Here is a 144,179-nt window from a genome sequence, read left to right as displayed (position 1 = left end):
GCAGCTGATGGTTGAGGAGAAACGGGGCAAACAGACAAACACATAGAACAGTCCCAGCAAAATACCCAAGATGGTGCAAAGTTACAGAGTCGTACCCGTCTGCTGATTCACTGGGATTAAAGCAGCTACGACTTCCAGGCTGACAGTCCATTGAGGTATGGGGTCAGGTGACTGGAGGGTCACAACCTGGCTTCTCCAAACATCTCCATGGAGCCAGGTGATCGGTGGGTTCCAATCCTGGCTTTCTCAAATGTATCCATGGGTTCAGTGATTATCAATGGAGCAGATATGCATTCTTTCAGCTGGGGCCGTGGCAACCTAAGCTGGCGTCCTTTAGAATGTCAAATCTCTCTGCCTCGTTATGGAGTCATGATGTCTTGGCTGCTGTCTTGTAGAGTGTTCCTGGCTGTGGTTTTGTAAAATGTCTCTGGATCTCCGTATCTCTTCTTACAGAGGAATATCCACCTATGCATAGTCTGTCCTTCTCTCTTTTGCAGCTTAACGAGCCACAGGGTCCCAAATAATGGTCAATGAACATATTATCAAACACCGATTGTTCAATTTCACCGTGCCCCTGTCTTACAGAGATAACAAACAGCAACTCAAATGTCAATGTCCAGGCTCGTACGAACAATAGTCTTTGCTTCTTGACCAACCAAACACAAACATATAAACTAAAAAATACAAATCAAAGAGCAAGAGAGTATATTAAGCCCATTAAAAACCTTTATATTGATACAATTTAAAAAAATTGTATCAATGCGTTGGGGCAGCGGAGACAAGACACACATATTGGTGGTCATTGCATGTAAGTTTTAATTCTTGATTATTTATCTAATACAGTATCTGTTTGACTATATAGGGAACAACATATCCCTGGATATTATACTAATGTGGTTAGATGCCATCATGAAATTGCAATTTGTACATGTCAGTGTTTCCATCATATGTTTATATGTGTAATGTCTCTACCTTAGAGTGGCAACCACTGTTCTACTTTTTGTACTGATTCTACTAAACATTTTTTTAAATTGTATAAATAAAAAAGATTTTACGGAGCTTAACACAACACAAAGATAACAATCTATGTTTCCTGAAAATAGAGGTCTGGATAATTTAGATTAAATGTTGTGTCATCACAGAGGTACTACAGTTGGTGTTTTCAAGGGTGTATGGATGACCCTGTTTGCAAATTTTTGGCAGGTTTTGCACTGTGTGAAGAGCTTTCATGAGTGTAGGAGTACCACAACTAAACTTTGTTCACAATATTGGAATGAGGTACTACAGTTGGTGCCTTCGCTTTTTTGTGATCTATGCTACACATAGCAGGGCTTCAATCCCATCCACAAGGTCATTAATAAAGAGGTTAAATGGAATCGGTACTAGTACAGATCCCTGCGGTCCCCTCTGCTGACTATATCTCATTTAGAGAACGCACCATTTATGATGACTTTGTTTCTTGTCATTTAGCCAATTTCTTACCCATCTGCAAAATAGTTTCCCCCAGTCCTTGCTTCTGTATCGTCAGTATCAGGCTGTTATGTGGTACAATATCAAATGCCTTGGCAAAGTCCAGATACATCCCATCAGCTGCATTATCAACATCCAAATTTGCACTTATCTTGTCATAGAAACCCAACATGTTGTTTAGACACGACTTATCTTTCATGAATCCATGCTGGCGGTCAGTTATTATAGTATTCTCAGTAATATATCTCTCAGATCATCTCTTATAATGCCCTCCAAAACTTTGCACACTACTGATGTCAGACATACCGGACAGTAGTTGCCAGGATCCACCTTACCTTTCTTAAATATCGGTATCACGTGAGCCATCCTCCAATCCTGTGGCACCATCCCTGTTACAAGAGATTTTAAGAATATGAACTACATTGGTCTGTCAATCACTAAGCTCAATTCCCTCAGTATCCATGGATGAATGCCATTTGGTCCAGAGATTTGTCAATGTTTAAGTTGCTCAGATGCAAGTGTGCTTCTTCTTGTGTTAAACTAGTTACATCACGAGGTGAACTTTGATTTTTGCCTTCTTGAATGATCCCTGGAACAGACAGTTCATTGGTGAACACGGATGAAAAGTGACTTTAATATCTCAGCCTTTTCTTTGTCCCCTAAAATTATCTTGTTATTATGTCTTTTAAGGGGCCGATGCAATGTTTTTTTTCAATTTGTCATTGATTGCATTTATAAAATTTGTGCAAATTTATTTTACTGTCGCCGGCAAATTGTTTCTATGTAGATAACTTTGCAACCTTGATTTTTTTTCTTATTGAGGTGTTTCTACTACTGAAATGCAATTTCTGTATTCTAGGACTTCAAGATTTTAAATGCCTTTTGTTTTTGTCTTTTTAACCTTATTCCGTCAATGTTTTTTGGGTTGCTGTTATCACAGTATTCACTGTATGGTAAATATGATATGTGCATATAATTTTTCAGGTCAGATTATACCAAAATTAATGTGTAATAGTGAAAAAAAATCAGAAATTTGTTAAAGAAAAAGACTTTGGCTTGTTTCGCTATTTTCTAAAATGCAGGCTACTTTCCTTTCTCCATCGAATTGGGTGAGAGCCTGTGTTTTGCATGGCGAGCTGACAGTTTTAATGTCACCAATATGGTGTACATATGATATATTTTTTTAATTGCATTTTTTAGGGACTTATGATGATCAAAAAGCCATAATTATGGAGGTTTTTTCTTTCTTTAAGATATTTAGTGTATAAGAGATAACTAATGCGGCAAAACCAAATATTATTTCTATATTTTTTAAATGAAGTTTAAAGGGGGAGGGGTTTAGGCTGTAAACTGTATCTATATTTTTTCATAATTTTTTTAAACTTTTTTTTATTGACCCCTCTTTCTAAAAATGACTCTTCCAGTGCAATCTCACCTCTATCCTCCTGCATTATGAAGTACATTCCATCCAAAGCTACTCTCCCTACAACATCCAAGTGGTCTTTGTACAGCAGTCCCTGGGCCCTGCCACCACTTTAATTGACCACTTCAACAGTTGCTCCTATACTACTATCTCTTTGCTGACATCACCACTGTAATTTTGGGTGATTTCAGCATCCTCAGTGATTCTAACCGGTCAGCTGACTCTAAACATTTCTCAATTGCTTCATATGATAATGTCACATAATGCTTCTCCACAGCCACTGACAAAAATGGAACACACAGCTCTACATCGTACACACACATCACTGCCATGTACATGTCGTATAAACAACTCTGCCCCAAACACGTCATACACACCTCTACCTCGTACACACGGCTCTGCTCCATACACCTAATACACACGCGGCTCTGCTCCGTACACCTCATACACACTCCGTACACCTCGTACACACGTGGCTCCACTCCGTACACCTCGTACACACTCCGTACACCTCGTACACACGTGGCTCCACTCCGTACACCTCGTACACACTCCGTACACCTCGTACACACGTGGCTCCACTCCGTACACCTCGTACACACTCCGTACACCTCGTACACACGTGGCTCCACTCCGTACACACTCGGCTCTGCTCTGTACACCTCATACACACGGCTCCCCTCCGTACACCTCGTACACACACAGCTCCGCTCCGTACACCCCGTACACACACGGCTCTGCACCATACACACACGGCTCCGCTGCTTACACCTCGTACACACGCGGCTCAGTTCCGTACACCTCGTACACACGTGGCTCCACTCCGTACACCTCGTACACACTCGGCTCTGCTCTGTACACCTCGTACACACTCGGCTCTGCTCCGTACACCTCATACACACGGCTCCCCTCCGTACACCTCGTACACACACGGCTCTGCACCATACACACACGGCTCCGCTCCGTACACCTCGTACACACACGGCTCCTCTCCGTACACCCCATACACACACGGCTCTGCTACATCCACCCTGTAAACCGTTCCTGACCCCACACATAAACTTCCCCTCATCCAGCACCATGACAACCAGCACAGCAGAATCCTGCATACACTGAGGCCCCAGATCATGTGACCCCTGACTCCTCCCCTCCTGTGAGCTCATCACAGGTCCTGTGCGCACAGAGCAGCCATATATGTGGTGTGCGGCTCTGCAGGTGGAGGTAGGTGCTGGAGATTCCCCATTACTGGGCGGGGGCAGGGGGCAGTAACCCCTCCATTCCCGGAGATAGTGCCCCCAGCTCTGCCATGTGTATATGTACAGTAATAGGACGCTGGCTGTGCTCATGTATACAGGGGAGGGCGCTCTGGTTTGGGGACAGATGACGGAGATTACAGGGAATGGAAATGTCGGGTTTTTCTCCCCATAGAAATCTGGAGAAACTGTAATTTCCCTAATTTTGGCTGTAACAGTTTAGAATAAAGGGATTTCCCATGAAATGTCTGTGGCGTCGGTCCTGTACTGAGGACACTGATCCCGGAGGAGGAGACTGTGGGGCAGAATATGGAGAATATAAGATCTCATCACATTATAGGAGGATTGTGGGTTTTATACCGGGAGGTCTAAGGGGTAAGGTGTCTCCCTATGGAGAGTGACATACCAGCTCTGGCTTGCCAAGGTAAGGAAGGTTATTCGCCGTGCAATGCTCCCCTGGGAAATTTAATATGCTAATTGCCTCTTCAGAGAAAAAGAGGACTTGAACTCTATAGCGCCACCTATTGGAAGTAGCGATCCTACAAGTCACAACCCTTTAACGAGTCTTGAAATATGACTAGGATAAAAGCCAAATCGAAACTTATGGGAAAAGAGACGGCTAAACAACTTTTAGTCTTGAGGTGAAAGCTTTTTTTTCCTTGTTTTCTCACTGTTACATTCAAAGAGCAGTAACAATTGTATTTTTCCTTTGACTAAGCCATACGAGGGCTTTGTTTTTTTGTGGAATTATTTGTATTAATTAGTGCTATACACTTAAGAATTGTCGGTCAACAGAGCTGTGTAACGGCTTTTTTTTTTTTCATGTCAAGATGTAGTCTTCATTGATACCATTGTGTGGTATATAAGTTTTTGATAATTTTTTACTACACTTTTTGGGAGGAACAAATAATAAATGAACAAAAAAAACCCATAAATTATATCTTATATTTATACACGCTTTTTTTTTAACTCCGTTCACCTTTCAGTATGATTGATATGTAATCTTTTTCTGTGGATCAGTAGACTTATGATAATACCAAACTTGTAAAAAATGTTATGGGGAAGCAGTGTTTGATCGATGGTTAGTGGATGAGACCAATGGTCCATAGGTGGATGGCACCACCGACCTATCTGGGGCATGAATAGAACACTATATACTATACAAATTTTGCACCCGAGACAGTCAAACTCAAGTTACGCCACTGGGGCCAGTCTCATGATGTTTAAAGAATTCCTGATCTATAGCGACTAGTGATGAGCGAATATACTCGTTGTTCGGGTGGTCTCCGAGTATTTGTGACTGCTCGGAGATTTAGTTTTTGTTGACGCAGCTGCATGATTTACAGCTGCTAACCAGCCTGATCACATGTGGGGGTTGCCTGGTTGCTAGGGAATCCCCACATGTAATCAAGCTGTCTAGTAGCCGCAAATCATGCAGCTGCGGCAAGGAAAACTAAATCTCCGAGCAGTCACAAATACTCGGAGACCACCCGAGCAACGAGTATACTCGCTAATCACTAATAGCGACCCATTTCTATAAAAAAATTGCTTTGAGGCAAATCAAAATCACAATGCATGATCGAGTCTGCCCTAAAGTGCAATTTTTCCCTCCTGATGCCGAGTGTCGATCGACTGGAATCAACATTCATGCTCACATAAGTATATTTTTTTCTTCTAAAAACAAACATCTAGGCCACTTTTGAAGCTATCAAAAGTTTCTGCTGTAATCAGCCCCCAATGTAGTCTGTTATACATATTAATTCTCATGATAAAAAGGTCTGGAATTCCATGGAGCTCAAACCTTTTTTTCTCCAAGTGGAGGAATTGCCCCTTGCTTTTTGAAGTTTACATGAAACAGCTTTTGCCCATATGCTTTTTATGGACCATTTATTTACTTGTACAAGTTAACATGTCACCACCTTTTATTACCTTTCCTAACAGCCAACTTTCTTCATGCCACTGAGCAGTTTTATGACTCTTATTTGCATTTTTTCTAACCCAGGGCATGATTTTTCTGAATCTCACATATGTGGCAGTATTACAGGTGCTTCTCACAAAATTAGAATATCATTAAAAACGTAATTCATTTCAGTTCTTCAATACAAAAAGTGAAAAAGTGAAACTCATATCGTATAGAGTCATTACAAACAGAGTAATCTATTTCAAGTGTTTATTTCTGTTAATGTTGATGATTATGGCTTACAGCCAATGAAAGCCCAAAAGTCAATATCTCAGTAAATTAGAATAATTAACAAAAAACACCTACAAAGGCTTCTTAGGCATTCATTTAGAAAGGTCCCTTAGACTGTTTCATTAGGCTCCACAATCATGGGGAAGACTGCTGACTTGACAGATGTCCAGAAGGCAGTCATTGACACACTCCACAAGGAGGATAAGCCACAAAAGGTCATTGCTAAATAAGCTGGCTGTTCACAGAGTGCTGTATCCAAGCATATTAATGGAAAGCTAAGCAGAAAGAAAAGTCTGGTAGAAGTGTGGTAGAAAAAGGTGCACAAGCAACAAAGTGATGGTTTGGGGAGCCATGGCATCTGCTGGTGTAGGTCAACTGTGTTTTATCAAGACCAAAGTCAGTGCAGCTGTCTACCAGGAAATTTTAGAGCACTTCATGCTTCCCTCTGCCAACAAGCTTTTCGGAGATGGAAATTTCATTCTCCGGCAGGACTTGGCTCCTGTCCACAATGCCAAAAGTACCAATACCTCTTTTAAAAACAACATAGAAATAACAAAAAAACTGACTGGCACATCCAAACTAGTGTGAATATGTGCATACTAGGAGCAGCTACCTCCATATACAATATACAAAAAAGGTTGCACTCTATTGTACCAAAGCACGTCAATGTGAAATATATGAAATATAAATAGCAATACGACTTTTGAATATTAGGAAAAAATGAATGAGATGCTTTGCACAAAATTTGGCTGAATAATGTCTGCCCATCAACCAACATTAAGGTGGTCCCATAAGTCTGATGGGACCATGTGAACACCTCTCTAAGGCTGATGTCTGACTTCTTCGGTGAATGTGGACACCTCTCTCGGTAAGCCTACATTTATGGGTAGATAGGAACCTGCTTTAATTAAAATCACCACCTGGTGAAGGGCGGAGTGCTCGGCAAGTAAGCTAACATTGAAATAACAAAAAAACTAACTGATACATCCAAACTAGTGTAAATAGGTGCCTATGCTAGCTTACTGACCGAACACTCTGCCCTTCATCATGTGGTGATTTTAATTACAGCAGGTTCCTAACTACCCAAAAATGCAAGCATTGCTGACAGAGGTGTCCACATTCACCCAGGAATTCAGACATCAGCCTTAGGGCTCATACCCATTTGCGAGAAACAAAAGGTCCGATTCCTGGACAGAAAAAAAGGATGAGTGCTATGCGAGTGTAATGCGATTTCCATGCGTTCTTTTGCTCGGAACATCCGTATGACATGTGTATGCAATCCGTATGCAATTCGATTTTAACATGAGGTTTTACATACACCAGTTCTCTATATGTAAAAACTCATGTTAAAATCGCATTGTACAATACAACTTCAAAATATAATCTTATAAATATATATACTGTGTATATATATATATATATATATATATATATATATATATATATATATATATATATATATATATATATATATATATATATATATATTACAGACCAAAAGTTTGGACACACCCTCTCATTTAAAGATTTTACTTAACAAAAAAGTGTGAATCAACTGAAATTATGTCTTATATTCTAGGTTCTTCAAAGTGGCCACCTTTTTGGTCTGTACTGTATATACAGTATATATATATATATATATATATATATATATATATATATATATATATATATATATATAGTGCCTTGCGAAAGTATTTGGCCCCCTGGAACTTTTCAACCTTTTCCCACATATCATGCTTCAAACATAAAGATTCCAAATGTTAATTTTTGGTACAGGATCAACAACAAGTGGAACACAATTGTGAAGTTGAACGAAATTCATTGGTTATTTAAAATTTTTGTGGAATTCAAAAACTGAAAAGTGGAGCGTGCAATATTATTCGGCCCCTTTAACTTAATACTTTGTTGCACCACCTTTTGCTGCGATTACAGCTACAAGTCGCTTGGGGTATGTCTCTATCAGTTTTGTATATCGAGAGACTGAAATTCTTGCTCATTCTTCCTTGGCAAACAGCTCGAGCTCAGTGAGGTTTGATAAAGATCGTTTGTGAACAGCAGTTTTCAGCTCTTTCCACAGATTCTCAAATGAATTGAGGTCTGGACTTTGACTTGGCCAGTCTAACACCTGGATACACTTATTTGTGAACATTCCATTGTAGATTTTGCATTATGTTTGGGATCGTTGTCTTGTTGGAAGACAAATCTCCGTCCCAGTCTCAGGTCTTTTGCAGACTCCCAACAGGTTTTCTTCAAGAATGGTCCTGTATTTGGCTCCATCCATCTTCCCATCAATTTTAACCATCTTCCTTGTCCCTGCTGAAGAAAAGCAGGCCCAAACCATGATGCAGCCACCACCATTTTTGAAAGTGGGGATGGTGTGTTCAGGGTGATGAGCTGTGTTGCCATATCGTTTGGCATTGTTGCTAAAAAGTTCGATTTTGGCTTCATCTGACCAGAGCACCTTCTTCCACATGTTTGGTGTGTCTCCCAGGTGGCTTGTTGCAAACTTTAAACACTTTTTATGGATACCTTTGAGAAATGGCTTTCTTCATGCCACTCTTCCATAAAGGCCAGATTTGTGCAGTGTACGACTGAGTGTTGTTCTATGGACAGACTGTCCCACCTCAGCTGTAGATCTCTGCAGTTCATCCAGAGTGATCATGATCCTCTTGGCTGCATCTCTGATCAGTCTTCTCCTTGTTTGAGATGAAAGTTTAGAGGGACGGCCGGGTCTTGGTAGATTTGCAGTGGTATGATACTCCTTCCATTTCAATATGATTTCTTGCACAGTGCTCCTTAATGTTTTGGAAATCATTTTATATCCAAATCTGGCTTTAAACTTCTCCACAACAGTATCACGGACCTGCCTGTTGTGTTCCTTGGTCTTCGTGATGCTCTCTGTGCTTCAAACAGAACCCTGAGACTATCACAGAGCAGGTGCATTTATACGGAGAATTGATTACACACAGGTGGATTATATTTATCATCATTAGGCATTTAGGACGACATTGGATCATTCAGAGATCCACAATGAACTTCTAGAGGGAGTTTGCTGTACTGAAAGTAAAGGGGCCGAATAATATTGCACGCCCCATTTTTCAGTTTTTGATTTTCCACAAAAATTTAAAATAACCAATAAATTTTGTTCAACTTCACAAATATGTTCCACTTGTTGTTGATTCTTCACCAAAAATTTACATTTGGTATCTTTATGTTTGAAGCATGATATGTGGGAAAAGGTTGAAAAGTTACAGGAGGCCGAATACTATTGCAAGGCACTGTATATATATCTATCTCTTTATACTTCATAGAGAGATAGCAGAATAGCCAATAATTCATTTGTCAGCTTCTGCATAATCAACCAAAAGCCGACAGGATAGGAGACATGGTTTACATGCAGTAAACCATTGCAGAACAGTTAGATTTATAGATGTCAGTGTCTGATACTGTTAGTAGTATGTGTTTGTAAAATTTGAGATCTGTATGTACTTAATAAAAGAATGTTTTCACGGAAAACATTGGCGTGGGCTCATGCGCAATTTTTTGCACCAGATAGGGAAAGCCAGTGACTGAGGGCAGATACTAATAGCCTAGAGAGGGACCATGGTTATTGGCTCCTCCCTGGCTAAAAACATCTGCCCCACCCACCCCAGAATAGGCGCATCTGTAAGATTGTAAGGTGACATTAAGCCTGGTTAATAATGGAGAGGTGTCAATATTAATCCATTATTAATCCAATAGTATGAATGGCTTACAAAAATACACACACATTAAGAATAAAGTCTTTTAATGAAATAATTAAACACACAGGTTTAGCATCTTTATTACACTCTCAATCCAAGTGAAGTCCTCGTTCTTGTGTAATAGATCCAAAATAAAAAAGCAACAATATCCCATACCTGTCCGCTGTAGAGTCAAGTTCAATGTTGCAATCCATCTCAAGGGGTTAAATAGTTTACAATAGTTTACAATAGTTTACAGTCTGGCCGGTGCTAATGGTACCGGCCAGACTGTAAACCACGGATAAATGAATGAAAAGGTGCCTGCGCAGCCTCCCTGCCTGACCGGACATGAACTCATTAGCGTGGGAAAGCAAAACTTGCTTGACCTTAACCCCATAGAGAATTGATGGGGTATTTTCAAGAGGAAGATGAAACACCAGACAAAACAATGCTGAAAAGCTGAAGGCTGCTATCAAAGCAACCTGGGCTTCTGTAACACCGCAGCAGTGCCACAGGCTGATCGCCTGCATACCACGCCGCATTGATACAGGAATTGATGCAAAAGGAGCCCTGACCAAGTATTCAGTGCATTTACTGAAGTATTCTAATTTACTGAGATAATGACTTTTGGGTTTTCACTGGCTGTAAACCATAATCATCAACATTAACAGAAATAAACACTTGAAATAGATCACTCTGTAATGGCTCTATATAATATATGAGTTTCACTTTTTGTATTGAAAGTTTTTTTTAATACATGACCATATCCTGCTGGCTTTAGAAGCCATTGACACTGCATTCTGTGATTTAGTGTTACAAGTACATCCAGATCCTACTTTACAAGTGACTCTCCTAGTTTTACTGCCACCCTAAAAAATATAGTGACCTCAGGTTATTTTTGTCCAGAGTACATATATTGATATTGAGCCTTTTCTGCCAAGTCCATGCCCAAAACTCAGTTTGTCCAAGTCAGCCTATAACTTATGCAAATCTTCGACAGACTGCACTATACAAAATAGCTTGGCATCATCTGGAAAAATAGAAACATCACTATTAATCCATTTTTCTTTATCATTAATAAAATTGAATAATAGCGGACCTGGCACTGAACCTTGGGGTCATCATTTATAGCCTTTCATAGTATTAGTCGCTCACCATAACACTCTAGTCTTTGATCCAATTGCAAACCCTACTTCCTAATCCTATAGATCTTAATTTAATCATTAGACGTCCATGCAGGACAGTGTCAAATGCCTTTTCAAAGTTTAAAAACAAAACTCTATATCCTCAGCTACCCCTCTGTGTAGGTTTCTACTCACCTCTTCATAAAAACTAATCAAGTTAGTTTGACAACCTCCATCCTTAGTAGACTTGTTCTGGCTATCACTTATAATATTATTTTGCACATATATTTTCAAATGTTTCCCCTTATTATCTCCAGTAATTGTATTATTACATGAGATATTATATTTTCTCATCTTCTCATTCAGGTCCATACAATATCCTCTCAGTGGAGATCTTCTTTAGAGAATTTTCTTGATTGACCCATCAAGGATGGATAGGGACAGAGACAAGATGGCAGAAAGGATATTACACCTTACCCTAGAGATCATTTTCCAGCTTACTGGAGAGGTGATAAATTCTGATGATGTCACATTACATCATTCTTATCTATGGGAATAGGACTGGAGAGATGAGGACTCTTGAAATGTCTGTAATGAGATTTATTACTGTCTCTCCATAACCAGGACTACACAGTAGTAAAGAAGACTTCTAGTGGGCGCTATCAGTATCCTTGGTCAGAGGGATGGGGAAGACCCCTGAGTCCAATCACCGGGACTCCAACTCCCCCCCTAATACATCAGAACATCAATGATCAGAAGATCCTAGAACTGATCTACAAGATGATTGAGCTGCTGACTGGAGAGGTGACACTGCTGGGAATGCTGGGACATTATACAGTAACGCTATGAAAGGATTGGGGGATAATGGTATCATTGTATGTGTCAGGTTCCTATACGGTGTCAGGATGTCGTTGTCTATTTCTCAGTGGAGGAGTGGGAGTATTTAGAAGGACACAAAGATCTGTACAATGATGTCATGATGGAGGTTCCCCAGCCCCTCACATCACCAGGTAATAGACAGGACTAAATACTCATGGCCTATAATTATCTGTATGTTAAGAATGAATTCAGTCCCTGTATGTGTTTCCTCCAGTTCTATCCAGTAAGAGGACAACACCAGAGAGATGTCCCCCTCCTCTCCCTCCACGGGACTGTAAAGAAGAAATTACCAATGTTCCTCAGGATCATCAGGTAGGTGGAGAGAAGGTGTCATGAGATCTCCCCTATGATGTGTAGATGGTTGTGAAGGTCTTGTGCTCAGTCTTGTTTTATCCATCAGTATTATATGTTTTATACTTGTGTAATGAGAACAGTGACGATGGCAGGATTAGAGCTGATCATAGGTGTAACTTCTCCATCTGTCTGTGATTTTTACAATGTTTGTTTCAGGCTAAAGATTTTACCCATATTAATACTACAGAGACATATATGAGTGGTGATGAGCAGTGTAAAGAGGAAATTCCTACAGATAACCGCCCAGGTGAGTAGTAAAAACTAAACGCAGGGAAGTCACAAATTCGTCTCTGTCAATGGCTGGTACCATTTTGGTGTGTTTAGGTGAGCGTTGTGGTCTGTCAGTTTTTCAGCTTTAGGGCTCATACTCACTTGCGAGCAACTAGGATGAGTCTCGCACGGCAATACCCACCACTGCACCCGGCACTCAGATCGGAGCATGCGGCTGCATAGCAATACATGCAGCCGCATGCTCCGTTCCTGAGTGCCGGGTGCAGTGCTGGGTATTGCCGTGCGAGACTCATCCGAGTTGCTCGCAAGTGAGTATGAGCCCTTAGATTCACTCCTGTTGCTAAAATACTAGCTAACAATAGATGAAAATATAATACTGTTATAGACAATAAAATATAAATAACAGATGAAATATGCCGATAGTGGGGAAAAAGAACATATAGTTAAGCTCCCAGGAATGAGCAGTTTATTTTGATTATTCTAAATTATCAGGATATATGTTTTAACAACAGCTTTAACAAAAGTTTGTATAAAATAAAATATTAAAAAATTCTTTAGAAAAAGTAGATTAATGTCTTTGACTTTAAATCATATCTAAGTAACAAGAATCTGGTAACCATGTACATTTCTAACAATCACTGCAAACATTACTATGCTATTCGGACTTAATTGAAGACTCCTCAATCAGAACTTCAAAAAATTGTTATAACATCTACTGTTGTAGTTTGGATAATTTTTTTGCACTTAATGGTCCATGTGTACAATATCCCATATCTTTCTTGAATTAGTTTTGGAACCACAAAATGCAGATCTTAATGAAGCAAACCCATAATACTTTACGTTTTGACTGAAGGAATATATTCTGGGAGATTCTTTAGACTCTCCACCCTAGTTTGGCCAGGGTCAAATGGAGATCTTGTGTTGTCAAGTCATTAAAACTCTCTTCCTAGGAGTTGCGAGCTTATAAATGTAGATGCTTTAATATTACTAATGATCTTTATGCTTCCTTGTGACATAAAAGGGAAATATTAATCAGCCATATATTTTATATACATTTGAATGGGTGTTACACAGTAGAATGCATCAGTATTTTAAGTGTTAATTTATTTTACAGTTTGTGCTTATGAATTACCGTATTTTTCGGACTATAAGACTCACCGGACCATAAGATGCACCTAGGTTTTAGAGGAGGAAATTAGGAAAAAAAACCTGAAGCAAACAATGTGGTCAATTCTATACTTAATATCCCCTATCCTGGTAAATATGGTCCACTCATCCCTATCCTGGTATGCGTGGCCCCTCATCCCTATCCTGGCATGCATGGCCCCCTCATCCCTATCCTGGTAGGAATGGTCTCCCCAAATCCATATATAGGCAGTACTGATCGCCCTCATCCCTATACTGGTATGCAGGGTCCCCATCTCATCCAAGTATGCATGGCCCCATCCCTATCCAGGTATGTAGGGCCCCATCCTTAACCTAGCATGACTGGCCCCCATCCCAGTCCAGGTATGCATGGCCCCATCCTTATCCTGGTATGATTGGCCCCATCCAAGTCCTGGTATACCAGGACCGAATAAGGATGGGACCAATCATACCAGGAACAGGATGGGACCAATCATACCAGGATGCCAGAAAGAAATGAATATTCATTGCTCTCCACACCCATGGGCGTGGAATGCAGTTAATATTCATTTTCTCTTGAGCAGCGGGCACAGGAGTTAGGCGCAGCCGTCGGCTCCTGCCTCTGCTACCCGCTGCTCCGCCGAAACTGCTCCCCCACCTCCCCACCACAGCCAGAACCCGTACTTCCGGACCATAAGACGCACCCCCCATTTTCCTCCACATTTTGGGAGGAAAAATGTGCGTCTTATAGTCCAAAAAATACAGTATATTTCTTTGAAGCCATGACAAATTCATAACACTACTTGACATTACATATTGTTTTATCAAAAGCCTGGATTTGTCATATGTTTTTCTATCTTCAATTACATTTTGCTACACACCCTGCAATGTGTGGAAATGTTTATGTTTTACAAAAGTCCAAAAATGATTTTATTCTCACCAGGTGACAGTATCAGAAGCTCAAAAGGACATGTGATAACTTCAATTGAGGATCGTGATATCATACAAGATCCTAGTGAAATGGATGCAATTATACCAGATATCCAAGATATATCATTAGGCCTTCACAATGAAGATCTATCAGCTAATCCATTTCAACAGGTCCTATCTTCTGATTCATTACAGACTGCTAAGAAAAATAAAAATAACAGAAGGGATGATGAACATGAAAGATTTCACAAAATCAAGAATCCATTCACTTGTTTAAAATGTGGAAGATGTTACCTAGATATATCAAATCTTGTTGAACATGAGAAAAGTCACACAAAAGCAAAGGAATTTTCATGTTCAGAATGTGGAACATGTTTTTCACGGAAATCACATCTTTTTCAGCATAAAAAAACGCACACGGGCAAAAAGCCATTTTCATGTTCTGAATGTGGGAAATGTTTTCTGACTAGTTCAAAACTTGTTATACATCAGAGAATTCACATGGGTGAGAAGCCGTATTCCTGTTCTAAATGTGGGAAATGTTTTACAGAGAAATCACACCTTATTACACATGTGAGAAGTCACACTGGGGAGAAACCGTTCTCATGTTGCGACTGTGGAGCATATTTTAACTGTCAATCTAATCTTATTAGACATGAGAGAAGTCATAGAGGTGAGAAGCCATTTTCATGCTTAGAATGTGGAAAGTTTTTTTCTCGGAAATCAAATCTTGTTGACCATCAAAAAACTCACACAGGTGAAAAGCCATTTTTTTGTTCAGAATGTGGGAAATGTTTTAAAAAGAAGTCAGATCTTGTTACACATCAGAGAATTCACACAGGGGAGAAGCCATTCTTATGCACAGAATGTGGGAAGTGTTTTAACCAAAAATCACATCTTGGTATGCATCAGAAAAGTCACACAGGGGAGAAGCCGTTTCCATGTTTAGAATGTGGGAAATGTTTTATTCAAAAATCAAAACTTTTTGACCATCAAAAAACACACACAGGGGAGAAGTCATTTTTATGTTCCGTATGTGGTAAATATTTTAAATTAAAGTCAGGTCTTGTAACACATCAGAGAATTCACACAGGAGAGAAGCCATACTCATGTGCAGAATGTGGGAAATGTTTCAACCAAAAATCATATCTTGCTAAGCATCAGAGAAACCACTCAGGAGAGAAGCCATTTTCATGCTTACAGTGTGGGAAATGTTTTACTCAGAAATCAAATCTTGTTGACCATCAGAAAACTCACACAGGAGAAAAGCCATTTCCATGCTCAGAATGTGGGAAGTGTTTTTCTCGGAAATCAAATCTTCTTGATCATGAAAAAATTCACAAAGGGGCATAGCCTTTTCATAGTTTAAAACATTTTTTCATTTTGACCAAGTACCGTATGGTTTTGTTATACATCAGAGAACTCACAGAGGGAGAAGCCCTTCTAATGCTCAGCATTTAAAAAAATCATATCTTGCTAACAATCCAAAAAGTCATTTTCATGCTCAGAATTTCGGGAACTTTTTTTCTAGGGAATTTAAACTTTGTTTGCAATTAAAATATTGATACAGAGAAAACTCTATAATTATGTCCTGAATGTGGTCAATGTTTTAAATGTAACTGAAAATGTGTTTCCTAGAGATGATAGATTTTATGTGAATCAAATGTGTCAAATTTTTAGGAATTTACTGAACCCAGTGACTTTGAATTTGTCATCATGTAAATAGCCTTAAAGCCAACCTGTCAGAAGGATTTTGCTAAGTAAACTACAGACATTGTCAGGTTGGTGCTGTTATACCTATTTAAATGATACCTGGGGTAAAGAAATCCGTCTTATGGTTTTTGTGTAATTAGTGTTAGAAGTTTTAAGATAATGAGATGCCTGTGCTCTTTAGAGTCTAATCTTGGTGCTCTAGACCAGAGAAACCAAGAAGAGCCCTGCTCACAGGCACACCCCGAACACAAACATGTTGCTCATCATAGAGAAAGACTGTTTGTGCTTTGGGTCAGCCTTTGGGCAGGTCTCTCCTTGGTTTCTCTGGCCTAGAACAGCAAGATAAGACCCTGCATACAGTCCTGCCCAGCGCACGATCATCTCATTAACTGAAAACTTCTAACAATGATTACATAGGAATTACAAGAAGGATTTCTTCACCCCAGGTATCATTTTAATCAGTGCAACAACGCTGACCTGACAATGCCTGTAGTTTACTTAGCAAACTCCTGCTTACAGGTTCGCTTTAAATGACCACTTCCGTTTTACGCATTGCTGAATATTGGATCAGTCAGAGAAAGCTTACATGACTTTGGGCACAATCAGGCAAACTTCCTCATAATGCCTCGCAGTTATCACATCACCTGCCCAGCTAATCAGGAGGCACGATCACAGACAAAGTAAAATCAGGGAATGAAGCTGCCATTTTTTTTGGTTTAGCTGGATAGTGAGAGGAAGTCACAGATTAACCTAAGAGATGGGAAGATGAAGCCATAAACTATTGAAGAAATTCTACTGATCGTGTGTGTTATAGCACAACATTGAAAGAATTTAATATATAGTCTGTGAAGAAAAGGGAATAATACAGATTAATTTCATAGTGAGAAAAAAAGGAGCACTAGCAGTAATTGATAACCGAGTTATAGTGCTGTTGCTGCATTTCAGCTACATCCATACAAAAGTAAACTGTCTACATTGCTGAAAACTGTGCACTGCTTCACAAAGTGTACATGTCACACACTACAGATTTTATGCATATCTGTTAATTTTTATATAATAGCCAAGAAATTGGAACAGCACAACTCCTTATACTTAGCTTCGGGTGCAATGCCCATAGACCACCCGTCCACCGGTCGTCTCCAGTCAATATGATCAAAAAAGCAGGCAGCACTCCATTTTCAGAAAAATATGTAGGATTTTAATGAAACCACATGTCTCAGCGACGTTTCGGCTCAACTGAGCCTTTCTCAAGGCTTGAGAAAGGCTCAGTTGAGCCGAAACGTCGCTGAGACATGTAGGTTCATTAAAATCCTACATATTTTTCTGAAAATGGAGTGCTGCCTGCTTTTTTGATCATGTTAATTTTTATATACATACAGTACATGGCACATCAGCACGGTGGTTTGTTGCCATTTATTTTTTTGGACAATGATTTATTGGTTGCTTTTTTTTTAAAAAAAGAGGGCATTTTGTTAAAAGAATGCATAAGAGAATTAAAAAGTACAGATATTTAACTCTGTGGCTGTCTGCTTCACAGAGTGATGTTGGTTCTGATGAAGTCAATGCACCTCGAAATGCGTTGATAATAAAACTCAAGTATTTTCTGACCTGTATGTATTGAGAAGCCAGCATCACAGCTTATCTACTTCTCCATATTTATTAATTTCAACGTTGGATTTGCCAGCTGGGCCATTATTTATGAGCCCGTCTAGGTATTGTGCTTTCTCACAACACAATCAGCTGAGCAGTTTCCGCATTTATAAACATCTGTTATCTTGATAATGCCTCATTTTGCACTCCTTTTGTCTTTCAAGTTTTTATTTTGGCACAACGTTTCATTTTCCAGACCCGAGGTATATACATGCAACACTAATTGTGCAGCCTGTTGCTACTGCTGTTTCTTAGGCCGGGTTCACACTTGTGTACCGGGGCTTTGCGGAAGACTGCATACTTCCTCTGTGAAGCTCCACCCACTTCAGCCCTTCTGTTTGGGTCCGCCTGCTTCTGCATGAATCCTGCATACCCATCTTTAACATTGGGAATGCAGGACATGAGGATGTATGCGTCATTTTGATGTGCCCGCCGACCACACGGGGACGCAAAAAGTTACATTCCCGTGCGGTCAGCTGCTGGATGTCACGGGAAGACTAGGTGGGCAAGAGCTAATAACCTGGGCCCCTGCAATTTCCCTCAGACTAGGGAAATCCTGACTGACCCTCTACCTAGAGTTTACACTGATGGTGTGCATATCTAGGCCTCGACCCTCACCCTGCCTCCTGTCCGCCCACCACCCAGTGAAAAGATTATACACCAATACCCACAGTTAGCACAGACAAGGATAACGGAAAATATACACCACGCCGCAGACACTCAGGAATACACTAAAAATGCGCAGGGCAAAATAAATAAAAATATAGGAAGGAGTAAATAAGACAAAGGGAAATACACCACCAGCAATGATACTCCAACTCCTGGCTCACCACTCCAGACCGAGATAACAACGCACAAAACAGAAGCTATAATCGGCGATGCCCAATGTTCAGGAGAACTATTTAAAGGCAGTGGGCATGGCCCAGCTTCCAATCCAAGCACCAGGTAAATTAACCCCGGACCAGCTAGATAAAATCTAGCCGACGCCAATGAGCGCATAGTGGTCAAAAGCGGAATTACCGCTGTCTGTCGAACGACCTGGTCTGAACAGCGTCCGACATGACACTGGCGCCTCAAAACGGCGCATCCGCATGTCCTGCATACTCAATGTTAAAGATAGGTACACAAGACGCATGCAGAAGTAGGCGGACCTAAACGGAAGTGTGGAAGTGGGCGGAGCTTCACTGAGGAAGTACGCAGCGGTCCGCAAAGTCCCGGTACACTAGTGTGAACGTAGGGTAAGTTGGTCAACTTTGACAAATGGGGAATTGTGCCTCAAAACCTTGCCAAAGTTTAGTGCAGTAGGAAATGTGTATTAAAAGAAATGGATGTAATGGACAGGGGAATGTAAATAAAAAAATACCACAGCTTTTTAGGAATGTGAATATGCAAGCAGCATCTGCGCTACCACTGGCACAAGACCTCCAGGCATTAGTACTACCAAATGATTAAAAAAAGGGAAGGGGAGAGGGGTTATTCAGCTCACCAGTTGCAGCAAAATAGAGTCCTCCATCAAAAGAATGCGGTAAGCGGACCCCAGACCGGCTGAGCAACAAGCAGAGGAAAAACAAGATAGTTCCAGCATCTGCTTAATTATGCTATTCCATCGGGTTTGCGTTTAGTTGGACCATCATTTATTTTTCAACAGGACAATAACCCCAAACACACCTCCAAGCTGTGTAAGGGCTATTTGACCAAGAGAGAGATTGATAGGGTGCTACGCCAGATGACCTGGCCTCCACAGTCACCAGACCAGAACCCAATCGAGATGGTTTGGGGTGAGCTGGACCGCAGAGTGAAGGAAAAAGGGCCAACAAGTGCTAAGCATCTCTGGGAACTCCTTCATGATTGTTGGAAGACCATTCCCGGTGACTACCCCTTGAAGCTCGTCAAGAGAATGCCAAGAGTGCAAAGCAGTCATCAAAGCAAAAGGTGGCTACTTTGAAGTAACTAGAATATAAGACATAATTTCAGTTGTTTCATACTTTTTTGTTAAGTATATAATTCCACATGTGTTAATTCATAGTTTTGATGCCTTCAGTGTGAATGTGCAATTTTCATAGTCATGAAAATACAGAAAAATCTTTAAATGAGAAGGTGTGTCCAAACTTTTGGTCTGTACTGTATGGTAATTAAGCAGATGCAGGAACCCCCTTGTTTTTCTAGTGCTATCAAATGCAAGTCACAGTTGTACCCATTTATCTCCAGCAATTGTATTATTTGGGAGGAATTGGAGAAAAATATGGGCTATATGGCACATCACTAATCTTGGTTACAGCAGGATGATGTTACCTCTGTCAGTGACACCATCAAGTTGGGTCAGTGTATTGCACATTCCTTTTATTTGCCTTAACTATTAAACTTTTTGATTGCAAACTTTCAATTAAGTTAATGACAACCCTGTGTTTTCTGACACCTAGTTGCCCCCAAAAAACACAGAAAAAAACAATCATACTTACCAATACCTGGTTACATTGCTAATGCATTGCAGGATGCAGCAGACACCCATGATAAAAAGAGGAACCAGCACAGGTGAATAATACTGATGAACAACCAATCACTCATCTACTAAGAATAAGGGGAGTGGTTGCTTAGCACTTGGTTAAGTTCTGTAAAGGGTACCGATCACACAGATATTTGTATTGCACTGTGATGGCTTTATTTTTGTAACCCCATTAAATCAGGTGGGGTGCCCAGCACATTATAAGTTCTACCCACAAGGATAGACACCTCATTTCTCCAATCCAAAGCTACAGGTCCTGTAGCTTGAATGCTAATCCATCTACTCCTACACCTCCACATTCTCCTTAATGAAAGTTACCCCATTCCCAATAGCAACAGAGCAGAAAATTCCATTATCTCCTCACCACCAGTCTTTTTGTTGCATGCTTAAGCACTACCAAACTTGTTTTACAGGGTAAGAGCATGTGGAACAAACGAGATTTGGCGGATGATTTGCTGCTTTGCATTAATCAGCAAATTCCATGCTGGATGTCTAATCACCTACAACTGCTAATTATAGTAAGTGACAATGCTCCCTGAGTAGAGCATGTTGTAAATTTTATTGCGCTAAATGTTATAAAGAAATATACCTGTGCAAAGAAGATGGTGCCCATAGCCAGGAAAGTGTTTCAACATTTCAGCCATTCTTGTGTGGCGAATTAAAGCACACTCTCCAGGCTATGAAAAATTCTGAATTGTCTGTCTTCACACCACTTGATTTTGAAAATCGAAATGCGATGTAATTCAACTGTACTTCGTTCGTAGACTAAAACTGAGTGATTATATCATGGCGCAATTGTAGAGTCTGTATGAGTAGCGTAAAGCAGTGAGTGATTATATCATGGATCAGGCAAACTGGAAATACATTTCTTTAATAAACTATCATTGGCAGCTGATGAGGGATGAGTTGCCTAATGAGACCTTTTGAATTGGCTACTAAATTTGGCAAGGGGACAACTGTGATGCCATGCTCCTTATGTTCATGTTGCTTAAAACAAAAGATGGAATGAGGGATGGAGGAAGAACAACTTCTACTTCTGAATTTCTGCCTTGGAGCTGTTGGGACCCATCAATGACAATGTATGTCAAAGCAGGATGTGGGGAAGAAGAGGTGGAGATGCAGGCGGAGGGAGACATTACATTTTCACATGCACAAGTAGGGAACAACGTTTATTATGTGAAATTCATTACAATGACGCTGGATATGATGACCAACTGTCAGAGAGAATGGCATTAAACGAACCTTATGAGGCCTCAGTTGGGTTGGCGAGTGTTACGGCTAGCGGAACGCACCGAATAAATAGAGATGTTTTTATTGATATTGGTGCGTTCGCAGCCCGGGGTCCACCGTGCAGGAGTACCTGCTGCTAGCAACGGCGGCAGCACGATATGGCGGTATGGACTAACTCAGTTACTTCACCGAGTAGTCGTGAAAGAAAAGCACTGTGCCCTGTTAGGCTTCACAGAGGCACAGGCTAACTGCCCACACAGAGAGCAGTCAGTGGTCACGCATGCACACAAAACTCCTCGCCGGAGGTGCCAGCATTCTAGGGGCTTATTTCGGCCGGGTCCCTGAACACATTCAAACAAACTCCTCGCCGGAGGTGCCAGCATTCTAGGGGCTTATTTCAGCCGGGTCCCTGAACACATACTCTCGTGACCACACTGGCGCAAAGCACTTAACAAAGAACAATACTAGCGCATGGCCGTGCGGTCATGCGAACCTTAAATAGCTGCAGCATGTACAGGACCTTCCTAGAAGGACCAATGAGAAGCTACACCAGAGCGTGAGCACCTACAGGACCTTCCTGAAGGAGCCAATGACCTTAGCTGCAGTATCAGATCATGTGACCCTCGATCTCCACTGAGAGATCTTACTCTGGGCATGCTCAGAACGAGCAAAGCAGGACTTAGACCCAGAAGCGTCTGCTCGCCGCTGCCCAGCACCGACTTCAATGGCAGAAGCAGGAAAGGCAGCAGTAACTCTTAGCACAGAGTCAGACTGAGTGAGACGCTGGGACCGACGTCTCCGCTGAGCAGGCTCCACTGCGGCAGGAGAAGAATGGGAGACCGCAGCGGAGATGGACCGAGATTCCCCCTGAGCAGAGGAGGGAACTTGACCCCTAACATCCCCCTCCTCCTTGGGCCTCGCTACGTTCGAAGGCAGCAATGAGCTGCGGAGCCCGAATGTGCCCAGCAGACTCCCAGGACCTATCCTCAGGACTGTAACCCTTCCAGTCCACCAAATAAATTTTTTTGCCACGAACCACCTTGTACCCCAAAATAGCGTTCACCTCGTAATCGTCCGTAGACGAACCCGATGTCCCGGCAGATGACTCACAAAACCGGGACATATATACGGGCTTAAGGAGGGACACATGAAAGGTGTCGGTGATACCTAGGCGTGGAGGAAGAGCTAGACGGTGGACCACAGGATTAACCTGTTCGAGGACCTTGAAGGGACCCAAGTAGCGAGGAGCAAACTTAGTGGACTCAACACGCAGCCTGATGTTACGGGCGGAGAGCCACACTAAATCGCCGGGAGCAAAGGTCGGAGCGGGGCACCGATGTGCATCGGCAGAAGACCTCATTCTCTCCTTGGAGGCCCGAATGGCATCCTGAGTGCGGTCCCAAATGTCCTGTGCCTCCACAGCCCAGTCTGCCACCCTGGAGTCGGCGGAAGACACAGGCATGGGCACAGGTACCCGCGGATAATTAAGGAGGAATGGCGTCTGTCCAGTGGAGTCGGCTACAGCGTTGTTCAGTGCAAACTCTGCCCACGATAGCAAGGATGCCCTGTCATCCTGCCTGGCTGAGACAAAATGTCGCAGATATGTGACCAAGGTCTGCTTGGCCCTCTCTACCAACCCATTCGTCTCAGGATGATAAGCAGAAGAGAGATTTAACTCAATACTGAGAAGATGACAAAGCTCTCTCCAGAACCGAGACGCGACCTGGGGACCCCGGTCACTGACAATTTTGTCTGGCATACCGTGTAGGCGGAAGATGTGTTTAATAAACAACGCTGCCAAGGCCCGTGCAGAAGGTAGCCGTGGAAGCGGCACCAAGTGCACCATTTTAGAAAAATGATCGGTGATAACCCAAATGATGTTACAGCCACGAGACTTAGGCAAACCCACCACAAAGTCCATCTCGACCATCTCCCAGGGCCTATCTGCCACCAGCAGAGGATATATTAACCCAGCTGGCCGTTGTCGAGGAGACTTATTTTTGGTGCAGGAGACACACGCCCGAACATAGTCTGCGACATCACGAGCCATATGCGGCCACCAGTATGTCCTCGCCAGTAACTCAGATGTCCTTTTGGAACCAAAATGTGCACCCACCCTGGACGAGTGTGCCCAAGAGAGAACCTCCGGTCGCAAACCGGATGGTACAAAAGTCTTGCCCGGAGGCACAGACTCTAGTGAAACCGGGGCCACAGTTCTCAGGCTCTCGGTGGGGACAATAAGCCGAGGCTCCTCTTCCTCCTCCACAGATGACACAACGGAGCGAGAGAGAGCATCGGCAAGAATGTTCTTCTCCCCAGAAAGGAAATGGAGGGTGAAAGGAAACCGGGAGAAGAACAAAGACCATCTGGCCTGGCGAGAATTTAACCGCTGTGCTGTCTGCAGGTACACCAAATTTTTGTGATCTGTGTAGACTTGGAAGGGAAAACGAGCTCCCTCCAAGAGATGTCTCCACTCCGAGAACGCCAACTTCATGGATAGCAACTCCCTGTCCCCGATGGAATAATTCCTCTCTGGTGAGAAGGCCTTAGAAAAGAAGAAGCAAGGATGCTTCTGACCTTGAGCATACTTTTGGAAGAGGACTGCTCCAGCACCAACAGATGAGGCATCCACCTCCATGATAAATGGCCTATCTACATCGGGGTGATGTAGGATGGGAGCCCTAGCGAAGTGAGACTTTATGGAGTTAAAGGCCTTGGAGACGTCCACAGACCACAATTTGGGATTTGCTCCCTTCTTGGTGAGGGCAACCAAGGGAGCTACCAAAGTCGAGAAGTGCGGAATAAAATGACGATAATAGTTTATGAACCCCATAAAGCGCTGCACCGCTTTAAGAGAATGGGGTTCCTGCCAGTCCATCACAGCCTGTAGTTTGGCAGGATCCATGGCCAATCCGTGGGCGGAGATGATATAGCCCAGGAAAGGTAAGGACTCCTGCTCAAACACACACTTCTCCAACTTGGCATAGAGGAAGTTTGCCAGTAGTAGGTCGAACAGTTTGCAAACATCTCTCCGGTGGGAGTCAATATCTGGAGAGTAGATGAGAATATCATCCAGATAGACTACGACCGAGGTGGTGAGCATATCCCGGAAGATGTCGTTCACAAAGTCTTGGAAAATGGCTGGGGCATTACAGAGCCCGAAGGGCATCACCAGATATTCATAGTGCCCATCCCTGGTGTTAAAAGCCGTCTTCCATTCGTCCCCCTCACGCATGCGAATCAGGTTGTAAGCACCCCGCAGATCTAGTTTACTAAACACCCTTGCTCCCCGAAGCCTATCGAAGAGCTCAGATATCAAGGGCAAAGGGTACTTATTCTTAACAGTCATGGCGTTAGACCCCTGTAGTCTATGCATGGACACAGTTCCCCACTCTTCTTCTGCACGAAGAACCCAGCCCCAGCAGGTGACACTGACTTCCTGATGAACCCTCTTGCCAGATTCTCTTAAATGTACTGAGACATTGCCTCCATCTCCGGGAGAGATAATGGATAAACTCGACCCTGAGGAGGCTCAACACTAGGCAAGAGATCAATAGGACAGTCAAAGGGGCGATGGGGCGGAAGGGTCTCCGCCGCCTTTTTGGAGAACACGTCCGCATAAGACCAATACTGCTTGGGGAGAGAGGATAGATCTGCGGGTACCTCTGTAGTAGCAACCTGAACACACTCCCTCTGACACCTACCCCCACAAGATTCACCCCATCCCAAAATTCTGCATGAGGACCACTCGATATGAGGAGAGTGGTACCGTAACCAAGGTATCCCCAACAAGACCTCATCAATTCCCTCAGGAATGACGAGCAGAGATATAATCTCCTGATGGGATGGCGACATGGACAGAGTAAAAGGGATGGTCTGGTGTGTTATCTGTGAGGGCAGTGTCGACCCATTCACCACTCGTACCGTCACTGGTTGAGCAAGCATAACCAGGGGTGTTATGATCCTTAATGGCTGAGGATCACAAATAGACCAGCAAGTGAATAAACTAAGGACGAGCTCCAGGGAGATGGTAACTGGACTGATCGCAAATCTGAACCTATCCAAAACAACTAGAGGTAGCCGGTGAACATGCCTAAAAAATTCCTAGACGTCTCGAGCCAGCCTGAGGAACTAGCTACCCCTAAAGAGAAAGAAAGACCTCGCTTGCCTCCAGAGAAATAATCCCCAAAGATATAGAAGCCCCCAACAAATATTAATGGTGAAGTAAGAAGAAGGCACATACATAGGGATGAAATCAGATTCAGCAAAAGAGGCCCACTAGTACTAGAAAGCAGAAAATAGAGCAGGGGTCTATGCGATCAATAAAAAACCCTTACAAAATATCCATCCTGAGATTTCAAGAACCCACACACCAACTAACGGTGTGTGGGGAGAAACTCAGCCCACTAGAGCAACCAGCAAGCGAGGGAATTACATTTTAGCAAGCTGGAACAGAAAACATGAAAAACACTGCTGATCAAAAAATGAGCAAACAAAACTTAGCTTGAGCTGGATGGACTGGGAGCAAGGTAGTCAGAAGGAATCTGAGAAGCACTGATTACATCGACAGCCGGCAACAAGTGGAAGTAAAACAGAGCTATATAGGAACCTCCCAGAGGATAACGAACCAGCTGATAGCCAGAGACCAGCAGGATAACAGACAAAGCCACCAGGGGGAGCCCAAAGCAAAAGTCACACCATACCACCAGTGACCACAAGAGGGAGCCTGAACACAGAGTTCACAACAGTACCCCCCCCTTGAGGAGGGGTCACCGAACCCTCATGAAAACCGCCAGGGCGATCAGGATGAGCCACATGGAAGGCACGAACCAAATCGGCCGCATGAACATCAGAGGCGACAACCCAAGAATTATCCTCCTGACCATAGCCCTTCCATTTAACCAAATACTGGAGCCTCCGTCTAGAAATACGAGAATCCAAGATCTTCTCCACCACGTATTCCAATTCTCCCTCAACCAGCACCGGGGCAGGAGGCTCAACCGGAGGAACCACAGGCACCACATACCTCCGCAACAACGAGCGATGGAACACATTATGAATAGCAAATGATGCTGGGAGGTCCAGACGAAATGACACAGGGCCAAGGAATTCCAGAATCTTATAAGGACCGATAAACCGAGGCTTGAACTTAGGAGAGGAGACCTTCATAGGAACGAAGCGAGAAGACAACCACACCAAGTCCCCAACGCGAAGTCGGGGACCCACACAGCGACGGCGGTTGGCAAAGAGCTGAGCCTTCTTTTGAGACAGCTTCAAATTGTCCATCACATGATTCCAAATCTGATACAACCTATCAACCACAACATCCACTCCAGGACAGTCAGAAGGCTCCACCTGACCCGAGGAAAAACAGGGATGAAACCCCGAATTACAAAAAAAAGGAGAAACCAAAGTAGCAGAACTAGCCCGATTATTAAGGGCAAACTCGGCCAACGGCAAAAAAGTAACCCAGTCGTCCTGATCAGCAGAAACAAAACATCTTAAATAAGTCTCCAAGGTCTGGTTAGTTCGCTCGGTTTGGCCATTCGTCTGAGGATGGAAGGCCGACGAAAAAGACAAATCAATGCCCAATTTAGCACAAAAGGTTCGCCAAAATCTAGACACAAACTGGGATCCTCTGTCAGAAACAATGTTCTCAGGAATCCCGTGCAAACGAACCACATTTTGAAAAAACAGTGGAATCAACTCGGAGGAGGAAGGCAACTTAGGCAAGGGCACCAAATGGACCATCTTAGAAAAACGATCACACACCACCCAGATGACAGACATTCTCTGAGAGACAGGGAGATCAGAAATAAAATCCATGGAAATGTGCGTCCAAGGCCTCTTCGGGACAGGCAAAGGTAACAGCAAACCACTGGCTCGAGAACAGCAAGGCTTAGCCCGAGCACAAATTCCACAAGACTGCACAAAGGAACGCACATCCCGCGACAAGGAAGGCCACCAAAAAGATCTGGCCACCAAGTCTCTGGTACCAAATATTCCAGGATGGCCCGCCAACACCGAAGAATGAACCTCGGAGATGACTCTGTTGGTCCATCTATCCGGGACAAACAGTCTCTCTGGTGGACAACGATCAGGTCTATCCGCCTGAAACTCTTGCAGTACACGTCGCAAATCTGGGGAGATGGCAGACAAAATCACCCCTTCTCTAAGGATACCAGCCGGCTCTGAATCTCCAGGAGAGTCAGGCACAAAACTCCTAGAAAGAGCATCAGCTTTCACATACTTCGAACCAGGCAGGTACGAGACCACGAAATCAAAACGAGAGAAAAACAACGACCAACGAGCCTGTCTGGGATTCAGCCGTTTGGCCGACTCGAGATAAATCAAATTCTTGTGATCAGTCAAGACCACCACAAGATGCTTAGCTCCCTCGAGCCAATGTCGCCACTCCTCAAATGCCCACTTCATAGCCAACAACTCCCGATTACCGACATCATAATTCCGCTCGGTGGGCGAAAACTTTCTTGAAAAGAAAGCACATGGCTTCATCACAGAGTCATCGGAGCTTCTCTGTGACAAAACAGCCCCCGCTCCAATCTCGGAAGCATCAACCTCCACCTGGAAGGGAAGTGAGACATCTGGCTGACATAAGACCGGAGCTCCAAGAAAACCAGCGCTTCAGCTCCCGAAAGGCCTCCACAGCCGCAGAGGACCAATTAGTCACATCAGAACCTTTCTTGGTCAAATCCGTCAAAGGCTTAACAACACCAGAAAAATTAGCTATGAAGCGACGGTAAAAATTAGCAAAACCCAAGAACTTCTGAAGACTCTTAACAGATGTAGGCTGCGTCCAGTCATGAATAGCCTGAACCTTGACTGGGTCCATCTCAATAGTAGAAGGAGAAAAAATGAAACCCAAAAAAGAAATCTTCTGGACTCCAAAAAGACATTTTGAGCCCTTCACAAATAAAGCATTGTCACGCAGGACCTGAAAGACCATCCTGACCTGCTTAACATGAGACTCCCAATCATCCGAAAAAAACAGAATATCATCCAGATACACAATCATAAACTTATCCAGATATTCACGAAAGATGTCGTGCATAAAGGACTGAAAGACTGAAGGAGCATTAGAAAGTCCAAAAGGCATCACCAGGTACTCAAAATGGCCTTCAGGCGTATTAAATGCAGTTTTCCATTCATCACCCTGTTTTATACACACAAGGTTATACGCACCACGAAGATCTATCTTGGTGAACCAACTAGACCCCCTAATGCGAGCAAACAAATCAGTTAACAATGGCAAAGGATACTGAAATTTGACCGTGATTTTATTCAAAAGGCGATAATCAATACAAGGTCTCAGGGAACCATCCTTCTTAGCCACAAAAAAGAATCCTGCACCAAGAGGGGAAGAGGATGGGCGAATATGTCCCTTCTCCAAAGACTCCTTTATATAACTCCGCATGGCAGCATGCTCCGGCACAGATAAATTGAAAAGTCGTCCCTTAGGAAACTTACTACCAGGAATCAAATTTATAGCACAATCACAGTCCCTATGAGGAGGTAGAGAATTGAGTTTGGGCTCCTCAAATACATCCTGGTAGTCTGACAAAAACGTAGGGACTTCAGAAGGAGTGGACGAAGCAATTGACACCACAGGAGCGTCACCATGAATTCCCTGACAACCCCAACTTGACACAGACATAGCTTTCCAATCCAGGACTGGATTATGAGTCTGCAACCATGGTAGACCCAACACGACGACATCATGCAAATTATGCAATACAAGAAAGCGAATCACCTCCTGATGAACAGGAGTCATGCACATGGTCACTTGTGTCCAGTACTGAGGTCTATTCGTAGCCAATGGTGTAGAGTCAATTCCCCTTAGTGGAATAGGGAATTTTAAAGGCTCCAAATCAAAACCACAGCGCCTGGCAAATGACCAATCCATCAGACTCAGGGCAGCACCTGAATCTACAAAGGCATTAACCGGGTAAGATGACAGGGAACAAATCAGGGTAACAGACAAAATGAACTTAGGCTGTAAAGTACCAATGGTGACAGATTTATCAACCTTTTTTTTGCGCTTAGAGCATGCTGAGATAACATGAGCTGAGTCACCACAGTAAAAGCACAACCCATTTTGCTGTCTATAATTTTGCCGTTCACTTCTGGTCAGAATTCTGTCACATTGCATAGATTCAGGTGTCTGTTCAGAAGACACCACCGGATGGTGCACAGGTTTGCGCTCCCGCAACCGCCGATCAATCTGAATGGCCAGAGTCATTGACTCATTCAGACCTGCAGGCGTAGGGAACCCCACCATGACATTCTTAATGGCTTCAGAAAGACCTTCTCTGAAATTAGCAGCCAGGGCACACTCATTTCACTGAGTAAGCACCGACCATTTCCGAAATTTCTGGCAGTACACCTCTGCTTCATCTTGCCCCTGCGAGAGGGCCAATAACGCTTTCTCAGCCTGGTTCTCAAGATTAGGTTCCTCATAGAGCAATCCAAGGGCCAGAAAAAACGCATCTACACTAAGCAATGCAGGATCCCCTGGCGCCAATGCGAAGGCCCAATCTTGTGGGTCACCACGCAAAAAGGAAATGATAATCTTAACTTGCTGAACGGCATCACCAGAGGAACGAGGTTTCAAAGAAAGAAACAACTTACAATTGTTCTTAAAATTCAGGAACCTAGATCTATCTCCAGAAAACAACTCCGGAATAGGTATTCTAGGCTCAGAAATAGGACTGTGAACAACAAAATCCTGAATACTTTGAACCCTAGCAGCAAGATGATCCAGACTGGAAGCCAAGCTCTGGACATCCATGTCAGCAGCTGAACTCAGAGCCACACCAAGATTAAGAGGAGGAAAGAAGCTAGCACAGCAGCTAGACACACGGCAACAAGAAAAAAAAAAAAAAATTCTCAAGGCTTCTTTTCTCCTGCTTCTGCCATGCAATTAACACTTTGCTGGCCGGCTGTACTGTTATGATCCTTAATGGCTGAGGATCACAAATAGACCAGCAAGTGAATAAACTAAGGACGAGCTCTAGGGAGATGGTAACTGGACTGATCGCAAATCTGAACCTATCCAAAACAACTAGAGGTAGCTGGTGAACGTGCCTAAAAAATTCCTAGACGTCTCGAGCCAGCCTGAGGAACTAGCTACCCCTAAAGAGAAAGAAAGACCTCGCTTGCCTCCAGAGAAATAATCCCCAAAGATATAGAAGCCCCCAACAAATATTAAAGGTGAAGTAAGAAGAAGGCACATACATAGGGATGAAATCAGATTCAGCAAAAGAGGCCCACTAGTACTAGAAAGCAGAAAATAGAGCAGGGGTCTATGCGATCAATAAAAAACCCTTACAAAATATCCATCCTGAGATTTCAAGAACCCACACACCAACTAACGGTGTGTGGGGAGAAACTCAGCCCACTAGAGCAACCAGCAAGCAAGGGAATTACATTTTAGCAAGCTGGAACAGAAAACATGAAAAACACTGCTGATCAAAAAATGAGCAAACAAAACTTAGCTTGAGCTGGATGGACTGGGAGCAAGGTAGTCAGAAGGAATCTGAGAAGCACTGATTACATCGACAGCCGGCAACAAGTGGAAGTAAAACAGAGCTATATAGGAACCTCCCAGAGGATAACGAACCAGCTGATAGCCAGAGACCAGCAGGATAACAGACAAAGCCACCAGGGAAAGCCCAAAGCAAAAGTCACACCATACCACCAGTGACCACAAGAGGGAGCCTGAACACAGAGTTCACAACACAGGGGTATTGCGTGACGTTGGGCGAAGGCAGAAGACAAAATTGCCCTCCGCCCCAGAATCCACGCAGACCTCTACCGAGTGGGAGGATGAGCCAATAATAATTGTCCCCTTAAAGGACAATTTGGAGGCAAACGTCGCCGTGTCTAGTGTACCTCCACCTACTACCACTAGACGCTGACGTTTCCTCGACCGCTGAGAACATCTGGTGGCAAGATGTCCTGACTGCTGGCAAACATGACAAACCTGGAGTGCACGAGCAGTCCGGGACTTAGAACCTGCTCGTGACACTTCCATGGCCTCATGTGACTCAGGTACCATGACCGGAGATTCGAGAGGTTTGGCGAAGGTGGGAGCCAGCCGAAACCTCTGCCTACACTGGGCTCGCTCTAACCTCCGCTCGTTAAAACGGAGGTCAATTCGAGTAGAGACCGATATTAACTCCTCCAGTGTGGCAGGAATCTCCCTAGTGGCCAGAGCGTCCTTAACGTGATCAGCCAGGCCCCTCCAAAATATGGGGATAAGGGCTTTATCCGACCACTCCAGCTCAGAAGCCAGAGTCCGAAATCGGATGGCAAAATGGCTGACCATGGACTCACCCTGAGTTAATGCCAGCAGTTGGAGCGCCGTGTCATGGGTGACTTGAGGTCCTAAAAAGACCTGTTTCAGAGTGCTCAGGAACCGCGGAGCACTCTGCACCACATGATCGCCACGCTCCCACAGCGGCGTAGCCCACTCCAATGCCCTGTCCGACAAGAGAGACAGAATAAATCCCACCTTAGCCTGCTCAGTAGGGAAACGTGCAGCCAGGAGCTCGAGATGAATAGAGCACTGACTCACGAAACCCCTACAAGATTTGCTGTCTCCAGAAAAATTTTCTGGCAGTGGGAGGCGAGATAATGTCGGAACAGGGGTGGCAGTGGACAAGGTAGCTGCAGCCACGCTAGCAGCCTGTACAGCAACTGCGGTAACATCCACAGCTGGGGTTGAGCTCTCGAGAGCCGCCAACCTACCCTCCAGCTGCTAGATGTACCGCAAAGTTTGCTGAATGTCCGCCATTTACTAGCCAGACCCTGGCGCTAGTATTATGTTACGGCTAGCGGAACACACCGAATAAATAGAGATGTTTTTATTGATATTGGTGCGTTCGCAGCCCGGGGTCCACCGTGCAGGAGTACCTGCTGCTAGCAACGGCGGCACGATATGGCGGTATGGACTAACTCAGTTACTTCACCGAGTAGTCGTGAAAGAAAAGCACTGTGCCCTGTTAGGCTTCACAGAGGCACAGGCTAACTGCCCACACAGAGAGCAGTCAGTGGTCACGCATGCACACAAAACTCCTCGCCGGAGGTGCCGGCATTCTAGGGGCTTATTTCGGCCGGGTCCCTGAACACATTCAAACACAAACTCCTCGCCGGAGGTGCCAGCATTCTAGGGGCTTATTTCAGCCGGGTCCCTGAACACATACTCTCGTGACCACACTGGCGCAAAGCACTTAAAAAAGAACAATACTAGCGCATGGCCGTGCGGTCATGCGAACCTTAAAGGTAAGGTACCGCATTTGTAGATCATTAATAAATCACTGTAATGTAGCATAACATGCTGCTATAACCAAGTTTTAAATGCATGTGAAACAGATTTCGTGTGTTATATGAGTTTAAAGAAGGAACTGGGGGCTGACATCTTTGTTTCACAGCAGTTCACGACACTAACAGTGTCATTTTACGGCACCCCATGGACATAGGAGATAATAGACCGGCGCGGACGCTATCTATAACATTGTAGCTGCTTTAGCAGTGAGCTGGGCACGCCTCTGTGGGCTGCACAATTCACTGCTGTAGGTGTGACTAGCCGCCATTTTATTATAGCCCAGTGCTATCTGCCCAGCTCCACTTAAGGCCCCATCACACACAGCGACGCTGCAGCGATACAGACAACGATGCTGATCGCTGCAGCGTCGCTGTTTCGTCGTTGTGTGGTCGCTGGAGAGCTGTCACACAGACCGCTCTCCAGCGACCAACGATGCCGAGGTCCCCGGGTAACCAGGGTAAACATCGGGTTACTAAGTGCAGGGCCGCGCTTAGTAACTCGATGTTTACCCTGGTTACCAGCGTAAAAGTAAAAAAAAAACAAACAGTACATACTTACATTCCGGTGTCTGTCCCCCGGCGTTCTGCTTCTCTGCACTGTGTAAGCACAGCGGCCGGAAAGCAGAGCGGTGACGTCACCGCTGTGCTGTGTTTTCCGGCTGGCCGGCGCTCACAGTGCAGAGAAGCACAGCGCCGGGGGACAGACACCGGAATGTAAGTATGTACTGTTTGTTTTTTTTTTACTTTTACGCTGGTAACCAGGGTAAACATCGGGTTACTAAGCGCGGCCCTGCGCTTAGTAACCCGATGTTTACCCTGGTTACCAGTGAAGACATCGCTGAATCCGTGTCACACACACCGATTCAGCGATGTCAGCGGGACCTCAACGACCAAAAAAAGGTCCAGGCCATTCCGACACGACCAGCGATCTCACAGCAGGGGCCTGGTCGCTGGTACGTGTCACACATAGCGAGATCGCTACTGAGGTCGCTGTTGCGTCACAAAACTTGTGACTCAGCAGCGATCTCGCTAGCGATCTCGCTATGTGAGACGGGGCCTATACTCTCTATCACAGGAGAAATGTGCACTGCTCCTCTGTACTCCAGGCACTGGGCAGACATCATCTGCTCCTCACACGCTGCCCTGTGTGCTTCTCCTGCTGTGTCTCCGCCTCCCCCCTCAAACACAGACCCTGTGATCTCTGGTAAGCTGCCTTCACAGCCTGCAGAGAGGTGACACCTGTCTCTGCCATACAATGTATCTCTCTCCTCCCTCCACAATGCCTGGCCATTCACTGCAGACCTGGAGCTCCTTCTTATCTTACTGAGGGATGAGTTACAGACAGCTCTGCACAGACAATGCTGCTCCATACACATCACAAACTATGTAACTGTGTTTCTGATGCAGTAACTGCTGGTGATAGCAGATCACAGGGCAGTCACACACAAAATGGCTCTGCCCTGTGATGCTGCTCTTCATTCTGCCCTAGGGATATTAGACCACCCAAAAGGGGAGGGAAATGGTGATGTCAGCAGTTACTGCCCCAATTTTCCAGCTAACAGTAAAGCTGGTAAGTCTTACTATAGCTGCTTGAGGTCTAAAACGGAAAATGCTCCCCCTAGTGGTCAATATATATATTTGTAAGAAAATATATAATATTTTTCATATAGAAATGTTTGCAAACAGTGCAAACATTGTATTAATACATTTTATTTACTATTTTAAGCTTAATTTCACAAAAAAACAAACTACAAAAAAACTGGTGGCACCTTCCCTTTAAATAGCTGCAGCACGTACAGGACCTTCCTAGAAGGACCAATGAGAAGCTACACCAGAGCGTGAGAAGCTACACCAGAGCGTGAGCACCTACAGGACCTTCCTGAAGGAGCCAATGACCTTAGCTGCAGTATCAGATCATGTGACCCTCGATCTCCACTGAGAGATCTTACTCTGGGCATGCTCAGAACGAGCAAAGCAGGACTTAGACCCAGAAGCGTCTGCTCGCCGCTGCCCAGCACCAACTTCAATGGCAGAAGCAGGAAAGGCAGCAGTAACTCTTAGCACAGAGTCAGACTGAGCGAGACGCTGGGACCGACGTCTCCGCTGAGCAGGCTCCACTGCGGCAGGAGAAGAATGGGAGACCGCAGCGGAGATGGCCCGAGATTCCCCCTGTGCAGAGGAGGTAACTCGACCCCTAACAGCGAGCATGGCAAACTGCATTATAAATTGCTTTTGGACTGACAGGTATATTATCAGCAAGCAAATGATAGCCATACTTTTAGACCCTTCCTATGAAAGCAGAGAGAGATTTTTTTCCAAGGGATTTAAAATTGGTGTATTACCAGTATTAGGGCTCATTTCCACTGGCGAGGAAAACGGACGAGTGCAATCCGATAAAAAATCGGATTGCACTCGGACCAATGTTATTCAATAGGTGTCTTTTCATTTGCGATTTTTTTCTCAGCCGAAATCGGACTGAGAAAAAAATCGCAGCATGCTGCGATTTGCTGCGAGTCTCGGACGAGACTCGCCAATGCAAGTCAATGGGTGCGAGAAAAAAACGGACGGAATACGGACCATCCGTATTCCATCCGTTTTTTACGGATACATCACCATTCTGTGGCCTAGAACACTGTCCATGGTCCTGTAAATGACTGTAGAAAAATAATTGCAGAGAAATAAAACGGATTGCATACGGATGTCATACGGATGTAAAACGGATGGTGCGATTAAAAGTCGCATTGCACTGGCATTACACTCGCATACGCTACATCCCTTTTTTCGGTCCAGATTACGGACCGATTTGTCTCTCGCCAGTGGAAATGAGCCCTTAGCTGTGTTCCCTGCTTGGTGATGCTTTCGCCGAGCAGATGTCTGCTAACTGCATGTGTGACAAAAACACTCCTCAACTCCATTCAGTCAAAGCATCCCCAGCTGTGCCAGCACTTCCTCTACCACAAGTAGCAAAAAGAAAAAAATGGATTATAGTACATCTCTAGATGGATGAGTTGTTTTACTAGCCGCTACATCAATCTAATGCACAACAGCAGGCAGAAAGACACCTAAACTATTAACGTCAGTTGTATTTATGTATGACACAATGGACCAGGTAAGCCACTGCGCCCATCAGATGAATGAATAGCATCAGTCATGCCGGATTATGTTTTTTTTCTTGAGCATAAACTATGAGCCTTAACTCCATGGACTTCTGGTTCAGTAGATTGGACCAGTGGCAAGCAATGAGAGGATTTTCACTTGGTTATGACATGTCAATTATTAGATCAGCCATGGCGTCTGCCTAAAAACTGTAAAAAACAAAACCTAAGACAACAAAATGATTAAATACCCTTTAGAGCGTATATAAATTAATAATAGTACAATTAAATAATAATATAATAGTTAACACTATTTTGATAAAAAAAAGGCATAAAAAACAATCCCACTGCGACAAGGTGTACCAAATCGGGATGGTCCTTTCTCTAGTATTAACCCTCCCTATGTCTCAGCAGACCTCAAAATAGATGGTGGCAGAGCAGGACCCAGGCCTGACTGTTCAGACACCAGCCTGTGGACAGCTATAGAGACAAAATGCCTACCTCAAAAAGTCATATGTTGGCATTAGTGCAGTGTATGATTGTCCTATCCGTAAAGAAAAAAAATACAATATGGAGAATAATCACCACCAGAAAAAATATACAGTGCCTTGCGAAAGTATTCTGCTCCCTGGAACTTTTCAACTTTAATAATAACTATAATATTGCACGCCCCACTTTTCAGTTTTTGATTAGCATACAAATTTAAAATAACCAATAAATTTCGTTCAACTTCACAATTGTGTTCCACTTGTTGCTGATTCTTCACCAAAAATTTACATTTGGTATCTTTATGTTTGAAGCATGATATGTGGGAAAAGGTTGAAAAGTTCCAGGGAGCCGAATATTTTTGCAACGCACTGTAGCTTACTATACATTACACTACAGTTCAAACGTTTAGAGTCACTTAGAAATTTCCTTTTTTTTTTAAAGAACAGCAGTTTTTTCCAATGAAGCTAACATTATATGATTCAGAAATACACTCTATACATTGTTAATGTGGTAAATGACTATTCTAGCTGCAAATGTTGGGTTTTTAATGCAATATCTTCATAGGTGTATAGAGGCCCATCTCCAACAACCATCACTCCAGTGTTCTTATGGTACTTTGTGTTTGCTAACTGTGTAAGAAGGCTAATGGATGGTTACAATACCCTTGAAAACCTTTGTGCAAGTATGTTAGCACAGCTGAAAACAGTTTGGCTAATTAGAGAAGCTATAAACCTGACCTTCCTTTGAGCTAGTTGAGAATCTGGAGAATTACATTTGTTGGTTCCATTAAACTCTCAAAATGGCCAGAAAAACATAACTTTCATGTGAAACTGACAGCCTATTCTTGTTCTTAGAAATGAAGGTTATTCCATGCAAGAAATTGCCAAGAAACTGAAGATTTCCTACAACGGTGTGTACTACTCCCTTCAGAGGAGAGCACAAACAGGCTCTAACCACAGTAGAAAGAGAAGTGGGAGGCCCCGCTGCACAACTGAGCAATAAGACAAGTACATTAGAGTCTGTAGTTTGAGAAATCGACGTCTCACAGGTCCTCAACTGGCAGCTTCTATAAATAGTATACGCAAAACGCCAGTGTCAACGTCTACAGTGAAGAGGCGACTCCGGGATGCTGGCCTTCAGAACAGAGTGGCAAAAAAAAGCCATATCTGAAACTGGCTAATAAAAGGAAAAGATTAATATGGGCAAAAGAACAAAGACATTGGGCCTCACAGTCCCCTGATCTGAACATCATTGAAAATCTGTGGCTAGACCTCAAAACATCAATTCATGCAAGATGAATCTTACAAAAGGAAGATTGGATGAAAATCCCTCAAGCAACAATTGCAAGACTCTTGTCTGGCTACAAAAAGAATTTAAACCTGTAATACTTGAAAAAAAGGAGGTGCTACTAGGTTCGGACCATGCAGGGTGCCCAAACTTAAGCATTGGCCCATTTACCTTTTTGTAGTTTTTAAGATGTAAAACATGAAAATATGTTTGCCTAAAATACAAAAAAGAAATGTGTCATTTTTCATGCCACTGTATTATACACACACAATATATACACTCACCGGCCACTTTATTAGGTACACCATGCTAGTAACGGGTTGGACCCCTTTTGCCTTCAGAACTGCCTCAATTCTTCGTGGCATAGATTCAACAAGTTGCTGGAAGCATTCCTCAGAGATTTTGGTCCATATTGACATGATGGCATCACACAGTTGCCGCAGATTTGTCGGCTGCACATCCCAAAGATGCTCCATACAAGGCAGGATGGATCCATGCTTTCATGTTGTTTACGCCAAATTCTGACCCTACCATCCGAATGTCGCAGCAGAAATCGAGACTCATCAGACCAAGCAACGTTTTTCCAATCTTCTACTGTCCAATTTCGATGAGCTTGTACAAATTGTAGCCTCAGTTTCCTGTTCTTAGCTGAAAGGAGTGGTACCCGGTGTGGTCTTCTGCTGCTGTAGCCCATCTGCCTCAAAGTTCGACGCACTGTGCGTTCAGAGATGCTCTTAGGCCTACCTTGGTTGTAACGGGTGGCGATTTGAGTCACTGTTGCCTTTCTATCAGCTCGAACCAGTCTGCCCATTCTCCTCTGACCTCTGGCATCAACAAGGCATTTCCGCCCACAGAACTGCCGCTCACTGGATTTTTTTTCTTTTTCGGACCATTCTCTGTAAACCCTAGAGATGGTTGTGCGTGAAAATCCCAGTAGATCAGCAGTTTCTGAAATACTCAGACCAGCCCTTCTGGCACCAACAACCATGCCACGTTCAAAGGCACTCAAATCACCTTTCTTCCCCATACTGATGCTCGGTTTGAACTGCAGGAGATTGTCTTGACCATGTCTACATGCCTAAATGCACTGAGTTGCCGCCATGTGATTGGCTGATTAGAAATTAAGTGTTAACAAGAAGTTGGACAGGTGTACCTAATAAAGTGGCCAGTGAGTGTATATTCTGACTATATTTACATGTATTTATTTCCATATGTAAAGCTATACATATACATTGTGAAGCACACTAAACCCCAAGTCCGGGTGGGTACACAGACCCCGAGCATTGGGGCAGCTGACAGGATGGCATGTGGGGAGATAGGACATGGCACATTCAGGAATAATGTGGAAGTCAACAGGGATTGAAGCAAGTTAAATCACGGTGTGCACAGAAGGTGGAGTACGCCAGATGAAAGTCTTGAATCTTAATCCTAAGATACAGGTGTGTCCTAAAAGTCCCCTGACCATGAAGATGACGTCATGGAGTCATGCTACCTGCAAAACCCGACATGGAGCACAACAGGAGGGCAGTGGGCAGAGGTGAAGAAAGCAGAGCTAGGGATACCCAGTACAGGTACGTAAGATACATACATATATATATATATACACACTGTATATAGGTATCTATACTGTATTTATAAATAGATATGATATATACAGTATATAAATATAGATATGTACTGTATATACATAGCATCCCAATCTTTTTGGAATTGGAGTTGTGTAAAATGTAAAGAAATCAAGAATGCAACGATTTGCAAATCTCGTATTGCTATATTTTATTCACAGAACATAGAACACATATCAGAAGTTGAAAGTTAGATATATTTCTATTTCATTTGACAAAATTTATAGTTTTACGGTAGATATAAGTCCATTGAGTTGAACCTATAACATGTTAATTGAGAGGAAGGCAAAAAACCCATTAAAGGGAACCTGCCAGGTCCCCCATGCCCTCCAACCCAGCAGCATTCAGAATTCAAGTATGTATAACCTCTGCTTTTCCTATGCTAAATAGGCCTTTGGCTAGTCGATGGGGTGTTAGTTTCCTAAGGCTAGTCAGCAATCTTTGCATGTTATCACGTGATAACATGATTTGCAAGAGCCAGACTCATCCTCCACTCCCTGCAAATCTTGCATATCCACGCAGCTCTATTGGGCAGCTTCATCGAGTCTCTGAAGCTAGGTGTATGCAAGCTGTTTTCTGCACTTCGCCTCTGAAGCCTGGAAACATACACCGGGCTTCAGAGGCTCAATGGCGTTGCCGAATAGAGCTTCATGCATGCGCGATATTTGCAAGAAGTTGGCAATGACGCTTTGCTCTTGCAAATCATGTTATCATGCAGAGAAGGGCTTGATGATATGCAAAGAGGGACGACTATTTTGGGGAAACTAATGCACCATTGACTAGTCAAAGCCCTAATTAGCATAGGAAAAGTGGAGGTTATAAATACTTTATTTGTTTAAATAGTTTTTATTAATGGGATTTTACATACAATAGGGAGGGGGAAAATGCAATAAGTATACATTTAAATATTACGAAGCACAAACTAGCAAACAAATTATAAAATTACAATGCATAGTAAAAGGCAAAATCGTACGATTTTTCCTACTAACCTATCATGGGAGGTGAAAAGGAAGGTGGGGAGTGTAGGAACAAGGAAACAAAGGATGAGGAAAAGAAAAAGCATGAGAATATATGAAAGGAAGGGAAAGGGTAAGTGAAACTGGAAGAAAAGGGAAGCAAGAAATATATGGTGAAGGAAAGGTGGATATAAAGAAAGAGTCCTCTGAGAATGCGACAACACAGAAAGGAATAGCAAATGATTATGATACATAAAACTTTCTTTCAAAAGTTGAGTAGTCTTGGTAAAACCCTGACCGTGGTAGAGTGGAGAAATATTTGGACCAGAGCAGCCAAGACTGAATCTTGTATTTCATACAAAGAAAATCAGGACAAAATCCTTCATCTCTGGTTCCATATGCCTAAATTTTTACATAAAATGGACCCATCTATTTCTTCCCTCTGCTGGCGAGGCATCCTGTCTAAAAGTTCTATCCCATTTTTTGGGACTGTCCACTGATTAAACCGTTCTGGGTGATAGTTCAACTCCTCACTAAGCAAGTTTTTGGAGTAGATCTCGAGTCCTTAGCTCTTTCTATGAAATATTTTTCCTGAATCATCCATATCCAAGAGATCCATTAGATTGCTGTTACATATGTTAACAGCAGCACGCTGTTTGACTGCCTACCACTGGAAACAAGCCTCTCCACCTTCCCAACTAGATCTATATTCTCGCATCAAGGATATCAGGAACATTGAATACCGGACAGCCCGTAATGACAATACTTTAGAGATGTAACCTTATTTGGTCTCCTTGGGATTCCTTTTGGGCCATGTTAAATATATGACCTCTATGAGATAGCTATAACTAGGTCATAACATTCCACATCATTTCCCCCCTTTCCTTTTGTCTGAGTCTGTGTTTGTAAGATTGCACTCTTTATATACTTGAAAGTGTTTAACTATTAATATAGTGTATGATTGGTTGTTAACCTATAAATAGTGAAAAATCTAAATGCCTAATTATTTTTTATTTTCCTGTAACATTTGAAGATTTTCAATAAAAATTACAATTTTAAAAAAAAAGTTGAGCAGTTATGCTGGTTATCAATCTGGATTTATCACGTAAGGAAAGACGAGTTCCTTAAAGACCACTTCGTTTTGTATTTTGGAAGGGAATTGTTTTTAAGGGCTATAGAAAGTTTGAATGTATTAGGTGTTGAGACCTTATCAATTATTTAATTAATGGTAATAGTACTTACATCTTTCCATTTAGCCCCTATGAGCAGTTTGGCTACTGCAAAAATGTGTAAAACAATAAGTTTAATTTCTCTGGGGAGAGAATCGGCATCCAAAGACAGAAGGAAAAGTTGGGGAGATATGGCTATTCTTTGTTTCCCTATTTTTTTTTTTTTAAACTCGTTTATTAAACATAAAAGAAACCACAACAAGGTGCACATGATATTGTAACCAAACTAATACACAAGTATAATTCCAGTCATCTTAATACGCAACTTGTTATACAGCTTCGTTCATAGAAATGTTAGGACATTACAGTACACCCAAGGAACCTATAATAAAACTTTGAGCTTTTAAAAACCCATCATCTTGCTGCCAAAAGGAAAAACAGAAACCAAAATCCACTGTAACGAACATATATTTTAAATATTGAAAAGAGGCGGTGACCAATGAAAATTCTGTCATTTAATGTAGGAAAGCTAGGCTATCCATCACGTGACGACATGGTGAGGTACGATGAGTTCCATATATCCCAGATCTTATCAAATTTTCCCATGCAACCCCTATTCTGGTATAGTGTGCGTTCGAAAGGTATTACTGAGTTCACCAGATCGACCCATGCTCTGAGTGACGGATTATTGTTCCCCATCCATCTTAAAGCTATTATTTTCCTCGCTAAAAAAAGTGTTTCTCTCAGAAAAATTTGTACATGGTGCCCCCATATCTCATCATCTAGTACTCCGAATAAACATGTTAATGGATCTAAAGGGACAGAAATATGCACTAGAGAGGATAGTAAGGATATCACCTCACTCCAAAAGGATTGAATGATTGGACAGCCCCAGATCATGTGTAGAAAATCCGCCTCCTCTGTATGGCATCTCAAACATTCCGAAGAGCCACTCCTACCCATTTTAAATAGCCGCGACGGGGTTAGATAAGCTTGATGTATTATATATAGCTGGATCATTCTATTGTTAGCCGAGGGGGATACCTTGGATGGGGACTCTAAAATTATTTCCCAGTCCTCATCCTGAAGATCTGGAATTAAAAGCTTCCATTTCCCTTTAACCGGCAATACCTCAGAATCCGCACCCACAGACAACAGATGTGTATATAGCGTGGATATGAGACCTCGGGGCCCCTGTGATTTGAGGATCCCTATTAACGGAAGGGATGATATTATTGACATAGAACCCATTCTGCGTATATATGATTGTAACGCTGATCTAAGTTGCAAATAACGAAAGAATTGGGATCTTGGAATATCACATTTAACTCGTAGCTGTTCAAAAGACATCAACACACCCTGTTCATATAAATTATTAATGGAAGCAATCCCATGCGAGATCCAAAATTGGGTGGATGGGTGATCTAACAGCTCCCGGAGACACTCATTATTCCATAATGGCATTTCGGCTATAATATTTTCAAAGTGAACGACTTTTTTCCCCTGACGCCAGACCGATCTTGCCAGGCGAAGGAGTGGTAACAATTTAGGGGTATTGGGTTTGTCGGTTTCCAAAAAACCCAGTAAACACTCCGTTTTTGCAGCATGGGCCAGATGACTTTCCGAATTTGGAAGATGACCCCCAGGCATCCACGCACTCAGAGCTCTTAATTGTCCGGCTAAGTAATACAGAAAAAAATTTGGTAACGCTACACCCCCCATCTGTTTGGATCTATGCAGAGTAGATAGCTTAAGTTTAGGTCTAGATTTCCCCCACACAAAAGATGATATCAAGGAATTTAGGTTTGAAAAAAAGGATCTGGGGACAGGAACTGCACTGTGCTGAAGGGAATAGTTGAGCTTCGGAAGTAGTATCATCTTAATCAGATTTATACGGCCAGAGACAGACAATGGCAGTTTCTCCCACACCGTAAATTTATATTTAACTAGATCTAATAATGGCAGAATATTAAGTTGTAAATCAAGTTTGCTACATCTAGGTATATTTATTCCTAAATATTTAAAGTGGGACACTACTGGTAATGGTGATAGCTCCTCAAGGTGATCAGCCGGAGCATGGGAGAGGGACATCAAGGAGGACTTATCCCAATTTATATATAATCCGGAGTACCCACTAAATTTATTTATGATGGAAATCACCTGTGGCAGTGTCTCTTCTACATCATCCATAAATACTACCATGTCATCTGCATAAAGGCCAACAGTCTCTACACGGTTAGCTATCTCAATACCTTTAATAGACGGGGTAGATCTCATACGTGTCGCTAGTGCTTCGATAGCAAGGGCAAAAAGGGCCGGCGAAAGGGGGCAACCCTGCCGGGTCCCTCTCATTAGGGGGAAAGCATCTGACTGGGAATTATTGATTATTATCCGGGCTTTAGGTTTCATATATATTGCACTGATCCATTTTTGAAATTTGGGGCCAAAACTATATTTCTGCAGACATGCATTTAAAAAGGACCATTCAAGGGAATCAAACGCCTTGGCTTTGTTTCCCTATTTTAAATAAAAGATCAGAAATATGTTCCCATAGGGTTTTTAGGTTTGGTCAAGTCCAAAAAATATGCATGATATTTCCTTTACCTCTACATTCTCCCCAACAGAGGTCTGCTTGGTTTGGGAAAGCTTCTCTTAATCTAAATAGAGTACGGTGCCACCTAGAAATAATCTTATAAAAATGTTCATATATATTGGCGATAATGTTGAATTTGTAGGAAAATTTGAAATCACATTGCCAATTTTAAAGAGAGAGTATTTTATTTAAGTTTGATTCCCATCTAGTTGTTTCTTTGATTTTATGAACTCAGTGTCTGAGTTAAGGAGAGTGTACATGTTCCTCATGTTCCAAATTGGGCACAGAATGAGTATTATCTTAAAGAATAGAAATAGCTTGTGGTAAGGCTAAAGGAAGATTAAGCTTGTTCTTCATCCTAAGTGCTACTAAATTGAGAAGCTCCTCATCTGGGAGATTATGTAAGCTTTTAAGAGCTTGAAAATTGATTATTGTATCCTAATTTATAACTATGAGTAAAGATCAATCTTTAATTCACATATGTGTCCATTTCGAATTGGGAATTCTGGAACAAGTGTTTGGAAAATAGCTATTGATATTTTCTCAGGAGAATTATTGGACATAATATGTTTAGTTCACTTATAAGGGTTTTTCCATTGAGCAATAGTCCCTTTTTGTGAAGGTTGAGTAGGAAGTGGGAAAGAACCAATAAATGAATAAAAATTTAGAGAAGTTAAAGAAAAGTGTAGTATGGAACTCTTCTTCCAAAAAGACCCAGTTTTTCTTTCTGTCTTTCATAAGCCAGTGTCTACTCTGCAAAATTTGATTTGATTTGTAGCAAGCTAGCATATTAGGCAGGGCGATACCTCATTTATCCCTAAAAAGATGCTTAGAAATTCTAGGTTTGTTCTTCCATATGTAACTAGAGAGTTGTTTGTGTATTTTCCAGATCCAAATATTAGGAACTACTAATGAAGCACATGTTTATGTATATATATATATATATATATATATATATATATATATATATATATATATATATATATATACATACCTTGGGAGAATGATCGTCTTGTAGACAGGCACTCTATCCAACCACGGGGTATTGATTTTGTTATACCTGTCAGGTGAGAACTAGATTGTTTGGATAATTGCTGATAGATTAAGTTCAACTATTTGACATAGGGGTTTTGTGATTTTTGTTCCCAGAAATGAGATCACAGAGACTTCCCAGGAATAAAGGAATTCCCTAGTGATGAGCGAGTGTGCTCGTTACTCGAGATTTCCCGAGAATGCCCGGGTGATCTCCGAGTATTTGGATGTGCTCAGAGATTTAGTTTCTGTCTCCGTAGCTGCATGATTTGTGGCTGCTAGACAGCCTGAACACATGAGGGAATTCCCTAACAAGCAGGCAACCCCCACATGTACTCAGGCTGGCTAGCAGACGCAAATCATGCAGTTCCGGAGACAGAAGGTAAATCTCCAAGCACATCCAAAAACTCGGAGATCACCCAAGCATGCTCGGGAAATCTCGAGTAATGAGTATACTCGCTCATCACTAGAATTAACTCTTCACTGAATCCTTCAAATTTTGATCCAAATAAAACAAAAAAAGGGTAGATATTTTTCTTGTTGATTTTACAATAGGAAAATTTGTTAATTAACACGCATATCTCGCGGAGGGAATTTATTAGATCTGTAATGGTTATAAGGATGTTATCTGCATAAAACCCCACTTTGTGTTGTCTCCTGTTTTTTTGTATGCCTCTCATATTATTTGCCCTAATTAACTCAGCGAAAGGTTGTATGATTAGGATGAAGAGTACAGGGGAAAGGGAGATTATTAGATTATTAATCCTAGGAGTACAGTCAGAAGGTTGTCTATTTTTTACAAAGCCTGTTTGATCGGAATATATTAATGTAGGAATATCATCTTTCAATTTCTCAGATATAATTTTGGTGTAAATTTTGACATCGGTATTTAGAAGAGAAATGGGGTGGTAGTTTTGAATCAATTCCAAATTGCCATCTGGTTTGGGGGTGACAATGTTGGCGTGTAATGATTCTTTGGGGGAATTAACTAAAATTATGAAAAAATTGAAAAAAGCAAAGACGAAAGTAGGTGGTTTTGAAAGATTTTGTAATATTCATTCGGATATCCATCCAGCCCTGTGGCTTTATCGTCTTTCAGTTTTTAAGATAGTTGTGGCAATTTCTTCTCTATTGAATGGAAAATTTAGAGAATCAGATTGATTTGAACTTAAATGAGGAAGATTAACACTAGATAAAATTTTGATAACATGTTCTAATTTAGGTTTGGGACATTGTGGATCATCTTTCAAGTTATATAAAGAAAATAATTTTCCAAATTGACTTGCAATATCTTGAGGAAGAATAATAGCGGAATCATCTTTTTTAATATTTTTAACTTGGGGTTTAATATGATGCCCCTTTATTAGCAATCAATTTGGACATTTTGTTATAAGAATAATAAATGTTTTGCCTGGAAATATTTATAATTATTATTAATTTTAAAAGAACGTAACGGGTATGGGAAGATGGATTGTTTTGTTTGTTTTTTTCTTCAATATTAATTTTTTGTGATTTCTAAAAAATGTTATTTTTTTTTTGTTGAATAGCATTAAGTTGAATGCAAATTCAACGAATGAACGCTTTGTGTGCATTCCACAATCAGGCGGGAAAAATATTAGGTGTGGCATTTTCTTTAAAACAGGCTACAATAGCTTTCTCTATTTCTGTCTTACACAGTGGACAATTTAGGATGAAGGGATTTCCCTTCTGTTCTCTAAAATTATTCATTGGGGATGACAATCTAATTTTACAAAATATAGGGGCGTGATCTGACCAGGTTATGTTTTCAATTGAGCATTCTGAAAAATTTTCAACAGAATAAATATCCGTGAGAATGAGATCTATTCTTAAAGAAGATGTATGATGTGGAATTTAAGCAGAGAAAGACATCAAACAATTGTTCACACATTAGCCAATTATTGAGTGTTATCAAGCTACTTCTGGAATAAGCTGTTGTGACCATTTTCTTATTGAGAATAACATTAAAATCTCTTAAAATAATAAGAGAGCCTTTCTGATGTTTGTTTATTTTTCTCTTTATAGGTTTTTTTTAGAAATGTTATTTGACCTGAGTTGGGAGCATATATAATGACCACTGTATAAGTATTCGATTTCAGTTGACATATCAAAATATGGAATTTACCACTGTGATCAATAATTTTATAAAATGGAAAGAGATAAAGCTTTTTTGACTGAAGCTGAAGATAATAAATCCTTTTTTAAACATGGATTTAAGGGAATCACATAAAGGGCTGGCTAGGCAGGGAATTTAGTGATACATAATAATAATAATCTTTATTTTTATATAGCGCTAACATATTCCGCAGCGCTTTACAGGTTGCACATATTATCGTCGCTGTCTCCGTTGGGGCTCACAATCTAAATTCCCTATCAGTATGTCTTTGGAATGTGGGAGGAAACCGGAGTACCCGGAGGAAACCCATGCAAACACGGAGAGAACATACAAACTCTTTGCAGATGATGTCCTTAGTGGGGTTTCAACCCAGGACTCCAGCGCTGCAAGGCTGCTGTGCTATCCACTGCACCACCGTGCTGCCACATATTGGATTGGAAGGCATGAGGAATCTGACAGGTTCCCATTAAGCCATTACTAATTGCCCCATATTAAGAAAAAAATCGTTCCCAACTCCATATATGGCAATCAGTTCTTTGGATCAAAGCCCCGTCACATAGTCTAGATTCTTTCACCAATATTGGCAGACTGTTTATGCATGAATGCAATAAAATGTGTTACTAAAATGCAGAAGTACTAAAATTACAATGATCAATCACGGCCAGTTCTTCTAGCTCTTTTCCTATCAATTGAGTCTGTGTATTATAATTTTCACTTCTGTGATAATATACATAATATCTGGAAAAACTGTTCACCAATTTATGACTTTCTCTCCCTATCTCTATGGTTAAACTGTGTCGTTCTCTCACTGGCTACTACAGTCCTTGCTTTTGCTTTTATACAGTCTACAATAGTCCCTCCTATTTTTGACAGGACTTATGATGTGATAGCTGCCAAGAATTATGGGTAAGCCCACCTGGATGCACACAATCTTCTGCAATGTGTAAAATGGAATGGCCATTTTAGGAGATTCATGCACAGAGAATCGCAAGTTGTTCAAGTTGGCTGGGTTCAGTGAATACCTAAAACCGCAACACAAACTTGACTCACATCATATTGATAACATCTAATAACAACTTTTGAGCTACCTATGATTCATTACCACATTCAGAACACGAAAATGAAGTCTCTACTGTTTTGATGGTCAAAAAGATTTGGTTTTAAAAACAAAACAGCTTTTTTTCTGTGTATCATTTCTGATACTTAACATGACTTTTTTTTGTAAAAACACTTCCAAAAAATGCTGAGCATCAGAATGACTTCTCCCTTGTGTGAGTTCTCTGATGTGTGACAAGACTCCACCTTTGTTTAAAGCATTTCCCACATTTTGAACAAGAAAATGGTTTCTCCCCTGTGTGAATTTTCTGATGATCAACAAGGTTAGATTTCCGTGAAAAACATTTCCCACATTCTGAGCATGAAAATGGCTTCTCTCCTGTGTGAGTTTTTTGATGGTCAACAAGGTTGGATTTCTGAGAAAAACATTTCCCACATAGTAAACATGAAAATGGTTTCTCTCCTGTGTGACTTGTCTGATGGTTAGCAAGAATTGATTTTTGGTTAAAACATTTTCCACATTGTTCGCATGAAAAAGGTTTCTCCCCTGTGTGAATTCTCTGATGAGTAACAAGACCTGACTTATGTTTAAAACATTTTCCACATTCTAAACACATGTATGGTTTCTCCCCTGTGTGAGACTTTTGGTGAACAAAAAGCTTTGATCTCTGAGAAAAACGTTTCCCACATTCTAAACATGGAAATGGCTTCACTCCTGTGTGACTTTTCTGATGTACAGCAAGATGTGATTTTTGGTGAAAACACTTTCCACATTCTGTACATAAGAACGGCTTCTCACCTGTGTGAATTCTCTGATGTGTCACAAGATCTGACTTCTTTTTAAAACATTTCCCACATTCTGAACATGAAAACGGCTTCTCCCCCGTGTGAATTTTCTGATGGTCAACAAGATTAGATTTCCGAGAAAAACAATTCCCACATTCTAAACATGAAAAAGGCTTCTCCCCGCTGTGACTTCTCTCATGTCTCTTAAGTTTTGATTGACAATCAAAACATGTTCCACATTCTGAACATGAAAATGGCTTTTCCCCAGTGTGAATTTTTTGATGCGCAAAAAGATTTGATTTCCGGGTAAAACATTTTCCACATTCTAAGCAAGGAAATTCCCTTGCTTCTGTGTGACTTTTCTCACATTTAACAAGTTTTGATATATCGTCGTTGTTAGGAGATGATGGTATATCTAGGATAATTACTTGTTCTTCATATGTATCTTGTGTGATATCACAATCATCTGCTTTAATATCTGAAGATATTCCATATCCCTTTAACCTTCTGAAACAGTCACCTGCCAAGAATAAAACTGATTATGTTTATTTTTGTAATAAAAGTCATAATATTGTATTGATATTTTAAAGTATTGTCTATATAAATATGTTCCTCCAAGTTGCAGGGCATGTATCAAAACTCAATAAAAAGTAGAAAAATATGCAACAAACATAGACTTCTGCTAAATACTATGTCATGTGGCGTTATTAAGGCATTTCTTATTAACCATGCAACGATAAGTTGACATTTCTTTGAAACTATGACAAATGCATAAGTACAAACAGTATAACATTTCAAACATCCTGTAATAATATCTCATGCATATGCATTTAAAATGTGTAGAGGTTCTGATAGATAAGATATTTCTTATTCATCATATGGCTGAAAAATAGTCCACTTTTAGGATCAGAGAACCAACAAACTTATTCACAAAATTTAAGCATCTATACTTTTCATCTGAACATAAATGATAAGAATAGACTTTTACTGACACAACACTGGATCTCTATTTGACACTGACCAAAATAGTTTGTCGAGTCTAAAACAATCTGGTAGTCTTCAGCCTTTATTTTAAACATTGCAAGGAGTTATGGGCTTTGCTTCATTAAGTTCTGAATTTTGTGGTCCCCAAAAATAGTCAAGAAGTCTGGGAGATATTGTGCAAAAGGACTATTAATTGCTGACCTACAAAGCCATCCATAACCTGTCTCCTCCATATATCTCTGAACTAATCTCCCGATATCTTCCCTCACGTAATCTCCAGGCCTCCCAAGACCTCCTTCTCTCCTCCACACTTATTCGCTCCTCATCCAACCGCCTCCAAGACTTCTCCTGAATATCCCCCTGGAATTCTTTGCCCCAACACGTCCGACTATCTACCATATTCGGATCCTTCATATGGAACCTGAAAACCCACCTCTTCAGGAAAGGCTACAGCCTGCACTGACCCATCTGCCTCCTCATCACTACCGGAGATACCGCCTCACCAACACCGGAGCTGCAGCAACCTTCAACTTATTGTCTCCTTCCCCATAATCTTGTAGAATGTAAACCAAGCAAGGGCAGGGTCCTCGCCCCTCTGTATCAGTCTGTCATTGTTAGTTTGCTTACTGTAAGTGATATCTGTAATTTGTATGTAACCCCTTCTCATGTACAGCATCATGGAATCAATGGTGCTATATAAATAAATAATAATAATAATTAATAGCAGCTTTTATAACAATTTTGAGAGGTTCTGATGAAGAAATCTTCAATTAAGCCTTCAGGATATTGTAATGTTTGCAGCGATTGTTAAGAGTTTATATGGTTTTCTGATTGTCGTTACTTAGATATGATCTAAGCTTGAAAACATTATTCTACTCTATGTAAAGGTATTTTTAATATTGAGTTTTATCCCAACATTTTTAATAACTTGTTAAAACATATTTTAGCCTGATAATCATTAGGAATAATTAAAATAAACAGGTTGTTCAAGTGTACTTCACCTATTAACATATTTCAACTGAATTTTTACATCCTTATTTTATCTCAATAACCATATCATAATTTCATCCATATTTATTATGTTGGCAAAAGGAGTGAATCTAAAGCTGAGAAACCTAAAGGACCACAGAGCTGAAACAAATAGCACAAAATGGTATCAGCCAGTGACTGAGAAGAATCCGTGACTTTTCTCTTTCTACTCACCTACATGAGTATCTATAGAAATCTCCTCTTTATACCATGCATCACACCTCACATATGTCTCTGAGGTATTAATATCGGTCAGATCTTCACCCTGAAACAAAGATTGTAAAGATCACAGACTGATGGAGAAGTAAAATCTATGATCAGCTCTAATCCTGCAATCTCTGCCGTTCTCATTACACAAGTATAAAACATATAATACTGGTGGATAAAACAATATAAACAAAAAAGTATAGGCAGGCACCACCGCCAGGGATCACCTATAGCATGCTACAAAAAAGCATAGAACCAAAAACAGAAGAAAAGAGTAGCATGCATAATAAAGGGATCTCCACAGAATTATAGCAAAGTATAACAAATTTTTATTAGACCACACTTAAGGACACTACATAAAGCCATTAAAAACAATTAAAATTGCAACACATAGCAAAGTAAAGATGAAAACTAGACCTATGATAGGGTCAAGCCACAGTGTCACCCCACACAGACTACCAAAACAAATCCAGATACGGGAAGTTTAGGGCTGCAATACTACCCCACATAAGAAACCCCCGTAGCTAGAGATTACAGGATAAATAGAACGTCCTATACTACCTGACATAAATGAACCAGGCTTCCCAGGTAGTGTTCCTGTGTGCCACCCCCTATCATTGCCATCTTCTATTAGTCCTGATACATCACACAGGAACACTACCTGGGAAGCCTGGTTCATTTATGTCAGGTAGTATAGGACGTTCTATTTGTCCGGTAATCTCTAGCTACGGGAGTTTCTTATGTGGGGTAGTATTGCAGCCCTAAACTTCCCGTATCTGGATTTGTTTTGGTAGTCTGTGTGGGGTGACACTGTGGCTTGACCCTATCATAGGTCTAGTTTTCATCTTTACTTTGCTATGTGTTGCAATTTTAATTGTTTTTAACGGCTTTATGTTGTGTCCTTAAGTGTGGTCTAATAAAAATTTGTTATACTGGTGGATAAAACAAGACTGAGCACAAAACCTTCACAGCCATCTACACATCATAGGGGAGATCTCATGACACCTTCTCTCCATCTACCTGATGATCCTGAGGAACAATGGGATATTCTTCTGTACAGTCCTGAGAAAGAAGAGGATGCGGACATCTCTCTGGTGTTGTCCTCTTACTGGATAGAACTGGAGGAAACACATACAGGGACTGAATTCAATCTTTACATACAGATAATTATAGGCCGTGTGTATTTAGTCCTGTCTATTACCTGGTGATGTGAGGGGCTGGGGAACCTCCATCATGATGTCCTTGTACAGATCTTTGTGTTCTTCTAAATACTCCCACTCCTCCATGGAGAAATAGACTGCGACATCCTGACACCTTATGGGAACCTGACATATACAACAAAACAGTCATCCCCCGATCCCTTCATAGCGTTACTGTATAATGTCCCAGCATTCCCAGCAGTTTCACCTCTCCAGTCAGCAGCTCAACCATCTTGTAGGTGAGTTCTAGGATCTTCTGGTCATTGATGTCCTCATGTATCAGAAGGTGAGGTGGAGGTCCTGTGATTGGGCTCAGGGATCTATCCCATTCCTCAGACACAGGGTACTGACAGCGTTCACTAAAGATCTTCTTCACTACTGTGTAATCCTGGTTATGGAGAGACACATTAACATATCTCAATGAGAAATTCGCAGAGTCCTCACCTCTCCAGTTCTGTCCATCTGTTATTCCCATAGATAAGAATGATGTAATGTGACGTCATCAGAATCTCTCACCTCTCCAGTAAGCCGGAAGAGGATCTCTAGGGTGAGGTGTAATAGCCTCTCCACCATCTTGTCTCTGTCCCTGTCCATCCTTAACGGGTCACTCAGGATAATTCTCTTATATAGATCTCCACTGAGAGGATCTGATAATAATCTTTATTTTTTATTTTTTTCTATCCGATATTGTAGGGACCTGCATGGGAAGAAGATGACAAAATGTAACATCACAAAGATCCCGTGTAAGAATACATTTACTGGAGATAATAAGGGGAAACTTGCAATAAGATGTATAATGTAGATGTTCTCTTCGTTTTCTTCATAAGGACTTGATCATGACATGTATGGCTTACTAAGACAGCTTCCCCATTCTCTAAATCACTGGCTCTTGGTCACTTCTTCAGCCACTGATTGGCTGCAGGGATCACGTTTGTCCAGACCAAGCAGTAAGTGCAGAGGATGGAGGGGACTCTAGCAGCATTGGAGTGAGTGTGGCAGGAGATGGTTAATGTGAATATTACTATTTTTTCTATTTTGGGGATTTTTTAAATACATCTATGCTACTAAACCCAATTAGTTTGAGACCACACACACTAATCTGTATCTACGTTTTCCTCCCACTACAATATAAACCCCACATTACATTTTATGAGACAAACAGATAGGGCCTATAGAGGAAATCATCTCACAATATAGTAGTCTGTTACTCAAACATCGCCTTAAATATGATCATTTTCCACATGTTGGTTAATTAATGTAATTAGTACAATCTACTAACTATGCAACTGCTTTTTTTGGACAGGTGATTCAGATCTTCTATCACTGAAATTGTCACCTCGGAGCTCCAGAGAATGTCACACATTAACTCTTCCCCCCAAGAAGCCGCGATCTGGCTGTAGGTGCAGAGCGCGGTGTGAGAATGTCTCCGTGATGGTCACATGTGGGGAATCGTCTGATCCGGGATCGGCTTCTCGTGTCGTAGATTGGAACATACACGACTGAGGGTCAGAAGTGACGTCATGTTATTTATTACCCCGGTCACTATTCTCAGGGGGACGGAGGGGCACAGTGTGCGCGATATGTGTCTGTACTATCCAACCCGCCAGGTCTGAGTCTACATCACCGGGAACGGAGGGAAAATATGTCTCCTGGAGCACAAACCCCCCAAATCACCTCAGTAATGGAGGAGTTACTGCCCCCTGCCCCCGCCCAGTAATGGGGAATCTCCAGCACCTACCTCCACCTGCAGAGCCGCACACCACATATATGGCTGCTCTGTGCGCACAGGACCTGGGATGAGGTCACAGGAGGGGAGGAGTCAGGGGTCACATGATCAGGGGCCTCAGTGTATGCAGGACTCTGCTGTGCTGGTTGTCATGGTGCTGGATGTGGGGAAGTTTCTGTTTGGGGTCAGGAGGGGTTTACAGGGTGGATGTAGCAGAGCCGTGTGTGTACGAGGTGTACGGAGCGGAGCCGTGTGTGTACGAGGTGTACGGAGCGGAGCCATGTGTGTACGAGGTGTACGGAGCGGGGCCGTGTGTGTACGAGGTGTACGGAGCGGAGCCGTGTGTGTACGAGGTGTACGGAGCGGAGCCGCGTGTGTACGAGGGGTATGGAACAGAGCCGCGTGTGTACGAGGTCTACAGAGCGGAGCCGTGTGTGTACGAGGTGTGCGGAGCAGAGCCGTGTGTGTACGAGTTGTTCGGAGCAGAGCCGTGTGTGAAAAGTGTAAGGAGCTGAGCCGCGTGTGTACGAGGTGTACGGAGCAGAGCCATATGTGTGCAAGGTGTAAGGAGCGGAGCCAAGTGTGTATGAGGTGTATCGAGTGGAGCCGTGTGTGATGTATGCGTAGCGGAGATGCAGCATCATATAAGTAGCAGCGCTATTTGTGCTAGGTAAGTGATGTAAAGTTGTCAGTTGCGTCTTTGTGATGTGCATATAGCAGAGCTGTTTGTGTAATTACAGATGCTTCTCATAAAATTAGAATATCATCAAAAAGTTAATTTATTTCTGTTCTTCAATACAAAAAGTGAAACTCATATATTATATAGAGCCATTACAGAGTGATCTATTTCAAGTTTTTATTTCTGTTAATGTTGATGATTATGGCTTACAGCCAATGAAAACCCAAAAATTATTATCTCAGTAAATTAGGATACTTTATAACACCAGCTTGAAAAATTATTTTAAAATCCAAAATGTTTGCCTACTGAAATGTATGTGCAGTAAATGCACTCAATATTTGGTCAGGGCTCCTTTTGCATCAATTCCTGCATCAATGCGGCATGGCATGGAAGTCTCTTGCAATGCTGAGGTATTATGGAAGCCCAGGTTGCTCTGATAGCAGCCTTCAGCTTTTCAGCATTGTTTTGTCTGGTGTTTCATCTTCCTCTTGAAAATACCCCATCAATTCTCTATGGGGTTAAGGTCAAGCGAGTTTGCTGGCCAATCAAGCACAGTGATACTTTTGTTTTTAAAACAATATACCAAAAAGGTTGCATTCTATAGTACTAAAGCATGTCAATGTGAAATATATGAAATATAAATAGCAATATGGCTTTTGAATATTAGGAAAAAATGAATGAGACGCTTTGCACAAAATTTGGCCAAATAATGTCTGCCCATCAACCAATGTCAAGGTGGTTCCATAAGTCCGAGTTCACCTCAGGTCAGGTGGGGCTGACTACCGCTCAAATAAAATTATTTTAAAATCCAAAATGTTGGCCTACTGAAATGTATGTGCAGTAAACGCACTCAATACTTGGTCGGGGCTCCTTTTGCATCAATTCCTGCATCAATGCGGCGTGGCATGGAAGTCTCTTGCACTGCTGAAGTGTTATGGAAGCCCAGGTTGCTCTGATAGCAGCCTTCAGCTCGTCTACATTGTTGGGTTTGGTGTCTATGGGGTTAAGGTCAGACGAGTTTGCTGGCCAATCAAGCACAGTGATACTGTTGTTTTTAAACCAGGTATTGGTACTTTTGGCAGTGTGGACAGGTGCCAAGTTCTGCTGGAGAATGAAATTTCCATCTCCAAAAAGCTTGTCGGCACAATATGAACAAAGACTAGAGAAAATTGTGATTTAGGTGAAATAATCCTTTATGTTGGCTGGTCTCTGATCACCCTGCTAGCCGGAGTAGCGCAATACGTTAGCCATTCCCCTTTCTTTTGTGGTTGTAATAAACTTGTGACTGGGCATCTGAGAGATCAGACAAGCCTTGTCCATCACTTCTCAGTCAATTGTGTAATTGCACTGATGATTGGAGGCAGTGGAGTCGCGTCCCTTGTCATATTGGTGGTAGTAGGATTTGTGTGACCCCCACAGCTCTTATCCTTGACACAGGGTGTCCAGACGTAAACACCGATGGGGCCACTGAACGGGGGTGCGAGTGACGTGTGAAAACACCCGAATATACCTATATTGCCAGAAAATCAGCTTTTTTCCAGTCACCCATGACGGCACCCCAGAGAGAGGGTCCAACATTCAAAAACAGGAAACCTACAGAATAAACAGATGGAGCCTCTATAATCGCATCAGTAGCATGAAATAACACCACTTTGATAGTTTAATCACCATAAAGAAACTGATAATTAAAAATAAATAGGATTTTTTTTTACAAAACTGTCTGAAAACTGAAAGAAAGGGCTGGTGTGTGATCCATTAACTAAAACAGAGTGATGAGGGAATATGAGGGTGCTGTCATGGGTTCTGGAAAATCCATTTCCCTGATCCACTGACTGGCTGGATCAGAGAAATGCTGTACATATAGTATATATTGACTTCAGCAAAGCATTTGACAAAGTATCTCACACCATCCTAATTGAAAAAATGACCAAGTATGGAGTGGACAAGGCAACTGTTAGGAGGATTCATAGCTGGCTTAGTGATCAGACCCAAAGAGTGGTCGTAAATGGCTGCACATCCAGTTGGAAGAATGTCTCAAGTGGGGTACCACAGGGTTCTGTCCTGGGCCCTGTATTGTTCAACATCTTTATCAATTATTTAGATGAAGGTGAAGGAACTGAGGGTAAACTGATTACATTTGCTGATGACACAAAGCTAGGAGGGATAGCTAATACTAGAGAGAGAGAGGATTCAAAAAGATATAAATTAACTGGAGCAGTGGGCAGCTACTAACGGAATGGTTTTTAACAAGGAAAAAGTACTACATCTGGGCAATACAAATGAAAAAAACATATACAGAATGGGATGAATAGGGCTAAGTAACAGCACATGTGAAAAAGACTTGGGTATACTAATAGATCACAGACTAAACATGAGTCAACAGTGTGATGCAGCAGCAAAAAAGGCAAATGCAATTCTGGGATGTATTAACAGAAGCATACAGTCTAGATCATGCAAAGTCATTACTGCCCTCTACTCCTCTTTGGTCAGACCGCATCTGGAATACTATGTCCAGTTTTGGGCACCATATTTTAAAGGGAATCTGTCACCCCAAAATTCGCCTATAAGCTACGGCCATCGGCATCAGGGGCTTATCTACAGCATTCTATAATGCTGTAGATAAGCCCCTGATGTAACCTGCAAGATAAGAAAAACAGGTTATATTATACTCACCCAGGGGCGGTCCTGGTTCGGGTCCGATGGGTGTCGCTGTCCGGGTCCGGCGCCTCTCATCTTCATATGATGACATCCTCTTCTTTTCTTCCTGCCCCGGCTCCAGGAGCCGGGAAAGGTCAAGAGAGGCCTGGGGCCTGCGCACTGCAGTACTTTGCTCTGCCCTCAACAGGGCAGATAACGTACACCTGCGCCTGCATCTAATAATAAACCTATTCCACTATACATTTTCCATCAATGCTACATCTCATCTGTGTGACTTCTTACAATGGGTGGAGTTTCTACATCACAATGTCACATGCCAGTAGACATAACATTAGGAGTCCTAATGTTATAGTTTTAATATTGTCCTGTCTGAGTATTTTTGGACTGGCATAGCTGACCTTCCTGAATTGATCTACTCTCTCTAGCACCAGTCACTCCTGGCATGTGCCTGTTGGATCTTCTTGATGATAAGCAGTGGCAGCCTCATACACATGTTCTGCTATGTGATAATTTTTTTTCTAACATTCAAAATCATAATGATGATCTAGATGGATTGCAGACTCCCTATCCTGGCTCAGTGGTGTTATTAAGTTAATCGAATATGCGTTAGTAAAGGATACTTTAACAAAACATTAGGTATTGCAAATTTTGCTAAATCTGAGATTTATAGTGCAATGCTTCCTTCACTATTTCTATACAATATGACGACCAGCTCTCACACTACTCCATAGATTCTAATGTAACATTTTAACATTGAAAGAAGGAAATAAAACTCAAAGATATAAGTTTTAAAAACATTAATGATTGATAACAAATTTTAACCCCTTAATGACCGAGCCAGATTTTACAATTCTGATCACTGTCACCTTATGAGGTTAAAACTCTTGAGCCCTTCTACGAATCCCACTGATTCGGGCAATGTATTTCCGAAACATATTGAACTTCATGATAGTGGTATAATTTCTTCGATGTGAAAAAAATGGAAATTTGGCAAAAATGTTGGAAATGTATCATTTTTAAAACTTTTAATTCTTATGCTATTAATTCAGAGAGTTATGTCACACAAAATAGTTAATAAATAACACTTCCCACATGTCTACTTTACATCAGCACAATTTTTGAAACATACTTTATTTTGTTAGGAAGTTAGAAGGGTTATAAGTTGACCAGCAATTTCTCATTTTTCCAACAAAATTTACAAAAGCATTTTTTTAGACTTTGAAAGGTCTATATGACAAAAAGTTTCCAAAAGTGACACCATTCTAAAAACTGCACCCCTCAAGGTGCTTAAAACCACATTCAAGAAGTTTATTAACCCTTCAGGTGCTTCACGGGAACTGAAGCAATGTGGAAGGGAAAAAATGAACTTTTAATTTTTTTCACAAAATTTTTAACATAGCTCCAAATTTTTTATTTTCACAAGGATAACAGGAGAAAATGGACCCAAAAGTATCTTGTGCAATTTCTCTTGAGTATGCCGATACCCCATATGTGAGGGGAAACCCACTGTTTGGGTGCACGGCAAGGCTCGGAATGGAAGGAACACCATTTGACTTTTTGAATGCAAAAACAGCTGGAATCGACATCAAATGTCATGTGCTTCACCGAAATGTATAACATAGAGCTGTGAAAATACTAAATCACATTTTACCCACAATTTTTTTAATTTTCACAAGGGTAACAGGAGAAAATGGACCAAACATTGTTGTGCAATTTCTCCGGAGTATGCCGATACCCCATATGTGTAGGAGAAATACTGTTTGGGCACATGGCAGAGCTCAGAAAGGAAGAAGTGATGTTTTGGAATGCAGACTTTGATGGAATGCTCTGCAGGCGTCATGTTGCGTTTGGAGAGCCCCTGATGTGCATAAACAGTGACAAAAAACCATAAGTAACCCCATTTTGGAAACTACACCCCTCAAGCATTTTATCCAGGGGTATAGTGAGTGTTTTGAACCACAGGTACTACACAAAATTTTATAACATTAGGTTGTCATATTGAAAATTTCATTTTTTTTTCATAAAAATGTTGTTTTAGTCCCAAATTTGTAATTTTCACAATGGATAATAGGAGAAAACAGACCCCATAATTTATTTAGCAATTTGTCCCGAATGCGACTTTACCCCATTTGTGGTCAAAAACTTCTGCTTGGGCACATGGCAGGGCTAGGAAAGGAAATAGCACTATTTGCCTAGGACACATTGTGAATGCCATGTCACATTTTCTGAGCACCTGACTAGTGATGAGCACTTGGGTGATCTCCAAGTATTTGGATGTGCTCGGAAATTTAGTTTTCCTTGCCTCAGCTACATGATTTACGGCTTCTGGACAACCTGAATACATGTGGGAATTCCCTAACAAACAGGCATTCCTCACATGTATTCAGCCTGTCTGGCAGCCATAAATCATGCAGCTGAGGCGATGAAAACTAATTCTCCGAGCACATCCAAACACTTGGAAATCACCCGAGCGTGCTCAGGGAGACCCGAGCAATGAGTATACTCGCTCTCACTACACCTGGCATGTGAAAACAGTAGAAACCCCCCACAAGTGACCCCATTTTGGAAATGTACTCATACTCATGTACAGCAGTGTATAAGACTGTAAGTGTCTCACTGTAGCCTGTAAGAGTCAGCTTATTTCTGGATTTCACAGGCCACCGTTCCCTGGGGTCATCACATGACCTCAGCCTCAGGGTACCATGGTAACCATCGCAACTCACGATTCTCACTGAAGGGGTCCGATGATTACTAAGGGGGTCTTGTGACCTCCTTGTACCAACTTAAATACTGCTGTCGCCATTGACAACAGTATTTAAGGAGCTAATTGGCCCCGATCAGTCGCAAAACCAGTCAGGTCTGATACTGCAGGGTGTCAGCTGTCATGTACAGCTGACATCCCGAGGGAATTGCTATCGCCAGCGGAGCCATTCCCTTATTCCCAAATGCAGTTTTAAAACTGCAAAGAGGGAATAAGTACCCTTAACGACTGACGTTTTAATGAGCATCGACAGTCGTTAAGTGGTTTTCTAATTTGTATCATGGGGAGACACTGCTGTACACCATAAGGACAGTTGTTGACGCAACCCTTCGATGTCTAGCATGTCTCATCTACAGTTGTGTGAAAAAGTGATTGCCCCCTTCCCAATTTCCTATTCTTTTGCATGTTTGTCACACTTAAATGTTTCAGATCACCAAACAAATGTACATTTTAGACAAGGATAACACAAGTAAACACAAAATGTAGTTTTTAAATGAAGGTCTTTATTGTTAAGGGAAAAAAAATCCAAACCTGCATGGCCCAGTGTGAAAAAGTTATTTCCCCCCTCAAAACATAAATGAACTGTTGTTTATCACATCTTTGGGAAGCGGAGTTCAAATTCCCTGGCCACATGCAGGCCGGATTACTGCCACACCTGTTCTCAATCAAAAAATCACTTAAATATGACCTGCCTGACAAAGTGAAGTAGACCAAAGGCTCCTTAAAAGCTAGACATCATGCCACAATCCAAAGAAATTCTGGAATACATGAGAAACAATGCAATTGAGATTTACCAGTCTGGAAAAGGTTATAAAGCCATTTCTCAAGCTTTGGGACTCCAGAGAACCACAGTGAGTGCCATTATCCATAAATGGCAAGAAACATAGAACAATTGTGAACCTTTCCAGAAGTGGCTGGCAAACCAAAATTACCCCAAGAGCGCAGTGATCTTGACTTTTGGGAGAATACGAGACGAGACAAAAGTTGAACTTTTTGGAAGGTGTATGTCCAATTACATCTGGTGTAGAGTTAACACAGCATTTCAGAAAAGAAACATCATACCAACGGTAAACTATGATGGTGGTAATGTGATGGTCTGGGGCTGTTTTGCTGCTTCAGGACCCGGAAGACTTGCTATGGTAAACAAGCAAGTCCACCTCTGAATGGCTTAAGAAAAACAAAATTAAGACTTTGGAGTGGCCTAGTCAAAGTTCAGACCTTAATCCAATTGAGATGCTGTGGCATGACCTTAAAAAGGCAGTTCATGCTTGGAAACCCTCCAGTGTGGCTGAATTAAAACAATTCTTAAAAGAGGAGTGGGACATTGTCAGTTATCGCAAACACTTGATTGCAGTTGTTGCTTCTAAGGGTGGCCCACCCAGTTATTAGGTTTAGGGGCAATTACTTGTTCACACATGGATCTGTAGGTTTGGATTTCTTGTTCCCTTAATAATAAAGACCTTCTGTCACGATTTCCACTCTGTTTCTGTCTTTTTGTTACTTTGTGTCGGGGCTGTCAGTCTGTGCTCTAATCACCTGTGTTCATTTTCCTTAATTAGGCTTCTGCTTAAGAATGCGTCTCCTAGTCCCTGACTATGATGTCTAATAGTGATGAGCGAGTGTACTCATTGCTCGGGTTTTCCCGAGCATGCTCGGGTGATCTCCGAGTATTTGTAACTGCTCGAAGATTACGTTTTCATCGCCTCAGCAGCATGACTTGCGGCTACTAGACAGCTTGAACACATGTGGGGATTCCCTAGCAACCAGGCAACCCCCACATGAACTCAGGCTGGGTAGTAGATGTAAATCATTCAGCTGTGCGATGAAAACTAAATCTCCGAACAATAACAAATACTCGGAGACCACCCGAGCAACGAGTATACTCGCTCATCACTAATGTCTAACCAAAACTGATTACTTGTAAAAAAAAATTCCACATTATAAACATTAAATGCCTTTTCCCCTTAGTGAATTTTCTGTGGACATTTCCTACATATTGAACCTTAAGGCTAAGTTCACAATGGGCGTTTTTTTTTGCAGCAAAACCAGATTTCTTGGCAGGAAATAAGCTGAGGCAAAACAGCATGTTTTGGTGTGGTTTTTTTGCATGTGTATTTTCGCTAACTTGTGTCTCTTTCTGCATGATAAGAAAGTTGAGTGCCCCCAGAGACAAAAAAACCTACTTCCTGTAGAACCATACCGCTAGATCACGATCGGACTGGAAAAAAAAACAAAAACGCACAGCTGTCCGATTTTTACACACCAATGTTCAGCAGCCACGTAGAGTAAAATTACAGCAGGACCCGACATGAAGGAGTAGATTGATTACATACAGTATAGGCACATAGAATAGATAGTTATATACATGTCAGTGACATATACAATTAGTACAGTGTGTGTGCAGCTTACTGTACATGTATTTAAGTATTAAAAGATTATTTTTCTGAAAAAAATGGCGTGGGTTCTCGCATAACTTTCTTAACCAGCAGAGGGAAAGCCAATGGCTGGGGGATGTTGTTTATAGCCTGGGAAGGGGGTAATACCCATGGAGCTTCCCAGCCTTTTAATATCAGGTCACAGCTGTATACGTAGCCTATAAAATGGGGGACCCTCCTAAAAAAATGAAGTAGGGTCCCCCTATAAATATTAACCAGCATAGGCTATGCAGACAGTAGCCTAAGAAGGGGCCATGGATATTGCCCCCTCCCCGGCTAAAAATATAATCTCTCAGCTGCCCCAGAAAAAGCGCATCTATAAGATGTGCCAATTCTGTCACTTACCCTCGTTCTTTCCACTTGCCCTGATGTGGTGGCAAGTGGGGTAATAGTTGGGGGATGATGTGACCTTTGTATTTGTATTGTCAGGCAACATCTAGCCAGGAGGTTAGTAATAGAGAGGTATCTATAAGACATCCCCATTACTAACCCCATAGTCATATTGTATAAAAACACACACACAAAATAAAGTCCTTTAATTGAAACCACACCGTAATCCATATCTGGTGGATAAAAACTTTTCAACCTGGAAGGTGCCAAAATGCGACCAACCAGGCTGAGAACTACTGGTGAATGAGGTACTAGCGGTGACATCATCAAGGTTACTGCCAGTCACAGAGGCTGCGTTCCAAGCAAGGCTGAACTGCAGTGACCTCGGTGAGATCCCCACCAGTACCATGAGAAAGTCTCATGATGCAGAGGCGAGTTCACCGCAGTACAGATTCACCGCAGTGAAATTCTCACGGTGAAATCGCCTCTGCACCGTTAGACTTTCTCACAGTGCGGGGATCTCACTAATGTCACCGTAGTTCAGCCACAGTGACTTGCGGTAACCTCGATGATGTCACCGCTATTCACTGATGCAGCTCATTCAGCAGTGGTTCTCAGCCTCGACGGTTGCATCTTTGCATCATCCAGATTGAAAACTGTTTTTTTTAACGGAAGCGAGGGATTTAGAGGAATTAGGTGAGTATAACTGTGCTTGTTATTTATTTTTTTTTAAATTAAAAGTGTTTTGTTTTATTTGAAAATAAAGGACTTTATTCTATGTCTTTCTTTACCATATAACTATAGGACTAGTAATGGATAGTCTGCTGAGAAAAAGAGTGGACAGCACCTCCAAAATTCATACAATGATCTAATGCTGCTAAGCAAAAATATATATATAACTGAACATGAAGTTCTTAGTTTAACATTCTGATCAGACTGTATGAAGCCCACTGCCACGTCACGGCAAACCTCGTAGTGGGTCCCCACCGCCCTAACGGAGCGGAGTTGCGCAACGACCACCGCCAGAACAGCAATGCACAGGCAGGGCAGACTGGAAACCAGTGAAACGGAGTAATATGTACACCAAGCAGATAAATAAAACATAAGACTTTATTAAATTATTACAATAAAAAGTCAACCAATATCTCATATACCAAAAACAAAATAAAAGAAAAAATGAGGAAAACAACAACCAGTACATTGAGGATAGAGCACCTGTCCGCTGTATGACCAGGATGAGCAAACAAAATTTTTTTTAGATATCAATGATCATGTGTAGGTGCTAAGCATCTTTCATATATCATTCACCCATGAGATTGCCTTATATAGGGTACCTAGCAGCAACACATATTAATACAATAAAGTATATGCTCACCCATGGTTAGTCCGGACCACCAAGTGACCTTCCCACGTCTACAGACCGTGCCGCCCCACCAGCACAAAACCACAGCAACAATGGCAACCACACAGCACCAACACCAAATGAAAGGAGTCCCCATCGCCCCCACAGAGCGCCCCGACCTCCACCACAACAGCAATGCAGAGGCAGGGCAAACAGTCTGGTGTCTCACAGCACCCATGCTGCAAACCGTGCCGCTCCACAAGTACAAAACCACAGCAACAATGGCTGCCACACAGCACCATACTAAATGTAAGGAGCAATGAAATTCACCTCCATCAAGCTCTTCAGTGAGAGTAGAAATGGGCTAGACCCCTTACTTTGCCTCTCCATAAGTAATTTGTGAGCTTTATGTCACTTGCCAATACAAAGGTGTCATCAACCCCACTAATATGAACCCCACTTGCCACCGCTACAGAGCAAGTGGGAAGAGCCGGGCACATCATCAGAATTGGCGCATCTAACAGATGCACCTTTTCTGGGCAGCTACGGGCTGCTATTTTTAGGCTGGGGGGCCATTATCTAGGGCCCTTACCAGCCCCCAACTGTCTGCTTTAGCAGAGCTAGCTGTCAAAAATGAGGGGGACCCCACGTCGCTTTTTTAAATTATTTATTTAAATAATTAAAAAATCCGGTGTGGGGACCCCTCTATTCTTGATAACCAGCCTGCCTGAAGCTGACAGCTGAGGGTTGCAGCACACAGCTCTGAGTTTTGCATGGCTCATTATCAAACATACAGGGAAACCCAGCAGTATTTTTTTATTATTTACAATGCAGGAGTCAGCTGATGAATACTCTCATAAGCCGCTCCTGCTCTCACAGTTATTAGCGGCAGCAGCTGACGGTAGAAGTAGTCCCATCAGCTGACACCAGTGACCGGAGCTAAATGTTATACCTCCGATCACAGCTGCTGGCTAATGCTGTCTTTTGACACCATGGGAACCTCAACTGTCAGACGGTGATGATTTTACCGCCGATCAGAAGTAGTGTTTGCCGGGCTGTCATGCACATGCCAGCGTGGCAAAGACTGGATGTTAGGGCCCCCCCATTCAAGTGAATGGGGTCTGGGTCCGCTGCTCAGTGTCTCTGCTGGATGACAGGTTGTATGGTCACATCATTCAACCATGCAGCCTGCGATCTAGATGCAGGGGTAGCAGACTGTGAGGTCACATCCTGCTGTCCTCGATACGCTGAAAAAAATGATACCTTTTATATATAAAATATATTTTTGCAGTGTTTTTTTCACCACTCATTCAAGTTAATGGGTGAAAAACGCTGAAAGAGGTGACATGTTCTATGTCCAAAAACCATGCAAACAACAAAATACTGATGATGAAAAAACCAATGTGTGTGCATGAGATTTATGAAATCTCATAGGCTTTGCTGGTACTGTAAAAATCTGATGAAAATTAGCATAAGAAACGCAGCAAAAATGCCCAGTGTGAACATAGCTTAATATGGCTTCTGTCATATGCGAGTTATCAGATATGCAAGTTTTGAATCCCGGATAAAATATTTTCCACATTCTGAACATGAAAATTGCTTCTACCCTGTGTGAGTTTTCTGATGCTGAGTAAGATTGGATTTTGTAGAACAACTTTTCCCACATTCTGAACATGAATATGGCTTCTCTCCCGTGTGAATTCTATGATGTGCAAGAAGATTTGATTTCTCTATAAAACATTTACCACATTCTGAACATAAAAATGGCTTCTCCCCAGTGTGAGCTCTATTATGTTTAGCAAGATGTGATTTCTCTGTAAAACATCTGCCACATTCTAAACATGAAAATGGCTTCTCCCCTGTGTGGATTCTTTTATGTTTAGCAAGAAGTGATTTCTCTGTAAAACATTTCCCACATTCTGAACATAAAAATGGCTTTTCCCCTGTATGAATTTTTTGATGTCTAAGTAATCCTGATTTAAAACTAAAACATTTCCCACATTCTGAACATGAAAATAGATTCTCCATTGAGTGAATTCTCTGATGAGCAATAAGACTGTTTTTCCTTACAAAACATTTGCCACACTCTGAACATAGAAATTGCTTCTTCGCTGTGTGAGCTATTAGATGTTCAACACTCCTGTTATTTTTATTTTGCATAACTGTGTGTGAGAAATTAGAATGAAGGACTTCTTGAAAAGGATTTGATGATGATGATGGTGGTTTGCTGTTAAAGGTTGGAAGCATATCAGATATACAGGCATGGTCTTCATATGTATCTTGTGTGATAGCATGAACATCTGCTTTAAAATCTGAAATTATCTGATGTCCTTCTGAATTCCTGCTACAGTCATCTGCCAAGAATGAAACATATTTTATTGTCAATATCTTTCATTTGAAATATTACTATTATATTGTTATATATTTATAAAGTTTCTATCCAAATTGTTGTAAAATTCAAATCATCAGCAAAGGCAGTGATGGCAACAGTACTGTAGACGTCAAAACAACTAATAGATGATGATGTTAGATCACAAGGTTGTGCTCTTTGAATTCTTTGCTGTATTTCACCGATGTTTTTTAGTAAAATGTTCAGTGGAGAATCCTAAAGGGCCATAAAGTCTGTGCTATTAGGTGGTGCCCAGCTCATGCCCTTCTTCACAACCAATTGCACACTAGCATTGAGCAAGGCAAAGATGAAACACAGTATTGTTATGTACAAATAGCCATTGCTTTAAAGCAAGTGTAGGGGAGCATTATCTCACATAGTTTTATATTTTTATTTAGTTGAAGTGAATGCAAAATTGTAGACCACGCATGCTCTTTCATACGTAATAAAAGTTCATGGATGCAATGTTTTTCATCATGAACACATAGAAAGGAAAAAGAATTTGCTGCAGTGTCCTTTGTAAGCCATGGTTGCTAGTCCCTGGTTCATTAGTAGATCACGTAGCTGAAGCTACAGAAAATGTACAATACTGTACAAAAGTTTTAGGCAGGTGTGGAAAAATTGCTACAAAGTAAAAAACTTTCAAAAACGGAAGAGCTATTAATTTTTTTTAATCAATTAACAGAATGCAAAGTAAATGAATAAAAAAAAAACAGAATTCAATATTTGGTGTCAACACTCTTTGCGTTCATCAGGTCTTGTAGTCACTTTTCACTTGAACACAGTTTTGAACAAACTCGGCAGAGATCTATAATATAACGCTGGGAGCGTCACTCTGTCCGAAGCCTTTATAGACTGCGCAAGCGCCGGCGCAGTCTGGACCCCACAGAGCGACGCTCCCAGGAGATCGCGGTATGCGTAAGCGCTAAACGCACACCGCGATCTCCAACGGAGAAGCAGGGACGAGCCAGGAGGCGGAGGGTGAGTATACTTACCTGTCCCGTTCCACCGACGCGATTGCGGCCCATGAATGTCCCCCTGCTCCCGGAATCGGCGCCTGCGCAGTCCGCGCTTTCCGGCACCATTTTATTGAAGACACATTGCAGTGTGTCTTCAAGAAAATGGCGCCGGAAAGCGCGGACTGCGCAGGCGCCGATTCCGGGAGCAGGACCAAGAAAATTGCGGCGGAAATTAATCAGGTGGCGACAGCCGCCGCACCCAGCACAGCCGTCCACAGCCGACGCACCCAGCACAGCCACCCACAGCCGCCGCACCCACCACAGCCACCGCACCCAGCACAGCCACGCACAGCCGCCGCACCCAGCACAGCCACGCACAGCCGCCCACAGCCACGCACAGCCGCCTACAGCCACGCACAGCCGCTGCACCCAGCACAGCCGCCCACAGCCGCCTACAGCCACTCACAGCCGCCTACAGCCACGCACAGCCGCTGCACCCAGCACAGCCGCCGCACCCAGCACAGCCACCCACAGCCGCCGCACCCACCAGTCACCGCACCCAGCACAGCCACGCACAGCCACCGCACCCAGCACAGCCGTCCACAGCCGCCGCACCCAGCACAGCCACCCACAGCCGCCGCACCCACCACAGCCGCCGCACCCACCACAGCCGCCGCACCCAGCACAGCCACGCACAGCCGCCGCACCCAGCACAGCCGCCGCACCCAGCACAGCCGCCGCACCCAGCACAGCCGCCCACAGCTACGCACAGCCGCCCACAGCTACGCACAGCCGCCCACAGCCACGCACAGCCGCCTACAGCCACGCACAGCCACCGCACCCAGCACAGCCGTCCACAGCCGCCGCACCCAGCACAGCCACCCACAGCCGCCGCACCCACCACAGCCACCGCACCCAGCACAGCCACCGCACCCAGCACAGCCACCGCACCCAGCACAGCCGCCCACAGCCGCTGCACCCAGCACAGCCACCGCACCCAGCACAGCCGTCCACAGCCGCCGCACCCAGCCCAGCCACGCACAGCCACCCACAGCCGCCCACACCCAGCACAGCCACGCACAGCCGCGCCACATACAGCCGCCCACACTCAGCACAGCCACACACAGCCGCCCGCACTCAGCACAGCCGCCCGCACTCAGCACAACCGCCCGCACTGATGGGGGCGCAGGATGGAGCAGCACGTGATAGGATGGGGGCGCAGGATGGGAGCACATAACAGGATGGGGATGCAGGATGGAGCAGCACATGACACAGTGGAGCAGCACATGACAGGATGGGGGCGCAGGATGGAGCAGCACATGACACGGTGGAGCAGCACATGACAGGATGGGGATGCAGGATGGAGCAGCACATGACACGGTGGAGCAGCACATGACAGGATGGGGGCGCAGGATGGAGCAGCACATGACACGGTGGAGCAGCACATGACAGGATGGGGGCGCAGGATGGAGCAGCTCATGACACGGTGGAGCAGCACATGACAGGATGGGGGCGCAGGATGGAGCAGCACATGACAGGATGGGAGCAGCACATACCAGGATGGAGACCATATACCAATATAAATGCTCGCCACCCGGGCGTAGAACGGGTTCAATAGCTAGTGTTATTATAAACATCTTGGAGAACTAACCATAGATCTTCTTTGGAAGCAGACTAGAAACATTTCTTCTGTCTCTCCATGTAATTCCAGACAGACTTGAAAATCTCTTCCAGGACTCTATACCCCGATTCATCACTTGCGATTTATTGAAGTCACTTGTCTTTTTTGTCACTTGGTATTTTTTGACTTTTTCTTGCAGTCAAATTCTTCAAAATAGCACATTTGTTTCATGAATTTTAGTGCAAAATAAAAAAAAATGCTGTTTTTTTAACAATTTTTTAGGACTTTTCATGACCAAAAGTTGCAAATCTTTTTAAAAGTCACAAGCTTGTCGAAAAATGAGTCAAAATAAAAAATGCACCAAAAAAACGTATTCCTTGCATGGACTGGGATGAGAGCAACAAAAAAATGCAATATTTGGTAAAAGTTATATTTCATGGATCTGTCTAAAACATCTGTATAAGCAAAATTGTTGAGGAAAAATAAAAAAAGACTTAAAAAAAGAAAACTTACAAAAATGGTGCAAATCTTATGGATAATAAGGTACAAATATTAAAGCTACTAAAAAGAGCAAATTTGTCTCGGATGTATCAGTGGCCGTAGACCGTTGCACTGCATCTGTCTGCAGAAGATCTCGTTGGTTTGCTTTGCAGACTAGTGGCCACTTCCCCTGGTGATGACTACACCTGGACCAGGGTGTTTATAACTCCCTACTTCCTGTTGGGAGGTGCAGGTGTTATTTCCTGTTTGCACTTATCTGTTGAGACTTGGAGATGTAGCAGTCTATAGCATCCTCTAGGAGTTTGGAGGACATCAGTGTTTCTCTCTGAGTCTACACAAGCTAAGTGTCCCCCTGGTTTCATTTATTCTTACTGTCGTTAGAGTTAGTGGGATTGACTAGTGGTCATCCTGTCCTTCCCGCTGCAGCACTTATCGCCATGGTCACACAAGGACTAGGTATCCTGTCTAGCAATATATGCGAAACCTATATACTATAGGGACGGTAGGACAGATAGAATAACATTACATTAGTCTAGGGGTCTCCACTTCCCCCTTCCCTAGTGTTTGGCTTCCCTTCCCTTATCCTTTTGTGTTGCACTTAGTCCGTCCTACACTGTGCGTGACAAAATTACTCCAGAAAACTGGAGAAACAGCAATAATGAATTGAGGCCCTTGTTCTTCGTTACTTTGAGGTTAGATCTTATTGAAATTTGCTGTATGTTTGGAGTTATTGTCCGGCTGCAGAATAAATTTGGATCCAATGACACACCTCCATAATGATTTTAAATGATGGAAAAATATCTGCCTGTATTTCTCAGCATTGATAATACCATAAATCCTGACCAAATTCTCAATTCCATTGTAAGGAATGCAGCCTAAAATTTGCAAGGAATAACAAACATCCTTCATTGTTGCCTGCAGTCTCACATTATTGTACCACTCTCCAGCCCTTCAAACTTGTCTTCTGCTACAGCAAACTCACCAAAACCTTGTCAGATGACAAATGCACTCGCAGGGTGCAGCAGGCCCCTGATAATAAATGCTAAAGCAGCACAGGTGCAAGCTACTGATGAGAACAACCACCCATTCGCCCAAACATTAGAGGGGTTGGCTGCCTAGTAGCAAAAATGCACACAGATAAGGCTTGCATAAGACACTATTCACACAGATAAATGTGATGCACAGTGTCTGGACAACCTATTGATCATTCCCATAGTATTAGCAGGCGGGCCGTCCAGCACTATATATATACATGCAACACACAAGGAACAACATAAAGGGGCCCTGCTGCACCCTGCAAAAAGATGATAAAAAGTGCAAAAAAGATGAAAAATTAAATAATGTATATAATACATTAGATGAGGTATTAGTTACAATTTTGACCAAAATGGATAAGCCCGCAACCCAACATCAAGGGTCCTCATAAACTTGCGGGTCCTACTCTAATATCAAAAACCGCTAACATAGAAAAATTTAAAAAAAACACAACATGAAGAGCAAACTCACCAATACCTTGTCAGATTTGAGTGATTTGAGTTTATGAGGACCCTTGACGTTGGGTTGCGGGCTTATCCATTTTGGCTAAAATTGTAACTAATACCTCATCTAATGTATTATATACATTATTTAATTTTTCATCTTTTTTGCACTTTTTAATCATCTTTTTGCAGGGTGCAGCAGGGCCCCTTTATGTTGTTCCTTGTGTGTTGCATGTATATATATATATATATATATATATAGTGCTGGACGGCCCGCCTGCTAATACTATGGGCGTGATCAATAGGTTGTCCAGACACTGTGCATCACATTTATCTGTGTGAATAGTGTCTTATGCAAGCCTTACCTGTGTGCATTTTTGCTACTAGGCAGCCACCCCCTCTAATGTTTGGGGTATGTCCTGATGAAGGGGTCACCTGAACCCTGAAACACGTAGAATAAATCACGTTGAAACCTCTACAATTTTTGGAATTCTTCTTGTGGCAGCACGGGGATGATCCTTTTTTCTCCTACCTAAGTGTGTGTTTCAATCAGGTCCTGCACTGACCTGTGGATCTGCAGCAGCCGCCATTAATATATGTCCCTCCTTCAATCTCACCAGGTGAGTAGTTCTCTTGGTGGGCAACTTTGTGTAACGTTTGATAAAACCCTATTTGCGCTTTTGTGTCTCCCTCTTTTCTCTGACAGCCAAATATTTCACATTGTGACTTATCAGTCCACAGCACTTGCTGCTATTTTTCTGCACACTTGAGTTATTTTGCCTTGTTTCCATGTAAAATATATAATTTTAGGCAATTCTGCTGTGAAGGCCACTTCTAGCCAGACCTCTTTGAAAAGTAGATGGGGGTAGTCAAATCTCTTTAGTTGTTGCCAGGTCCGAATTGACAGCACTGCTGGACATCTTCTGATTTCAAAGGAAAGTAAGCATGATGGGACTTTCATCTACTGTACTAAGTTTCCTAAGATGACCCCTCTTCTTTGGTTCTCACCATTGCTCACTTCTTAGTTCTTCTACTGACCATGAACAATACATCTTTGAACCTCACTTTTTTTAAATCTTTGCTTGGGAAAGACCTACAGTATAACCACCTCTTGTTGTTGTACTCAGTCTTGCCACAGTGTTTTTGGCTTGTGACATGTAACTGTTTTCCACATCCTCACCTTTGTAGCATAGTTTATCTGTTTCTCATCCAGTTTTCAGTCTCTTGTACAGCTGTTACTACTATTCATGCCTGTGTTTCAACCTTTATATAAAAGTATTGATTATCGTATCCTGTTTGGTATAATTGATTATTCCTACACCTTACTATAATCTTACAAAATCCCTGATTTTGTGCAAGTGTGCAAACACAGTGTGCACAATTATTAGGCAAGTAATATTTTGACCATATTATTTTTTGCAGATTTTCCAACTTAAAGCTGTTTAAACGTGAATGCTCATTGGATGAAACAGATCAGGTGATGTGTATTTGTGTAATGAGGAAGTGTCGCCTAAACATATTAATACCCTTTATCAAGGTGTGCAGAATTATTTGTGTATTAATTTTCCTCAGGCTAAAAAAGAGATTTACATAACTCGGAAAAGTAAAGAAATTGTTACAAGATTTAGAGGGATGTAGCACTATTGAAGTCAGAAAGATATTGAGGAGTGATCAAAGATCCATCAAAAAGTTTGTCCAAATAGTCTCCAGGGTCGCAAAAAAACATGCTGGGAAAATAGGCATTTTTGAGTACTCACCATAAAATCCTTTACTCCGAGCCAATCATAGGGGGACACAGGACCATGAGTGTTATGCTGCTGCCACTAGGAGGACACAAAGTTAACACATAAAGAATAGCTCCTCCCCTGCAGTATACACCCTCCTGCTGGCTCTAAGTGAAACAGTTTGGTAACAAAGCAGTAGGAGCTTAACATTTAACAAGAATGAACTATGTCAAAACCAAGTCAACACAGAAAAACCAAAGCGAATAGGCTAACAGGGTGGGTGCTGTGTCCCCCAATGATTGGCTTGGAGAAAAGAATTTTACGGTGAGTACACAAAAATCCCTATTTCTCCTACGCCTCATTGGGGGACTGTTATGATCCTAGTGGCAAGGATCGCAGGTCGGACTAGCTAAGTAACTGAACAGACTACTAGCTCTGGGGAAGTGGTAACTAGATTGACCGCAACCTGATCCTATCCGCAAACAACTATAGGCAGCCGTGGAACGTTACCTAAAAAATCCTAGACGTCTCGTCACGGCCTGAGAAACTGACTATTCCTGAAGGGAAAGTAAGTCCTCACTTGCCTCAGTGGAAGACCCCAAAGATATAGAATAGCCCCCCACAAATATTAACAGTGAGTTAAGGGGAAAGCACAAACGCAGAGATGAAATCAGATTTAGCAAATGAGGCCCGCTAATACTAGATAGCAGAAAATAGGAAGGAAACTGTGCGGTCAATAAAAAACCCTATTCAAAATATCCACGCAGAGATTGCTCGAGCCCCCACACCAACTAACGGTACGGGGGAAGCAACTCCGTACCCCAGAGCTTACCAGCAAAAAGAAATCACATGTTAGCAAGCTGGACTAGACTCATCATACACAGAAATCATATTGCAGGCAGATGAGCAAAAAATATTCAAACAGAACTTAGCTTATCCTGAAGAGGCAGAAAACGAGATAATCAGGAGTAATCAGAATAGCACTGAATACATTGACAGCCGGCAACAAGTAGAAGTGAAGCAGAGCTAAATAGGAGCCTCCCTGGTGAATAACGAGGCAGCTGATCCAGCAGACCCGCAGGATAATAAACCAAACCACCAGGGGGAGCCAAAAAAACAAAGTCACACAATACCATCTGTGACCACAAGAGGGAGCCTGAAAACGGAGTTCACAACAGTACCCCCCCCTTGAGGAGGGGTCACCGAACCCTCATCAAAACCCCCAGGGCGATCAGGGTGAGCCACATGGAAGGCACGTACCAAATCGGCCGCATGAACATCAGAGGCGACAACCCAGGAATTATCCTCCTGACCATAGCCTTTCCACTTAACCAAATACTGAAGCCTCCGTCTAGAAATACGAGAATCCAAGATCTTCTCCACCACGTATTCCAATTCTCCCTCAACCAGCCAGCACAGGGGCAGGAGGCTCAACCGAAGGAACCACAGGCACCACATACCTCCGCAACAACGACCGATGGAACACATTATGAATAGCAAACGATGCCGGGAGGTCCAAACGAAATGACACAGGGTTAAGGACTTCCAAAATCTTATAAGGACCGATAAACCGAGGCTTAAACTTAGGAGAGGAGACCTTCATAGGAACAAAGCGAGAAGACAACCACACCAAATCCCCAACGCGAAGTCGGGGACCCACACAGCGACGGCGGTTGGCAAAGCGCTGAGCCTTCTCTTGTGACAGCTTCAAATTGTCCACCACATGATTCCAAATCTGATGCAACCTATCCACCACAACATCCACTCCAGGACAGTCAGAAGACTCCACCTGACCCGAGGAAAAACGAGGATGAAACCCTGAATTACAAAAAAAAGGCGAAACCAAAGTAGCAGAACTAGCCCGATTATTAAGGGCAAACTTGGCCAATGGCAAAACAGTCACCCAGTCATCCTGATCAGCAGAAACAAAACATCTTAAATAGGTTTCCAAAGTCTGATTAGTGCGCTCGGTTTGGCCATTCGTCTGAGGATGGAAGGCCGACGAAAAATACAAATTAATGCCCATCTTAGCACAAAAGGTCTGCCAAAATCTAGACACAAACTGGGATTCTCTGTCGGAAACAATATTTTCAGGGATCCCGTGCAAACGAACCACATTTTGAAAAAACAGAGGAACCAACTCGGAGGAGGAAGGCAACTTAGGCAAGGGCACCAAATGGACCATTTTAGAAAAACGATCACACACCACCCAAATGACCGACATTCTCTGAGAGACAGGGAGATCTGAAATAAAATCCATGGAAATGTGCGTCCAAGGCCTCTTCGGGACAGGCAAAGGCAACAACAAGCCACTGGCACGAGAACAGCAAGGCTTAGCCCGAGCACAAATTCCACAAGACTGCACAAAGGAACGCACATCCCGCGACAAGGAAGGCCACCAGAAGGACCTAGCCACCAAATCTCTGGTACCAAAAATCCCAGGATGGCCTGCCAACACCGAAGAATGAACCTCGGAAATAACTCTGCTGGTCCATCTATCCGGGACAAACAGTCTCTCCGGTGGACAACGGTCAGGTCTATCCGCCTGAAACTCCTGCAGCACTCGTCGCAAATCTGGGGAGATGGCAGACAAAATCACCCCTTCTCTGAGGATACCAGCTGACTCTGAATCACCAGGAGAGTCAGGCACAAAACTCCTAGAAAGAGCATCATCCTTCACATTCTTCGAACCAGGCAGGTATGAGACCACGAAATCAAAACGAGAGAAAAACAACGACCAACGAGCCTGTCTAGGATTCAGCCGCTTGGCCGACTCGAGATAAATCAAATTCTTGTGATCAGTCAAGACCACCACACGATGCTTAGCTCCCTCAAGCCAATGTCGCCACTCCTCAAATGCCCACTTCATAGCCAACAACTCCCGATTACCAACATCATACTTCCGCTCGGCAGGCGAAAACTTTCTTGAAAAGAAAGCACATGGCTTCATCACAGAGCCATCAGAGCTTCTCTGCGACAAAACAACCCCCGCTCCAATCTCAGAAGCATCAACCTCGGCCCAGATAGGAAGGGAGACGTCTGGCTGACATAAGACCGGAGCCGAAGAAAACCGGCGCTTCAGCTCCCGAAAGGCCTCCACAGCCGCAGGAGACCAATTAGTAACATCAGAACCCTTCTTGGTCAAATCCGTCAATGGCTTAACAACACCAGAAAAATTAGCGATGAAGCGACGGTAAAAATTAGCAAAACCCAAGAACTTCTGAAGACTCTTAACAGATGTAGGCTGAGTCCAGTCATGAATAGCCTGAACCTTGACTGGGTCCATCTCAATAGCAGAAGGTGAAAAAATGAAACCCAAAAAAGAGACCTTCTGGACTCCAAAAAGACATTTTGAGCCCTTCACAAATAAAGCATTGGCACGCAGGACCTGAAACACCATCCTGACCTGCTTAACATGGGACTCCCAATCATCCCAAAAAAACAGAATATCATCCAGATACACAATCATAAATTTATCCAGATATTCACGGAAGATGTCGTGCTTAAAGGACTGAAAGACAGAAGGAGCGTTAGAAAGTCCAAAAGGCATCACCAAGTACTCAAAATGGCCTTCGGGTGTATTAAATGCAGTTTTTCATTCATCACCCTGCTTAATACGCACAAGGTTATACGCACCACGAAGATCTATCTTGGTGAACCAACTAGACCCCTTAATGCGAGCAAACAGATCAGATAAAAATGGCAAAGGATACTGAAATTTGACTGTGATTTTGTTTAGAAGGCAATAATCAATACAAGGTCTCAAGGAACCATCCTTCTTAAGGTACCTTCACACGAAGCGACGCTGCAGCGATAGCGACAACGATGCCGATCGCTGCAGCGTCGCTGTTTGATCGCTGGGGAGCTGTCACACAGACCGCTCTCCAGCGACCAACGATGCCGAGGTCCCCGGGTAACCAGGGTAAACATCGGGTTGCTAAGCGCAGGGCCGCGCTTAGTAACCCGATGTTTACCCTGGTTACCAGCGTAAAAGTAAAAAAAACAAACAGTACATGCTCACCTGCGCGTCCCCCAGCGTCTGCTTCCTGACACTGACTGAGCTCCGGGCCTAACAGCACAGCGGTGACGTCACCGCTGTGCTTTCACTTTCACTTTAGGGCCGGCGGTCAGTAAGTGTCAGGAAGCAGACGCTGGGGGACGCGCAGGTGAGCATGTACTGTTTGTTTTTTTTACTTTTACGCTGGTAACCAGGGTAAACATCGGGTTACTAAGCGCGGCCCTGTGCTTGGTAACCCGATGTTTACCCTGGTTACCAGTGTAAAACATCGCTGGTATCGTTGCTTTTGCTTTCAAACACAACGATACACGGCGATCGGACGACCAAATAAAGTTCTGGACTTTATTCAGCGACCAGCGACATCACAGCAGGATCCTGATCGCTGCTGCGTGTCAAACTAAACGATATCGCTAGCGAGGACGCTGCAATGTCACGGATCGCTAGCGATATCGTTACAAAGTCGTTTCGTGTGAAGGTACCTTTAGCCACAAAAAAGAACCCCGCACCAAGAGGGGAGGAGGAGGGGCGAATAAGTCCTTTCTCCAAAGACTCCTTTATATAACTCCGCATAGCAGCATGCTCCGGCACTGACAAATTGAAAAGTCGTCCCTTAGGAAACTTACTACCAGGAATCAAATTTATAGCACAATCACAATCCCTGTGAGGAGGTAGAGAACTGAGTTTGGGCTCATCAAATACATCCTGGTAATCTGACAAAAACGCAGGGACCTCAGAAGGAGTGGATGAAGCAATTGACACCACAGGAGCGTCGCCATGAATTCCCTGACAACCCCAACTTGACACATACATTGCTTTCCAATCCAGGACTGGATTATGAGTCTGCAACCATGGCAGGCCCAACACGACAACATCATGCAAATTATGCAATACAAGAAAGCGAATCACCTCCTGATGAACAGGAGTCATGCACATGGTCACTTGTGTCCAGTACTGAGGTTTATTCGTACCAATGGTGTAGCATCAATTTCCCTTAGTGGAATAGGGATTTTTAAAGGCTCCAAAACAAAACCACAGCGCCTGGCAAATGACAAATCCATCAGACTCAGGGCAGCACCTGAATCCACAAAAGCCATAACCGGGTAAGATGACAGGGAACAAATCAGGGTAACAGACAAAATAAACTTAGGCTGTAAAGTACCGATGGTGACAGATTTATCAATCTTTTTTGTACGCTTAGAGCATGCTGAGATAACATGAGCTGAGTCACCACAGTAAAAGCACAACCCATTTTGCCGTCTATAATTTTGCCGTTCACTTCTGGTCAGAATTCTATCACATTGCATAGACTCAGGTGTCTGTTCAGAAGACACCGCCAAATGGTGCGCAGGTTTGCGCTCCCGCAAACGCCGATCAATCTGAATGGCCAGAGTCATTGACTCATTCAGACCTGCAGGCGTAGGGAACCCCACCATGACATTCTTAATGGCTTCAGAAAGACCTCTTCTGAAATTTGCAGCCAGGGCACACTCATTCCATTGAGTAAGCACCGACCATTTCCGAAATTTCTGGCAGTACACCTCTGCATCATCTTGCCCCTGAGAGAGGGCCAACAACGCTTTTTCAGCCTGGTTCTCAAGATTAGGTTCCTCATAGAGCAATCCAAGGGCCAGAAAAAACGCATCCACACTGAGCAATGCAGGATCCCCTGGAGCCAATGCGAAAGCCCAATCTTGAGGATCGCCACGCAAGAAAGAAATAATAATCTTAACTTGCTGAACAGAATCCCCAGAGGAACGAGGTTTCAAAGAAAGAAACAACTTGCAATTGTTCTTAAAATTCAGGAACCTAGATCTATCTCCAGAAAACAACTCCGGAATAGGTATTCTAGGCTCTGACATAGGACTGTGCACAACAAAATCCTGAATACTTTGTACCCTTGCAGCAAGATGATCTACACTGGAGGCTAAACTCTGGATATCCATATCAGCAGCTGAACTCAGAGCCACACCAAGATTAAGAGGAGGAGAGAAGCCAGACACACAGCAGCTAGACACACGGCAGCAAAAAAAAAAAAAAAAAATATCTCCAAGCTTCTTTTCTCCTGCTTCTGCCATGCAATTAACACTTTATGGGCCGGCTGTACTGTTATGATCCTAGTGGCAAGGATCGCAGGTCGGACTAGCTAAGTAACTGAACAGACTACTAGCTCTGGGGAAGTGGTAACTAGATTGACCGCAACCTGATCCTATCCGCAAACAACTATAGGCAGCCGTGGAACGTTACCTAAAAAATCCTAGACGTCTCGTCACGGCCTGAGAAACTGACTATTCCTGAAGGGAAAGTAAGTCCTCACTTGCCTCAATGGAAGACCCCAAAGATATAGAATAGCCCCCCACAAATATTAACGGTGAGTTAAGGGGAAAGCACAAACGCAGAGATGAAATCAGATTTAGCAAATGAGGCCCGCTAATACTAGATAGCAGAAAATAGGAAGGAAACTGTGCGGTCAATAAAAAACCCTATTCAAAATATCCACGCAGAGATTGCTCGAGCCCCCGCACCAACTAACGGTGCGGGGGAAGCAACTCCTGTTGTGAATTCTGTTTGTGGGCTCCCCCGGTGGTGTTTTATGGTAGTGCCACTTATTTGCCTTCTTCTATCCTTGATCACCTTTTGCCACCCATTAGGGGAGTTTCCTATTTAAGGCTGCTTGGCTGCTGGTCCTATGCCGGCCAACAATGTATCAGTAGCATTCTGTTGCATTCTCCTGCCTCAAGCTCCTGTTCAGCTAAGTTGAATTTTGTTTCTTGTTTATGCTATTTTTGTCCAGCTATCTGCAATGTGACTCTCTGTAGCTGGAAGCTCTCGTGGACTGAAATTGCCACTCCAGTGGCATGAGTTGTCACTGGAGTTTTAAAGTAATTTCAGGATGGTGTTTTTGAGTAGTGTTTTGAAGTTGACCGTGAAGTAACTCTTCCCTGTACTTCTGCTATCTAGAAAGCGGACCTCACTGTGCTAAATCTGCTGTTCATCCTACGTATGTCTTTTCCTCTTGACTCACCGTCAATATTTGTGGGGGGCTGCTATCTCCTTTTGGGGTTCATCTCTGGAGGTAAGGCAGGCCTGTATATTCCTCTGATAGGGGTAGTTAGATCTCCGGCTGGCGCGTGGTGTCTAGGGCATCGTAGGAAACACTCCCCGGCTACTTCCAGTGTTGTGTCAGGTTCAGGTCACGGTCACTTTAGTTCCCATCACCCGAGAGCTAGTCCGTTCGTTATTTTTGATTTCCCTGCCATTGGGAGAATCATAACAGTTTGGCCGGCCCATGTGTTAAAACTATGCACTAAAGCAGGAAAGGATGTGAAAAGGTTTTTTTTTTTTCTCCTTCTGTGTTTGGAATGTGCTCAGTTGTACTCCTTGCTTAAACTGCAGTCTTCAGCCTTTTTTTTTTTCCTCTCCTCTTAATCTCTGAATGGCTTTGGTTACACCTGTTTGAATCATGGATCCACAGAGTTTGGTTGCAGGTTTGAATAACCTGGCTACAAAGGTCCAGAACTTACAAGATTTTGTTATACGTGCTCCAATGTCTGAACCTAAGATCCCTATGCCTGAATTTTTTACCGGAGACGGATCCCGTTTTTTGAATTTCAGAGAGAATTGTAAATTGTTTTTGTCTCTGAGATCTCGCTCTGCTGGTGATCCTGCACAACAGGTTAAAATTGTTATTTCTCTATTACGGGGTGGCCCACAAAGTTGGGCATTTGCATTGTCGCCTGGGGATCCTGCGTTATTAAATGTAGATGCGTTTTTTCTGGCTCTGGGGTTGCTTTATGAAGAACCTAATTTAGAGATTTTGGCTGAGAAAGCCGTGATAGCTCTTTCCCAAGGGCAAGATGAAGCTGAGATATACTGCCAAAAATTTCGTAAATGGTCGGTGCTTACTAAATGGAATGAGTGCGCACTAGCAGCTAATTTCAGAGAAGGTCTCTCTGATGCCGTGAAGGATGTCATGGTGGGGTTCCCTGTGCCTACAGGTCTGAATGATGCCATGAAATTGGCTATCCAGATTGATCGGCGTTTACGGGAGCGCAAAGCTGTGCACCATATGGCGGTATCTTCTGAGCAAAAATCTGTGCACCATATGGCGGTATCTTCTGAGCAAAAGCCTGTGCACCATATGGCGGTGTCTTCTGAGCAAAAACCTGTGCACCATTTGGCGGTGACCTCTGAAAAGGCACCAGAGCATATGCAATGCGATAGTGTTTTGTCTAGAGGCGAACGACAGAATTACAGGCGCAAAAATGGGTTGTGCTTCTATTGTGGAGATCCAGCTCATGTTATATCAGCATGCTCTAAACGCATAAAGAAGGTTGATAAAAAGGTTGATAAATCTTTTTCTATGGGTACCTTGCAGTCTAAATTTCTTTTGTCCGTGACATTGATTTGTACCTTATCATCTGTTACTGTGGATGCTTATGTGGATTCTGGCGCCGCTCTGAGTCTCATGGATTGGTCCTTTGCCAAGCGTTGTGGGTTTGATTTAGAGCCTCTGGAGGTTTCTATTCCCTTAAAGGGTATTGATTCTACACCTTTGGCTAGCAATAAACCACAATATTGGACACAAGTGACTATGCATCTTACCCCAGACCATCAGGAGATTATTCGTTTCCTTGTGTTATATAATCTACATGACGTGTTAGTACTTGGATTACCATGGTTACAAATTCATAATCCAGTCTTGGACTGGAGATCAATGTCTGTGCTGAGCTGGGGATGTCGGGGGATTCATGGGGATGCACCTTTGGTTCCCATTTCATCATCTACTCCCTCTGGGATCCCAGCATTTCTGTCGGATTTTTATGATGTCTTTCAGGAGCCTAAAATTGATTCTCTCCCTCCTCACAGAGAGTGTGACTGCGCTATTGAGTTGATTCCCGGTAGTAAATTTCCTAAGGGTCGCTTGTTTAATTTGTCTGTACCTGAACATACTGCTAGGCGGGAGTATATCAGAGAATCTTTGGAAAAGGGTCATATTCGCCCCTCTTTGTCTCCACTGGGGGCAGGGTTTTTCTTTGTGGGCAAAAAGGATGGTTCATTGAGACCTTGTATCGACTATCGACTTCTGAATAAGATTACAGTTAAATACCAGTATCCGTTACCTTTACTGACTGATCTGTTTGCTCGCATAAAGGGGGCGAAATGGTTCACTAAGATCGATCTACGTGGTGCGTATAATTTGGTGCGGATTAAGCAGGGGGATGAGTGGAAGACCGCATTTAATACGCCTGAAGGCCATTTTGAGTATTTGGTAATGCCTTTCGGTCTCGCGAATGCCCCTTCCGTTTTTCAGTCCTTTATGCACGATATTTTCCGTGAATATCTGGATAAATTTATGATTGTGTATTTGGACGATATTTTGATTTTTTCGGAGGACTGGGAATCTCATGTTCAACAGGTCAGGAGAGTTTTTCAGGTTTTACGAGCTAATTCTCTTTTTGTGAAGGGCTCAAAGTGTAGTTTTGGGGTTCAGAGAATTTCCTTTCTGGGATATATTTTTTCCCCTTCATCTATGGAGATGGACCCTGTTAAGGTTCAGGCTATTTGTGATTGGATACAACCTACTTCTCTAAAAAGTCTTCAGAAATTCTTGGGATTTGCTAATTTCTATCGCCGATTCATAGCGGGTTTTTCTGCCATTGCTAAACCTTTGACTGATTTGACCAAGAAGGGTGCTGATGTTGCTAATTGGTCCTCTGCGGCTGTGGAGGCCTTTCGGGAGCTTAAGCGCCGCTTTTCTTCTGCTCCTGTGTTGCGCCAGCCTGATGTGTCGCTCCCGTTCCAGGTTGAAGTAGATGCGTCCGAGATCGGAGCAGGTGCAGTTTTGTCGCAGAAAGGTCCTGACTGCTCAGTGATGAGACCATGTGCGTTTTTCTCTCGAAAGTTTTCGCCCGCTGAGCGAAATTATGATGTTGGAAATCGGGAGCTCTTGGCCATGAAGTGGGCATTTGAGGAGTGGCGTCATTGGCTTGAGGGTGCTAGACACCAGGTGGTGGTCTTGACTGACCACAAGAATCTAATTTATCTTGAGTCAGCCAGGCGTCTGAATCCTAGACAGGCGCGCTGGTCGTTGTTTTTCTCTCGATTTAACTTTGTGGTTTCATATCTGCCTGGGTCTAAGAATGTGAGGGCGGATGCCCTCTCTAGGAGTTTTGAGCCTGACTCGCCTGGTGATTCCGAACCTACTGGCATCCTGAAGGATGGGGTGATATTGTCAGCAGTCTCCCCAGACCTGCGGCGCTCTTTGCAGGAGTTTCAGGTGGATAGGCCTGATCGCTGTCCGCCTGGTAGACTGTTTGTCCCTGATGACTGGACCAGTAGAGTTATTTCGGAGGTTCACTCTTCCGCGTTGGCAGGTCATCCTGGAATTTTTGGCACCAGGGATCTGGTGTCTAGGTCCTTCTGGTGGCCTTCCTTGTCTCGAGATGTGCGTATTTTTGTGCAGTCTTGTGATGTTTGTGCTCGGGCTAAGCCCTGCTGTTCCCGGGCCAGCGGGTTGTTGTTGCCCTTGTCTATTCCTAAGAGGCCTTGGACGCACATCTCTATGGACTTTATTTCTGACCTTCCTGTTTCTCGTAGGATGTCCGTCATCTGGGTGGTGTGTGACCGTTTTTCCAAGATGGTTCACTTGGTACCTTTGCCCAAATTGCCCTCCTCCTCTGAGCTGGTCCCTCTATTTTTTCAGAATGTGGTGCGTTTGCATGGTATTCCTGAGAATATAGTGTCTGACAGGGGCACTCAGTTTGTGTCTAGATTTTGGCGGGCGTTCTGTGCCAGGATGGGCATCGACTTGTCTTTTTCGTCGGCATTCCATCCTCAGACTAATGGCCAGACTGAGCGTACTAATCAGACCTTGGAGACTTACTTGAGGTGTTTTGTGTCCGCTGATCAGGACGATTGGCTTGATTTTTTGCCATTGGCAGAGTTTGCCCTTAACAATCGGGCTAGTTCTGCCACTTTGGTTTCTCCATTTTTTTGTAATTCAGGGTTTCACCCTCGCTTTTCGTCCGGTCAATTGGAGTCTTCGGATTGCCCTGGAGTAGACGCTGTGGTTGATAGAATACATCAGATTTGGGGACAGGTTGTGGACAATCTGAAGTTGTCCCAGGAGAAGACTCAACAGTTCACTAATCGTCATCGGCGTGTCGGTCCTCGTCTTTGTGTTGGGGACCTGGTTTGGTTGTCTTCTCGATTTATTCCTATGAAGGTCTCGTCTCCTAAGTTTAAGCCTCGGTTTATCGGCCCTTATAGGATTTTGGAGGTTCTCAATCCTGTGTCCTTTCGTTTGGACCTCCCAGCATCTTTTACTATTCATAATGTTTTTCATCGGTCATTATTGCGGAGGTATGAGGTGCCGGTTGTTCCTTCTGCTGATCCTCCTGCTCCTGTGCTGGTTGAGGGTGAATTGGAGTATGTGGTGGAAAAGATCTTGGACTCCCGTGTTTCCAGACGGAAACTTCAGTATCTGGTTAAGTGGAAAGGCTATGGTCAGGAGGATAATTCTTGGGTGACAGCATCTGATGTTCATGCTCCTGATTTGGTTCGTGCATTTCATAGTGCTCATCCAGATCGCCCTGGTGGTTCTGGTGAGGGTTCGGTGCCCCCTCCTTAAGGGGGGGGTACTGTTGTGAATTCTGTTTGTGGGCTCCCCCGGTGGTGTTTTATGGTAGTGCCACTTATTTGCCTTCTTCTATCCTTGATCACCTGTTGCCACCAGGGCCGGCGTCAACACCCGGCCTAGCCGGGCAATTGCCGGGGCCCTGACGAGACAGGGGGGCCCACTCACACAGTCATAGAGCCATCTGGCTGCTTTAACCCTTTCTACCCTTTCAATTTGCGCTGGCACAAGCATCTTCTCACTGTCAGTGCAGGGCCAGGCACACATAGGGGTTAATTAAGGACACAGCCAGCGTGACATTGTGGGCGGAGAGTTCTCCTGCTCTGAATCTCCTGACTGTGTGCACTGCTGAACTTATCAAGGAGACGGAGCTCCTACCAGCACCTGAGTGAGTGCAATGCTATATCGCTGTATGTTCTGACAGTCTGGGACTGGGTGACCTGGGGCGGCCATGGGCTGGGCGGCTGCAGCTGATATATATATACTACAGCAGCCTCCCAGCCCAGGCCCCCAGCACAGCCTGTATAGATACAGTGTATATAATATATATACAGGACAGGTGCTGGGGGCCTGGGCTGGGCGGCTGTTGAAGTATATACACTGCACAGTACCACTCCCCTGTATATATACACTGTACAGTACCACTCCTGTCCTGTATATATACACTGCATAGCACCACTCCTCCTGTATATATACACTGCACAGTACATCTCCCCTGTATATATACACTGCACAGTACCACTCCTCCTGTATATATACACTGCACAGTACCACTCCTCCTGTATATATACACTGCACAGTACCACTCCTCCTGTCCTGTATATATACACTGCACAGTACCACTCCTCCTGTCCTGTATATATACACTGCACAGTACCACTCCCCTGTATATATACACTGTACAGTACCACTCCTGTCCTGTATATATACACTGCATAGCACCACTCCTCCTGTATATATACACTGCACAGTACATCTCCCCTGTATATATACACTGCACAGTACCACTCCTGTCCTGTATATATACACTGCATAGCACCACTCCTCCTGTATATATACACTGCACAGTACATCTCCCCTGTATATATACACTGCACAGTACCGCTCCTCCTGTCCTGTATATATACACTGCACAGTACCCTCCTCCTGTCCTGTATATATACACTGCACAGTACCACTCCTCCTGTCCTGTATATATACACTGCACTTTACCATATCTCTTGTCCTGTATATATACACTGCACAGTACCACTCCTCCTGTCCTGTATATATACACTGCACAGTACCTCTCCTCCTGTATATATACACTGTACAGTACCACTCCTCCTGTATATATACACTGCATAGCACCACTCCTCCTGTATATATACACTGTACAGTACCACTCCTCCTGTATATATACACTGCACAGTACCACTCCTCCTGTATATATACACTGCACAGTACCACTCCTCCTGTATATATACACTGCATAGCACCACTCCTCCTGTATATATACACCGCACAGTACCACTCCTCCTGTATATATACACTGCACAGTACCACTCCCCTCTATATATACACCGCACAGTACCTCTCCTCCTGTATATATACTGCACAGTACCGCTCCTCCTGTATATATACACTGCACAGTACCCTCCTCCTGTATATATACACTGCACAGTACCACTCCTCCTGTATATATACACTGCACAGTACCACTCCTCCTGTATATATACACCGCACAGTACCACTCCTCCTGTCCTGTATATATACACTGCACAGTACCACTCCTCCTGTATATATACACTGCACAGTACCACTCCTCCTGTATATATACACTGCACAGTACCACTCCCCTCTATATATACACCGCACAGTACCACTCCTCCTGTATATATACTGCACAGTACCTCTCCTCCTGTATATATACACTGCACAGTACCACTCCTCCTGTATATATACACTGCACAGTACCACTCCCCTCTATATATACACCGCACAGCACCGCTCCTCCTGTATATATACTGCACAGTACCTCTCCTCCTGTATATATACACTGCACAGTACCTCTCCCCTGTATATATACACTGCACAGTACCTCTCCTCCTGTATATATACACTGTACAGTACCTCTCCCCTGTATATATACACTGCACAGTACCGCTCCTCCTGTATATATACACTGCACAGTACCTCTCCCCTGTATATATACACTGCACAGTACCACTCCTCCTGTATATATACACTGCACAGTACCTCTCCCCTGTATATATACACTGCAGAATTTACAATAGCTATCACTCATGCAGGGCCGGCTCCAGGTTTTTGAGGGCCCCAGGCGAAAGAGTCTCAGTGGGCCTCCCCCCCCTTTAAAATATATCACGATTCATGATGCCCAGATACAGCGGAGAAATATAGGTATAGTACAATGCCAGATTTCACTTCTTACATGAGTGATAGCTATTGTAAATTCTGCAGTGTATATATACAGGGGAGAGGTACTGTGCAGTGTATATATACAGGAGGAGTGGTACTGTGCAGTGTATATATACAGGGGAGAGGTACTGTGCAGTGTATATATACAGGAGGAGCGGTACTGTGCAGTGTATATATACAGGGGAGAGGTACTGTACAGTGTATATATACAGGAGGAGAGGTACTGTGCAGTGTATATATACAGGGGAGAGGTACTGTGCAGTGTATATATACAGGAGGAGAGGTACTGTGCAGTATATATACAGGAGGAGCGGTGCTGTGCGGTGTATATATAGAGGGGAGTGGTACTGTGCAGTGTATATATACAGGAGGAGTGGTACTGTGCAGTGTATATATACAGGAGGAGAGGTACTGTGCAGTATATATACAGGAGGAGTGGTACTGTGCGGTGTATATATAGAGGGGAGTGGTACTGTGCAGTGTATATATACAGGAGGAGTGGTACTGTGCAGTGTATATATACAGGAGGAGTGGTACTGTGCAGTGTATATATACAGGACAGGAGGAGTGGTACTGTGCGGTGTATATATACAGGAGGAGTGGTACTGTGCAGTGTATATATACAGGAGGAGTGGTACTGTGCAGTGTATATATACAGGAGGAGGGTACTGTGCAGTGTATATATACAGGAGGAGCGGTACTGTGCAGTATATATACAGGAGGAGAGGTACTGTGCGGTGTATATATAGAGGGGAGTGGTACTGTGCAGTGTATATATACAGGAGGAGTGGTACTGTGCGGTGTATATATACAGGAGGAGTGGTGCTATGCAGTGTATATATACAGGAGGAGTGGTACTGTGCAGTGTATATATACAGGAGGAGTGGTACTGTGCAGTGTATATATACAGGAGGAGTGGTACTGTACAGTGTATATATACAGGAGGAGTGGTGCTATGCAGTGTATATATACAGGAGGAGTGGTACTGTACAGTGTATATATACAGGAGGAGAGGTACTGTGCAGTGTATATATACAGGACAGGAGGAGTGGTACTGTGCAGTGTATATATACAGGACAAGAGATATGGTAAAGTGCAGTGTATATATACAGGACAGGAGGAGTGGTACTGTGCAGTGTATATATACAGGACAGGAGGAGGGTACTGTGCAGTGTATATATACAGGACAGGAGGAGCGGTACTGTGCAGTGTATATATACAGGGGAGATGTACTGTGCAGTGTATATATACAGGAGGAGTGGTGCTATGCAGTGTATATATACAGGACAGGAGGAGTGGTACTGTGCAGTGTATATATACAGGACAGGAGTGGTACTGTGCAGTGTATATATACAGGGGAGATGTACTGTGCAGTGTATATATACAGGAGGAGTGGTGCTATGCAGTGTATATATACAGGACAGGAGTGGTACTGTACAGTGTATATATACAGGGGAGTGGTACTGTGCAGTGTATATATACAGGACAGGAGGAGTGGTACTGTGCAGTGTATATATACAGGACAGGAGGAGTGGTACTGTGCAGTGTATATATACAGGAGGAGTGGTACTGTGCAGTGTATATATACAGGAGGAGTGGTACTGTGCAGTGTATATATACAGGGGAGATGTACTGTGCAGTGTATATATACAGGAGGAGTGGTGCTATGCAGTGTATATATACAGGACAGGAGTGGTACTGTACAGTGTATATATACAGGGGAGTGGTACTGTGCAGTGTATATACTTCAACAGCCGCCCAGCCCAGGCCCCCAGCACCTGTCCTGTATATATATTATATACACTGTATCTATACAGGCTGTGCTGGGGGCCTGGGCTGGGAGGCTGCTGTAGTATATATATATCAGCTGCAGCCGCCCAGCCCATGGCCGCCCCAGGTCACCCAGTCCCAGACTGTCAGAACATACAGCGATATAGCATTGCACTCACTCAGGTGCTGGTAGGAGCTCCGTCTCCTTGATAAGTTCAGCAGTGCACAGTCAGGAGATTCAGAGCAGGAGAACTCTCCGCCCACAATGTCACGCTGGCTGTGTCCTTAATTAACCCCTATGTGTGCCTGGCCCTGCACTGACAGTGAGAAGATGCTTGTGCCAGCGCAAATTGAAAGGGTAGAAAGGGTTAAAGCAGCCAGATGGCTCTATGACTGTGTGAGTGGGCCCCCCTGTCTCGTCAGGGCCCCGGCAATTGCCCGGCTAGGCCGGGTGTTGACGCCGGCCCTGCACTCATGTAAGAAGTGAAATCTGGCATTGTACTATACCTATATTTCTCCGCTGTATCTGGGCATCATGAATCGTGATATATTTTAAAGGGGGGGGAGGCCCACTGAGACTCTTTCGCCTGGGGCCCTCAAAAACCTGGAGCCGGCCCTGGTTGCCACCCATTAGGGGAGTTTCCTATTTAAGGCTGCTTGGCTGCTGGTCCTATGCCGGCCAACAATGTATCAGTAGCATTCTGTTGCATTCTCCTGCCTCAAGCTCCTGTTCAGCTAAGTTGAATTTTGTTTCTTGTTTATGCTATTTTTGTCCAGCTATCTGCAATGTGACTCTCTGTAGCTGGAAGCTCTCGTGGACTGAAATTGCCACTCCAGTGGCATGAGTTGTCACTGGAGTTTTAAAGTAATTTCAGGATGGTGTTTTTGAGTAGTGTTTTGAAGTTGACCGTGAAGTAACTCTTACCTGTACTTCTGCTATCTAGAAAGCGGACCTCACTGTGCTAAATCTGCTGTTCATCCTACGTATGTCTTTTCCTCTTGACTCACCGTCAATATTTGTGGGGGGCTGCTATCTCCTTTTGGGGTTCATCTCTGGAGGTAAGGCAGGCCTGTATATTCCTCTGATAGGGGTAGTTAGATCTCCGGCTGGCGCGTGGTGTCTAGGGCATCGTAGGAAACACTCCCCGGCTACTTCCAGTGTTGTGTCAGGTTCAGGTCACGGTCACTTTAGTTCCCATCACCCGAGAGCTAGTCCGTTCGTTATTTTTGATTTCCCTGCCATTGGGAGAATCATAACAAACTCCGTACCCCAGAGCTTACCAGCAAAAAGAAATCACGTTAGCAAGCTGGACTAGACTCATCATACACAGAAATCATATTGCAGGCAGATGAGCAAAAAATATTCAAACAGAACTTAGCTTATCCTGAAGAGGCAGAAAACGAGATAATCAGGAGTAATCAGAATAGCACTGAATACATTGACAGCCGGCAACAAGTAGAAGTGAAGCAGAGCTAAATAGGAGCCTCCCTGGTGAATAACGAGGCAGCTGATCCAGCAGACCCGCAGGATAATAAACCAAACCACCAGGGGGAGCCAAAAAAACAAAGTCACACAATACCATCTGTGACCACAAGAGGGAGCCTGAAAACGGAGTTCACAACAGGGGACACAGGACCATGGGACATCCTAAAGCAGTCCCTGGGTGGGAAACAATCCACTGCAATTGCTCCTTGTACCCACAAGTTACAGATGCGGCACTGCCGCCTGCAAAATTTGTCTGCCGACAGACGCATCTGCCGAGGTCTGAGAACGGACATGGTAATGTTTCGTAAACGTATGCAGGCTGGACCAAGTCGCAGCTCTGCAGACTTGTGCTGCCGATGCTTGGTGCCGGATGGCCCAAGACGCACCCACTGACCGAGTAAAATAAGCCTTAATCCCTGCTGGGACGGAGTGACCTCTGACTCGGTAGGACTCCTACCTCTGACTCGGTAGGACTCCTGGATAGTTGAACGAATCCACTTGGCTATCGTAGCTTTGGAAGCGGCTAGATCTTTCCTTGGCCCTTCTGGGAGCACAAACAGGGCATCTAACCTGCGGTAAGACGCCGTCCTCGAGACGTATCTTTTAAGAGCTATCACCAAGTCCAGTGTGTGAAGAGCCTTCTCGGTGCGATGTACTGGTGCCAGGCAAAGTGAAGGCAAGACAATTTCCTCATTGAGGAAAGATGAGACAACTTTCGGCAGAAAAGACAGGGATGTTCTCAAAACCACCTTATCTTGATGAAAAATGAGGAAAGGAACTTGGCAAGACAAAGCCGCCAGTTCTGAGACTCATCGGATGGACGTGACCGCAACCAGGAAGGCAACTTTCCATGACAGAAAAGACAGGGAAACATCCTGCAGAGGTTCAAAAGGAGCCTCCTGCAAGACTCCGAGGACCAAATTAAGGTCCCATGGTTCCAACGGCATCTTATAGGGCAGCACCACATGGGAGACTCCCTAAATGAACGTCTTCACCTGTAATCTGTTGGCAATTTTACATTGGAACAGGACTGACAAGGCTGAAATCTGCCCTTTGAGAGAACTAAGAGCGAGACCTAAGTCCAAACCCGACTGAAGGAATTCGAGGATGGAAGGAATGGAAAATTCAAGAGGAGAGCGTCCTCGGTCTTGCACCATGAGAAGAAGGTCTTCCAAATGTGATGATATATACGCATAGACGTAGGCTGTCTAGCACTGATCATGGCAGAAATGACTTTCTGAGAGAAGCCTGCCTGTGTCAGCACAGGACTCAACAGCCATGCCATCAAACACAGTGCCTCTGAGTTCTGGTGGTAAATGGGGCCCTGGGACAACAGGTCTGTGTGATTCGGTAATCGCCAGGGGACATCGGCGACTAGTTGAACTAGGTCGGCGTACCAGTCCCTGTGCGGCCAATCTGGCGCAATCAGGATTACTGGTATCCCCTCCACTCTGATCTTCTTGATGACTCTCGGCAGCAAGGGAAGCGGGGGAAATATGTATGGAAGCTGGAACTGATGCCACGAGTGAAGGAGTGCATCTGCCCCGATGGCTGCCGGTTGTGGGACCAAGCTATGAAGTTGGGAACCTTTGAATTTAGCCGTGAGGCCATCAGATCCACGTCCGGGGTTCCCAAACGACAGCAGATCTGGTGGAAGATCTCCGGATGGAGAGACCACTCTCCAGAGTCGAGACCTTGACAGCTGAGGAAATCTGCCTCCCAATTTTCCACTCCCGGGATGTGAAGTGCTGATATCATTGAGCGGTATTCCTTGGCCCAACGAAGAATGTGGCCTACCTCGGTCATGGCTGCCTTGCTGCGTGTTCCCCCTGCCAGTTGATGTATGCCACTGCTGTGGCATTGTCGGACTGAATCCTGATGGGATGACCCATCAGGAAGGGGTGGAATTGAAGAAGAGCCAACCTGATTGCCCGTATTTCCAGGATGTTGATGGGCAGGCGAGCTTCCTGAAGAGACCAGCGTCCCTGAGCAGTGTGATGGTGGAGCACTGCTCCCCAGCCCAGAAGACCGGCATCTGTTGTCACAACTAGCCAATGTACTGGGAGAAAGGACTTCCCCTGATTCAGGGAGGACTTCAAAGTCCACCACCTGAGAGACTGTCTGACTGGCTGGGGAAGGAGGAAATGAAGATCGAGAGATAACGGGTTCCTGTCCCACAGATCCAGGAGAGCATGTTGTAAGGGGCGGAGGTGTAGTTGAGCGAATGGGACCGCCTCCATAGCTGCTACCATCCTGCCGAGGACTCTCATACTGAAACGTAGGGAGTGAGAATGAGGTTGGGAGAGCTTCTGAGCTTCCCGCTGTAAGACTGAGATCTTTTCCGGGGGAAGAAGTACTAACCCTTGAGACAAGTCCAGTATCATTCATAGAAAGGAAATTCACTGAGCCGGTACTGGGGAAGATTTTTTGAAGTTTATCTTCCAACCCAGGCGAGAAAGAGTATCTATATTGTGATGTTCACGGCCTCCTTGCAGGTGCGGAAAGAGGGGCCTTTGATGAGGATATCGTCTAGATACGGTAACACTGCCACACCTCGAGTATGAAGGATGGCCACGGCGGCCGCCATGACCTTGGTGAATATGGGAGCGGTGGCGAGGCCGAAGGGCAGAGCAGCAAATTAAAAGTGATCTTCCTGAACTGCGAAGAGAAGGAACCTTTGGTGAAAAGGTAAAATGGGAATGTGGAGGTACCCATCCTTGATGTCTATGGACGCCAGGAACTCGCCTTTTTCCATGGAGGCGATGACAGAATGAAGCGATTCCATCCGGAACCGTCACACCCTGACAAACCGTCCTTCTTTGGAACAATGAACAGGTTTGAATAAAAACCTTGAAACCTTTCGCTTTGAGGGACCGGGATAATAACCCCGTCTTCTTTTAGAGAGCTTATGGCCTGGAAAAACTCTGAAGCCTTTGCCCTGGGAGGAGAAGACAGGAAGAAGCGATTTGGTGGAAGAGAGGAGAATTCTATCTTGTATCCAGAGGACACTATGTCGCGGACCCATTCATCGTGAACGACCGAGAGCCACGCGTCACTGAAGGAAAGCAGGTGGCCGCCTACTTTGAGGGTGTCCTCCGGATACCGCAGGGAGTCATTGTGTGGGGGACCTGCCCGGTCTGGACCCTCTGGATCCTGACTGCCTAGGCCTGCCTCTCCAAGAAGGGGAAGGTTTGTAAGAGGTCTGAGGACCTCTATCTCTACGTTGTGGCTGGCCAGGTCTAGAAGATGTGGAAGTAGAGGACCAATTTGAGTTGAAGCGAAAAAAATCGGGACCGAGCCTGCTGCTGCTGGTTCTGAAAGGGCCGAAAGGGTCTGTTGTGCAAGAAATTTACTCTTCCCTCCAGTGGCGTCGGAAATTAATTGGTTGAGCTTTTCGCAGAAAAAGGCGACCGCTCTGATATGGAAGAGAAGTCAATGACTTTTTGGAAGCCGAATCCGCACGCCAGTCCCTGAGCCATAAGGACCTCCAGATGGTGATGGCGTTTGCTGCTGCTTGCAAAGCACAGTTAGCAGCGTCCAGGGATGTTGTAACTACAAAATCTCCAGTTCTGGCTATCTGAGTAGTGAGGTCTGCTATCTCGGGAGGGAGATCGGTATCCAGCACCGCTGCAGACAAGACCTCAGCCCAGTGGGTCATAGCCTTAGCCACCCACGTAGCAGCAAAAGATGGGAAGAGTGCGGCTGCTGAGGCTTCAAAGGCTGAAAGCGCCATATTGTCGATCTGACGATCGGTTGGGTTTTTATTAGAGGGGCTTCTGCCTTGTGAATCGTTTATCGGGATGGATCCTGCGAGATTCAACGATTTCCTTAAATTCAGGATGAGTAGCGAATACCTTGTGAGCTCGCTTGGTCCTCTTAAAGGACATGGCATGATCCATTTTAGATAAAGGTTCCGCCTCAAGTTTCAAAGCCTTATTCACTGACTCAATCAGAGAGTCGAGAGTCTCCTGATCGTGATGAAATTCCTGATCTAGGGACGTGTCAGAATCATCCTCTGAAACAGGTGCTCTGCTAGCCCCAATGGAAGGGGAGCGAGAAATGGAGCTCTCAGAACCCGAATCCCGGTGATGGTCTGGGGATATGGCATGAGTCCTTTTTCTGGAAGGGAGCGAGAGCCCCTTGGCAAGGTACAACCCCTAGAGTACGAGCGGTTTTGAGGATCGGAAGCGTCGTCCGTAAGACTGCCCTGGTTAGAGGAGGGGTCACTGAATGATTCTAACGCTGTTGCCAGTGATGCCATAGACCGGGTAAGGGAGGTAGCCCACTCAGGGGGACCAGGCTCACTAGGTTCGGTATCAGTAACAGGTGGTTCCTGAACAGTCACCGGTTCACAAGCTGTGCACAATGCAGTATTGTGACCCCGGGGTAATGAGACCTTACAAGAGGTACATGCAGCGAAAAATACAGTGTGGGTTTTCCCAGACTTTTTGTGAGGCCTTGATTGAGACATAGTAGCCTTGAGGAGGGCGCTTACTAGCAGGGGAAGGGTTAAGCTATGTGTCTGCAGCTTACCCAGGTCCTGTGTCTTGAGTCCCCAGGGGAGGTCCGCAATGTATGGTCCTGAATCCAGCACCGCTGATAAGGAAAGCTGGAGCAGTGCTGCAGCATCAGCGCTGTGGATGTCCCAAGATGGCCGCTGAGATTTGTGAGGAGTCGGACGCTTCTCAGGGAACGAGAAGCGCTAGAAAAGGTGGGCGGTGGTAATTGCCGGTGGCCAAGAACTCCGGCCTGTATGCAGGGAAAAGCCGGGGACTTTTCAAGCTTGCGGTTGCAGCCTGCGGCGTCGCGACCGCTATTAGTGCCATCCTGAGCGGCGCTCCGTTATAGAAAACGCCACCCTGCGGACCACCCACGGACCCAGGCTTTATTCCCTAGAGGTGCGGACCTTCTACACCCCGGGGACCAGGACCCCCCGAGCACCTCGGCCCCCGCAGTGTACTCACTGTTATGGACCTGGTGGTTAGGAGCACCTGGAATGACCTGATGGTTAAACTAGACGACAGGACAAGCTCTGGGAAGTGGGATCTCTGCTGACCGCAAACTCTAATCCTATCACACACACTAGAAATAGCCGTGGAGCGTACCTAACTCTCCCTAGACGCCTTTTCACAGCCTAAGAGCTAACTACCCCTAAAGATAGGAAATAAAGCCTTACCTTGCCTCAGAGAAATTCCCCAAAGGAAAAGGCAGCCCCCCACAAATATTGACTGTGAGTTAAGAGGAAAGTCACAAACACAGGAATGAAACAGGTTTCAGCAAAGGAGGCCAGACTTACTAAATAGACTGAGGATAGGAAAGGAATCTATGCGGTCAGCACAAAAATCTACAAAAAGCCACGCAGAGTGTGCAAAAAGACCCCCGCACCGACTCACGGTGCGGAGGTGCCACTCTGCACCCCAGAGCTTCCAGCTAGCAAGGCAATATCATGTTAGCAAGCTGGACTAGAACTTAGCAAGTACTAAGAAATATATTCAGTACACAATGAACAACAAATGAACTAGCAGGGACTTAGCTTCTGCTGGAGTAGACAGGTCATCAGAAAGATCCGAGAGAGATCTGAACCAGTACTGATACATTGACAGCTGGCATGAAGTAACGATCTGAGTGGAGTTAAATAGAGAAGCCAGCCTAGCCGCAAACGAGGGCAGCTGAGGAAGTAATCTCAAGGACCAGCAGTTCCACTCATAGCCACCAGAGGGAGTCCACGGACAGAACTCGCCGAAGTACCATTCATGACCACAGGAGGGAGTTCGAGAACGGAATTCACAACAGTACCCCCCCCCTTGAGGAGGGGTCACCGAACCCTCACCAGAGCCCCCAGGCCGATCAGGACGAGCCAAATGAAAGGCACGAACCAAATCGGCAGCATGGACATCGGAGGCAACAACCCAGGAATTATCCTCCTGACCATAGCCCTTCCATTTGACCAGGTACTGAAGTTTCCGTCTCGAAATACGAGAATCTAAAATCTTCTCCACCACATATTCCAACTCCCTCTCGACCAACACCGGAGCAGGAGGGTCAACGGAGGGAACCATAGGAGCCACATATCTCTGCAACAACGACCTATGGAACACATTATGGATGGCAAAAGAAGCTGGAAGGGCCAAACGAAACGACACAGGATTGAGAATTTCAGAAATCTTATAAGGACCAATGAAACGAAGTTTAAACTTAGAAGAAACCTTCATAGGGACATGACGAGATGACAACCAAACCAAATCCCCAACACGAAGTCGGGGACCAACACAGCAATGGCGGTTGGCGAAACATTGAGCCTTCTCCTGGGACAATGTCAAATTGTCCACTACATGAGTCCAAATTTGCTGCAACCTGTCCACCACAGAATCCACACCAGGACAGTCCGAAGGCTCAACCTGCCCTGAAAAAAAACGAGGATGAAAACCAGAATTACAAAAAAAAGGCGAAACCAAAGTAGCCGAACTGGCCCGATTATTAAGGGCGAACTCAGACAATGGCAAGAAGGTCACCGAATCATCCTGATCAGCCGAAACAAAGCATCTCAGATAGGTCTCCAAAGTCTGATTAGTTCGTTCGGTTTGGCCATTTGTCTGAGGATGGAAAGCCGAAGAAAAAGACAAATCAATGCCCATCTTAGCACAAAAGGATTGCCAAAACCTTGAAACAAACTGGGAACCTCTGTCCGACACGATGTTCTCCGGAATGCCATGCAAACGAACCACATGCTGGAAAAATAATGGAACCAAATCAGAGGAGGAAGGTAATTTAGGCAAGGGTACCAAATGGACCATCTTAGAGAAGCAATCACAAACCACCCAGATGACCGACATCCTTTGAGAGACAGGGAGATCTGAAATAAAATCCATGGAAACATGCGTCCAAGGCCTTTTCGGGACTGGCAAGGGCAAAAGTAACCCACTGGCACGAGAACAGCAGGGCTTGGCCCGAGCACAAGTCCAACAGGACTGCACAAAAGAACGCACATCCCGTGACAAGGAAGGCCACCAAAAGGACCTAGCCACCAAATCTCTGGTACCAAAAATCCCAGGATGACCAGCCAACACCGAACAATGAACCTCAGAGATAACTCTACTAGTCCATCTATCAGGGACAAAAAGTTTCTCCGCTGGACAACGGTCAGGTCTATCAGCCTGAAACTCCTGCAGCGCCCGCCGCAAATCAGGTGAGATGGCAGACAGAATTACCCCCTTTTTGAGAATACCAGCCGGCTCAGGAACTCCCGGAGAATCAGGCACAAAACTCCTTGAAAGGGCATCGGCCTTCACATTCTTAGAACCCGGAAGGTATGAAACCACAAAATCGAAACGGGAGAAAAACAGCGACCATTGAGCCTGTCTAGGATTCAACCGCTTGGCAGACTCGAGATAAGTCAGATTCTTGTGACCCGTTAAGACCACCACGCGGTGCTTGGCTCCCTCAAGCCAATGTCACCACTCCTCGAATGCCCACTTCATAGCCAACAACTCCCGATTGCCAACATCATAATTAAGCTCAGCAGGCGAAAACTTTCTAGAATAGAAAGCACATGGCTTCATCACAGAGCCATCAGAACTTCTTTGAGACAAAACAGCCCCTGCTCCAATCTCAGAAGCATCAACCTCGACCTGAAAAGGGAGCGAAACATCTGGCTGACACAACACAGGGGCCGAAGAGAAACGACGTTTCAACTCCTGAAAAGCCTCAACGGCCGCAGAGGACCAATTCACCACATCAGCACCTTTCTTGGTCAAATCAGTCAACGGTTTAACAACACTAGAAAAATTAGCGATGAAGCGACGATAAAAATTAGCAAAGCCCAGGAATTTCTGAAGGCTCTTCACAGATGTAAGCTGAGTCCAATCATAAATGGCCTGAACTTTAACAGGATCCATCTCGATAGTAGAAGGGGAAAAAATGAAGCCCAAAAAGGAAACCTTCTGAACTCCGAAGAGACATTTAGACCCCTTCACAAACAAAGAATTAGCACGAAGGACCTGGAACACCATTCTGACCTGCTTCACATGAGACTCCCAATCATCCGAAAAGACCAAAACATCATCCAAATATACAATCATGAATCTATCCAAATACTTTTGGAAGATGTCATGCATAAAGGACTGAAACACAGATGGAGCATTAGAAAGCCCGAATGGCATCACCAGGTACTCAAAATGGCCCTCGGGCGTATTAAATGCTGTTTTCCATTCATCGCCCTGTTTAATACGCACAAGATTATACGCCCCTCGAAGATCTATCTTGGTGAACCAACTAGCCCCCTTAATCCGAGCAAACAAATCAGACAGTAGAGGCAAAGGGTACTGAAATTTGACCGTGATTTTATTGAGAAGGCGGTAATCTATACAAGGTCTCAGAGAACCATCCTTCTTGGCCACAAAAAAGAACCCTGCTCCCAACGGTGACGACGACGGGCGAATATGCCCTTTCTCCAAGGACTCCTTTATATAACTCCGCATAGCGGCGTGTTCCGGCACAGATAAATTGAAAAGTCGTCCCTTAGGAAATTTACTACCAGGAATCAAATTAATAGCACAATCACAATCCCTATGAGGAGGTAGGGCACTGGATTTGGGCTCATCAAATACATCTCGGTAATCCGACAAAAACTCAGGGACTTCAGAAGGAGTAGAAGGAGAAATTGACAACAAAGGAACATCACCATGTACCCCCTGACAACCCCAACTGGACACAGACATTGATTTCCAATCCAATACTGGATTATGGACCTGTAGCCATGGCAAACCCAACACGACCACATCATGCAAATTATGCAACACCAAAAAGCGAATATCTTCCTGATGTGCAGGAGCCATGCACATGGTCAACTGAGTCCAGTACTATAATAATAATCTTTATTTTTATATAGCGCTAACATATTCCGCAGCGCTTTACAGGTTGCACACACATTATCGTCACTGTCCCCGTTGGGGCTCACAATCTAAATTCCCTATCAGTATGTCTTTGTAACTGAGGCTTATTCTTGGCCAAAGGCGTAGCATCAATTCCCCTTAATGGAATAGGATACTGCAAGGGCTCCAAGAAAAAAACACAGCGCCTGGCAAACTCCAAGTCCATCAAATTCAGGGCAGCGCCTGAATCCACAAATGCCATAACAGAGTAGGACGACAAAGAGCAAATCAGAGTAACGGACAAAAGAAACTTAGGCTGTACAGTACCAATGGTGACAGACCTAGCGAACCGCTTAGTGCGCTTAGGACAATCAGAGATAGCATGAGTGGAGTCACCACAGTAAAAACACAGCCCATTCTGACGTCTGTGTTCTTGCTGTTCAGCTCTGGTCAAAGTCCTATCACATTGCATAGGCTCAGGCCTCTGCTCAGAGGATACCGCCAAATGGCGCACAACCTTGCGCTCACGCAAGCGCCGATCGATCTGAATGGCCAAGGACATTGATTCATTCAGACAAGCAGGCGTGGGGAACCCCACCATAACATCCTTAAGGGTTTCAGAAAGACCCTTTCTGAAAATTGCTGCAAGGGCACACTCATTCCATTGAGTAAGCACAGACCACTTCCTAAACTTCTGGGAATATACCTCCGCTTCATCCTGACCCTGACACAAAGCCAGCAAGATTTTCTCTGCCTGATCCACAGAATTAGGTTCGTCATAAAGCAATCCAAGCACCAGAAAAAACGCATCTACATTAAGCAATGCAGGATCTCCTGGCGCAAGGGAGAATGCCCAGTCTTGAGGGTCGCCACGTAACAAAGAAATAATGATTTTTACTTGCTGAATGGGGTCACCAGAGGAGCGGGGTTTCAAAGCAAGAAACAGTCTACAATTATTTTTGAAATTCAGAAATTTAGATCTATCCCCAGAAAACAAATCAGGAATTGGAATTCTAGGCTCTAACATCGGATTCTGAACTACATAATCTTGAATGCTTTGTACCCTTGCAGTGAGTTGATCAACACAAGAGGACAGACCTTGAATGTCCATATCTACACCTGAGTCCTGAACCACCCAGAGGTTAAGGGAAAAAGAAAGACAAAACACACTGCAGAGAAAAAAAAATGGTCTCAGAACTTCTCTTATCCCTCTATTGAGATGCATTAACACTTTGTGGGCCAGCTGTACTGTTATGGACCTGGTGGATAGGAGCACCTGGAATGACCTGATGGTTAAACTAGACGACAGGACAAGCTCTGGGAAGTGGGATCTCTGCTGACCGCAAACTCTAATCCTATCACACACACTAGAAATAGCCGTGGAGCGTACCTAACTCTCCCTAGACGCCTCTTCACAGCCTAAGAGCTAACTACCCCTAAAGATAGGAAATAAAGCCTTACCTTGCCTCAGAGAAATTCCCCAAAGCAAAAGGCAGCCCCCCACAAATATTGACTGTGAGTTAAGAGGAAAGTCACAAACACAGGAATGGAACAGGTTTCAGCAAAGGAGGCCAGACTTACTAAATAGACTGAGGATAGGAAAGGAATCTATGCGGTCAGCACAAAAATCTACAAAAAGCCACGCAGAGTGTGCAAAAAGACCCCCGCACCAACTCACGGTGCGGAGGTGCCACTCTGCACCCCAGAGCTTCCAGCTAGCAAGGCAATATCATGTTAGCAAGCTGGACTAGAACTTAGCAAGTACTAAGAAATATATTCAGTACACAATGAACAACAAATGAACTAGCAGGGACTTAGCTTCTGCTGGAGTAGACAGGTCATCAGAAAGATCCGAGAGAGATCTGAACCAGTACTGATACATTGACAGCTGGCATGAAGTAACGATCTGAGTGGAGTTAAATAGAGAAGCCAGCCTAGCCGCAAACGAGGGCAGCTGAGGAAGTAATCTCAAGGACCAGCAGTTCCATTCACAGCCACCAGAGGGAGTCCACGGACAGAACTCGCCGAAGTACCATTCATGACCACAGGAGGGAGTTCGAGAACGGAATTCACAACAACTCATGGTAGATGCGGTGGGCCGGTGCTCAATCCACCGTCGCCATAGTCAGGGAGGGAGTGGAGAGCTTCTGCCGCCTGGCATCATCCGCTATATCAGTGGTGATGCAGTGGGGGGCTGCACGGATGCCATACATAATATGTCCGGCTATGCACTTGGCTCCAGGAGAGGTAGATGGAGGGCTACTCCATGTGGTCGCCTGCTATGGAGGGGGGAAATCGGAACACAAAGGAACCGTTGCCCGTAAAGTGAGCTCAGGGCTGCCATCCAACATTGCAGGAAAGGATACAGGAGGAACGCTCCACGTACTTGCCTGTTGGTGGTTTGGGGGAGATCGGAACCTAGAAAGGGTCTGTCGCCCCCATTCGCTACGTTAAGGGAAAAAATAGAATAAAAAATTAAAATGAAAATAAAAACAGTGGCTCCTACTGCAGGGGAGGAGCTATTCTTTATGTGTTAACTTAGTGTCCTCCTAGTGGCAGCAACATAACATCCATGGTCCTGTGTCCCCCAATGAGGCGTAGGAGAAATAGGAAGCACATTAACTACAAAAGATTTGAAAAGAATCAAACGTGAAGTGACCAGAAAGCCATTATCCTCCAGGGCTTGTCATATTCCAGAAGTGCAACCTCTTTGGAGGCTTAGCAGTACAAGGTTTTGAGTGCTCAGAGACATGGCCGAGTTGAGGAGACTAAAACCAACCACCACTAAACAAGACACAGAAGTACAAGGTGTTGAGTGCTTAGTTACATGGCCAAGGTAAAGAAGACAAACTGGACCATCACTGAACAAGAAAGATAAGTTGAAAGTCAAGACAGGGCCAAAAGATATCTGAAGACAAATTTTTCAAAGCTTATATGGACTGATGACATAAGAGTAACTCTTAACAGACTAGATGGATGGGTAATGGCTGGATCAGCAATAGACATAGACCTCCACTTCGACTCATATGCCATCAAGGTGGAGGTGGGTTACTGCTATGGGCTAGTATAATTGAATAGAACTGAAATGGTTGAAAATAGACTCAAAATCAAAACTCAAACCTTCTGCCAGAAGATGCTTTCATCAAGCAGTGATAAAGACCTTAAAAATAAAAGAATAATTACTTGGCCCCTTCCTCACGTGACTTAAATCCTATTGATAACGTGTAGACCCTTCTTAAATGAGAAATTTATGCTGAAGGAAAACAGTCACCTCTCTGATCAGTGTCTGGGAGGCTGTGCTCAGTGCTGCACAAAAAGTTGATCATGAAGATATGAAGAAACTGACAGACTCCATGGATGGAAGGCTTTTGTTATTAAAAAGAAGCGTGGCTATGTTAGTCACTGATATTTTTTTGAAATGTCAGAAATTTATTTTTTACATTTTGAGTTGTTTGGTTATTATTCTCACTTTATGGATGAAAATAAACAATTGAGGTGGAAAACTTACATTTTTCATTTAGCTGTCCAATAATTCTGCACACATCGATATGCAAAGAAAGACAAAACCTCACTTTTATTTTCTTCAATATTCAGGTTTATTAACCTTTTGAATTAACCAGCAGCACTGCAGTTGTTCAATAATGAAACTAATCATTAGTGATGAGCGAATATACTCGCACGCTCAGGGGTCCTCCGAGTATTTTTTAGTTCTCGGAGATTTAGTTTTTCTTGCCGCAGCTGAATGATTTACATCTGTTAGCCAGCATAAGTACATGTGGGGTTTCCTAGCAACCAGGCAACCCCCACATGTACTTATGCTGGATAACAGATGTATATAATTCAGCTGCGGCGCTAAAAACTAAAACTCCGATCACTAAAAAATACTCGGAGGACCCCCGAGCATGCTCGAGAAATCTCGAGTAACGAGTATATTCGCTCATCACTACTAATCATCAAAAATACAAATTGCCTAATAATTTTGCATGCAGTGTTTGATGCCATTTTGAAGGCAAAATGCAGTCACATCAAATATTGAGATTATATTATTTAGATTCCTCTTTTTGTTCATTCACTTTGCATTTTGTTAACTGATAAAAAGTAAACTTTGCTACTATAAATTTTAAGGGCAATTTGAGTGCCAGTGCGCTTTGCATTTTTAGCAGGTCAGTTTTAGCATTTATTGAACTTGTTAAAAAAAAGAAAAAAAACAACTGTGGAATTCCACTTTTTTTGCAATTTCACAGCACTTTGAATTTTTTTCCCTGTTTCCAGTACAAGATATATCAAAACTAATGGCATCATTCAAAAGTACAACTCGTCCTGCGAAAAACAGCCCATCATGACTGAAAAATAAAAAAGTTATGGCTCTGAGAAGCGAAGCAGCAAAAAAACGGAAACCCAAAAATGGAAAAAAAATAAAAAAAGAAGCAAGGTCGTGAAGGGGTGAACATTGCAACGAGAAACAGTAGCTTTGCAATATAAATTTTATTTTTCCATATGTGAAAATCACTGATGAAACACTGACGCCTGGAATACCTATAAAAATATTTTTTTTAAAATACTAAAACAATGAACATATAGTGCAATGCCAAAAAGACTTCCCTTCATATGTTCAGTCTTTCTGAGCTTCATTAACTGCTTCAGGTTTTACAAGGCGTGAACCGGCTAAAATAAGTCACCAGTCCATTCTTTGGGCTTCTTCCACTTGGAAGAAGCTCAATAGTTTATAACAAGATGTAAAAAAAGACACTGGTGAAAATGACTAGAAAAAAATTGCAGAAAAAAGATGCTTCAGTTCAAAAACTGCTGATGTGTCCTGAAGCATCTTCTTCTGACAAAACATGGCAGCTGCGCTGTAGTATTAAAGACCCCGTTATGCACATACTCTAAAAACTAGTGATGGGCGAACCCCTGGATGATCAGGTCCATCCGAACAGTTAAAAAAAAGTTCAGTTTGTGTACCAACCAGAACCTGTACCCCATTCACTTGAGTGGGGGGCCCGAACATCCAGTGTTTGCCATGCTGTCATGTGCATGACACCACTGCAAACACTGCCTCTGATCGGTGGTAAAATCATTACAACCGGTCAGAGAGCCGTGGTTCCCACGCTGTCAGATGTCAGCGTGCACCTGCATCTGTGACAGGAGGAAAAAAGTTTACCTCTAGTCATTGGTGTTGGCTGATGGGGCTACTACTCCCATCAGCCTATGCTTGCTGCCACTAAAAACAGCAAGAGCAGGCGGCGGCTGATAGGAGTATTCATCAGTCAGAGGCTGTGCTCTAAATAAATAATTTAAAAAAATTAGATGAGGAAAGAGCCGGACAAAGCGTTAGTATTGGCCCATCTAATAGATGCACCTTTTCCGGACGGCTGCGGGCTGGTATTCTTAGGCTGGGGGGTGCCAATATCCATGGCCCCTTACGAGCCTGAGAACACCAGCCGCTGTCTGCTTTAGCTTAGCTGGTTGTCAAAAATGGGGGGACACTGTGCCGGTTTTTTAAATGATTTATTTAAATAATTAAAAAAACGACGCTGTGACCCCACTATTCTTGATAACCAGTATTTCTAAAGACGACAGCTGAGAGTTGCAGCCTGCAGCTGTCAGTTTTGACTGGTTGGTTATCAAAAATATAGTGGAACTCACGCCATTTTTTTTTGTTAATTTATTTATTTACAGTGCAGGTGGCAGCTGATGAATACTCCCATCAGCTGCCACCTGCTTGAGTTGTTATTAGCGGCATCACACGTAGGCTGATGGGAGTAGTAGTCACATCAGCCAAAGTCAGTTACAGCTGCGCTCTCATGCTGTCAGATGACAGGGTGAGAACAACAGCACTCTGACCAGTGATATTAATCTTACCGCCGCTCAGAGGCACCGGTGTTTCTCATGCTGTCATGCAGATGACAACACAAGAAACACCCAATGCTCGGGGAACCGAACCGAACAGGAAAACTGACTTCCTGGTGAAGTCTGTGGCCGAAAGGTAGTTGTTCGGTATGGACCCCAAATTTTAATTTTCGAATTCGCCCATATCTACTAAAGACTAAACCAAAAATACAATGGTGGAATTGTGTTTTTTTCACCATTTTATCACACTTGTCACAAAAAATTACAAGACCTCTTATGACTGTGTCCACAGCAGAATAGCTGGTTTACGTCCTTCTGGCTTGATGGATATGTGACAGCCACAACTGATCACTGACCTGAATAGAAACCAACACGTCTCCACTACAGTCAGGGATTGGCTGAAGCAGACACATTTCTTTGGCCAGGTATTTTTTTTCCCCATTCTACGTGTTTGCCCATTAAAACTGTGCCCGAGTTACTAAAAAGCGTGTTTCTTATCCGTATTTCTTTACAGATTATTGTGCCAACTAACTTCCAGTTGAAAAAAAGAAAAAAAGTGCAACAAACTTTAAAAGATTCCACACATGATTTTACCAACCAGCGACTGAAAGGAATCTGTGACTTCTTTGTGCATTTAGTGGTTACTACTCACCTGAGTTGTTATCTATAGGGATCTCCTCTTCACACTGCTCATCACCCCACACATATGTCTCTGTAGTATTAATATGGGTCAGATCTTTACCCTGAAATCAATATTGTAAAAGTCACAGACAGATGGTGAAGTTTTGTGAAATGATTTAGAAGATCAAAAAAGTCATACATTTTCACAATGACAAAACTAACATGACAGCAGTGGTTATCACACAGCTGTAAAGGCCCCGTCTCACATAGCGATTTACCAACGATGACGACCAGCGATACGACCTGGCCGTGATCGTTGGTAAGTCGCTGTGTGGTCGCTGGGGAGCTGTCACACAGACCGCTCTCTCCAGCGACCAACGATCAGGGGAACGACTTCGGCATCGTTGAAACTGTCTTCAACGATGCCGAAGTCCCCCTGCAGCACCCGGGTAACCAGGGTAAACATCGGGTTACTAAGCGCAGGGCCGCGCTTAGTAACCCGATGTTTACCCTGGTTACCAAAAAAAACAAACACTACATACTCGCCTTTCGGTGTCCAGGTCCCTTGCCGTCTGCTTCCTGCTCTGACTGAGATCCGGCCGTACAGTGAGAGCAGATCACAGCGGTGACGTCACTGCTGCGCTCTCACTTCTCACTTTCCGGCCGGATCTCAGTGAGAGCAGGAAGCAGACGGCAAGGGACCTGGACACCGAAAGGCGAGTATGTACTGTTTGTTTTTTTTGGTAACCAGGGTAAACATCGGGTTACTAAGCGCGGCCCTGCGCTTAGTAACCCGATGTTTACCCTGGTTACCAGTGAAGACATCGCTGGATCGGTGTCACACACACCGATTCAGCGATGTCAGCGGGGCCTCAACGACCAAAAAAAGGTCCAGGCCATTCCGACACGACCAGCGATCTCGCAGCAGGGGCCTGATCGCTGGTACGTGTCACACATAGCGAGATCGCTATGGAGGTCGCTGTTGCGTCACAAAACTTGTGACTCAGCAGCGATCTCGCTAGCGATCTCGCTATGTGAGACGGGGCCTTAAGTCTCCAGTATAAATGCAACCTGTTGGTCTCATATTCTGACCAGCAGTCTCCATAACCAGAAACTTGTGAGACGATCGAGACATCTAATGTCTCTGATCAGCTTTATCCTGTCAGTTCCACTAATGTACACTGAATGGTCACATTATTGAGATACCCAGCTAGTAGCACATTGGCCCTCACTTTGCCTCTAAGCCCAAATCAATTTATCATTGAAGAGATTCCATCAAGTGTTGAGATCAGGAATACACCATGTTCCAAATTATTATGCAAATTGGATTTAAGTGTCATAAAGATTTAATTGTTTTGTTTTTCAAATAAACTTGTGGATGGCATTGTGTCTTAGGGCTCAATGGATCACTGAAATCAATACTTAAACACATGTGATAATTAGCTTTCCAGGTGATTCTAATTAAAGGAAAACTACTTAAAAATGATGTTCCACATTATTAAGCAGGCCACAGGTTTCAAGCAATATGACAAAGAAAAGGATCTTTCTGCTGTCGAAAAGCGTTAAATAGTGCAATGCCTTGGTCAAGGTATGAAAACATTAGATATTTCACGAAAACTTAAGCGTGATCATCGTACTGTTAAGAGATTTGTGACTGAAACAGAGCACAGACAGAGTTCATGCAGATAAAGGCATAATGAGGAAGGCTTCTGCCAGACAAATTCATTGGATTAAGAGAGCAGCTGCCAAAATACCGTTACAAAGCAGCAAACAGATATTTGAAGATGCTAGTGCCTCTGGAGTCCCTCGAACCTCAAGGTGTAGGCTCCTTCAAAGGCTTGCTGTGGTGCATAAACCTACTATTCGGCCACCCCTAAACAGTGTTCACAAGTAGAAACGGTTGCAGTGGGCCCAGACATACATGAAGACTAATTTCCAAACAATCTTGTTTACTGATGAGTGTCAGGCAACCCTGAATGGTCCAGATGGATGGAGTAGTGGATGATTGGTGGATGGCCACCATGTCCCAACAAGGCTGTGATGTCAGCAAGGAGGTGGAGGAGTCATGTTTTGGACCGGAATCATGGGGAAACAGCTGGTAGGGCCCTTAAGGTTCCTGAAGGTGTGAAAATGACCTCTGAAAAGTATATAGAGTTTCTGACTGACAACTTTCATCCATGGTCTAAAAAGCAGAAATGTGCCTTCAGGAGCAAAATCATCTTCATGCATGACAATGCACCATCTCATGCTGCAAAGTATACCTCTGAGTCATTGGCTGCTATGGGCATAAAAGGAGATAAACTCATGGTGTGGCCACCATCTTCCCCTGACCTCAACCCTATAGAGAACCTTTGGAGTATCATCAAGCAAAAGATCTATGAGGGTGGGAGGCAGTTCACATCAAAACAGCAGCTCTGGGAGGCTATTCTGACTTCATGCAAAGAAAAACGAGGAGAAACTCTCCAAAAACTCACAAGTTCAATGGATGCAAGAATTGTGAAGGTGATATCAAAGAAGGTTTCTATATTAACATGTAACTTGGCCTGTTAGGATGTTTTGGCGTTAAATAGCTTTTATGTTCAGTGAATGTGACCTCCTAATGCTGCAAATTCCACAAATGAGCATTTTCAGTTCTTTAAAACATATCAAATGTTTAGAAATTCTACTGTGCCTAATAATTTGGAACAGTGCATCTTGAGTTTTTATTCATTTTGGAGATTATACTGTTATCATTGGGAGGTTTCTTCAATAAAATTCGATGTATAATCTAACGGGTGATGACTTTTATTAGACTGACTGTCATTTGCACCGACCATTTAGGAAAATCAGAGAAAAATATCATTTGCATATTAATTTGGAACATGGAATATTGTCCTGTGTTTAGAGGACAGCTTCATGCAGTTGCCACAAATTAGATGGAGGTACTGACGTACTTCCTCTCAGAGATGCTGGAAATCATGCTGCTATCATGTTCCTGGAACCTATCCATGGCTGCACAACATTTATTTTATAGTGCATTGTCCTTCAGCCATAGGGTAAGCTGCCGACATCAAGGGATAAACTTGGTCGGCCACAAAGCTTGGGTAAACTCTAGTGTCCAAACATCCCTCTGTAGCAGATCTGTTCAACGTGCAGCCCGTGGGCCACATCGGCCCTCTGGTTGTTCCTGTCTGCCCCATGGACCAAGACAGCCGAATGGCTGAAAACCGTGGCCTATGGGCCACACTTTGCTTTCCCCAGCCTGTTCACTCCAAACCATCGTCAATGCCAACTACACCCTTGGGATGCAGGCAGCGGTGAGTGCATTGTTGTAGGTGGGGCCACCGGCCCCTTCTTCCATCAATCAGCATGTGAGACAGCTGACATGATTACGTCATTTTATTGTGCCAGCTGTGCACTGCGGAGAGTCCGTGCATAGGAGACAGCACACACACTGACAGAGCAACGGGGGAATGGGAACGAGGGGAGTATGTGTTGTTTTTTTTTTCATGTGTATGGGATGTTTCGCTGGACATGGGGAGGCTCTGGGGTCTCATGCCTGACATGGGGAGGCAATGTGGGGCCTCATGCTGGACATGGGGAGGCTCTGGGGTCTCATGCCTGACATGGGGAGGCAATGTGGGGCCTCATGCTGGACATGGGGAGGCTCTGGGGTCTCATGCCTGACATGGGGAGGCAATGTGGGGCCTCATGCTGGACATGGGGAGGCTATGTGGGGCCTCATGCTGGACATGGGGAGGCTATGAGGGGTCTCATGCTGGACATGGGAAGGCTATGTGGGGGTCCCATGCTGGACATGGGGAAGCTATGTAGGATCTCATGCAGGGTCATTCATGCCAGTGTCCCATCCCCTGATGACGCCACACCAGCGGTGAAACATGATGGGGGACAATTGCTACAATACTGATTGTTCTACTCTGCCGTTTATATGTTGGCACCCCAGGGTGTCGTCCAATGAATGTATACCATCGAATCGGTTAGGAATGATTTAATTTGAGGTAGATTAGGGACAACTTTTATACCCTTAGTATTTTAAACTTGACACAATAAAAGTAAAATGGGATGTTTGGACACTAGAGCTACAGGTGTGTAATACTGGTGGATAAAACAAGACTAAACACAAAACCTTCCCAGTCGTCAACACATCATACGGGAGATCTCATGACACCTTCTCTCCATCTACCTGATGATCTTCAGGAACATTGGAATTTTCTTGTTTAAAGCTCTCAGGAAGAAGAGGAAGCGGACATCTCTCTGGTGTTGTCCTCTTACTGGATACAACTGGAGGAAACATACAGGAACTGAATTCATTCTTTACATACAGATAATTATAAGCTATGTTTATGTAGTCCTGTCTATTACCTGGTGACGTGAGGGGCTGGGGAACCTCCTTCATGATGTCCTTGTACTGATCTTTGTGTCCTTCTAAATACTCCCACTCCTCCATGGTGAAAAAGATGGTGACATCCTGACACCGTAAAGGAACCTGACACATACAATGATATCGTCATCACCCTGATCCCTTTACAGCGTTACTGTATAATGTACCAATATTCCCAGCAGTGTCACCTCTCCAGTCAGCAGCTCAATCATCTTGTAGGTGAGTTCCAGGATTTTGTGGTTATTAATGTCCTCATGTATCGGTGGATGAGGTGGAGGCCCCGTGATTGGGCTCAGGGGTCTTCCCCATCCCTCAGACATAGGGGCCTGACAGCGCTTCCTAGAGGTCTTCACTACTATGTAATCCTGGTTATGGAGAGACACATTCATGAATCTCCCTACAGACATTTCCAGAGTCCTCACCACTCCAGTTCTGTCCATCTGTTATTCCCATAGATAAGAATGATGTAATGTAACGTCATCAGAATATCTCACCTCTCCAGTAAGCCGGAAGAGGATCTCTAGGGTGAGCTGTAATATCCTCTCCGTCATCTCGTCCATGTCCCTATCCATCCTTGACGACTCAATCAGGAAAATTCACTGAGACGATCCGATATTGTAGGGACCTGAATTGTAAGAAGATGACGATGTAAAATCATAAAAATCACATATAATAATACAATTACTAGAGATAGTAACGGGAAACATGAGGCGACAGAACGTGGAGATGTCATATTCTCTCTTTTCATCCTGGGACTACACAGGCCATTAATTGGCTGTAGATATTCCATGTTCATCCAGACAAAACAAGAAATACAGATACTAATGGGAAACTCATGGAGACCTGGACTGGGAGGCATTTATCTGAGTATTACTAGTTTTATTATTTTACAACATTCTGCAGATTTTTTTCTTTATATCTACTACTAAAACCTATATATTTTAGGCCACACATTGTAATAAGTACGTTCTTCCTCCAACTTTCATAAATCTCATTCATGTCTCCTACACTGATGTCAGCATCACTAATACAGCAGGTACCAGGTTCACAAATATCTATTATGTGACGAGGCCGATATCTTCATTTTACACAAATTTTTTTGTAAATATTTGCCCACAGTCTAACACAGATTACATTACTACCATCCCCCTGTATGAATCTACCCTGAGATGGGATCCATTCCTGTAGTAATTCACACACAGCATTGTGAGATATTTTTTCTGTTACAAATGCTGCAGACTGATGTTACACTAATGTCTTTGACATCTACATATTAAGTGTGTTTAGTTCTCTAGTCATTTCTTTTTATTCTTGGCATATCTTTTTTTCTGCTATTTTTCCTTTAATATTTATTATGCGAAAAAACGGCAAAGCAAAACAATGCTATTTTTTTTCTGAAAACCTTACTGTTGAGCTGCCAGACTATGGGAGTCTGAACAAACTACTAAAATGGTTTATCAGTCTCTGACAGAGGCATTTAAATAACATGAACGCTGGTGCTCACAAGCAGCGGCTCCCATCAACTCCTCGCGATTAGTGATGAGCGAGTATACTTGTTGCTCGGGTTTTCCTGAGCACGCTCGTGTGGTCTCTGAGTATTTGTGACTGCTTGGAGATTTAGTTTTCCTTGCCGCAGCTGCATGATTTGCGCTGCGTCAACAAAAACTAAATCTCCAAGCAGTCACAAATAAGGGCACATCCTTAGGAGAGTGCAGGAGGTGTCCAATTCCCCCTTCCCTACTGACAGGGCCCACCGTTGTAATTGTGCCCCCAGTGTTCCCTTGTGTTTCGCCGTTTTGTGACCGTCCACTCTTCGGGTCGTGTCACGCTAGGACAGTCACTTCGTGACAATATAACCATCCAACCCATTTTTGTCTGGTGAGCCATGGCTCAAATGCAGGCCTTTGCCCAACTGCTTCAGACCCTCATCCAGGAGTTTAAGGTGCTGTGTGGTGAGGTGGTGCAGCAGTTGGTGGGGTTTTGGGCTTCGGCTCAGGTACAGGCTCAACCAGAACCCAAGATATCTCTTCCTGACAGGTTATCTGGAGGGAGAGATAAATTTTTGGTTTTTCAAGAAGCCTGAAAATTGTATTTCAGGCTCCGCCCTCATTCATTAGGGGGTGAGGAACAGCGTGTGGGGATTATAATCTCCCATCTTAAGGCTGATCCCCAATCCTGGGCTTTCTCCTTGCAGGTTCTCCATCTTTACGGTCAGTGGACAAGTTTTTTGCGGCATTGGCGCTTGTGTATGGGGATCCAGATGGCGTCTCCATGGAGGAATCACGACTGTGTAAAATCAAGCAGGGGGGTCGGCCGGCTGAGTAGTACTGCTCGGAGTTCAGGAGGTGGGCCACTGACACACAGTGGAATGACACTGCCCTTAGGAGTCATTTTATGCAGGGTCTGTCTCCAAGATTGCAGGATACTCTTGTGCAGTATGCTGCCTCAAGGTCGTTTGAGGCCGCCTTGTCCCTTGCCATCCGAGTGGATAGACGCTTGAGGGAGAGACATACACCAAATGTGCCCGCGGTAATCCTTGCTAGGGAGGGCGACACACCTGAGCAGGCAGACAAACCGATGCAGGTGGGAGGAGTTGGTTCCCAAACGGTTTTGCCTGTGGTTCGTCAAGGTGTGGGGGCATGTTTTTACTGTGGGGTGACTGGTCATTTCATCAATGTCTGCCCAGCTTGCGCTAAAATACCTGTACCATCGAAGAAGCCGCATCCCCCTGGTCGTGTGGAGGGAGGTGACCAGGGAGTGTATATTTCCTCCATTTCTGCCCCTCAGTGTACCTTGTCTGCTGAAGTGGTAGTTGCTGAGGTAACTGAGTGTCAATCTGGACACATCCTTAGGAGATTGCAGGAGGTGTCCAATTCCCCGTTCCCTACCGACAGGGTCCACCGCTGTAATTGTGTCCCCGGTGTTCCCTTGTGTGTTTAGCTGTTTTGTGACAGTCCACTCTTCGGGTCATGTCACACTAGGACAGTCACTTTGTGACACTAAATCTCCGAGCACTCATAAATACTCGGAAACCACCCGAGCTTTGCTCGGGAAAACCCAAGCAAAGCGTATACTCGCTCATCACTAATAGCAATGTCAAAATGTCTTTTGCTACTTCTTTTAACCTTTTCAAGGAATGTAAAACATGAAGAGCTTAAAAATAACAACATGTCCACTCTTCAGGCAGATTCTGCTAGAAAACCATCTGCAAGTTGTAATCTTAACTGCAAAAAAAAAAAAGATACCAGCGGCAAAGCCTTCACAGAAATTACCACAAGACCGCCAGCCAAGCAGCTTTAGGAAAAAAGACTGCCCCCCTTTTTCCTAAAGTAGCTTTGCTTAAGAAAACTTGAGGGTCTGTCAGCATCTTGCACATGCCCTAAGTCAGGGCTCGCTCAGACTGGCGTATAGTCAGCGTACAACTCAGACGAGTGCTCTCAGACTTTGAGCCAAGAGGCATTAGCATATCGTATCCAATACTATATGCTAGTGTGACCCCGGCCTAAGGTTGGTATTGCCATAAAGTCATAATGACTTGATAGTATGATGATTTTTTCCCATTTTTCAGGACATTACATGGTAAAGTGAATGGTGTCATTGAAAACTACAACTTGTCCGACAAAATTTAAGTCCTCATACAGCTGTGCTAATAATCAAATAAAAAGGCTCTTGGAAGAAGGGATGTAAAAAATGAAAGCTCTAAAACAAAAAAAAATCCTGGTCATAACAGGTTTAAGACAGAGAAAAATGTCCTTTAATTAATCTGAGGTATCTGGTTATCTTGTCGATAAACAGGCTGCTAATCACCTGGTGAATGAGCAAAATGCTCGTTCATTGGGTGAAATAATCTTTTATTTAGAGATCGGTGTAAATATAACTCATACTGCCCAGAAAATGGCAACATATGGGCACTGAGTGATCTAGTATAGTGTGTCGTTTACTTTGGTCAGGCATTCGAACATCTGTCGATCAGTAAAAGTTTACCAATTTGCCTCCTCCATTTTATCTGAGGCAAATGACAGAGATAGCGCATCCTCTATTTCATCTGGAGTACAGCTAGAGATACAGCCTCCTCCATTACATTTGCGGCAACTGTCTGAGACACGACTCCATTGTATCTGAGGTCACTGACAAAGATAGACCCGACTACATTATATCTGAGGTCACGGACAAAGATCAAGGTGACTGTCAGAGATAGAGCCTTCTCCATTGTATCTGAGATAGAGCCTCCGCCATCACATCTGAGATACACTGTCAGAGATAGGGCCTCCGCTATGATATCTGAGGTCACAGACAGGGATGAAGCCTCCTCCATTATATCTGAGGTCACTTACAGAGATAGAGCCTCCTCCATTATATCAGAAATACACTGTCAGAGATAAAGCGTCCTCCATTTTATCTACTCAAATGACAGTTAGGGTATGTGCACACGTCCGGATTTCTTGCAGAAATTTCCTGAAGAAAACCGGAAATTTTCTGCAAGAAATCTGCATTTTTTTTTGCGGTTTTTTTTCCGTTTTTTTTTTCGCGGTTTTTTTAGCATTTTGCAAGCGTAATTAGCTTGCAGAATGCTAAAGTTTTCCAAGCGATCTGTAGCATCGCTTGGAAAACTGACTGACAGGTTGGTCACACTTGTCAAACATACTGTTTGACAAGTGTGACCAACTTTTTACTATAGATGCTGCATATGCAGCATCTATAGTAAAAGATAGAATGTTTAAAAATAATAAAAAAAATAAAAAAATGGTTATACTCACCCTCTGCAGCCTCCGTTCCTATAGATGCCGGTGTGGTTCAGGACCTTCGGTGACGTCACGGCTTGTGATTGGTCGCGAGCGGTCACATGAGCGGTCACATGACCAATCACAAGACAGTGACGTCATCGCAGGTCCTGAACCACACCATCTATAGAAACAGAAGCGGCAGCATGCAGCGGTGAGAGGCGGGAACACTCCGGGGACATCGAAGGTGAGTATATGACTATTTTTTATTTTAATTCTTTTTTTTTTGTCAATTATATGGTGCCCAGTGCGTGGAGGAGAGTCTCCTCTCCTCCACCCTGGGTACCAACCGCACATAATCTGCTTACTTCCTGCATGGTGGGCACAGCCCCGTGCGGGAAGTAAGCAGATCAATGCACTCCTAGGTGTGCGGAATCCCCGCAATTCCGCATTTTTAATTAACATGTTGCTTTCTTTTCCGCGATGCGATTTTTTCGCGGAAAAAATCGCAACATTTGCACAAAAAATGCGGAATACACTGTAAATAATAGGAGGCATGGGTTAGCGTTTTTTTCGCGTTTTTATCACGTTTTTATAGTGAAAAAACGTGAAAAAAATGCGAAAAATCCTGAACGTGTGCACATGGCCTTAGAGCCGCATACATTTTATGTAGGAGACACTGAACACTGACTATAGGCAGTGAAGAGATTGAGCTAGACTATTATCATACTGAGGTAACCAGACAGATAATAGGAGCATGTCTGTGAAGTATGCAACTTACAATGAGCTTATGAAAAATGTCCAGGGGTCAGCATTAATATCTGCCCAAAAAGTAATACTACAAAGGAAGCGTGTAGATTTTGACATTACAAATAGCTAACTCTGCTGTGAGCAAAGAGATTTCTATCCACCAGCCACTAGGCTTCCTTTAATCTTTAGGGCACTGACACTTGTTCTTGAATTCAAGGAAGATCTACTCTGCCCAGAGATATCAAGGGGAGGAGGACTTGCTTTAAAAAAACAAAACTTATTTTAGGACAGACTGCTGAGACTGTAGGGGTTGTACTCACTCAGGTGCAGCAGGAGAAAGACAGGAGGCTAATTTATTTGAAAAAGTCCGTGTGGGTTTATTTACTCCATAAACCCCTAAGCAACCACAAGAGGTAAACAGCCCTTAGATTAGGCAAAAAAAAGTCCTTAGACGGGTTCTGCTCCCTCAGACCTGTGGGCACACAGACCGGGCAATGTCCAGCACACAGTCTCAGTCTTCAGCCACACTCAGGAGGGCTTCTCCCTCCCAAGACACCGACCATGTGCCAAACAACAGCCTCCATTATGTAGGCTGTAACCACATCCACATGTGAGGTATGTGGGTAGCCAGACCCGTCCATCTCTCATAGCTACACGCAACCCGAACCCAGGTGCAATAATCAACATCCTAGTGCTTACGTGCACTAAAGAAAAATACTCCGTGTTACATCACAGGGAGCAGCCGTCCCTGTGACACATTCCTCCAATTGATTATGTGGTCATTAGCCTCCTTACATACCTCCCCCTCTGCCTAAAGCCGTGCGGCTTGGCACCTTCCCTTACCCGACCAGTGACCCTTCTCGGTCGCCTTCGGAAGTAAACCCGTCTATCAAAATTGGACTGTCACTGAACCCTTTTGGAACAGTAGGTTGTCTAACTCTGTCACCTCCTCTGATAGGGTTGCCCCTTTGTCAGACCACCTCCATCCCCGGAGGTCAGTACGGTGTTGTAATTCCCTTGGCTCCATACCTTCTGTCTGGTCTGATTCTGTTCCCACGTTCGCTACAGGGTCTCCTGCCTAGACCACTCAGCCCTGAGCTAACAGATGAGTGACTACTTCTACCTCCTCCATCCCTTAAATAACCCCTTCATCTCTCCAGAACTCGGGTTGAAAGTGGCCGCCATCTTTTTCGCATTTCTTGCAGCTGTTTATTGATCTGCAGCTTCTCAATTCTTAGCTGCTCTACCTCTTTTAAGTACACCACGCGATATTCCAGAAGTATTAGGATATTCTGCAGGCTCTCCATTGATCCGACAATGAAGAATGGAACCATCCTAACTTTAACAGCTACCTGGGCTTCGTCATCAGCCGGAATCCTCATTCTCACCACACTAGAATTATCTACGATCTCCTGCATTACTTTGCTAAGTCTCCCAATGATTTTTCTCACCAGATTCCTGGGCACTTGAAAGATGTCCTCCAATTCCAACCAACCATGGGCTTTCTTTGCACGCTCCAGACGTCGAGCGGCTTCCTCATTCCTCAACAAGATCCTCTGTTTCATGCGAAGACAATGTAGGTGCATGTCACTCAGGATAGCCACCCGCTTCACCGTGACTTCCCTAGTCAACAGTATAACTAACTGCTTAGACTCTGGTGCCGAGTTCACACTACACGCTTCCATCGCCTTTCTAAAGGCCTTATGCACAGGCTCACTGGCACAAGCTTCCCGCATGTTCTTGGGTATCTCTACCACACACTGGAAGAGCGAAGTCTCACCTTCTTGGACATAGTGTTTGATCTTCTCGGCCTGATAGTCAGAGTGGTTTTCCAATAAATCAACCTCCCTGCGTGCCAATTACCCTGCTAGATTTCTTCCTCCATGGAGGCCACTTCTTTGGTCAGCCTCTCCAGCTCACTCTCCTTCATTACGATTAGATTGGGAGAGCATGACAGTTCATTCTGTAGAGCAGACAGCTCATTTTTTTGACTGTCCATGTATTTCTGGAGCTAAGCCTTAGTCTCCTGCTTGGCCTCCTGCTCGATCTTGAGCTTTCGGAGAACTTTATCCCGTTCCCCTGCCAGGTAGCGATGCTTGTACTCTCTCTGGAGAAGCTCCTGCTGATGCTTCTCTTGGGCCTCTCTGATACATGCGTTTGTCCCCTCCAAGTCCTCGGATAGTTCCCGCAGGGCTTGTTCACTTTGGGTCCTGGCTTTTCGCATTGACTTTTTTTTACTCCAAAGCCGCGATTTCCTCAGATTTCTGTTCTTTCAGATGCTTTAATTCAGCCTGGAAATCTGTCACTTTTTGCTTCACGTGAGACAACTCTTTGGTGAGGTCCTGTAACTCTTGTGCTTTGTTGCAGCAGGTCATTTCCAGCTGAGACACGTGTTCCGCATCCTCCTGCCGAGCAGAGTGCAGCTTCTCCTCAGTGGAGCAGATGGTATGAAGCAGCTTCTGCTCCTGCGCTTCCTTCTCTCCGAGCTGAGCCTTGGCTACCGAGAGCTCGCACTCCAGGTGACGCACCTTATCCAGCTGTGCGGAGTTGGCGGCTTCCATACTCGACACCTTCAACCTCTCATTCACCAGTTGTTGACAGACCTCGTCGGCTCGCTCTTTCCACGCGCATATTTCCTTTGTCAGTTTGTTGATTTGATCCTCTCGTTGTCAGGTGGCAGCGGTTGAATCGGACAGCTTCTCCCGCAGGCTCTATGTTTTTTCCCTGAGTTCTACTCCACCTGCGATTTTAATGGTTGGCTCCCTACCACCACCCTGGGTCAGTTTTATGTGTTTATGTTATGGTCATCGGGTACCTCAGTGGTGGGGTTTGCCAGTGGTAAGGTGACTTCCTTATCAAGGACATTAACCTTGTTTGCTCCTGACCCTGTCTTTCTGCGGCCGGCGTGTCCCCTGCGATGAGAGGAAGACTTGTCATCTGTACCCAGGTCCACCTTACCGCACTCTTTTCTGCTTGCGTCACAGTCTGAGTCACTACTACTCACACTGTCACAACAAGTCCCCACTTAGACAGGTGCCAGACCCCTTTCTTGGAGCTTCTCCATTTTTAACGGTCACACTGTTGGTCATCTCTGCTAAGTCCCAAAGTTGGTCAGTCCCACACTTTTTCCCGGTCACCCCTAACTCACTCTGGGACACCATCCTTATGGGGTGCTACCTCCTCCTTTTTATGCAACACACCATCAAGAACCCCTACCGCCTGTTGCGGTGGGGCTCCCGTAGGATTATTCCGGCTCCCCTCTGAGCAATCAGACCCACAAGTCCCAAAACCCTTCAAAGTCCTGGACTATTACAACAGGGTATGGCAAGTCAGAGACTACAGGGATGTCATGGCTGGTAAAAATAGTGGGCATCTCAATGATTACCCTGGACACCGGATAATCCCTAGCGAGCCCATGGATGCAGTGGACTTCCATCTTCCTTCTGGAAATCAGATAGACAGAGAGTGTAGCGCTCACCAGGCTCCCTGAGTCCAGAAATCCAGCCACACCCTCCCCATTGACTCCCACAGAACACCTCTGTGATGTCTTGTCAGATGGATAACTGATATAGGATACCAGACACGTGCTATTCGAACACTGCTCCCGGCAACTGTTCCTCAGCGCATCACCACCCTCTTTCGGGAATCCACACTTTTTTGGGACTCCATCCCTTTTTGGGCAACCACCCTCCTTGGTCTTCTGTGATCTCCCCATGGACCTCTCTGGCTCATCACCGCCTGTGCATGGCAGTCTATCTGCCCCAACAGTTCCTCACAGCAAGGCTCTGCAAGGATCTGCCCAGCTCCTCAAGGCTCTGCATGGCTCTGCACCTCTCCACACGGCTCTGCATGGCTACACACCTCTCGGCACGGCTTCCACAGCAAGCCGCCCAGAGTTCGCAGACCTGCTGATCCACAGCAAGCTGCCCGGAGTTCGTGGACCCGCCGATCCACAGTAAGTTGCTCACTGCAATCCTCCCAGGTACCTCCTGGACCAATGCCCGTATCCTCCACCAATTGTAAGGGTTGTACTCACTCTGGTGCGGCAAGAGGAAGACAGGAGGCTCGTTTCTTTGAAAAAGTCTGCGTGGGTTTATTTGCTCCTTAAAACCCCTTAGCAACTACAAAAGGTATATGGCCTTTACAGCAGGAAAAACAACACAAAATATCCTCATCCAGGTTTTGCACCCTCAGGCCTGTGGGAACACAGGCCGGGCAATAGCCAGCACGCAGGCTCAGTCTGGAGCCACAAACACAGGAGGGCTTCTCCCTCTCAAGACACCGACCATGTGCCAAACAACAGCCTCCATTATGTGGGGTCTAACCACACCCATAGGTGAGGATGTGGGTAGCCAGACCCGCCAATCTCTCATAGCTACCTGCAACCCGGACCCAGGTGCACTAAACAACATCCTAGTGCTTACGTGCACTAAAGACAAATACTCTAGGTTACATAACAGGGAGCAGCCATCCCTGTGACACACACCTCCCATTGATTATGCTGCCATTAGCCTACTTACAAAACACAGCATAGTATCTTAATTAACCAGACATCTATTTTTAGCAAGCCAGACAGAATAGACTGTTATCTATCTGTTGACGTTTGCATTTTTGTGTTTCTTTCTGGTTGGTCAACAGACTTTTGCTTGTGCAAGCCTGTAATATTGACTCATAAGTTGACATTTAATGTAACATACAGCTCTGGCAAAAATTTAAACCCCGTCATGGGCAGCAGCCCAATCTTCAAGATCTGAACCCCATTGAAAACCTCTGGAATGTAATCAAGAGGATGATGGATAATCACAAGCCATCAAACAAAGAAGCTTACATTTTTGCATCAGAAACAGTGTGAAAGACTGGAGGAAAGCTTGCCAAGACGCATGAAAGCTGTGATTAAAAATAATGGTTATTCCACAAAATATTGATTTCTGAACTCTTCCCGAGTTAAAACATTAGTATTGTTGTTTCTAAATGATTATGAACTTGTTTCCTTTGCATTATTTGAGGTCAGAAAGCACTAGGTTTTTTTATTTTTTACCATTTTTCTTTGTCAGAAAAAAAATACGAAATTTATTCCTTGGAAATTCGAAGACATGTTGTCAGAAGTTTATAGACTTAAAGAACAATTTACATTTTACTCAATAATATACCTATAAAGAGAAAATTCAGACAAACTGAACATTTTGTAGTGGTCTCTTAATTTTTGCCAGAGCTGTATTATGCTCTTATCCTTGATGACTAGTGATGTTTGCTGATATGTTAATTACACATTGTGCAAGCCAGCTAGATTGATTTTGAAAACAGAGAAGGTATATCTATGCAAATAGATTGCATAATCAAACAATGCCAGTTCGTGGTCATCATTCTTCCCCTTATCTGTGAATACTCGAATGAAGGACACTTGTTAATTATACAAAGAAGTGGTATGCCTCTGTAAGAGACAGAGTGAGACTTAGGGTACTGTCACACTGTGCCATTTTGATCGCTACGACGGTACGATTCGTGACGTTCTAGCGATATCCATACGATATCGCAGTGTCTGACACGCAGCAGCGATCAGGGACCCTGCTGAGAATCGTACGTCGTAGCAGATCGTATGGAACTTTCTTTCGTCGCTTGATCACCCGCTGACATCGCTGGATCGTTGTGTGTGACAGCGATCCAGCGATGTGTTCGCTTGTAACCAGGGTAAACATCGGGTAACTAAGCGCAGGGCCGCGCTTAGTAACCCGATGTTTACCGTGGTTACCAGTGTAAACGTAAAAAAAACAAACAGTACATACTCACATTCCGGTGTCTGTCCTCCGGCGTCTCAGCTTCTCTGCACTGTGAGCGCCGGCAAGCCGGAAAGCGAGCACAGCGGTGACGCGGTGACGTCACCGCTGTGCTTTCCGGCTATGGCGCTTACACAGTGGAGAGAAGCAGAACGCCGGGGGACAGACACCGGAATGTAAGTATGTACTGTTTGGTTTTTTTTACGTTTACGCTGGTAACCTGGGTAAACATCGGGTTACTAAGCGCGGCCCTGCGCTTAGTAACCCGATGTTTACCCTGGTTACCCGGGGACTTCGGCATCGCTCCAGCGCCGTGATTGCAACGTGTGACCGCAGTCTACGACGCTGGAGCGATAATCATACGATGCTACGACGTCACGAATCGTGCCGTCGTAGCGATGTAAATGGTACTGTGTGACGTAAACCTTAGATTCAGCCAAAGACATCCAAATGACCAAAGACAGGACAGCAGCCACGACATCATGGCTCCATCACGAGGAACAAAGATTTGTCATTCTACAGGATGTCAGCTTAGGGAACCACGGCCTCGTCTGAAAGGATACAGATCTGCTCCATTGATCATCGCATATCCATGGATACATTTGTGAAAACCAGGTTGGGACAGTCCAGTCGCCTGGAACATATGGATACATTTGCAGAAAGCCAGGTCGCTTGGCTACATGGAGATATTCAGAGAAGCCAGGTTGTGACCTTCCGGCCAACTGACCTTGTACCTGAATGGACTGTCATCTTCGTACACTTGTCGTTAACTCCTCTCTAAGTGCTTTCCACAGGTGGTGTAATCGAACCTGGAAGATTTGAAGTAACAGCTGCTATAATCCTGGCGAGTCAAGGGAAGGGTGAGACTCTGTAATGTGTACCATCTATAGGTACTGTGCTGGGACTGCTCTACGTGTTATCTGCCTCTTTTGTGGTTCAATAAAGTATTGCCACACTGGTTTACCCCCACCCTGTGTTGTCTGAGTAGCATTATGCCCATGTTAAAGGGAGAGTGGGCTTCAGTTGGATGACCTTGGTCCATGCAGTTTCAGCTAGTGGACTGGGGCACCCGCTGACCCCCCCTGTGTCTCCACACATACTCATTCAGAAGTCCATTTTTTTTTACATACAAGATAAATGAAAATGGTCCTAGTGACATCAGTGTTTTTGTTCAGAGTTTCATCGGATTCTTAACAGAGTGGCATCCAAAATTCATCAGTTTCATCAGTTTTTATCAAAGGAGAAAAAAAGAAAATATTTCTCTACCTTCTCATATCAAGTAGTCTGTGAAAAATGGACAGCAGTCAAATGGCATCCGAGTGCTGTTCATATTTTCATTGACTTGCATTGCTAATCTGGATCCGACATCTCAGATAAATATTGGATATGTATCCACTGGTCATGTGGTCCGCCAAAATAAATTGGACATATGAAAAGTCCCACAGACTTCACTTGGTATGAGTAATATATTTGAAAAATGGATGTCAGAATGAGCCCTTTGACAAAGGAAGAGTTAGAATGAAACTGCAAAATGTAAAGACGACTCTTGTGAATCTGAGCTCCCATCTCCAAAAGAGGCTGAGTATAATACATAATTATTCCCTGGTAGAGGTGAGCGAATATGTTCGGAATCGGTCACCAAATCTGAATTTGCCATGTTCATGCCATACTGGTACCCTATTTGGAAACGGTCATGAAACATAAATTCGACACAAAAATATTTGTTCTTTTCTTCTCCAATTGACGCCAATGACATTCGTCTGTGTTCGGCGAATATTGGAAAAACAATAGATGTCGCCGATCGTAATTGGAACCGAATTTTGAAAAATTTGCTCAACTCTACTCTCTGGCTAGCTGTTAATAATATATTTTAATATTTTGTATATCTCTTGCCATCTTCTATGTTTTTATATTCTCTTGTATGTATTTCTTCTTATTTCAGTAAACTATATGGTTATAATATAGTCATTGTGCTTGAATCTATTTATCTTGCATCTTCGAATTCTTTATAAATCCGACAATATATACAGTGCCTTGCGAAAGTATTTGGCTCCCTGGAACTTTTCAACCTTTTCCCACATATCATGCTTCAAACATAAAGATACCAAATGTAAATTTTTGCTGAAGAATCAACAACAAGTGGAACACAATTGTGAAGTTGAACGAAATGTATTGGTAATTTTACATTTTTGTGGAAAATCAAAAACTGAAAAGTGGGGCTTCCAATATTATTTGGCCCCTTTAACTTAATACTTTGTCGCACCACGTTTTTGCTGCGATTACAGCTGCAAGTCGCTTGGGGTATGTATCTATCAGTTTTGTACATCGAGAGACTGAAATTGTTGCTCATTCTTCCTTGGCAAACAGCTCGAGCTCAGTGAGGTTTGATGGAGATTGTTTGTGAACAGCAGTTTTCAGCTCTTTCCACAGATTCTCGATGGGATTGAGGTCTGGACTTTGACTTGGCCATTCTAACACCTGGATACGTTTATTTGTCAACCATTCCATAGTTGCTTTTGCTTTATGTTGGGGATTATTGTCTTGCTGGAAAACAAATCTCCTTCCCAGTCTCAGGTCTTTTGCAGACTCCAACAGGTTTTCTTCAAGAATGGTATTTGGCTCCATCCATCTTCCCATCAATTTTAACCATCTTCCCTGTCCCTGCTGAAGAAAAGCAGGCCCAAACCATGATGCTGCCACCACCATGTTTGACAGTGGGGTGTGTTCAGGGTGATGAGCTGTGTTGCCAAAAAATTCAATTTTGGCTTCATCTGACTACAGCACCTTCTTCCACATGTTTGCTGTGTCTCCCAGGTGGCTTGTTGTAAACCTTAAACTACACTTTTTATGGATATCTTTGAGAAATGGCCTTCTTCTTGCCACTCTTCCATAAAGGCCACATTTGTGCAGTGTACAACTGATTGTTGTCTTATGGACAGACTGTCCCACCTCAGCTGTAGATCTCTGCAGTTCATCCAGAGTGATCATGGGCCTCTTGGCTGCATCTCTGATCAGTCTTCTCCTTGTTTGAGATGAAGGTTTAGAGGGATGGCCGGATCTTGGTAGATTTGCAGTGGTATGATACTCCTTCCATTTCAGTATGATCGCTTGCACAGTGCTCCTTGGGATGTTTAAAGTTTTGGAAATCATTTTGTATCCAAATCCGGGATAAACTTCTCCACAACAGTATCACGGACCTGCCTGTTGTGTTCCTTGGTCTTCATGATGCTCTCTGTGCTTCAAACAGAACCCTGAGACTATCACAGAGCAGGTGCATTTATACGGAGACTTGATTACACACAGGTGGATTATATTTATCATCATTAGGCATTTAGGACAACATTGGATCATTCAGAGATCCACAATGAACTTCTGGAGTGAGTTTGCTGCACTGAAAGTAAAGGGGCCAAATAATATTGCACGCCCTACTTTTCAGTTTTTGATTTTCCACAATAATGTAAAATAACCAATACATTTCATTCAACTTATTTTTGGGAGACTTATTTCAGGGAGAACTATGCAATTGGCAGTCTGAAATCAGACATGCACATTCGTCATCTCATCTTACCATTAGTTGGCAGACACCCCCACACACATTAGACCATCAGCCGAACATGTCAATATTGGTGGGTTTAGCTGACATTTGACTAATGTGTACCAGGTCTTTAAATATTTTGTAAATAAAATCCCAGTGCATCCGTGAATATTTTGCAGAGATAGTCACATTTATTTTTTCTGGAGTGCAATATGTGACATCTCTGCTTGCAGTCCAACTTGGCATTTCTTCATTCTTTTCTGAGGACCTGCTCTTTTCCACCTACCTCCCATATGTTGCCAATCTCAGTCTCAGATGCTGCCGAGCTGTGATTGGCAGTGTCTTGGAGGAAGAGATGAAAGCACACCCCCGCAAAAAAGACTGAAGAAATGCCCAGTTGACCTACAAACAGAGATTTCAAATAGTATTCTTTGATAGAAACAAATCTGAAAGTCGCGGTAAAAGAGTGACGCAGCCGAAAATGGAAAAGTGCGGCAGAATAAGGGGAACATAGGGATTTTACAAACTGCTTGCTTATTGTCCTGTAGCCCATCACAGCCTTGTGCAGGTCTACAATTTTGTAGACCTGCACAAAATTGCAGGTATCCTTAGACAGCTCTTTGGTCTTTGCCCTGGGGGAGAGGTTGGAGTGTGATTGAGTGTGTGGACAGGTGTCTTTTATACAGGTGATGAGTTGAAACAGGTGCAATTAATACAGGTAATGAGTGCAGAGAAGGAGGGCTTCTTAAAGAAAAACTAACAGGCCTGTGAGAGCCAGAGGTCATGTTGGTTGGCAGGTGATCAAATAATTATTTCGTGCAAATTAATTATGCAAAAATCATACAATGTGATTTTCTGGATTTTTTTAAGATTATGTCTCTTGCAGTTGAATTGTAGCTACGACAAAAATTACAGACCTCTCCATTCTTTATAGGTGGGAAAACTTCACTTAATTTTTTGAGCAAGGAAACTTGGCTACATAGGTGAAATGGAAGGACAGGCTGAAGAGACCACCACTTCTTGTACCTTAGTAAGGTAGGTTTCACTTCCTTACATACTGTTAATGACAAAGATTACACAAGCCCAGCTTCCAAGCTTATGCCATCACCATGACTAATAGAATGTAGAGAGGAGCACCGTGACATTTGATCGACTGCTTGGATATCTTTAACAGCCATAATCAAAGATAACTCCAATCTTGGCTGTTTAATCTCTTTGTTGATTAGATAGAGTGAGGGGCTGATGCTGTTGATCCACTGGGGTCCTACAATATGTTCAAATGGGTTGCCATGGAAGCCGGAGACCTTATAAAATACCCAGGAATGGATTCAATGTGGCACATAAAGCAAAAAATGAACCAAAAACATCAACAAAGTTATAGTTTTGTCTTCTTGAATAATACCCTACCAGTACCCTGGTAGTACCCTACCAGCACAATGTACAGCGCTACCATACCCCCAACCATCCCGGACCCAGCTCTACCATACCCCCAACCGCCCCAGACCTACCATACCCCCAACCACCCCGGACCCAGCCCTACCATACCCCCAACTGTCCCGGACCCAGCTCTACCATACCCCCAACCGCCCCGGACCCACCCCTACCATACCCCCAACCGCCCCGGACCCAGCTCTACCATACCCCCAACCACCCTGGACCCAGCTCTACCATACCCCCAACTGTCCTGGACCCAGCTCTACTATACCCCCAACCGCCCCGGACCCAGCCCTACCATACCCCCAACCGCCCCGGACCCAGCCCTACCATACCCCCAACTGTCCCGGACCCAGCCCTACCATACCCCCAACCGCCCCGGACCCAGCCCTACCATACCCCCAACTGTCCCGGACCCAGCCCTACCATACCCCCAACCGCCCCGGACCCAGCCCTACCATACCCCCAACCGCCCCGGACCCAGCCCTACCATACCCCCAACTGTCCCGGACCCAGCCCTACCATACCCCCAACCGCCCCGGACCCAGCCCTACCATACCCCCAACTGTCCCGGACCCAGCCCTACCATACCCCCAACCGCCCCGGACCCAGCCCTACCATAACCCCAACTGTCCCGGACCCAGCACCACAGAACAGGAGCCCGGACCAGACCACCAGACCTGCTGTACTGAGCGCAGGACCCCCAGCGGGGGAGGATAAATTATATATATGCCAGGGTGCTATCTTGTGGAGGAGGGAAACACTGGAGCATCATAATGTGCGGGATCACGTAAGAGGTGTCGTACTGTGCGCAATGCGTGTCCGGTCTATCAAAGCTGAGAGACGTATCTAAAAGAGCGCACTGCCCCCTGCCCCGCCAGTAATGGGGAATCTCCAGCACCTACCTCCACCTGCAGAGCCGCACACCACATATATGGCTGTCTGTGCGCACAGGACCTGTGATGAGGTCACAGGAGGGGAGGAGTCAGGGGTCACATGATCAGGGGCCTCAGTGTATGCAGGACTCTGCTGTGCTGGTTGTCATGGTGCTGGATGAGGGGAAGTTTCTGTGTGGGGTCAGGAGGGGTTTACAGTGTGGATGTAGCAGAGCCGTGTGTGTACGAGGTGTACGGAGCGGAGCCATGTGTGTACGAGGTGTAGGGAGCGGAGCCGTGTGTGTACGAGGTGTATGAAGCAGAGCTGTGTGTGTACGAGGTGTAAGGAGCGGAGCCGTGTGTGTACGAGGTGTACGGAGTGGAGCCGTGTGTGTACGAGGTGTACGGAGCGGAGCCGTATGTGTACGAGGTGTACGGAGCGGAGCCGTGTGTATGAGGTGTACGGAGCGGAGCCGTGTGTGTACGAGGTGTACGGAGCGGAGCCGTATGTGTACGAGGTGTACGGAGCGGAGCCGTGTGTGTATGAGGTGTACGTAGCGGAGAGCGGAGCCGCGCGTGTACGAGGTGTACGGAGCGGAGCCGCGCGTGTACGAGGTGTACGGAGCGGAGCCGCGCATGTACGAGGTGTACGGAGCGGAGCCGCGCGTGTACGAGGTGTACGGAGCGGAGCCGCGCGTGTACGAGGTGTATGGAGCGGAGCCGCGCGTGTACGAGGTGTATGGAGCGGAGCCGCGCGTGAACGAGGTGTACGGAGCAGAGCCGCGCGTGTACGAGGTGTACGGAGCGGAGCCGCGTGTGTACGAGGTAACAATGGTCTGTTTGAGGGTACAGAAGTTTTCTAGGGCCTTAGATGTCAGTTGGAAAGGCTTAGTGGATAGGCAATCATATAGTGCCTGCATAAGGGCCAAAGCATTTCTAATCCATGGGCGACAATATGATACAAGGATAAGAAAAGCTCCCAGGGCTGCAGGATTGGAAGGAGGGGTGAGTACCTCAATTGCATTCTTTCTGTCTGTAGTGAGGTGCTTTACTCCTGCAGAAATACAGTGGCCCAAAAACATGACAGTTGTACAGCAAAACTGGCGTTTCCTTTTAGAAACTTTGCAGCCACTGTCAGCAAGGAATTGTAGCAGGGACAAAGTGTTTTAAACACAGTCCTCTTCACTGGGGCAGCAAAGGAGTAGGTCATCAACATACTGGAGAAGGACTGCCTGGTCTGATGGTCTGTGCCAGTCCTCTAGGACTGAAGACATGGCAGCCATGTATTGGCTGGGTGAGTTTTGGGCACCTTGGGGGAGTACTACCCAGGTGTACTGTTTGCTCTGGTGTGTAAAGGCATATACCAAGAATCGGGGTGGAGTGGTATGGAGAAGAAAACATTGGCTAGATCAATGACCGTGAAATGGGTGGCCGGGTGAGGGATTTGTGCCAATAGGGTATTCGGGTTAGACACAATGGGCGTATTTGAGACAGTGGCCTCATTAACTGTCTGCAGGTCATGTACCATGCGGTACTGGGCAGGCTTACCTTTCTCTACCTTTTTCTTGACTGGGAACAGTGAGGTATTGCATAGTGATGTAATTTCAACAATAACCCCTTTTTCTACGAACTCCACTGTCTTGGATATTGTATCTGCCAGCACCACACTCAATAGGAACTGTGGCTTCCTTGGCAAAGGGGCTCCGGGCTTTAAATCAACTGTAACTGGAGGCACAGACAAGCAGCCTACTTCTGCTGGCCCAATGGACCAGAGGTATTCTGGCTTAGCAGACAGAAACTGTTCAGTCTCCTCCTCGGATCATACTGTGACAAACATGAGCCAAGGGTTATAATCACAGGCAGCCAATAGGCAAACCTCCTCATTGTTTAGGGTACCAGAGAGTCGCACAGTACCATCCTCTAGATACTGTATGTTGGTACGAATCTTCTGCAGCAGGTCAGCACCAAGAAGATTCCCAGGAGCGGCGTCACTGACTAGGAGTCTGTTCAGGGTGGACTGATTGGGTTGGAAAGAAACTAATGGGGTATGTCAGTGGGGTGTGTATGGTTTTACCTTCTACCCCAACACATGGAAGAGACTGTAGAGACAGCATCTAAATCTTTCCTGCATACTACTGACCAGTGTCAATGAGAAAAGGCAAAGGATCACTGCCCGCAATTGAAATGGGGATAATGAGTGCGGGACCAAAATTACTGAGGGACATTACACACACAGGTTCTGACTCTGGTTTGCCATTTTCTTAGCTAGATACTGACTCCCCTGCTGGAGAAGGGGTAGGGGGGGGGGTGATCATCCTCTGCTCTGTGTCTAGGAGAGAGCTTTAGGTTTCTCTTTTGTGTGTCCAACCTTTCCACAATTCCAACATGTGACATTTCGTTCTCCTTGCCTGCTCTGGTCCCCTTGTTGGGTCTGATCATACATAAGAGGGGCTCTAGATTGGTGTTTTGCTTTGTTATTCAGGGCATTTGTTGCTTCCATGGCCTTGGCTACTTGGACTAGTGTACCTGGAGATACAGTCTGGTACTCCGGGCAGGACACTATTAGTGGCTCTTTAATTACAGGCTTTAGGCTATGTGCACACGTTCAGGAATTTTCGCGTTTTTTTAACGTTTTTTCGCTATAAAAATGCGATAAAAGCGCGAAAAAACCCACATACATTAAGCATCCTATTATTAGAATGCATTCAGCATTTTTTGTGCACATGGTGTGTTTTTTCCGCTGGGGAGTCGCATTCTGGAAAAAAAGCAGCATGTTCATTCTTTGTGCGGAATCGCAGGGATTCCGCACACATAGGAATGCATTGATCTGCTTACTTTCCGCATGTTGCTATGCCCACCATGCGGGAATTAAGCCGATCATGTGCGGTCAGTACCCAGGGTGGCGTAGAGGAGACTCTCCTCCAGGCCCTGGGAACCATATAATTGTTAAAAAAAAGAATTAAAATAAAATATCATGATATTCTCACCTTCCGGCGTCCCCGGCAGTCTTCCCGCTCCTCGCGATGCTCGTGTTCCCAATAATGCTTTGCGGCAATGACCTGTGATGACGTAGCGGTCTCGTGAGACCGCTACATCATCTGGGATCATTGTTGCTTGGCATTATTGGGAACGCGAGCATCGCGAGGAGCGGGAAGACTACCGGGGACGCCGGAAGGTGAGAATATCATGATTTTTTTTTAAATTATTTTTAACATTACATCTTTTTACTATTGATGCTGCATAGGCAGCATCAATAGAAAAAAGTTGGTCACACTTGTCAAACACTATGTTTGACAAGTGTGACCAACCTGTCAATTTTCCAAGTGATGCTACAGATCGTTTGGAAAACGCTAGCATTCTGCGAGCTAATTACGCTTGTAAAACGCTAGTGTTTAGCAGGAAAATGCATGCCAATTCCGCATGCGATTTTCCCGCGGCAGGGAGTTTAGGAATTGCCACGGAAATTTCCGCGGCAATTCCGGACGTGTGCACATAGCCTTAAACTTTCAAAAAAGCACAGGACAGTAAACGGGTGTGAACCTTGGACGTGTTCTCGTATCCTAAGTCTTGCCATCTTTGCCCGCGCTGAGTATAATATTTTTCTACTGACACTGTGTCATCATGTTGGATATCATGGATGGTGGCTGACTGGGAAGCTAGCCTGGATGAGTTTTTTTACATACATACAGCATCCGTGACTCCATTGAAGTATCATCTGCAGGTGGGGCCCCTGTTGCTCCTGCCACAAGAGGGTTAAAAGTATCATCTGTCTTTGCTGACACCATGTCCTCCAAACCCCGCCAACAACAGAAGAAAGCCTTTCTAATTTTCTCTACCTCTCTAACAAGTGACATGGGAAACATTTCAGGGTCTGGAACTCTACTCATCATAACCAGCATTTCACTAGGATTCCAGGTATGCCACACAGCCTCCTGGGGCACTAGAGTACCGGGTTCCCTAGACTGGCGTGTGAGGTCTGGTGGTAGCAGTCTGGGCGAGTTCTGCAGTCGAGCAGCAGGGGTTGAGATGAGCTGCCCACCTTGACTGAGTAATTGTCCTAGTGAGTCTTGGATGGCAGCAAAAGACAGACGTACTTTATAACTGCTGCATCCATTCGGGTTGTGTCAGGGGAGTAGCTGTAGGGCAGTGCAGGTCCCGAGGGCACATTGGTGCCATCCAGTGCAGGCATGAAGTTCATGCTAGTATCAGAACAGAACTCCTTTATTCCGTAAGGTTAGACTTTATATAGGTCATTAGTATTCATGCATTGCAATAATATAATTGGCTCATCTGATCTCTAATTATGTGCTGGATTAGCATACATACATCTAATTGGTTAAGTTAACACTGTTAACACCCAACTTGTGGTCTAGGGGTGGTACTAGGCTCTAGGTTTGTTTCTCTGATCTTTGTCTTTACACAAAGACATTCCTTAGCCCACTTATCTGATCATGAACTCCATCTTGGAGGGAAAGAAATCCATGCCCAAAGAAACTAAAATGAATTCAGGATAGATAAAATATAAATCCTGCTCTCACAGTCGCATGTGTTATGTGTACGGAGCTGAGCCGCATGTGTACAAGGTGTACGGAGCGGAGCCGTGTGTGATGTGTATGGAGCTGAGCCGTGTGTGAGGTGTACGTAGCGGAGTCGTGTGTAATGTGTACGGAGCGGAGCTGCAGCATCATGTAAGTCACAGCACTTTCTGTGCTAGGTAAGTCTGATGTGAAGTTGCTAGTTGTATCTTTGTGATGTGCATAGAGCAGAGCTGTTTGTGTAACTATATCACTTACACACGGTCATGCACAATAACCAGACCGCCGTTTGATTCGTACAGGATGATGTAATGTGTCTGTTCATTGGTCTCTCAGACTCTGAGCTCTCTGCGCTCCAGGGTTGGTACCAGACGTATGATTAGGGGTTGTTAGCCCCCATTACACAAGTGTCTCCTGGAGAAGCACTATCCACTAAGTTTTGATATCACAGTTGCATCAAAAATCAAGTAGTGAGACCACTAGAGGCCACAACATGCATAACATTGTTCTATCTTTTGTTGCTTAAAGGGAGTCTTGTCACCCCTTTTTTTAGATTTGAGATAAAAATATGGTTCAATTGTGCATGAGCTCTGCATTACAGCAGTATCTTTTATATCCCCCGATTCCCCACCTTTGCTGAGAAAATACCTTTGTAATCTCTCCGTACTCCTATGTAAATTACCCAGTTTCGTCCAATGGGCGGGGCTTATTCATCATCTCTCCCCCCCGCTCCTCGGCGTTCTCGACGTAACGAGATCTGTGAATAGCACAGATCCTGTACAGTTGCCGCGCGTGCGCATTGAAATGGCCTCTCGTGCGTGCGCAATATGCTTTGCCCAACTGTGGTCAAAGCATAAAATCACTATTGCGCATGCATTTTTCATTATGTTCTATGCCTTCTTGCATGGCAAGACTTCCGGGGCACAGAACGTAATGTAAAATGGCGCATGCACAATAATGATTTTTATGAGTTGCCCACTGGGGGGCCTGCTGCTCCCTGCGAGTGCATTTGTCAAGGGTTTGGTGAGTTTGCTCTTCATGTTGTGTTTTTTTGAGTTTTTCTATGTTAGCTGTTTTTGATATTAGAGTAGGACTCGCAAGTTTATGAGGACCCTTGACGTTGGGTTCCGAGCTTATCCATTTTGGCCAAAATTGTAACTAATACCTCATCTAATGTATTATATACATTATTTAATTTTTCATCTTTTTTGCACTTTTTATCATCTTTTTGCAGGGTGCGGCAGGGCCCCTGTATGTTGTTCCTTGTGTGTTGCATGTATATATATATATAGTGCTGCACTGCCCGCCTGCTAATACTATGGGCATGATCAATAGGTTGTCCAGACACTGTGCATCACATTTAACTATGAATAGTGTCTTATGCAAGCCTTACCTGTGTGCATTTTTGCTACTAGGCAGCCTACCCCTCTAATGTTTGGGCGAGTGGGTGGTTGCTCTCATCAGTAGCTTGCACCTGGGCTGCTTTAGCATTTATTATCAGGGGCCTGCTGCACCCTGCGAGTGCATTTGTCATCTGACAAGGTTTTGGTGAGTTTGCTCTTCATGTTGTGTTTTTTTGGGCAAAACATTCTTCGCACGCGCGAGAGGCCACTTCAATGCGCAGGTGCAGGAAAACAACGGCAACGCAGGACAGAAGAAAAATTAATGGGTAGAGCAAGGCAGGAGGTGGGGAGAAACGACGAATATGCCCCGCCCATCAGATCGGAATAATTTACATACGAAAACGGAGCGATTACAAAGGTATTTTCTCAGCAAAGGTGGGGAATCGGGGGATATGAAAGGTACTGCTGTAATGCAGAGCTCATGCACAATTGAACCGTATTTTTATCTCAAATCGGAAAAAAAGGGGTGACAGATTCCCTTTAATACAGCTCTGGAAAAAATTAAAGAGACCACCACATCAAAATTCTGTCATGGGCAGCCCAATCACCAGAACTGAACCCCATTGAAAACCTCTGGAATGTAATCAAGAGGAAGATGGATAGTCACAAGCCATCAAAGAAGAACTGCTTACATTTTTGTACCAGGAGTAGCATAAGGTCACCCAAAAGCAGTGTGAAAGACTGGTGGAAAGCATGCCAAGATGTATGAAAGCTGTGATTAAAAATCATGGTTATTCCACAAAATATTGATTTCTGAACTCTTCCTAAGTTAAAACATTAGTATTGTTGTTTCTAAATGTTTATGAGCTTGTTTTCTTTGAATTATTTGAGGTCTGAAAGCACACTTTTTTTTATTTATTTTGACCATTATTTTTTATTTTGACCATTTTTCTTTGTCAAAAAAAAAATACAAAATTTATTGCTTGGAAATTCGGAGACATATTGTCAGACGTTTATAGACTAAGAACAATTTATATTTTACTCAAAAACATACCTATAAAGAGAAAAATCAGACAAACTGAATATTTTCCAGTGGCCTCTTAATTTATTTCCAGAGCTGTTTATAACAATGCCGATATATAACAAAACCGCACAATGTGAACAAAGACAAGAGAAAATTCTGATTTAGGTGAAATAATCCTTCAGGTTGGCTGCTCTCTGATCATCCCGCCAGCTGGAGTAACGCAAGACATTAGCCTTTCCCCTCTTTTTTGTGTTTGTAATAAAAAAAAAAAATCTGAGATCAGACAAGCCTTGTTCTTCACTTCAGTCAATTGCGTAATTACCCTGACAGTTGGAGGCGGCGGAGTCCCATCCCCTGTCATATTGGTGGCAGGATATGTGGACCCCCCAGCTGTTATTCTTGACAACGGGGGGTTTAGACTTAATCCACAACGGGGCCACTGAACGAGTTCCTGAATGAAGTGTGAAAGCACCCTAATATACGTATCTTGCCAGAAAATCAGCTTTTTTCCGGTCACCCATGACGGCACCCAGAGAGAGGGTCCAACCTTCAGAAACAGGAAACCTATAGAATAAAAAGATGGAATCTCTTCAATTGCGTCAGTGATTATTCACAGCATGAAACAACACCACTTTGATAGTTTAGTTAATCACCATAAATAAACTGATAGTAATACATAAAAAATATATAGGATTTTCTTTTTGGGGAACACTCTGTGAAAACTGAAAGAAAGGGCTGGTGTGTGATCCCTTAACTTAAACAATGTGATGAGGGAATATGAGGGTGCTGTCATGAGTTCTGGAAAATCCAATTACCAATAAGTAATTACTAGTGATGAGCCAATATACTCGTTACTTGAGATTTCCCAAGCACTCTCGGGTGTCCGACGAGTATTTTTTAGTGCTCGGAGATTTAGTTTTTAGCGCCACAGCTGAATGATTTACATCTGTTAGCCAGCATAAGTACATGTGGGGGTTGTCTGGTTGCTAGGGAATCCCCACATGTACTTATGCTGGCTAACAGATGCAAAGTATTCAGCTGCGGCAATAAAAACTAAATCTCCCAGCACTAAAAAATACTCGGAGGACACCCGAGCATGCTTGGGAAATCTCAAGTAACGAGTATATTCGCTCATCACTAGAAATTATTGTTTTTTTCATTTCACCCGCGACAGCACCCCAGAGAGAGTACAAGACAAACCTCAATGGGAGGGAGGGAGGGAGGGAGGAAGACCCCAAATCCCATGGATAGAAATTATAGAAAGTACAAGACAAGAGCTAGATTGGAGCCTTACATATTTGTTCAATAGGAACATTTGCCCTTTCAACCTAAGAGGTCGAAACAGCTCTTGCAGAGCTCCAGAATGGTCTGATCACTCGCTAGTGCGATGGCTGCACTAATCAATCTAGATAACATGGCTTTGGATGCTCTGTAATATTTCTTGTGATCCTGAAAGAAAAAGAAGAGAGACTAGCACTTCCTCCAGGCCTCAGTAGTAAGAATCAATGTGCAACAGACATGTAAGTTGAAGGTGTACTTATTTGCAGATTGATGGCAATGCGTAGAAAACTTCTGTGTGGTTCTAAAGCTGGTATCTGAAGATATGCATCATGATACCATAGCCATGTAATACAAGAAAACTGGAAGACAATAGCGCAAAATGGGGTCTTACTTGGATACAGGATATGAGAACGATAGGTACAGGAATGTTCTCACCTGGCAAGGTTGTGTGCCACAACACCAAAGAAAGCTCAGTAGAACGTCTGCTGCATGTAATGGAAGGAAAAACCATAAAAGATGGATCTTTAACTGCACTTCCGACGACACCATATGATGAAAAAGATCCAGGAGTCGATGTGTTGAGAATTGAGGTTTTATTAGTCAATGAGTTTCAAGGTTCATAGACTTCTTCATCAGGACAAAACTCAAAAACCACATTGTTCTGATTCAGAAATCTTTTGTGTAAGCTCTAATTGGTTTAAGGAGGTCCTCTCTCTCTCGCCTGTAATCTGTAAGCTCTTATGGTCAGTTGGGTTCTCTCTCACTTGTTATCTCTCTCTCCTGTAGTCTGTATGCTCTTATGGTCAGTGGGGTTCTCTCTCACTCGTTCTCTCTCTCTCTCTCCTGTAGAGTGTAAGCTCTTATGGTCAGTGGGATTCTCTCTCACTCATTCTCTCTCTCTCTCTCTCTCTCCCTGTAGAGTGTAAGCTCTTATGGTCAGTGGGCATCTTTCTCTACACTCAAGTGTATTTTCCAAGCAAATTCACGCTAATATATTCGCTACAAATTAAATTTGGGGGAAAAATTCCTCAAAGTCGAATTTCAAAAGATCCGCTTATCTTTAATGGTGTCCCTTTGGAAAAATGGAAAAATTGCTTCAAATAATATAACACATCCAGGGTACAAATATGGAATACAAAATCATAAATGAGCCAAGAGGTTTCCTTCCCAGTACAGGCTGTCTACTAATGGTGTATATGGAGGACCTTCATCCTGTCCCTTTCAAAATAGAATGAAATGGGTTCCTGAATACATTTATCTGTTTCACTGCAGCTAGTAATAAACCTATTCAATTATACAGGGTGGACCATTTATATGGATACACCTATATAAAATGGGAATGGTTGGTGATATCAACTTCTTGTTTGTGGCACATTAGTATATGGGAGGGGGAAAACTTTTCAAGATGGGTGGTGATCATGGCAGCCATTTTGAAGTCGGACATTTTGGATCCAACTTTATTTTTTCCAATGGGAAGAGGGTCATGTGACACAGCAAACGTATTGAGAATTTAACAATAAAAACAATGGTGTGCTTGTTTTTAATGTAACTTTATTCTTTCATGAGCTATTTACAAGTTTATGACTACTTATAAAATGTGTTCAAAGTGCTGCCCATTGTGTTGGATTGTGAATGCAACCCTCTTCTCCTACTCTTGACACACTGATAGCAACACTGCAGAAGAAATTCTAGCGCAGGCTTCCAGTATCTGTTGTTTCAGATGCTGCAAATCTCGTATCTTCACAGCATAGACAATTGCATTCAGGCGTACAAAGATAGAGGGCCATTCTTCATCAATGTAAGCCTCAATGCCACTGGATATCTGAAATTGCTACATGATGATGTGTTGTCCTCTTTATGCACTGAAGATTGCACGTTCCCTGAGTTTTTCCATCATGATGGTGTACCACCACATTTTGAGTGTCGGGTCCGAGCATTCCTACATGAACAGTTTCCTGGAAAGTGGATTGGTCGTCGTGGGCCAGTTGAATGGCCACCAAGTGTAAGGACTGGTGGAAAGCACCAAGTTAATATAGATGCTATAATTGGTGCGTTCGCAGCCCGGGGTCCACTGTGCAGGAGAGAACCTACTGCTAGAAGATGGTAGCACTATATGTCGGTATAAGTGAACTCAGTTACTTCACTGAGTCGCACTGCAAAAAACATGCTGTGCCCTGTTAGCGGCACAGAGGAACACAGCTAACTGCTGAGCTGATGGCAGTCAGCAGTCACACACACAGAGAAGCACACAAACACTCCTCTCCGGTGGAACCGGAATTCTAGTGGCTATTAGCCAGCCCTGAATACATTCAAACAAACTCCTCACCGGATGTGCCGGTATTCTAGGGGCTTATTTCAGCCAAACCCTATCCACATACAGGCGCGACCACAAATAGCAAGCTCATAACATGAAGTGATACTAACCTTTTATAGCTGCAGCAGCTCCAGGACCTTCCTAGAGGACCAATGGAAGCTGCTCCAATACCTGAGTAACTTCAGGACCTTCCTAGAGGGCCAATGAGAGCTGCAGCAGTACCTGAGCATGTGACCCCTGACCTCCAATGAGAGGCCTTACCTTGGGCATGCTCAGAAGGGAAAAAGCAGGACATAGTCCCAGAGACGTCTGCTACTGGCTACAATGGCTGAGCCTCGGAAGGCAGCAGAAACCATCCGAACAGAATCAGGCTGAGCCAGACACTGGGACCGACGTCTCCGCTGAGCAGGCTCCACTGCGGCTGGAGATGAATGGGAAACCGCAGTGGAGATGGCTCGAAATTCCCCCTGTGCAGAGTCAGGAACTCGACCCCTAACACCAAGGTCTCCCTATCTGACTCCCTTAGACTTTTATCTTTAGGGTTTCAGCATCTTAAACAATGGATACTGGAAGCCTGTACTAGCATTTCTTCTGCATGGTTGCTATCAGTGTGTCAAGAATGGGAGAAGAGGGTTGCATTGACAATCCAACACAATGGGCAGCACTTTGAACACATTTTATAAGTGGTCACTAAACTTGTAAATAACTCAGCACACCATTGTTTTTATTCTGAAATTCTCAATAAGTTTGTTGTGTCACGTGATCCTCTTCCCATTGGAAAAAATAAAGTTGGATCCAAAATAGTCGACTTCAAAATGGCCACCATGGTCACCACCCATTTTGAAAAGTTTCCTCCCCTCCCATATACTAATGTGCCACAAACAGGAAGTTGATATCACCAACCATTCCCATTTTATTTAGATGTAACCTTATAAATGGCCCACCCTGTACATTTTCCATCAATGCTACCTCACATCTGTGTGACTTCTTACAATGGATGGAGTTTCTACATCACAATGTCACAGATGCCCATAGAGGAGTCCTGATGCTATACATTTAATATTGTCTTGTCCGAGTATTCATACCTTTTGGACTGTCATAGCTGACCTTCTTTCTGAACTGATCTTCTCTCTAGCACCAGTCACTCCTGGCATGTGCCTCTTGGATCTTCTTGATAAGCAATGGCAAAAGTAATAGGGATGAGATAGATAGACTCCCTAGCCTGGCCCAATGGTATTATTTAGTTAATCGAATATGCGTTAGTAAAGGATACTTTAACAAAACATTATGTATTGCACATTTAGCTAAATCTGAGATTTATAGTGCTCTTCCTTCATTATTTCTATACAATATGACGACCAGCTCTCACACCACTCCATAGATTCTAACGTAACATCTTATGTTTGAAAGAAGGAAATAATACTCAAAAATATAAGTTTTAAAAACATTAATGATTGGTAATAAATTTGAATCCCTTAATGACCGAGCCAATATCACTTTTTGAGGTTATAACTCTGGAACCCTTCAACGTATCCCACTGATTCGGGCAATGTTTTTTGGCACATATTGTACTTCATAATAGTGGTAAAAGTTCATTGATATTACTTGCGTTTATTTCAGAAAAAAATGAAAACTTGGTGAAAATGTTGACAATTTTGCAATTTTCAAACTTTTTATTCTTATGCCCTTAAATCAGAGAGATATGTCAGACAAACTACTTCATAAGTAACATTTCCCACTTGAATACTTTACAACAGCATAATTTTTGAAACATAATTTTTTTTGTTAGGAAGTTAAAAGGGTTATAAGTTGACCAGCGATTTCTAATTTTTCCAATAAAATTTACAAAACCATATTTTTAGGGACCACATCACATTTACAGTGACTTTGAAGGGTCTATATGACAGAAAGTACCCAAAAGTGTCAACATTCTAAAAACTGCACCCCTCAAGGTGCTCAAAACCACATTCAAGAAGTTTATTAACCCTTCAGGTGCTTCACAGGATCTGAATCAATGTGGAAGGAAAAAATTAACATTTAATTTTTTTCACACAAATTTTAACTTAGCTGCAATTTTTTCTATTTTCACAAGGGTAACAAGAGAAAATGGACCAAAGATTGTTGTGTAATTTCTCCTCTGAGTATGCCGATACCCCATATGTGGAGGAGAACCACTGTTTGGGCGCACAGCTGGGCTCAGAAATGAAGAAGTGACGTTTTGGAATGCAGACTTTGATGGAATGGTCTGCAGGAGTCATGTCACGTTTGGAGAGCCCCTGATGTGTCTGAACAGTGAACAAAACCATAAGTGACCTCATTTTGGAAACTACGAAAATACACCCTTCAAAGATTTTATTATTATTATTATATTATTATTTTATCCAGGGGTACAGTGAGTGTTTTGAACCTACATGTACTACACAGAATGTAATAACATTAGGTTGTCATATTGAAAACTATTTTTTTTCACAAAAACATTGTTTTAGCTCCAAATTTGTAATTTTCACAAGGGATAATAGGAGAAAATGGACCCCATAATTTGTGCAATTTGTCCTGAATGCGACTATACCTTATAGGTGGTCAAAAACTTCTGGTTGGGCAAATAACAGAGCTAGGAAAGGAAAGAGCACTATTTGCCTGGGACAGATTGTGAATGCAATGTCACATTTGAGGAGCCCCTGATATGTAAAAACAGAAGAAACCCCCCACAAGTGACCCCATCTTGGAAATGTACTCATAGTCATGTGCAGCAGTGTATAAGGCCGGCGTCACACTGGCGAGTTTTACGGACGTATGAGCGCAGAAAATACACCCGTAAAATACGCATAACACACGGCCCAATGATTCTCTATGGCCCAGCTCCTATCAGCCGTATTTTACCGATCCGTATTATACAGTCTTCTACGGCCATACAAAATCGAAGCATGCTGCGTTTGTCACCGTAATGCGCAAAAAAAATCGCCAATGAAAGTCTATGGGGGCGAGAAAAATATGGATTACACACGGACCAGCAGTGTGACTTGCGAGAAATACGCAGCAGTGTTCTATAGAAAAGCCGGTATTTCAATTGCCGGCTTTTAATTTCTCCTTCACAAACCCGACATGATATGAGACATGGTTTACATACAGTAAACCATCTCATATCCCTTTTTTTTTGCATATTCCACACTACTAATGTTAGTAGCGTGTATGTGCAAAATATGGGTGCTGTAGCTTGTAAAATAAAGGGTTAAATCGCGGAAAAAATTGGCGTGGGCTCCCGCGCAATTTTCTCCGCCAGAGTGGTAAAGCCAGTGACTGAGGGCAGATATTAATAGCCTACAGAGGGTCCAAAATTGAATTAGCTGCTTTTCACATATCTCGCGCTGAATTAAATATAAATACAGAATATATATATATGTGTCTCAATGACATATATATATATATATATATATATATATATATATATATATATACACACACACACTGTATATATGTTTTAACGAACATTTAAGCACATAAATCCATTAGATGTCGGTTTTGCAAGCCTGCGAGAAAATATCGCAGTACGGATGCCATACGGATTACATACGGAGGATGCCATGCACAAAATACCCTGATACACCCTGCCTACGGATGACATACGGATCACTATTTTGGGAACATTTCTGCGTATTACGGCCGTAAAAAACGGACCGTATTTACATACGCTGAGTGTGTCGCCGGCCTAAGACTGTCAGTGTTTTACTGAAGTAGAACATTTGGAGAGCAACAAAAGCGCAAATAAGGTCTTATCTGGTTAAAAACATGGGGTCCACCAGGGAGAGGGTGCATTGGGGAGAGAATGTTTTGTTGCAACGAAGCAACATGTAAAAAGCATGGATCAGCTGCTGCAGGACACGGGAGGATAATGGTGAAACCGGGTGTATGCGTCCAAATCTGCGCTGCTGATAAAGATGGATAGCGGACAATATTCTTTAAAGCTTTTTTTCAAAAAGGTTAATAGTCAATGTGTTCCGAGGTTATGCAGGACCTCTTTCTCAGGACAAAACCTTACAAGAGGATTGTCAGATCTGCACGTTTTTAAATGCTGCCTGATATATATATATATATATATATATATATATATATATATATATATATATATATATATATTTATTTATTTTTTTTCCTCTCTCTGTCTCTCTCTCTCTCTCTCTATATATATATATATATATATATACTGTATATATATATATATATTTATTTTAAATAAAAATGTATAAACAATAAAAAGAACCAGTTCATATCTCGGATGGGTTGTTTCTCAAAGACAAATGCACATGTTTTGATAAAGGAATTTTTTATTCAGCAATCATTTTTTATATAAATACCTGTTTTTACATTTTTTATTTCTCTAGATGGTTCTTTTTATTGTTTATTCGTGGATTCGTTACATGCATGGTCTGTTTATTTGTATTGTATTTAATCATTGTTTGTGACGTTTTTACTTTATCAACTTTGACTTGTCATGTGCCCAGTTGGTGGGTTCTTTAAAAAATGTGATAGCATATAAGAACGTGCAGATCTGACAATCCACTTGTAAGGTTTTGTCCTGAGGAAGAAGTCATGAATAACCTTGAAACACGTTGACTATTAACCTTTGAAAAAAAACTTTGAAGAATATCAGACGCAGCGGTGTCGTGAGAGCATTGGAGCTGATGAACTCCAGTGAACTCTCAGTGATACACTGTGGGAGCGATTACCTCCAGTCAGTGTATCGGCCGAGGCCGGGTAGAGTGGTCACATCTCTCGATGTGACTGTTCTACGCGTGAGATCGTCATGGAACACTCGGTAATGGACTACGTTGGACAGGGAGTATTATATGTTGGTTTATTTTATTTTTTTTGCAGGAGACAAGTGTTATGATCCTAGTGGCTTAGGATCACAAATCTAACCAGCTAAGTAGAAAATAATAGGACGAGCTCTGGGGATGTGGTAACTAGACTAACTGCAAATCTGATCCTAACCGCACTGTTGTGATTTTGCTTTTTGCTCCTTCTAGTGGTCATTAGTGATTTGACTCTGGAGCTTCTGTCTTTTCCTATATCCTCACCTGGGCCGTTAGTTCAGGGGCGTTGCTATATAAGCTCCCTGGACCTTCAGTTCAATGCCTGGCATCGTTGAAATCAGAGCTAATCTGTTGTGCTCTTGTCCTATGATCCTGGTTCCTGTATTTCAAGCTAAGTCTTTTTCCTTGCTTTTTGCTTTTGTTTTGTTTGGTATTTTTGTCCAGCTTGTTCCAATCTGTATCCTGACCTTTGCTGGAAGCTCTAGGGGGCTGGTGTTCTCCCCCCGGACCGTTAGACGGTTCGGGGGTTCTTGAATCTCCAGCGTGGATTTTTATAGGGTTTTTGTTGACCAGATAAGTTATCTTGCTATATTCTGCTATTAGTAAGCTGGCCTCTCTTTGCTGAACCTGGTTCATTTCTGTGTTTGTCATTTCCTCTTACCTCACCGTTATTATTTGTGGGGGGCTTGTATCTTGCTTTGGGGTCCCTTTCTCTGGAGGCAAGAGAGGTCTTTGTTTTCTTCTCCTAGGGGTAGTTAGATTCTCCGGCTGGCGCGAGTCATCTAGCTATCCGTAGGCATGATCCCCGGCTACTTCTAGTGTTGGCGTTAGGAGTAGCTATTTGGTCAACCCAGTTACCACAGCCCTATGAGCTGGATTTTTGAATCTCGCAGACTTACACGTTCCTCTGAGACCCTGTCCACTGGGGTGATAACAGTATGCCAGGCCATGATTAAATGTTTAATGCATTGCAGAAGTGGGATTATAAGAAAGAAAATTTTGAGGTTTTTTTTTCCCTCTCTCATTTTTTTTTTTTTCTTTTCCCCTTTACCTCAGAGTGGCTTAAGCTTGCTGCAGACATGAATGTCCAGACCTTGATTACAAGTGTGGACCAGCTTGCCGCTCGTGTGCAGGGTATACAAGATTATGTTACCAGAAATCCTAGGTCTGAACCCAAGATTCCGATTCCTGAACTGTTTTCAGGAGACCGATTTAAGTTTAGGAATTTCAGGAATAATTGTAAATTGTTTTTGTCCCTGAAACCTTGTTCGTCTGGAGACTCTGCTCAACAAGTAAAAATTGTTATTTCATTCTTACGGGGTGACCCTCAAGATTGGGCTT

The 144,179-nt window shown here is 43.9% G+C and overlaps 1 protein-coding gene and 1 pseudogene across 2 annotated transcripts; one reads left to right on the top strand and one right to left on the bottom strand.

The window, feature by feature from the left end:
• The first annotated feature begins 4,070 nt into the window (after positions 1–4,070).
• On the top strand, positions 4,071–16,398 carry LOC143767432 (uncharacterized). The gene is made up of 7 exons (XM_077255768.1): positions 4,071–4,114; positions 11,553–11,694; positions 11,811–11,990; positions 12,073–12,196; positions 12,280–12,377; positions 12,576–12,666; positions 14,719–16,398. Exons 2-7 carry the CDS (start codon positions 11,617–11,619, stop codon positions 16,056–16,058), a joined length of 1,911 nt encoding a protein of 636 aa, XP_077111883.1. The 5' UTR covers positions 4,071–4,114; positions 11,553–11,616; the 3' UTR covers positions 16,059–16,398.
• Positions 16,399–45,770: 29,372 nt separating this feature from the next.
• On the bottom strand, positions 45,771–122,497 carry LOC143767437 (uncharacterized; annotated as a pseudogene). Its single transcript, XR_013213713.1, has 8 exons — positions 122,414–122,497; positions 110,936–111,066; positions 110,630–110,806; positions 110,423–110,546; positions 110,244–110,341; positions 106,092–106,182; positions 66,300–67,073; positions 45,771–49,694 (listed from the first exon to the last, which is right to left on the bottom strand). The product of XR_013213713.1 is annotated as an uncharacterized LOC143767437 (transcript).
• Positions 122,498–144,179: the final 21,682 nt, after the last annotated feature.

This window comes from Ranitomeya variabilis, chromosome 4 (genome assembly GCF_051348905.1).
Source record: "Ranitomeya variabilis isolate aRanVar5 chromosome 4, aRanVar5.hap1, whole genome shotgun sequence".
In the NCBI taxonomy this organism is placed as follows: domain Eukaryota; kingdom Metazoa; phylum Chordata; class Amphibia; order Anura; family Dendrobatidae; genus Ranitomeya; species Ranitomeya variabilis.
Note: the sequence above shows the minus strand (reverse complement) of the source record. Positions and strands in the feature narration are given on the sequence as shown.

Bases quoted from the DNA above. Each gene is read 5' to 3' on its own strand.
- LOC143767432 (XM_077255768.1), top strand. From the start codon at position 11,617: ATGGATAGGGACAGAGACAAGATGGCAGAAAGGATATTACACCTTACC. The intron at 11,991-12,072 runs GTGACACTGCTG...TGTATGTGTCAG, and splicing joins TTGAGCTGCTGACTGGAGAG to GTTCCTATACGGTGTCAGGA. The intron at 12,197-12,279 runs GTAATAGACAGG...TGTTTCCTCCAG, and splicing joins CCAGCCCCTCACATCACCAG to TTCTATCCAGTAAGAGGACA.